The sequence below is a fragment of the Hydractinia symbiolongicarpus genome, chromosome 1 (genome assembly GCF_029227915.1).
Source record: "Hydractinia symbiolongicarpus strain clone_291-10 chromosome 1, HSymV2.1, whole genome shotgun sequence".
Lineage (NCBI taxonomy): Eukaryota > Metazoa > Cnidaria > Hydrozoa > Anthoathecata > Hydractiniidae > Hydractinia > Hydractinia symbiolongicarpus.
Genome location: NC_079875.1, coordinates 6,605,115 through 6,720,864, shown reverse-complemented (window position 1 = coordinate 6,720,864; position 115,750 = coordinate 6,605,115). Strand labels below are relative to the sequence as shown.

General features: G+C 33.1%; 12 protein-coding genes across 19 annotated transcripts; 7 read left to right on the top strand and 5 right to left on the bottom strand.

The window, feature by feature from the left end:
• Window positions 1-4,088: 4,088 nt before the first annotated feature.
• LOC130635118 (leucine-rich repeat-containing protein 49-like) lies at window positions 4,089-19,048 on the top strand. 2 transcript variants are annotated; one of them, XM_057444673.1, is made up of 20 exons: window positions 4,089-4,336; window positions 5,599-5,683; window positions 6,203-6,280; window positions 8,135-8,255; window positions 8,443-8,682; window positions 8,863-8,968; window positions 9,568-9,771; window positions 10,501-10,567; window positions 11,033-11,176; window positions 11,536-11,597; window positions 11,682-11,829; window positions 12,417-12,500; window positions 12,614-12,690; window positions 13,598-13,720; window positions 15,632-15,842; window positions 16,112-16,297; window positions 16,955-17,064; window positions 17,317-17,373; window positions 17,760-17,826; window positions 18,436-19,048. In XM_057444673.1, exons 2-20 carry the CDS (start codon window positions 5,624-5,626, stop codon window positions 18,649-18,651), a joined length of 2,361 nt encoding a protein of 786 aa, XP_057300656.1. In that variant the 5' UTR covers window positions 4,089-4,336; window positions 5,599-5,623; the 3' UTR covers window positions 18,652-19,048. The 2 variants fall into 2 exon arrangements, with proteins under 2 accessions (XP_057300656.1, XP_057300655.1); XM_057444672.1 differs by having other exon boundaries at window positions 4,090-4,336; window positions 15,629-15,842.
• A 107-nt stretch (window positions 19,049-19,155) lies between these two features.
• LOC130635144 (potassium voltage-gated channel subfamily A member 6-like) lies at window positions 19,156-23,426 on the bottom strand. Its single transcript, XM_057444675.1, has 2 exons — window positions 23,047-23,426; window positions 19,156-21,347 (listed from the first exon to the last, which is right to left on the bottom strand). Exon 2 carries the CDS (start codon window positions 21,344-21,346, stop codon window positions 20,003-20,005), a length of 1,344 nt encoding a protein of 447 aa, XP_057300658.1. The 5' UTR covers window position 21,347; window positions 23,047-23,426; the 3' UTR covers window positions 19,156-20,002.
• Window positions 23,427-23,850: 424 nt separating this feature from the next.
• On the top strand, window positions 23,851-35,649 carry LOC130645086 (uncharacterized). The gene is made up of 9 exons (XM_057450986.1): window positions 23,851-23,905; window positions 24,913-25,098; window positions 31,281-31,441; window positions 31,811-32,285; window positions 32,847-33,609; window positions 33,745-33,847; window positions 33,943-34,132; window positions 34,216-34,258; window positions 35,079-35,649. The coding sequence occupies exons 1-9, from the start codon at window positions 23,851-23,853 to the stop codon at window positions 35,461-35,463; spliced, it is 2,361 nt and encodes a 786-aa protein (XP_057306969.1). The 3' UTR covers window positions 35,464-35,649.
• A 144-nt stretch (window positions 35,650-35,793) lies between these two features.
• On the top strand, window positions 35,794-43,531 carry LOC130635086 (metalloproteinase inhibitor 1-like). Its single transcript, XM_057444670.1, has 2 exons — window positions 35,794-38,918; window positions 42,668-43,531. The coding sequence occupies exons 1-2, from the start codon at window positions 38,807-38,809 to the stop codon at window positions 43,228-43,230; spliced, it is 675 nt and encodes a 224-aa protein (XP_057300653.1). The 5' UTR covers window positions 35,794-38,806; the 3' UTR covers window positions 43,231-43,531.
• A 5,763-nt stretch (window positions 43,532-49,294) lies between these two features.
• LOC130644999 (uncharacterized) lies at window positions 49,295-49,975 on the top strand. The gene has a single exon (XM_057450865.1). The coding sequence runs from the start codon at window positions 49,295-49,297 to the stop codon at window positions 49,973-49,975; it is 681 nt and encodes a 226-aa protein (XP_057306848.1).
• A 9,315-nt stretch (window positions 49,976-59,290) lies between these two features.
• Window positions 59,291-66,140, top strand: LOC130635069 (kinase suppressor of Ras 2-like). The gene is made up of 10 exons (XM_057444669.1): window positions 59,291-60,631; window positions 61,328-61,355; window positions 61,590-61,678; window positions 61,923-62,001; window positions 62,710-62,798; window positions 63,298-63,519; window positions 64,012-64,146; window positions 64,534-64,663; window positions 64,975-65,064; window positions 65,510-66,140. Exons 1-10 carry the CDS (start codon window positions 60,087-60,089, stop codon window positions 65,636-65,638), a joined length of 1,536 nt encoding a protein of 511 aa, XP_057300652.1. The 5' UTR covers window positions 59,291-60,086; the 3' UTR covers window positions 65,639-66,140.
• An 828-nt stretch (window positions 66,141-66,968) lies between these two features.
• On the bottom strand, window positions 66,969-75,026 carry LOC130634949 (ADP-ribose glycohydrolase OARD1-like). Of its 5 annotated transcripts, none has more exons than XM_057444661.1 (5): window positions 74,885-75,026; window positions 69,291-69,441; window positions 68,764-68,822; window positions 68,112-68,349; window positions 66,969-67,178 (listed from the first exon to the last, which is right to left on the bottom strand). In XM_057444661.1, the coding sequence occupies exons 1-5, from the start codon at window positions 74,909-74,911 to the stop codon at window positions 67,090-67,092; spliced, it is 564 nt and encodes a 187-aa protein (XP_057300644.1). In that variant the 5' UTR covers window positions 74,912-75,026; the 3' UTR covers window positions 66,969-67,089. The 5 variants fall into 5 exon arrangements, with proteins under 5 accessions (XP_057300644.1, XP_057300643.1, XP_057300646.1 ...); XM_057444660.1 differs by having other exon boundaries at window positions 74,876-74,994; XM_057444663.1 differs by lacking the exon at window positions 74,885-75,026 and adding an exon at window positions 74,790-74,825.
• Window positions 75,027-75,043: 17 nt separating this feature from the next.
• On the top strand, window positions 75,044-83,065 carry LOC130635021 (coatomer subunit epsilon-like). Its single transcript, XM_057444666.1, has 12 exons — window positions 75,044-75,199; window positions 78,328-78,390; window positions 79,180-79,280; window positions 79,425-79,521; window positions 80,034-80,083; window positions 80,178-80,231; window positions 80,509-80,530; window positions 80,622-80,681; window positions 81,099-81,254; window positions 81,463-81,531; window positions 82,073-82,147; window positions 82,619-83,065. Exons 1-12 carry the CDS (start codon window positions 75,104-75,106, stop codon window positions 82,673-82,675), a joined length of 900 nt encoding a protein of 299 aa, XP_057300649.1. The 5' UTR covers window positions 75,044-75,103; the 3' UTR covers window positions 82,676-83,065.
• Window positions 83,066-83,348: 283 nt separating this feature from the next.
• On the top strand, window positions 83,349-87,963 carry LOC130635005 (metaxin-1-like). The gene is made up of 8 exons (XM_057444665.1): window positions 83,349-83,601; window positions 84,261-84,330; window positions 84,820-84,902; window positions 85,708-85,800; window positions 86,330-86,509; window positions 86,805-86,881; window positions 87,220-87,383; window positions 87,465-87,963. Exons 1-8 carry the CDS (start codon window positions 83,464-83,466, stop codon window positions 87,590-87,592), a joined length of 933 nt encoding a protein of 310 aa, XP_057300648.1. The 5' UTR covers window positions 83,349-83,463; the 3' UTR covers window positions 87,593-87,963.
• A 1,711-nt stretch (window positions 87,964-89,674) lies between these two features.
• On the bottom strand, window positions 89,675-96,499 carry LOC130635053 (zinc finger CCHC domain-containing protein 9-like). Its single transcript, XM_057444668.1, has 8 exons — window positions 96,230-96,499; window positions 96,034-96,142; window positions 95,607-95,647; window positions 95,029-95,100; window positions 92,310-92,451; window positions 91,805-91,897; window positions 91,066-91,140; window positions 89,675-90,823 (listed from the first exon to the last, which is right to left on the bottom strand). The coding sequence occupies exons 1-8, from the start codon at window positions 96,251-96,253 to the stop codon at window positions 90,687-90,689; spliced, it is 693 nt and encodes a 230-aa protein (XP_057300651.1). The 5' UTR covers window positions 96,254-96,499; the 3' UTR covers window positions 89,675-90,686.
• Window positions 96,500-96,757: 258 nt separating this feature from the next.
• On the bottom strand, window positions 96,758-107,810 carry LOC130635037 (tubulin polyglutamylase complex subunit 2-like). The gene is made up of 8 exons (XM_057444667.1): window positions 107,690-107,810; window positions 103,173-103,277; window positions 102,284-102,363; window positions 100,820-100,907; window positions 98,747-98,887; window positions 98,498-98,593; window positions 97,636-97,691; window positions 96,758-97,157 (listed from the first exon to the last, which is right to left on the bottom strand). The coding sequence occupies exons 2-8, from the start codon at window positions 103,237-103,239 to the stop codon at window positions 96,939-96,941; spliced, it is 747 nt and encodes a 248-aa protein (XP_057300650.1). The 5' UTR covers window positions 103,240-103,277; window positions 107,690-107,810; the 3' UTR covers window positions 96,758-96,938.
• Window positions 104,109-115,406, bottom strand: LOC130634913 (shieldin complex subunit 2-like). Of its 3 annotated transcripts, none has more exons than XM_057444657.1 (5): window positions 115,211-115,406; window positions 108,095-108,145; window positions 106,951-107,994; window positions 106,207-106,443; window positions 104,109-106,042 (listed from the first exon to the last, which is right to left on the bottom strand). In XM_057444657.1, exons 2-5 carry the CDS (start codon window positions 108,141-108,143, stop codon window positions 105,273-105,275), a joined length of 2,100 nt encoding a protein of 699 aa, XP_057300640.1. In that variant the 5' UTR covers window positions 108,144-108,145; window positions 115,211-115,406; the 3' UTR covers window positions 104,109-105,272. The 3 variants fall into 3 exon arrangements, with proteins under 3 accessions (XP_057300640.1, XP_057300639.1, XP_057300641.1); XM_057444656.1 differs by lacking the exon at window positions 115,211-115,406 and adding an exon at window positions 112,386-112,670; XM_057444658.1 differs by lacking the exon at window positions 115,211-115,406 and adding an exon at window positions 108,634-110,648.
• Window positions 115,407-115,750: the final 344 nt, after the last annotated feature.

Below are 115,750 nucleotides of genomic sequence, written 5' to 3'. Positions count from 1 at the left end.
TCTCACTCGCCCATGTTGAATCGCCGTCAAGAGGAATCGAACCCCGGTCTCCCGCACAGAGTACGAGAGCTATAACCACTAATCTACGGCGCCACGAAGTTAGGTACATTTCAACAGGTTTCAATAGGCACATACACTTTCAACGAAAACTGAATACCTCTATTATGATAGCTTTGTTCAAACTATTAGCTATACTGTTGCACAGGTTTCCTTGATCACGGTGTAGCTAAGAATACAGAAAAAAATGCCTAAATCACAGAATTCCTGGTTCATAAATTGAGCCTCTGATGGACTGCACAAAAAATAAATTTTTGAAGAGACTAGTTCAACCTCTTCAGGTTCTTCCATAAGTTTTTTTTTACACAAATGTATCAATACGAGCCTTGTATGCTTTAAAGATGGCAGAAACAAAATGACATAATTTGTTAAATATTTGTTAAATATATACCATCGTTTCAGATTTTATATGAATTGAAACAGACATATCGGTTCAAGAAACGATTATAATTTATTTGGTTTTTAAGCTCAAAAAAAATATCAAGTATAGCTAAGCAAATAGAAAACCATTGGGAAACATTTTTGAAACAAATCTAGAAACGAAATTCAAACGAATTATGAAACAAATTGTTTCACCCAAGCAATTAAAAACAATAAAGAACATGATGAATTTATTACGTGGAACTATTTTTAGGCATTCCCTTCTCACTTTTGACAGATTTACGTAAGGTTAATTTCTTTGGAAGGACTAGCAATATTGTCTATTCATAGTTTTGATCTACACCGATCTCTTTGCTTTTCACGATCTTGTTATCATGATTTTATGCAATCTATGGCAATGTTTTTACTTTCTATAATGCCGTTTTGACTGTTTTTAACGATCTGCAACAATCTTTTCGCTTTCTACTATAATAATCACACACCACAGATTTTTTAAAAATAATAACTAACAAATTATATAAATATCTGTATTCTTCAGGCTTCTTCAGGACTATTAGAGTAGGTGTGCGATGATTTGCACGTGTAAATCAAGTAACGCGTGCGATGTAAAACCCACATAATAAGGATGTTACGCGTGCAATACGGGCTCCAAGGTTAATTTTTGATGCTCATTCATTTTGCGGTAGAAAAGTGGGGGAGGTTTTTATTCGTGAACTCCAAAAACGATGATCAAGCGTCTACTGGTATAGCGACTCTATCAATTTTAACTTCCTTTTCTACATATCCGAAATAATATGCATAACTATACTGTCATTTTTATATTTATTGTTTATTTTTTAGGTCATCACAAGCAAATAGGCAAAAATGTGCTTTGTTTTTAAATTAAAAAATCTTTATCCACGTGGCTTGTGTGTTTCGCCTGTAAGTTCAGTTTTGCAGACTTGCTTCATCCGTGCTCCGGCGGCGTTACCTCCGCATTAGTTAAGAACCGCATGGCTGAATTTCTTGTGTAAGACCTGCTTACCAACTACGAAGGGGCCAGGCAAAAGAGGTTTATGTCTACGTAGTTCTTTTAACTAAGTCAGGAGTCAGTGAATTATCTAGGATGGTCAGGTTGGCTATGAATAGGCTTGCTCGTAGATTAAAAGGACCAGCACTAATCAATAATTCTGGTCTGACCAAGACAGAAATCTATTGGACGTTGTGTCTGACGAGTCTCCAAAAATTATTTCGAGGGCTCCAATCACACTTCACAAAATGAATTTTTAGGTTGGTTTTGAAAACTCAATATTTATTTTTCAGGCGTGTGATTATTCACACGCCTAAAACGATTTAGGTGTGTGGCAAGGCGTGCGCGTGCGACCGCACGCCTCTCCTGAAAAAGCCTGATTCTTCGCCACAAAAATAACAAAGCTATACCGTAGAATGCAAAATATGGACGGCGATCATAAATACTGAAACGATCGTTGTAGATTGTTTGAAAATCATGAAAACAATATCCTAGAAAGCATTATTATCTGTTATATCTGAATCAATTATGAAACAATGAAGTGTAAAAACAAATTATTTTTAATTTTAAATGAAAGGATTAAAAAACTAATGCGAAACTCTTTGGAAATTCAAGAAAGTGATTTGGAACTATTTTAAAACAAATTAAATACAATTTAAAACAATTTTTTAATTCAGTTTAAAATAGTACAGTACTGGAATCAGGACACCTAACATTGTGGATCGCGTATCATGCGCGTTGCGCACGATTCACAATGCTGTTGCAATAGTAAATTTTTTTAACATTGTGAAAGTCGCGATCCATCGTGGGGTCAACTTTCACGATGCAGCGTGACTTTCACGATCCATATTGCGACCATCATGATACATCTTTAAACATTATAAAAATCACGTGAGAATAACGCATTTAAATATGAATAATGGTTTTTTATTTATTTTTTTAAGTCAAAAATATTTTCGTTGTCATAAGCTTTTTTCTTGTCTAGACTCTAACTTATGTAGTTGTCCTACGGGCCTGCCCGACCCTAACTTTCAAGATAAAAAGATAATAAAAATATCAACAAACAAACATTTTCTTATCCCATCTCGTGAAATAAAATATTAGATCGCATTTTAAAAATTTAAGAAAGAACAACAGCGACATAAATGTTTTTTTAAGATTCCTTTTTAAAAGTTTAAAAACGTAAATGGCGATAGAAATGTTTTCTTAGATCGCATTTTAAAAGTTTATAAATGAAAAGCGGTGATAGAAATGTTTTTTTAGATCGCATTTTAAAAGTTTATAAATGAAAAGCGGCGATAGAAATGTTTTTTAATCGCATTTCAAAAGTTTAAAACGAAAAGCGGCGATAGAAATGTTTTTTTAGATTGCATTTTAAAAGTTTAAAAACGAAAACAGCGATAGAAATGTTTTTTAGATCGCATTTTAAAAGTTTATAAATGAAAAGCGGCGATAGAAATGTTTTTTTATATCGCATTTTAAAAGTTTTTAAATGAAAAGCGACAATAGAAATGTTTTTTTAGATCGCATTTTAAAAGTTTATAAACGAAAATCGCATTGTTTTTTAACACGCAAATATAAACTCGCAAAACCCTTAAGGGATTTAATTATAACAAAAGACAAACGACTGCTATCCTCCACGCAAAGGTGTGACATTCGCGTGTATGCGGTAGAATACATTCAAACTGTACTGTATGAATGTTGTAACACCCTCCTTCGTTATGATTAATATATGTTTAAAATTATGCTGTTTGTTAAAATCTTAAATTTCTTATACTATATCATTTAGGAAAAATAATTAATATCATAAATCTTTTTCAATGATATTAGAAAAATAATTAAAACAACGTAAAATACGCATGTCGTAACACCCTCCTCCGTTATGAAGTAAATAAATAAATAATTTTAATGTCGCGAAAGACTAAGTCCGTAAAACTTTTTTGCACTTAAATATTAATTTTCTTATAAGACTGCGCAAAAAACATTAAAAGAACACTTAACTTTTTTATTAAAATAAATTTTGTGTTTTATTATTTTAAGTGGGAAAATAATAACTTGCTGTATAAATTTCGAAACAGCCTAAGTATAACCTATAATTTTTTTGTTGTTCCGACCATTTATACATTCTCGATAACATTACTTTTATTTCGCCGACCGACAGACCGTAAACTACTATCTACTTCGCGCGTAGAACAAGTAATTAAGTTGGAGTCACCTTATTTCTAAAATCCAATTTCTAATAAAAACACGAGATGCAAAAGAATTTTTAAATGTGAAAAAACAAAAAGACACAAGATTAGCTATACACATCTATTGTTTAATATTTCCACAATCACGATTAATAGTGACGATCGCGATAGCATCTTTGTTTTTTTATACATCACGACTATCGCGAAGCTTTTCGTTAACATTTTTTCTATTGCGATGGTCACGATAGGATCACGGATTGTTCGCGTCGCGCATGATACGCGCTCACGATGTTAGGTGTCCTGATTCTAGTACTGTGTATATAGAGATTGTTACAAATAAAATATTATATATACAAATTAAAACAATTTTTTCTCAAATGATTGTGGAGACTATACCTTAGCCAAATTTATATGGTTGTTTGCTGATGCCTTATTTCATTTTTGAAGCAAATGGCTCCTCGTTTATTTATCTGTGTGTACAATCAAGATTGTACACACACTTTGGCTTTATCTTGAATTAATTGATGATTGTGTTTTTGTGGATCTTATTAGATACGAATGTAGGTGCCTCCATATGGTTCATCACATGCACAAAAATTTAGTGCAAATCTTGATACAATTTTCAAAACAAGAAAAGTTTTTGGCGTTGTTTGAAAAGTCAGGTTTTATGGATATGTGGTCGTTATGTTAATATTGTTTAGTAAGTATTTGTTTGTATGTAATTTGTCAATTAAGTTTATTTGTTTTTTTTTATTTGTATTATTTAGTATATGTAACTGCACTTTGCCACAGGCTGTGCTTGTCTTGTCAATGCTAGTTTGTTCCGTAGCATCATTTTTGTAGTTCTGTTTGTGTGCTTGTGTGCTTGTGTGCGTGTGTGTATGTTATGTTTTGTTATATATTTATTCTGTATGCTTCATCTGTGTACATTTCATATCTATAGTCTGCACATGTGTATGTTTTTTGTTTGCATATGTTTTGTCTGTATATTTCATTTAGTAGTCATTAGTATATGTTGTAATAAATGTTTAGCTTTGTTTATTTTTTGAGAGAGTTCCTTTCGGGAGAGTACTTGTTTCCACCTGCCATATTTAATGTTAACTTGGAGAGTAAATTTGTAATGTATTGTAGGTGTATTTAAATTTTGTAATGTAGGCTCTGTAGTTCCATGTATTCATTTTACCTTAGTTCGTATTTATTTGGGGTTATTTATGTTTGTTAGGTACTTAATATTTACATTTACTTGTAATAGTGATGTTCAAGTGATCATTCGTCTAAACTTCTGTGTCTGCTCATGCGTCCATAAAATAAGATGCCCTGAGAATCAGATGCATCTACATGTTAACACACCATAACTTGGTGGTTACAACTCTCTCACTTTGTGTAGGAGATCAGGTTTGGTTCCCCTTGCTGATGATTGAAAATGCATGTTCCATAGCCCCAGGTAAAGCCAAGCCATGGGGGGAAATTGGGGAGATGATACACTAATGTGATCCATTGGATTTTGCAGGAAATTTTCTGGTAGAGCAGAAACTCTAGTTTGGTCTGCATAACCCAAAATGAGCATTTTTTGGAAGTAATAGACAGGATATATCCCTCCATATATTTATGAGGCTAGCCATGTAAATTATAAAAAGTTATCTATGTCCTAATCATTTCAGGAGAAGCAAGCAATAGCATGTGCACACCGTCACACACACGGAAATTGATTAGGTTGTGCTGTTGGTATATATTGGTATAGCACAAAATCACAAAATTTATATAGATTATATACCAATGTAGCAATTAAAAGCAATTAAAATATAAGCAATTAAAATTCCAAAATGATGCTTAGGAAAATTACTTTTTCATGCCCACAATACGCTTACTTTATGCTTAATGGCAAAAAAATTTATTGGAATATGCTTATGAAAAACACATAATCAGAGTTATTTAAAAAAAATTATATTTTTCAATTTTTAGAAACTTTTGAAAAATAAAATAAAACATGCATAGTCAGCATAGCTATGGAAAGTCAACAAAACCAAAGAAGATTTCTTCAAGAAATGTGAGTTAGTTTTTTAAGATAACAAACAATTGTTTAAAACAAATTATTTTACTGTGGAAAGTTTATCATTTCTTGAACATGATAGTCAAGAAATGATAAACTTCCCACAGTAATATGGATACTGAACAGACAAACTGAAATAATATCTTCAATAAAATTATTTTACTTTCATTTTATTTTTTAATTTTTTGGGTGACATTTTAATTTAGACAGTCTTTTCAGTTAAATTTTTGTGTTTTCATGTTAATGTATGAAAAGTATAACTAATCCGGGTTCAAATTCAAATTGTTAAATTGTTAAGGTTTAATGAAGTAACAATCAGTTTTATTTTAGAGACTTAAAATCAAAAAAAGCTTTTTATAAGGATTGCATTTCAAAGGTTTTTGAAAAAAGTATGCTTTGTTAGATTTTGTACTTCATATAGGATTGTATTGCAGAGGCATTAATTATAAATAAAGCACTATACATATTTTTAGAACATTTATTTTAGAACATAAATTCAGAGTATTCTACTCATAGGTAAATACTGTTAACTTGAGTTTGCATTATAATGCGTTTGCAAATGAAAGGGATACCAACAGCTTAGCTGCGAAAAATGTAAGTTCTTTTACAAAAGTTTTTTATTTAATCCATTGGGATAAACCAGCTTTGAATAGAAATATTGCATCTGTTCCATTATTCCTATTTGTTGATTAATATATCATAAGATAATTGTATTGTACAACCGTAATGTATATAAAATATTTTTTTACGAAATAGTGTTTGTAACATGACTTAATAATGTCCCTATATGACAGAGACGTTGTCAAATATATTGAATTGAGGAAGCTGGTGATGTTTTTCTTTACATTTAATTCTATCCACACACCAACATCTACAACATTAATTATCTTTTTTATTATCGTATTTGTATTAAGGAATAAATGTTGGTAGAAATTTAAGTGGGAAATTAAATTTGCCAACTTATATTTTAAAAATAGACTTGAGTGCACAGTTTTCTTGGGGTAGAGTAGAAGAAGGGGTAGGGGATTTTCTGAAATTTGTTCAATCTTTTGAGTTCTCTTGTTTTTTTTAGGGTGTGGTCTATATTTCCCCTTTTTCTTTCAATATATGACTAATGTTCCTATGATGGTTTAATTTTTTTCCTAATTTATGTTTTCCCAATTTTTTAAGTCCAGAGTGAGGCATATTGAAGGATGGTGCACTAAGAAGGAGGAGTAGATAAGAGACCAAGGCTGGAGGAGATAATAATTATTCTGAGGCCTGTGGTAGGGCAAGCTGATATGAGAAATTAAGTTTTTCAGGGGTGTAAACTTTTTAAGAAAACTATGAGTTAATTGAGCATGATATGAAGTTGTTCTAGTTTCTAATAAAATTGACAAGAGCTCATTTAAAGAATAGTAAAGAGATTGCTTTCTGGTAATGTATTAAAGGGAGAGGGACTTTTATGGAGCAATGTCAATTAGATGTGGGTTTTGAAGATAGAAAGGGGTGTTTATTCAAAGCATTACAATGGCCAATATGTGATGCTCTCTAGGAAAATCGACCACTTCTCTTTTCGTATTAAAAAATACGAACAACAGAACTTTCGTATTGAGAAATACAGATTTCGTATTTTAAAATACGCATATTTTTAAAACTACGAAATACGAATTTTCATATTTTTAAAAGTACACAATTCTATTTTTAAAAATACGAAATTCGTATTTCGTATTTTTTAAGAATACAAAATACGAATTTTGTATTTTTGAAAAATAAGAAATTCTTAGAAAATACGAAATTCCATTTTTAAAAATAGAATTTCTTATTTTTAAAAATGTTAGTGTATCAAGCGAGTGGTTGAATAAACTAAATAGAAAAATTACTTAATTTTACAAGTTTATTTTTAATAGGTTTTTAATTGGTCTAATGATTTCACAAGGACATTTTTTCATCACTTTAGAATGAAATACGGCAACTCTAAAGCTTTGCACCGACGTTTTCTTGTATTTTAGAATGAACTTTAAAGTTTCGTATTTTAAAACTACCTCGTGTTTTTAGATTTTTTAATACGAATTACATATTTTCAAAAATGCGCGTATTTTTAAGTACGAATTCCGTATTTTTTAAAATTACGAAATACGGTTTTTAGAAAAATATGCATATTTTTAAATACGCAATTCGTATTTTTAAAAGTACGAAATACGGAATCTATTGTGTTGAAAATACGAATTATTAATAGAAGCGTTCGATTTTCCTAGAGAGCATCACATATAATAATAACCAAATATATGAATGCAATGTTGAAAAAATATAAATGTATCGAATAATTTCAAAATAATTTCAAAAAGGAACCACTGAGCACATTCTTTTTTTGTTATTATAGCAAGAACTGATGGAATATTAGTTGTAATGTGAAAAATATTACAAGTTATGACTTTATTAATTTCACAAGTAAATGAACATTTTTAGGAAGCTGGACATGTACACCCAACCTTATTTCCTTTGTCAGCTGTGCTTGGTAATGCAAATCACAACGTGATGAAATCTTCCAGTCAACGAAAGAAAGAACGACCAAGATCAGGAAACCTAGGTCTGAATATTTTATTGATTAAATTATATTCAACAACATGTATTTATTTGATTATAAAATAGTTTGAAATGTGCAACAAAAAAAATTAATAGTAGCAATGTTGACCTCAAACAAATACAACATCATCTAGAAACAAAATAGCATCTAATATCTGGCTGGACAATTGGATTTTTCTTTGTTGATTTAGGATATGCATCTTACCAAGCTGCACATTCATCGAGCATTTCAAATTCTAATCAAACTTCATCCTCAAATTTGTTAAAATCAAAACTTTTGTCTACGAATACATCCAATCCATTAGGTGCCTTTACTAGTTCGTATGCACCTTCAAAAACAAAAAGTTCAGTTGAGTCTACTGAAGAAAATGAGAAACATTGGAGAAGTCAGGATCCAACAAAACTTTCAAAAACACAAGTGTACCTTCCAGGTCATTCTCTTTATTTTTTTATCTTTCTATTATTAAAAGCCACCAAATCATGCTTATTCCCTTAATCTTACTACTGATTTGGTTCTTACAAAAGTAAAAAAATAAAAAAAACTTGGGTTGTTACCATGTTATTCTACTTTAAATTAAAAGAACAAAATTCATTTTGCAAGGGTTTTTTAGGTGATAGAGTTATATTTGCTGAATCACCATCGGCTCCTGGTATTCCAATCATTTACAGGCTGGAGGATGAACGTAACAGTAATCCAGACAAGTTAAATCTAGATAGGTAATGTGTTATCTGACTATTTTGCCAACCAGCTATTTTTATTGTTATTTATTGTTTAATTGAGCGCAAAGGGTAGATTTTGTGAAAAAGTATATTAATGCAGAAACTTATATGGATAGAAAATTTGTGTGTATAAGTGTACATGAATTTAAAATTTTGCAAATATGAAGATACTTATATAACTTTTGTGCCTGCCAAAGAGCTTAGAACTCAGTCGCAATTATAATCGATAAATAGAACACAAAAAACCTGAAACAAATTCTATACAAATTTTACAATGTCTTTATTGTAGAAATAAATCCTGCAGGTACAAATATTACTGTTTTGGCAAAGTTTATACATACGAGAAACATACATGTTGTCTTTTAGTCCTTATATCATATTTGTAACCACTATGCAGACAAATGCATAAAAACTCCTTTGTATTTCTTTATCTTCTATCAACCAACACAAGTTAAGTTTCTACTTGAAATCTAGTTTTTTAAGTGTGAATAATATTTGATTGTTCTTGAATTGTTTTTTAAATGGAGGTCAATGTTTCATCCTGGCAGGTATATAAGATTTTGTAGCAAGTCTTGTGCTTACTTCTTTATCTTTAGACGGAAGTTATCGATTTGTCCTATACTGGAGGGTGAAGAGCAGTTGCGACTATTAAACTTCCAACATAATTCTATACGAAAGATACAACACTTATCTATGCTCAAAAAATTAATATTTCTAGACTTATATGATAATGAATTAGAAGAAATATCTGGGTTGGCAAGCTTGACATTGCTGAGAGTTTTAATGTTGGGGAAGAACAGGTAATTGTGGATTGTCTAAAGTATACAAACAGACAATATGGGTTTTTAGACATTCTGATTGGTTTAGCTTTCTTGACCAATAGACCAATATAGACTGGTATTGCTCATCCTCGCAGACAATGGAAGGTTAAAATGTAAACAAACAACACCAAAAACTATTTTGAAAAAGAATTGGAAAAAACTTTATATCTAATTCCTACAATACATTAATAAATAAACGCATTTTGTAGGTAAACATTAGAAAAGTTTTGCTGTCAAAGTGACTAGATTGGAATCAGTATTTTATCTAGACTGTCTTCAACATATAGCCAGTTAACTACCCACAGTGTCTATAAAAACAAGATACCTGGTTTAATTGAAAATACTAAATTTAAGGACAACAAATTTATGGGACAAATTGTCCCTTTAATCTCAGTTCTTTAGTTTTTAGTTACTCGGTCAACATCAAGATCATTACAGCCCATATCATCTTTGGCTACCCATATCTTTGCAACAACCTTGCAAGCTTAGTCTGGACATAGACCCCTGGAGTTATTTTACTTTACAGCCAGAGAAAGTTGTTATTTTTGTATTAACAATACTATATACACAACAGGAACGTATAAAAAAACGCCTTAACGTTTTCTATACTGAAACATCACTTGTCTGTTAGATCAAATTTAGCATTTTTAATTACTATATTTTGGTCATTCGACATTTCAATATTTGTTTCTTGAAAAACATTTTTAGGATCAAAAAGATTAACAACCTAGAAGAAGTTATTATGTTGGATGTGTTAGATCTGCATGGGAACAGAGTAAGCACTCCCAAATTTATTATTTATGTTTGCCTATGGCCAGAAAATGATTCCTATCTGTATGCTTTTGTCGACTTCTCGATTTCCTGGACCTTCTTAGGCTGTCGTGTTAATTGTTCCATGACGTAGGCGTTGCAGAAACTGTGACTAGCATATTTTTCATTTTTGCCACTCGCCCTACGCATCTACCAAGAGAACTTTCGTAGCCTTTTGGCTGTGAAGCATTTGTCAGGCGATGCTGTTGTGCTATTTCGAGAAATGGCCAAAACAGTGCCACTTTGCGAAAAATTATGCACAGGATTTAGAACCCTGAACCTTCTGAAAAAAGTTGAAAATTAGCGTCATATTTCACAGCTTTTCGTAGCTTTTTTGGTTGATTGTTTATGTAATATAAAAAATTAATTAGATTTATTTTGTATGGTAAGGCTTGATTCTATGTGTATTTTATAAACTGTTTACTTTTAGATTTCAACCATCGAGAATTTGTCTCACTTACATCAGCTGCGAGTTCTTAATCTTGCCGGTAATGAACTCACTGTCGTAAAAAATCTAGCTGGTTTGGATTCTCTGTCAGAATTGAATTTACGAAGAAACTATATTCAAACTGTTGTAAGTCTTTTGCTTCATGTTACGTGACTAGTGAATCAACAAGATGTGCAATAACTACGCCTTAGTTTTCTTCATTCAACATCACCCTTGCAAAAGAATGTTTTACTGTGAAAGGGATTTGTTTTTCATTTCACCAAACAAAGTGTGAATATTACACATTAGGTGTTACTCTGAATAATAATCAATGCTAGAACTTCTATTATCCTACTGTTAACGCCAGTCTGCAAAAATTCGTCAACTTGTTATCGCAACTGTGACCTGTACAATAATTCAAGATGCAAATTCTGTTATTTGTATATTATGCCTTTATATAAATATGGTTTGGAACGAAATTTGAAAGAACATTAATTTTTTTATAGCATGAAATAGATCAGCTCCCGTCCTTACAAAGATTGTTTCTAAGTTTTAACGAACTTAAAACGTAAGTGATATTCTATTACATTACTACCAAAAGTACATTATTCATGGCTAAGTCATCCTATAATATGAACCGTCTTGTTCTTAGATTTGATGATGTTTCATGCTTAAGCAAAACGAAAAGCTTGATCGAACTCTCACTGGATGGAAATTCATTCGCAAATAATGCAGGATACAAGCAAAGCGTATTGCAAAACGTCACAACGTTAAAACAGCTGGATATGAAAAGATTGACAGTATGTAATGAGATACAATAATCTTACAGTGAACGTATATATTACATTCAAGTACACAGTACACAGACCGATGTAACATTTGATGCAACTTCATAAATGTTGCATCATGATGTACTACGATACGGTGTTACCTAGAAATTTACATGTATGGCCTCTGGACCCTACATGGGTATTTCCACGACAATCTCTCCTCTCCCCCCCCGAAATTCCATGGCATCATCCCCCAAAAAATAAATTTTCTGATGTTTTATACTTTATTGCGTCGTTGCGTCTCTGCAACTGAAAGGAGTATCATGTAACACAAATCTTCTAATGTGTGATTCCTCAGAAAAATTCTAAAGTAGATTTTTTACGCATGATAACATTATATAACATTGTACTACGACATGTGGAAAGCGAATTGGAAAATGTACGCAAAAAAAATTGAGGTTGCCCAAAAGATTGTATTTGTTTACTGTTCCCAGCTAAAAAACAAAAAAACAGATAAGTTAAAGCGTGAGTACATCTTGTTATAAAGTGCTTAAATAGAAAGTGAAAGCTGGAAATACATTGATGAAAACATTACCATTGTTTGTGTCTTTTTAAAGGAGGAAGAAAAAAGAATAGCTTGTGTGATGGCAAAAAAAGAAGATGAACGTCGAAAAGAACAAGAGAGACTGTCATCCATAAAAGTAAAGTTTATTTGTCAGTGTTTATGTTTCTCCTAAGTACTCAGTATTATTGTTTCTTCTCTGTATTTGTATTAAGAAATTAACTTTGCTAATCGAAAGATTTGTTTTGTTAGGAAAAAAGACGGCTAGCGATCAACAATGCACATCGAGAATGGAAACGACAATCACGAAGCAAACATAATACGACAGGGTGAGTTTGTGGTTACTTTCACGGAAATATTTCTCGAATCAACTGAGTGAATTTTGATATAATACTATTACGTGACCCTCGATCGTAACATTGAAATTCATTTGACGTATTTGCTTTTTTGTATTTTGCTTTTGTTTAACTCCATCAATATATTGGCTGTATGTTCATTTAGATTTTTACTCTTTTGAAAATTTTATATGTACTCAAAGCCTATATTGTAAACTTAGTACTGGACCATACAAAAATTATGAATTTTTTAGGCTCAATAATAAAGATTGTGTGGTTGATAAATGTTATTTGTTTATTTGTTTATTCAAAATAAAGCAAAATAGTGATAATTTGACACTGTTTTTTATCGATGGTTCGCTTATTTAGACATATACCTATTTTCCACCAAAATTGTTAAGAGACCCACAAAAACTTTTTAAACTAAAACTCTGTTATTTTTTTAAAGAAACCAGTGAACAGCTCTGGTATTATTAGTACTGAATGTTTTTTATTTAGTTTCTTAACCTCAGATTGCATTGAGATAACCTAAAAGCTTTTCTGACATGTATTTACTATTGTTTTATTGGATAAAAACAAGAATTGGAAAAACATACGATTATACAGTTTGAAAACGTAATGTTATACATATATCGATTAAGATCGATTGACATCGACTTTGCGTTATTCATTTACACAAGCGTAATGTACAAAGAGTTCATGGAAAATTACTTTTATTGGAAGCTCCAGCCTCAAGTTTCTTATAAACATGTTTTGTTTAATAAAAAATACGTGTTAATAATAGGACATTTAGGGTTAGAAACCTTGCCAACTATAAATAAAATTGTTTATTTTTTATATTAATAATTCTCCTGTTAAACTCATTTACCACTCATTTACCACTTCATGTACTTTCATTTAGCACGGATGCAAATTCCATACCTGCACAACATTCCAACAACGAAACATTGCACTCCACTTATTCTTTATCACCCTCCTCCTCGGCGACGTCTACGTCAGCTACATTTGAACGGTCTTCAAAGCTGTAAGTTGAAAGCGATGTTTTTTTGATTTGTAACAATTTTCTCTGAGAAACATCTCACTTAAAACAATTTTATTTGTCAGACATTTTACGATTTCTATTCGCTTTAGTTGTTGTTGATGGAATACCCAAACCTTCCTAAATGTTGTTGATGGAATACCCAAACTTTCCTAAATGTTGTTGATGGAATACCCAAACCCTCCTAAATGTTGTTGATGAAATACCCTAACCTTTCTTCTATCTGAACATGAAAAATTAGACAACTTTAAGACTTTTGTCACATAAGATTAAAGAAAGTCACATTAAAAATTTTAACTACAACTAAACTGAAATGTGTTTTGGGTTAAAGTATTAACTGTGATCTATAATCTGGGAAAACTTTAAAAAGGATTAAGGAATTTATAATGACTAGTCGATAATTCGTGGATAAATCCACACGCTCGTCCTTCCTTCACTTGCCGCATATCGTGTAGCCACGTATATGGGTGTTATAATAAAGATTTGCTCTTGCTTTTTGCTCTAATAAACTGCTAGTTATTTACCTATTTTTTTATAAATCCTAAATAGAGTTCATTTTTAAGGAACAGGTTTAACTGGTTGTTAATTGAATGTAATGAACATTGTTGAGAGATTTCAAACAATGTTTTTACTCTCTAAAAAAACGAGTCATGCCCCATTCACGCCTAAAGTTGAAGCATTTTTTAATGAAATCAGTTGTAATAAATCTACTTTTGAAAAAACAACCTGTCGAAATTGTTTTGTTCTTGTTTTATCGAACACCAAATTTAAACGTAAACAAAAATGCCGGATTTCTGGCGTGCTCGAGCAGCACGAGAGAAATTTGTTCACAACATTAGAAAATAAATGAAGCAAAAAATAAAGAGTTAAAAGTTATTGAAAAGTTGTTATTCAGAATAAAACCTTGCGGTGTATTTTATGGTCAAAATATTATAATGGTTGTGCTGTATATAAACATAAGGAGTAGTAGCTAGCTGCACATTCATGCTGAAAAAATGCTTATTGTTATTAAACCACTGTTATTAAACCAGAAATCGTAATTCGAACCAAAAACATTCGATTTTAAGGATTCGATGATTGTCCTAAAATACAAACAAAAGTTGTTTTCCTGGCGGTTTTGGTGGGCGTTGGGAGGAGGTGGCTGTTAATAGAGTTTCAACTGTACATGTTTTTACTTAAAGCAACTGAGTTGCTAAGGTGTGAAGATGAGATTTTGTCAAAGCTTAAAGGGAACCCGAGGTATAAAATGATGGGCTTATATTATACAGCTTCAAAAGTTAGCTAACAAGTGTTTTTTTCTCTTTTCGTTCTAAGATACATTTAAAGAATTTCATATTTAATTTGCTGCAGAAATTATGTCATATTTAAGTGAGAGAAAGTTTCTACATTTTCTGTCTTCAGTAATTTTAGACCTGTTAAGGTATGTACATTCAAACTTTACAATACATAGAAATTATAAAGGTGAATTGATTAACATAAATTTTTTGCAAAAATGACACTTTTTTGCTTGTCCAAGGCCTCTTAATTTTTTGCTGACAACCCAATTGATTAGGTTGAAAATTTGCAAAGATAAGCAACAAAGTCTTCTTCAACCTAGATAATCCAACAACAATCTACACAGCAGATCCTGACAAGAATAAAACCTTTTATGAACATATAATTATCTTGCAAACATGGCAAGTGTGAAGCTAAAATTTTCATAATTTGAATAATACACTTAGCAACTTAAAGGCTATTATCAAAATTATGAAGTTGGTTTGCTAAATAAACGTTTAATTTAATTTGATTATTTTTAAACGTAGTGAAAGACTTGGTTAGCTACTCACTGCCGTCTACATAAACAACAGTACACCGTGCTTCTAATTGATTTGACATCGTGTGTTTTTATTTCAGCAGTCACGGTATAAAAGATTTCAGCGCATGTCATTTAGTTGAAGTGGAGAACGACTGCGTGTGTCTGTATGGAGCAGGTTCACTGGATGCACTGGAGAAAAACTGGGGAGAAAAAAACACGGCAAGCGTGACCTCGATCGTGTTTAAATATATCTCATTCGAACACATCGTGCCTTACTTACCGAAATTATCCACGAAATTTAATTCAATAAATGTAAGTTGAAATGATAATTAAGCGAGACCATAAGTTCTACTACCCTACCATAGTTTTCGTTAAATTATTATATTCACCTGTTACTAATTAACATGAAGTAAATTGTTATCGAAAGCGTTTTTTTAAAGACATCTAACTCACGATTTTTACGGTGTCATTGATAATTATACGAAAATTTTTTACATGGTTACTTCAAACTTTTTCATTGTCTAATTAGAAACATCGAATGTGACATTCTACCAATCAATTTCATGAATTTGTTTCTTTAGACGGTAGAGTTTACTAAGACCAACATTGATACTTTCAATGATATTAACGCACTTGCCTCGCTTTGTGAGATGCAAAATTTAGTCATTTCTGAAGAAGGCAACGCAGTAACCAAGTTAACGTTATGGAAACCATATGTAGTATTTAGATTGACAAATTTGAAACTTAAGACATTAAATGGCAACGAGGTACAGTTTTTACTGTTCAACAACTCTCAACTTTTTAATTAGTTGTTTGTCTTGTTTCACCATTCACTATTCAGTATATACACGATACACAGAATAATTCAGTTCAATTTCTTCAGTTGCGTTTTTAGGCATTTGTATTTGGAATTTCACAGTAATTCTTTCCTTTAACCTTTTGTTTATTTATTTTGTTCATGGGCTTGTAATACTTAAAGGTTAAATCTTTCTTTAAATAAACATTTCGACTTTATTTACTCCCACCACGCCCCGCCCGCTTTCGTTAAGCCAACTACCGCTCGTTTTACGCCTATACTTCTTTGAATTATTTTTTTAAACTCACACGGCTAAATTTCACATGTACGTAACTTCGTACAAGTTTCCCCATTTTATTTTACAACCTTGCGGCTATTTTTAACAAAACTAAGCACGAATATGAAGTTAATAGATTATTAAAATAGATTTTTATACTTGTTTTCTGAAATTGATTTTTTGTGCTTGTTTTGTTATAAGCAAAAGAGCAGCCAAAAAAACCTTGTTTATATCTCTATGTGAATCGATAGTTAATCTACATTCAAACCTCGCAGCTTGCAAGGTGGACAAAATATGGTCAAAAAACATACGCAAACCAGACTTGGTTTGATATGCTTGCCATTTTTCTAGATCACCGGTACCGATGTTGTACATGCAGAAAAATTATTTGGTGCTATTTGTCACATGACAACAACACAATTATCACAGACTCGATTGTTGTCTCTGTTAAATAAACAAAGGTGATTTTACATTCTCAAAGGTTAAGTATGTTTGACCTTCTAAAAGAAATACTTGTTGGGTTGTTTAATTGACCAACGAAATGATGAAATGTATGAATTCTTAGAATGTCTGAACGTTTTATTAGGAGGCCCTAAATTGAGAGAGGCACTCTATCGAAAGAACTACTAATTCCTTGGGAGTGGTCGTAAGGCTTTTATTTGACGTCTCGTTACATGTGAGTATTTTGTTTTATTTGTCTTATTTTGTTTTAGTCAAGTAAATGAGACCACAGATAATCCTGTTGTTTCGAAAAATCCAGTCAAACCCAGGTAAACTTTGTCATGTATAAAAATGCTGTTCTATTTTACGTCTAAAAATACTGCAGTTTACCACACACTATTTTTCACGGGCTTTCCACCACAATTTTGTGCATAATTTTGCGGAAAATGACAGTAACATTTTTTTAAAGGAATGTGCTAGTTGGTGTTTCTGCGATTTTTACAGTATGGAACAATTAATGCGACGATCTAGGAATGTCCGGGAAATCGAGACAAAAAGTCCGTGATTGATAAGATAATGGAATTAATTCATAAAATTTATATTGTATAACCTGAAGGAAAAACTGGCACTATCAGTAGTTTTTGTGTATTTTAGTCAAAATTTGCAGAACTTTTAAATACTAGGTTAGCTACACATTATTGTTTTCATTTTTCAGTTCACAGATTGGTGATGTCTTCAGGGCAGGTTTAATGTACGTCGATTCAACAGAGAAAGCGAGAGAAGTAAGTTGCACAGACTATAGTTCGACTTGCTTCATCATTGTTGAAAGAAAATATTAATTTCAAACTTATTTTTTTCCCTTTTTTTGCAACGAATACCTTTATAGGCATTGAGAATACCAGAAAACAACGACTTTTATGTGACTAAAATGTTGAAATAGGATTATAATTTCTTGTTAGTCAAAAACCGGCTAGTTGGTAATAAGTTTAATAAATCTTTGACTTTTCTTATCGATAAAGCATATCGATAAGTTTCTTGTTATCTTAAAGCTTAAGAGTTCATCTCTAACAGGAGTAATATTCCATGTAGAGCAGAGCTATCAAAGAAAGTAGAAAAAAATAGAAATTAATCCTACTTTCGAACAGCGGAAATTTCCGACAGTCAATCAGAATGCTCAAATTTATTCTGCTCGGAATATTTTACCTAGTGGATATGAACCTTAACAGACATATAGGTAGATTTACTTAGTAAAAATTTTTCCCCCTTTTTTGTTTTTTCTAATAAATATATATAGCAGAAAAAAATTTCTTCGAATTTGTTTAATTGCTATGAAAATCTCATCAGCTTGGTATGGAAAATTTTTTTTGTTTATGTCGTATTCCATTTTTCAGGAAATGCAAGAAAGGCTTACATTCGCTTCCAATTACGTCCACGAAATTTTTAACACATCCATAATGGCAAGCCGAAAGCAGAAACTTTTGGATAGCATATTGCCACAAATTTTTTCTGATCTTGTTAACAAATACTTTAAAGAAATAGCCGACGTTGACGCATATTGCGAAGATTCGTTAGAAAAGATAAAAAGAAGTGTTAACGTGACGTACTGACGGTTGTTTGACGGTCTATTCACGCCAACATAACGTGCTGGTCGTTGTTTGGCAGTCGTTTTTCGCCAGTAGTGGCCGACGTAGTAATTGCCTTGTGACGATTGGATGACGTCAAAGTGACGAATATGGGTTGTACGCTGATGTGACATTTGACAATCGGTTAACGTTACGTAGCAATAGTTATTTGAAGGTCGGATGACGTCACGTGACCGGCGAGTTGTGTGGTTGTTAGACTGCGGGTCTGTCTTTCGTAAATAGTGCAGGCGTTGGTTAGTAAAAGAGAACTGTAAAATACAGAATATATTAATATATTTGGTGTCAGTAAGACACGAGTTTTTTAAAAGTTGTAAAAATTGATATTTATACAAGTTACAATAATAATTATGAATCAGTTCAAGAGTTGTTTTACACTTCTGCCATAAATTATGCAGATGTCGCTACTTTTGAATTTAGAATTTATTTGTACTGTATCTTTGCCAATTTAAGGTGGGGTTAGTTTTGTTCTCACGAGGAAGTATAACCAAATCATGGAATCTTTGTTGCAACTTCGTTTTTAAGAGAGATAATGGCTATATATAAATATATGTACTTATTCAAAATATATCTCTTGTAGAAGTTGTATGTTGGCTTATTTACTCGAATGAGCGCTTTGAAAGCGTTTAATTTGACAAATTTGACGATGGGCGCTTCTTCGAGGGAGATCAAATTTGACGTGTTAAAAAGATATGAAATAATTTTGATGAGAACTTTAACATCGAAATGTGAAGTACTTCAAGTTGTCTTTTAAACACTTTAATGTAGAAAAAAATAATGAACGCGTAATAATTCGCGCAGAGACGTTCATTCGAGTAAAATGCTAAGCCGAGTATTTTTTGTTGCACAAATTGCGTTTTTAAGGTCAAATAGTATATTCCTTTTTAATTTATTCACTGCAGTGTATTCTTCACATTGCATTAGTAGGGCGCAAGCAGCCACAACTCGTTTTTTAGTAAAAAAGAAAGCCAAATTTTAAAAAACGTCCCCATAAAAAGCTACATACACGGTTTCTACAGAAGATACATCTAAATTGAAATTGTGAACATTTATTTGCATTGGCTGTTTTCACAAATTTATGTATTGAGTTGTGAATCAAAGTTTCATATAATCTATTTTAGTTTCGTATATATACCAGAGAATCATCTCTGTGGATAATCATATTTGTGTGCAACATAGTCTCGATCATCACTTAAGACTACAAAGCGCATTCTCCTTCCTAGAGGTTTTGAGATTGAACTTTCAAGTTTATCTCAAAGGACTCTGGGGTCAAGAATGTAACAAGCGCCCTTGTGAACGTTGTAAGCTTCTAATACTTTCATAAATTTAAACTATGAAAACTGGTTGATGAAGACAGAAGATCACTTTTCATATCAACTGTTAATCCTCGGGTGCGTGAGGCCACTGTTATTTCAATGTCACTGTCTTCGTTTAACTTGTCTTCCAGTACTGAAACACTTTTTATATCACACGTGTTTTTATTGATTAAATTTAATTTTCGCTGCTGCTCTCGTTCCTCTCGTATGGCGATTTCTCGTTTTCGTTTTGATTTTCGTTCCGCTTCTCGCTTTTTCCTGTCCAATCTATGTTGTTGCGCTTTTGTATAGAAAATCGAAAAGTACATAAGATACGTTGGAAGAAATAAATGAAACAACACAACAGCACCAATAAATATTGATAACACTGCCGTCAATTTACCACCAATGGTTTTCGGTACGACGTCACCATACCCGACTGTTGTCATAGAGATGATAATAAACCATATGCTTTGCGGAATGCTGTTAAAGTCATCGTTAGTATCATGCTCAAAAAGATAGATTATGCTTGACACGAAGATGACATTTATGGCAAAAAAAGCACCAAGTGAGAACATCTGTTCCTTGCAGTAAAATAGACTTTTACCGAGTACACGTAAGCCTGTGCTGTATCTGGAGAGTTTCATAATGCGCATGATTTGAATCAGTCTCACAACGCGCACCATTCCAATGGAGTGCAAGATAAAATCTTCCGCTAAGACTATGAAGAGAAGAGAGAAAAAAAACGGTACAATTGCAATTAAATCCACAACTCCATAGAAGCTTTTGACAAAAGCTAAACGATCGGGTGAAGTGAATAAACGAATCAAATATTCTAATGTGAAATAACCAATAAAGAAACATTCTAAGTGAAACCAAATTGTACGGGAACGAAACAACAGTGAGCGAATTCCTTCACTCTCTGTTTCAGCGCAAAACGTGATGACGGATGCAACAATGACCATAAAAGAAAGGTATGCAGCGATTAAAGCTAAACTTGATTGGTGGGGATCTTGTAAGAATGTCCACAGCTTTTCTCGAAACGTCTTCGGTTCTGGCGGCAAAGGTTTTTTCCTTGCTAAGCCAAAAAATTGCAACTGTCTTTGGTACTCTCTGTGGTTACAAAAACTTGGTTTAGCAAGAATACCATGTGATTGATAAAAAAACAAAATTGCGTCAAATATTTCGGATTTGCAGTCAAAATAGTATTCGTTTCGTTTCCAGTCGAAAAATTTTTCTCGCTTGTCTCGATCTCCCAACAATGTATCAGGATAGTTGCATAGCGTGGTTTCGTAGGTTTCATAGCATGTACCGCGTACATTAATTTTTATTCTCCTGTTAGACATACACGCGGTTGCACAAACCATTCTAAAACAAAATTGTAAATAGATCTTCCAGTGTCTAAAAGGCGAGATAAAAACACATATTTCTGAAAATCCAACCGTGTCTATGCAGAAGAAATCAAGAACAAAAAGGTTTCATCCAGATAAGAAAAATCAAATAAGTCCTGGGGACTAGGTTGTGTAATTTTAATTCTCGTTTATAATTTTGTGGATTTAAGGAAAAACTGGCTCATTCAAACTCGTCTCAAAAGCTTTTTCTCCTTTTGTGACATAATGACATAACGGTCTTCCGCAAAATCAGGGGACGTAGACCCCGCAACGAGGTCACTTTATTTGTCATTTTTAACCTTATTAATGCCAGTAATAAGAGGGGACGGAGCAAAATTGCCATACCTTGTATACTTTCGTTTATAGCATTAAAACGGTCGATCTATATTCCTAGAACTTCTTGTAGTTGAGTTTTGTCATTTTGAACGAAAAAACAACCAAGAAAAGTTTTTGAAAAAGGCAGGTGGTCATGGCCTTTTTCTAAAGCTCCATTTCAATTTTTCAAATTTCTTGACATTAGTGATTTTCTTCCTTAAAGTTGTTCATTTAAAGTTCGCACGTTAAAAAACGTTTGAATATTTAACGCCCCTTTGTGACTCTTTTTCGCCCTAGGGCGTCAATATTTTCTAGAAGTTACGCCCGAGAAATTTATCGAATTTTTCCGTAAAAATGGTATCTTTTGAACAAAATGTGTACAAAATAAACCCTGTATGACATTTTTCCGGATATTTTGTGTAATTGGCGCCTCTATAAGTTAATGAATATAGCTGAAAAGTTAAATTTTCACTGTTAGCAATATATTTGCTGACAGTCATCATTTGAGGCATCATTTTTAGTTGTCATATAACATGCATTATTTTTACCAAATTATGAACTACAATCCAACACAAAAAAAGTTATGAGGTAAGTAATTTGTGGCTCCCTATGTCCTTATTTCTTTCTGACGCATTAATCCTCACCTCTTCCCAGGCCTTGTTTGGTTTTCTTTAATAAGTTCTTGACAAATTTGCGTTTATTTATATCTAAAGAAGTGTTTCCGCCGCCTTTAGGGTATTTCTTCATTGAGAGAATCAAACAGAAAAGTAATTCTTCCTCAGGCTTTGTTAGCTTTTTATAATATGTTCTTCGCAAAATTGCGTTTTTTCATATCAAAAGATATGTTCCCACCGCCTTTAAGTAATTTTTCCTTTGAGAGAAACAAACAGAAAATTACCTCTCCCCCAGGCCTTACTCCTCTCCTGTAATACGCTGACCTGACTTGTTCTGACCGCAAATTCTAGGCGTTGTAAGAGGGCGATACGAGACAAAAAATTATACTACCGAAGTTACATTGGCAGGGTGTCATTTATTTTCTAGTAAGTACCCATTCTCGTTCCCAGAGCTCTTTGAGAATAAAACCTCGAATTCCAGGTTTATCTCAAACAGCACTAGGGTCGAGAATGGCAAGTGGCTTTAGTCCATGCTTACTACATTCGGCCGAATGACTAGCCATACCATGACTAGATTTTACAGATTTTATAGATTTTAAAAGATACTAAAAAAGTTTAATCGATACGACACGTTGCGATAAATCAATTAACCAATTTTCATAAAATAGAATTTTTTGTATCCCAAAGCAATAATTTTTTTTTTAAGAAAAATATAAAGTTACATGTCGCAATGAAATAAAATCATACTTTCCATTTCACGACGATGTTTCCTACCAAGAAAAAATTCTCATCATTATTCTTCTAACATCAGCAAATTATTGTTTTAAAACAAGTTATTCAGCTCGATTCTTATGCTTTTGAAGTTTTAGTTTAAGAAAAAATTTATTCATTGTAAGATTTAAAAAAATGTCAATTTTACATGTTTATATATAATTTCAATTTGCTTAGTAACACCGCGTAAATGATTTACGCGTTATTTCATGACGTGTATATAGAAGCCATACACCCAACTAACTTATAAATAAATTGTTTATACATATTTTAAGATATTAGTTCACCAAATGGCAATTCAAAAAACAGATGTAAAGAAACCATGGATTAGATGTTTTCAAATAGGTCGAGCTGTGGATGTCCACTAACATATACTCACCATCGATGTTGTTATTGTGTTCCTCCTTATAAAGGAATAGAAAAGAAATATGCTTTTAAAAGGTCAGCTATGTAAGCTGTTTTAAGAAAATTTCTGTTGCCATGTATGTGTAAAGACGCAAGTAGAAAACTCGCAAAGTCATTGCAATAAATAACGTGTGGCGTGTGGCCTTGTGGTCAATGCCGGTGTATACCTAATGTATGTGTTCAGAACACAGGATTCACGTTGATAACGTTGTTTCCAACTCTAAAGTGGCCATCTTCTGTATAAAACATTTGGAATAATAATAAGAACATGGTTCTTAATAAACCGTAATTTTTCACATTTTTGATTGAGGCACAGTGGATATGTTTTTACTGGAAAATATTTTTATAATTTTATGTGAATTTTAAATTCGTATAATGTCAGCAAAACAACAAACTATTCAATCTTTTTTGAAAGATCGTTCTAGAATACGTTGGCAGACTATTTACACCGATGCTTTGTAGAATGCTTAGTCCTAAAGAACTCTGGGCGGTGCTTTCTAGAATGCGTGGCCAAAAAAATTAATCTGATGACTAATTCTAATCCGCCTTTGGATGCCGCTTTCTAAAAAGAGGCGTCGTAATTTTCGACCACTATTTCTAGAAACCGCCGTCGCAAAGTCTTGAACCACAATTTCGAGAAATAGTGGTCGCACATTAAATTGTAACGAAATTGGACTACGCATTACTGACCCGCCTCCCGCTTCATAAAAATTGTCCTGGTAGACAAGGTTGGGACTATATGAGACTAGGACCGAGATCGCGGATGAATTTCGTACCACTATTGATGAGTAGAACATAATAAAATTCAATGTAGGTGCACAAATAAAACTTCGCAAGCAACCCAAGCAGCAATGTTCTGCCCGGATAATGAACATTGGCCTGATTAAGTACGGCAGCTTGCACCGGTTAAGAACGGGGCAGAAAATACATAATCAGGACAGGCCGGCTTATTACTCAAAAAATATTATTTGGCACTTATAAAAGGGACATATAATCAGGGCAGGCCAGTTTATATACGACAGTGTAATATTATTTCTCATTTATTATAGAACGCACATAATCGGGGAAGGCCGGCTTATGTATGACAGTCAAATATTATTCCAGACTTATAGAACAAATATAATCGGGACCGACCGCTTTTATATCATTCGTCATCACTTCTGACAAGCGAATAGCCCTGGTGGCAAAGTTGTTGTTGCTCTCAAATGAAACGAAATTTCGGGGCAAATACTAAATTTTGGGATTCGCAAGTTTAATAACTTTTCACCAAACTTAATTCCCGCAAAAAGAATAATTTAGGTTCCGTGAAATTTAGTTACTTCAAAGTATATTATGCTGAAAAGTTTTAAACTAAGAATTACGTCGAGACTTTTTTCTTCCGCCATCCCTAGTTTTTAGGGGTGTTCTATCTTCCAGAGAATGTTTAATTCGCAAAAGTTCGAAGAAAATGCCAATCACAGCCTGCCTGGCCAGCCATTATATCAGCGTTTATAATCCGGTCACCACTGCATAACCAGTGCAAAAAAAACATAATCGGATCATGTGTACATAATCCGGCTGTCTCGGTTGTAAACAGGCCGTTTTCGCAATCTGGGCAGAACAGCAACAACACCTTTCATTTTGGTAAATATAGGTTTCTTTTGCAGTTTTATATGATGTTGGTCTCCATCCATTAAAATATAACTATATGTAACTGGTTATATTGTATATTATACCCACTGTAATTTCAATTTTTTCTGTGGCAAATACCATATACAAGATTGGGGAATGTATGAACTTCCAAGGTCCCAGAGGTCCATCATCATAGCAGAGCTAACTACTCATAGCATCATTAATTTCTTTCGATTTTGCATGCATAAATCATGTATTTTATTACTTTCTTTTATAATAAGCCTATAATAAAGCAAACAACTCCTGCCAGGATTTAAGCCTGGGAATATTTCGAAAGGATTATAATACCCCTACTACAAGGAGAGTTCAAGAAAGTAAAAGGTGATGTATATTACCTACAGAAAATGTTTTTGACAGTGCTACCTATTTTTTGCACAAAACAATAAATTTTAAATTTTTATAAAGCTAAAAAAATAGCTGTTTTTTGTATGTGCTTTCATGTTTCACCTCTTCTTTTCCTCCTGCAATCAACCACTCTAGCTGTATAAATTTTCCACATTTCAGAGACTATGCGCCATTATGGATTTTCGAAGCCTGGTGGTGCAAGTTGAACTTTAAACCCTATATGCCATAGTAGAAAACTCTCTTAAAACACACAACAAGAAACAAGTTTTGTGTACACTCTTGTTTACACACATGTTTAGGTCTTCGTAATGTTTTTATCTAAGTAACAGGGGATAGCACCTGACAACATTTATTTAGCTTTGATCTATTATATAATGAATTAAAAGTAGCAATTAAATACACGTGTAGGACATAGGGATAGTGTGTTTTATTATTATTTAAAGTGGGTATTTATATAATCAACTTTAAACATATTTTTACGATCGAATTATGCCACGCATGAGGATTTTTTAGAACTTTGTGTGAGGCAGATGACTGACTTCTTGTGGACTGAGTAATAGTTGAGTTAATCACTAGAGCTTTTTCTGCAATGGAACTTATTATGCCAATAATTCAAACAAGCTTCACAGATTAATTTATTTATTTGTCATAAAGATTTACACTTTAGTAATAAATTAATGCTATAATTGCATGTCCTGATAAAAAAACCAATAAACACATACGTATACATAACAAAACATCATGTAAAATATACATTGTGACTGAAACAAATAACATAGAAAAACAAAAAATGGAATACCACTTTAGTCTAGTAAACTAAACTCATCATACCTGTCATTCTTCCAGGGAAGAATGACAGGTATTCTTTCTAATACCACTCTATAAAACAACAATTTTTTATATAATTACATTTTCCACAGAAATGATGAAATGCGAGGCTTTGGCTTATGGAGAATTGTTAATTGTCAATTAGAAATTAAAAAAAAGGTTGCGAAGCATTGCGCAAGTTGCAAGCTAAATTGAAATTAGCCAATAGTTGAGGTGTTAACATCTTTTACATACATATTTGGGAATACACCAAAACTGAATATCATAGACGTAGAAAACCCCTGGGGACCAGGTTGTAAAATAAACTCACCGCAAAACATCAACAACTCATTGTGCAAAAGTAGTGATTTTTTGGCAAAAATACAATATATATATATATGCGGAATATTTCTTTTCAGAAGGTACGAGAAATTTAGATCGCGCGAAACTGAACAAAAACATAACTAAGAAATTTTGTAAAACCTCTTTTTCACAAAGTTATAAAATTAAATATTGATAATAATCACAATATTGTCAGTGGTGGCCGATGTAAATCCAATATTTATGAAGCTTTTAGCGTCAAAAAATCATGCAAAGTTATACTTTTATAAAGTTAATACCCTTATTTTGAAAGAAATGCAATACATTGAGTTGTACAATCCGTAGTGTGCGAAAATGTCACGAATTAAGGGTATGCGCGTCGTTAGGTAATTCTTTCAACTGGAAAATAATACTCGGAATGCAGATAATAATAGAGCGTTAATGATTTTGGAGATGAGAAGGCGAACGAAACAGCTTGTGGGTTTTTTTTTATGTAAAAATAACGACACTAGTTATAAAAACTGGTTTCTTGGAGCCACGGAATCTGCTGCAATGAATTTCGAAAACTCACAGGAAACAGTAAACGAGAACAAACAATCTACAGAAACGAAAACAATTTATTAACTTTATCAAGATTTATAACTCAGCTTAAATTTTTGACAGAAAAACAGTAACAAGGCTGTATGAGGTTTCACTTTTTTCTTTTTCTAAAATCTAAAAAGAAACAGAAAACTTTGAGAATCTCAATAATTCTCTTGGTAAACTTCGCGTAGCAAACATGCTCCACAATTTCGCTTCGCTTGCGAAGCTCAATTGTGATTTCGACGTACAGATATTGACTGCAAAATTCATGAACCAAATGTAATAATCTTAAACTTTAAATGTGCCCTAAAATAAATTGGCGGCAAATAAGGATGCAGACAAGTGGAAGCAATTCGCATGTAAAATGAAAGAGAAAGGAACCAAAGAGACCATCAATGAAAGGAAAAGTGAAAAAGCTGGCGCTACAGTTGTGCCAGTAAAGCAACAGTTTTATAAAGTACAAAGATTGGTCCACTTGAGTTTGTACCTTATCCTTTCGAAGAAATAACATTTGAAAATGTTAAAATCGCTTGCAAGAGACACTTCACTGACAGGCTATGCAATAGAAATATGAAGTGTGGTATTTAAAATCAGTATAAATAGATCAAATTAAATACTTTAATTTGAATCATGTTAGATATTTTCAAAACACTTCAAACAACCATCCTATAAATAAGGAAAATGATTCAGATCAAGAAGTGCTAAGCAAACTCATGATGAACCCACTAATATATTTTAACAAGAAAAGGCAAAGAATGGGTACATCATCACGTCAAAGTTTATCATTATTTTCAACCTCCACCATCACCACCAATTCCAGAAAAAACGAGTTATCGAGCCCTCCATCCACCTCATCTGCAGTTAGAAAGCATTACTGTCAGTAAGTGACTGCAACCTGAAAGTTTAACAGTCTCATCAATGCTGCAATGGGGCACATTAGTCTTCAAAGTTTCAGATGCACCTAAAATTACTGAATTTTTTTATTTCAACATAAGTTCAATGGCTTGGAGTCAGCCAATTGAAGAAATATATTTTGGAAAAAAAGGCATTTGCCCATGGAGGTTTTCATTCTGTTTTTAAAAGCAAAAGATTTACTTGGTAAACAGCTGGTCATAAAAAAGATTTTAGAGAAAACATATATGATCTTATTGACATGGTGAACAAAGCTTCAACAATTCAGGAAATAAGGAAACTTTATTTTTAACAAAAAGCAATACAAATGCGATGTTAGCACTACACTTTGCTGAACAGTTCAGGTTAAAGTTAACTGGTGATGCTAGAAAAGGATTCGGTAGAACGTTTTCATATCACATAGCAAAATTAGAAAAACTATTGGAAGAGTCAGTGGAATATTCCTTTGTAATAGTAGAGGATTTTATTGAAGGCAAATTTTCTAAAAAATGGAAACAGCACATGTACCGAACGAATTCAAAAGGCTGAATGTTTAGCTCACTTAACATTTTAAGTGTTTTATTTGTTCAGATTTGTATTGTTACTGTTTAGTTCATCAGGCCTGGTCATGATACGCGTGCAATCGCACGCGCACACAGCCTCACACACGCAAAAAAATCGCTCACATGAGAGACTATTTATCAGAATTTTCTAGAGATCCTACGATATATTTTTCTCACATTTTAAGCGAATCTACTAAATAAGGGCCACCAAAATACAAAGTTTATGAGGAACAATCGTGTTATTCTGAAGAACATGAGGTAAAGAGAACATTAAGGTCGGCCCCTTTCCTTCATCCTGACACTCTTATGCTTGGCTGGTGCATTACACTGAAACTCGAAATGAAAGTTAGAAGACCATTTGGAACCATGCCACAAGTCAGTCCGACCTTCATTGTCACAGAGAATACTGCGAGAAAAGTGTGCACCCATGCAAGTTAAATATAACCAGAACATGGGAGAGGTTAGGTGCCCTGTACCTTAATACAGCTTTCGGACGAATGTTCTTGTGATGTAATACCGAAGAATAAACATGTTGAAGAAAGTTTTAAAAATTTAGCAAATCTGCCAGCACATCATCGCATCCAACCTTGCATTTGTGGTTAAAACGTTTTACAAAATTCATTTTTCATGGGGTTCGTTTTAAGCATGGCATTCCTGCATCTTTAGAAAGAAAAAAATGTTTTGTAACAGTGACCTAAACAGTGACCGCGCTATGTTACTGACCCGGTCAGGCGACGGCAAACACAAATATTTTAAACCCAGCCTTATCACTAACTAAAATAATTCAGGCTACAGAAATACTGTGGTGCTATTCGAATCGTAAAAATAATCGAAAAAATTGTATATATATATTGTATTAAAAAGAAGCCCAGAAGTTCTTTCTCCCACATGACACAGCAGGCAATAAGTCAGCCCTGCTCCTGGCTTTATGAGGAGAGATGTTCTGCAAAGACTCTAACAATTGAGTCTCCTGTACAGTTTTACTTCATGTTAAACTGTGTTGGTGAGAAGCATTTTCGAAGCTTGTCACCGGCGACTTCTGCGATATACAACCTAATGATGCCCTAACCTAATAAGTTCATCTAGAAACATAAAAAGGCAGTTGGCAGTGAACTATTAACCTAACGAAGTTCACCATCCAGAAGGTATGTCAATAAGACTTGCACTCCATTTTCATTTGTCATCATCTTAGGAGATTAGTGCATCGAATTTATGAGAGGTCTACCCCTAAAGGTGAAGGACAAAAGATATTGCCAGATAAACAATTTCACTACAAAAAATTATTGCCGACACAATGCCGACGCAAATCAGTTGAAATGAATCTCACGTCATTTTATTGCCGACGTTAAAAAATTATAATTTTAAGGGCACTTGATCAAGTATTTCTGTTGATATTTTTGATCAGTGACGACTGGATCATTTTTAGTCTTATTTTACAGATCAAGCATGTGCATGTAGTACCTTTATATTTCATTGACCACTCATGCAAACTAATTTGCACGAGCTTTTGTGATTGCACATGGTTCGCTTACGCAGATTAATTTACGTGACAGATTTAGTGCTACCCGGGGTAAATTTTCTGACCGGGCCTGGTTCATGCATTGCATCATCTATGTCTTGATCCATATGAGTTTGTGTTAAGAAACACTGCGTAACACTGATTGTAAATGTCTCTGTCCCCTTGTCTAATCTTAAAAAACTTGGAATTGTCCTAGATTCGTATAGGTACTCAAGATACCACCTGCCAACTATCTCTTAGTTTTGAATTTGAGGCCCATACTGTTAAAAATATTATTTTTATCTATACAGCTTTAAATGGCCAGTGGAAATGTACTGTTCTGATAACCCATGAGCTTCTTATGGCCATCCATTAAAAAAAAACAATTAGGTCCTCTTGACATAAAGTTTAATTTTTTCTTTTCTTTTTTATTTCAGGCTGTCTTAATAATTTAAACATTAAGTTACAGATTCAATTTTATTTATTTTATCTGGTGTCATATTGGAGAGGTTTTTGTTGAATTCTGCCTGACATTAATATCAGTGTTTAAATAAGCTGGAAATGCATTTTCCACCAATCTGAACTCCTGAAATTGCAAATTTTCATTAGTGTGACCACCATTGGGAAATTTGGAGAAAGAATATAAACGCAAATTAAAATTACATCAAATTGAAATTCTTGATCTTTATTTCATTACTGATGATTGCATAAATGAGCGAGATGGTGTTAAGTTGTGGCCAATTGTTTTATGTCCTGATATATTTAATTATTTAATCTTTTTTTGTCAAAGCTGGGAAGTATATTATCTCCAACAATGGTGACAAGGTTGTTCCAAACTTAGCTTATTGTTAAAATGACTACATCTGTTATGTGCAATTGTTGAATTCTTGTAAGGGATTAATAATGCTTCTTTTAGATATCAACAATTTTCGCAAAATTGACAAAACCTCAGGCATACAACTCACTTGTTTTAGGGGCATTAACCATATCATTAAACTAGCTAAACTTTATGAGAAGTTGACCAACGCGTCTAAAATACTAAAGATATGTTGTCTGCTACACACATACCAAAAACTTCCTGAAAGAGAATGATACTGTATGATAATAATTTTTGATTCTTCTTTCAGAGAAAATGGCAGAAAATAAATTTCAATGCAGAAGGTGCCGTCTTGTTTTGTTCAAAAATGTGGACTTATCATCACAACATATTGTTCACCCAAGCTGTTCTTTATGGTACCTTCGTGATGATGATAATATTTTACCCTGGGTTTTAAAACTCGTTGAGGAGGTATGTATTATATACCCCAGTTTATTATGAAACGTACTAAGTAGATTTTACATAACAAGAACTTTAAAGACAAGGTGGAAACTCTTTGTTGTCACGATGTGTGAATAAAGAAACGTGTACAAAAAAAAACTCTTTTCAGCTTTCGGGTTGATGACTAATTTCTGCAAAGTTGTCTGTTTTTCTCCATGGCAATATTAAATGGAAGATGTTACTATAATTTTCTTCAATAGCCTACTATTTTCCTTGTGATATGTTCGCCAAATCAATAAGGGATTTAGAAAAATCACCATTTTCCAACAAAGAATTGATTTGGTACTTATTTTCAGAACCTTAGAACGTATATTGACTGTTGGTATACATCTTTCTTAGGGAAACTGGTGTAAAGGAAAGCTTTATTGCCCTCAGTGTGAAGCTCGTATTGGTGCATTTGATTTTATTCATATGATTGAATGTGAATGCAGACAGGAAACCATTCCTGCAATCTACGTGGTGAAAAGTAAAATTGATCATATGAAAGTCATGACGTGTGGAAATAATGATTCTGTTGATGTAAAAAATACAGAAGGGAAAGACCAAAATGATAGTCAAGGCAGTGATAACGAAAGTGGCAACTCTAATAATAAAGAACAAAATGGTAACCTTGACAGCAAAGACCAAAATGATAACACTGGCAGTGAAAAACAAACTGATAACCCTGAGGGTGGAAAACAAAATGGTGACCGAAGCTGTAGAGAAGAAAATGACAAGTCTGGGAAACGAAAAAGTATCTCTTTATCTGGCGTTGAAATTTCGTGTACTTGCAATGCGAAGTATAACCCTGCATCATTAAACATTGAAGTAGATGGTAGGATATTAACAACTTTCAATTTTAAAAGTTTAAATATTAGAAAATGCTACTAGGATTTTATGGTTTTCTCCATCTCCTAGAAGTTCCAGAAATTATATGCTTCCTATTTTTCTACTGAAACATCTTAGGAAGACATTTACTATATAAATAATTTCAAGGGGGAATCTCATCATTAAGGCTGTCATAGTTTGGAAAACTCCAGAAATAATTTAAATACTGACAAACGCCGTGTAGATTATATGTGTATTTATATTTCCTTTTAGATTTTTTAATGTTTCAAGCTGTGGATTTATACTAGAATTTTATTCGACTTCATTAAAGAGTTAACCAGGACCTAAATTTAGGGATTTGACTTTTAGCTAGCAACCTAATTAAGTTGACTGCGTTTCATTTGATCTATTTATACACGAAACCCATTCACGCGTTTGGGAAATGAGGGATTCCCCAAGCGCATCTAGGAATCTACGCGAAATCTACACGTTTTTTCGCTAAAGTGAAGTTTAGTAACTCTAAACTTGTCGTAAAACTATGAGAAATCTTGTTTGGTTTTTTTCGCAGTTAAAGCTTTAAATGGTTCTCTCAACACTGGTAGCGTAAGAAAAAAACCAGAGACTGATTTAGGAAACGAATCGATATCCAATGGAATTGAACTAGACACTCTTGGTAATAACAGCGAAGAAAGTGAACATTGCAATACGTGCAGGGTTGGCGCTCATAATGAAAAGCAAAGTGAAGAGAGTATGAAGTTTTGTGTGCGCAGAAGGTTTAATTCCACTACTTCTACATTCGAGAATGTATGTTTTGATTCTGAAGTTAGCGACGGTGAAGATGTTATTATTGATGCAAAGTGCTTACGTGGCCAGAACCGACTTCCAAAGTCGCCAACAAAATGTGCGAATGAATTCCCAAGAGATTATTTCACTTCCCATAAAGCCACTCCTCATGTTCTGAACTGCACGTGCTGTCGTTCCTGGTACAATCAGCTGTTGTCTCGATCAGACAACAGAAAACGTGTTAACCCACAGTGTGGGTGTAGCTATTTATCAAGGCAACGTTTCGATGATTTTGTAAATATATCATACGATGCATCAAACGCATGTCTTAATTGCCAACAGAACTCTAGACTTGTTTGTGGAGATCTTGACGCGTTGTTTGGTGTCAGAGGAGACCACGACATACACGGTGACTTGGTGGATGTGCAGCGAGAACTTCGAAACTTGCAAGACTTGATTGAAAATGATGAAAATGTCTGTTCCACACTGAAACGGCGAAGAAGAAGACAAAGAAGGAGAGCAGTACAGGAGAGTGACAGTCAAAGAAGGTAAGGTCGTTTTGCTTCTTTGTTTTATTTTTATGTTTTTGACAAATGAAAGTCACGTCATCACTTTTGTTTCGACAAGTGAATTATGTTAATTTATGTTAAATTAATTATGATAATTTATGTCTATGTTTTCAGGCGCTCGAATTTAAATTATACTACGTCTTCTTCACCTTTCCAATCGGGTCAATTTGAAAACAACCTGGAAGAAGAGCGTGAACGCTTCGATCATGATGATGACGTAAGTGAATATGTAGCCTCTTTTAAAATCGATAACACAAAAAATCGTTTATAAAATTTAACATGGTTGTTTCAGAATTTAAATGTACAATTTAGGGAACCGCGTTTGAAATACCTGACCGCTACCAATGCCCGGTGTGCTTGGACATTTTGTACGACCCGCATACTACCGCTTGTCGACATGTTTTTTGTGGCCCGTGTTTACGTCAGCTGCACAAAGTGTCTCGCAAGAAACCGATGTGTCCATTATGCCGACAACGAATATATTCTGTGGAAGCGAACTCAGGTGAGAGATATTTTCTCGGTAGCAATAATTTTTTTTTTAATTTTTTTAATAGTCGAAAGAAAGAAAAAATTTCTTTTTTGTAGAAACTCAAGATGAGATAAAAAGACTTTATCCTGATATCCACAGGTATCCTTAATGGTATTGAAATTCGCGCGGTCAATGAATTGCGCAGGGTTATTTTCGCACGATACAACTTTGCGCACATAAAGTGGCCCTAATCTCTTTTGGAAAAATAATTGATAGAATTAAAAATAGCGTTATGTTAAAATCTTTCCTAAACTTTTTTTTTACTAAAATAGCGTTATTACATGAGAAAGTATTAACGAGAGAAACATGCTTGGTTTCCCGCGTAAAATCTTTATCAGATTGAAGTAACAAAAACGTTTTATAAATCTTGGAAAAATTATGAATGACAAAGTCAACCCTTTTGGCGTAACCTGAAAATCTCGCGGATTTGTTTTGAACACATGGCTGCTCTACCTTTAGAGGAAACTAGGGAGTGTTCGAGTCGTAGAGAACAGACTCTTTCGTATCCACAAAGTTTAGGTCTGTAAAATATTTTACTTCCTTCTATTGCAATTCAAACCTATTTCGAGCAACTAGTTCGTGTAACATTTGGTTATTGTTTACTTACTAGCAAGGTGGCCACACCTGCTGTAAAATTCTACAAAGTTATATGTCACCCTGCCTGATAAACTCAATGAGAAGGTGTGGACTTTCTTAATCTTTATCGATGGGTGAAAGAGCTAGCTCTCTTGCTTAAGAATATTTATGATAGTACAGACATATCACCAGATTATGCAATCAAAGCAGCACTACTTCGCGTTGTCGTTAGCTAAGCAGTTTAAGCAACCCCTTAGCAAGTAAGAACTCGCGAGTTCGGTCCCCGCTCGATCTATATTATTATATTTGCTATTGATAATATATCTGATAAAATATAACACAGGCAACGATCACTGGCCGAGATGCGAAGACCAGTCAACAACCACCCTCTCCCGTCACCCTCCAATGTTCGCTTTGAAGGGGATGTGGATGGACGTCAAAATCGATTGGTTCATTTCTGTTACGTCATCAGAACGTTTTTAATTATCCTCTTTATGCTGTTAACGTATCTACTCAACGGTGACGAGCGGCGCGAGCATAGAAGATATGCAAGACACGCACGATTGTTCTTTTATGGTGTGATTGCTCTCCTCCTCATATGCTGTGGGATTGGTGTTGGGATTGTGTTCACGTTTTATGCTTACGACTTTGTCAGATTCTTAATCGGTTTTTGTTTGTTCTATGTTGTCGTGATCAAGTTTTTTGTCACCTACATCACGGCGCCATGACGACATCAAAATGCTGGAATTAAAATGTGGAAGTCATATTTAAACTGAAGTACGATTATTTAATAACAGTGTGATGTGCAACCCTGTGTGCATACGCTAACCTGTTGAAATTTAGTCGGAATGCTCAAGTACACCAAGTGTGTTTGTAGTACTGTAATTTTTAATTATAAGAACTTACTACTTGTTCTTGTTTTGTTAATATAAATGCAAAGGCATCTACGGAAGCATATCATTGGTTAGCAAGACTTGAGAAGTAACCTATGTCTTGTACTAATTAATGGTATGTACAATCTGATATAAGGTGATTGGTATCCAGAGTTTTTAGGTGTTTTAAAAGAAAACCTGTTTATTACACATTTTTTTCTTTTATAAGAATGTGAGAGGTTTCGGGTTAAAATCAAAGGTGTATTGTTTAGAAAAATAGAGAAATAAAAATAACTATCAAGCCTGGTTAGAATTCTGATATTTAAAAAAACAACCTAATAATAGCTAACCAGGTGTTCTTAAATTGTCTAAATCAAGACATGGAGTAATTTGTCGTGTTGCTTGATTGTACAAAAAACTTTAGTTAAATCGGAAATTATCACTGATTCTAACTTATTCGTGATAATTTTCGTGTGGATTAATTTTCGATGCATAGCAATAGGAACGTATTGATTTAATAACACCACAAATGAGAGAATAATAAAAAAGTTCAGGATTTTCCACAAAGTGTAAACGCGTTTCTATTTTTTTTAATTTTTGTGCAAATAGACATTTTGCGCAAAATTTCTAAACAATATTTTGCGCACTGAAGTATTTTTTTGCGCGAATATTTAATTTTAAAGACACGCATCAGAGTTCTTCTTTTTTTCTTTTTTGTTTAATTCCATTTTTTATTTACCATATCATAGGCGCAGTCTACCTTTTTTGTGAACCATTTTTGTAAGTTCCAAAAATAATTTGTGTCGTAAAAGGTACGTTTCGTTTTTTCTAATTAAAATATTCATTTTTTTCTTGTTAAACCCGACCCCTGTAGGATGTTAGAAACTCCTGGAAAGCTTTTTAAATTTCTGGCTGGGGTTCCTTTATTTTGGCAGCTTGGGGACGACTTTACTGTCGAAATTGTTTTCAACAAAATTATTTTTCAATAGCCAATCAGAATATCGAAAACGCTGTCATCTTTAGTAACATGGGGATGCAGCACATTCACAAACAACGTCGAAATGGCTACAGAAAAAAAATAAAAACTCGTCAGGTTGATATTCGTATATTTGAAAACAAAGCTGGAATAATTGAAGCGGTAACGTTATAACAAGTGTACCGACGTGGTTGCTATAGTAACTAAATAATTTATGTCATGAATTGAATGAGGCGCCAGTGTGGAAAGAGTGATCAAATTGAAGATAGAACTTGTGGCTATATAACTATCAAATGTTTTTCAAATTATATTAGTTAACACGTGTCGAAGTTTATATGTTTTTATACAAAACCAAATCAAAAACTATTTTCCAAAAAGGTGTCTACTGTTATAGATTTTTCTGTGGTTAATCTTATAATTATGACGTGGCTTTTACTTTTTAAGGCGTACTACACAAGTGCGCAAAGCTACTTCAAAGAAGAAAGACTATGATATTTCAACAATAACGCCCAATGTTGTCCACTAGCGCCCAATTTCTGCAGCAAGTTTTACGCCCCAACTGAACGTAAGACGCTTTTTAATAAGCAACACAAAATTTTGGTTAAGTCTTGATGTTGCTTAAGTTTTCGTATTTTTACAAACTGGACTGTTTATTTCTTATGCTGTTTTTGTTACCATTCTCGACCCCAAATCTCTGTGAGATAGGTTTTACTTAAAGAGCTTTGGGGCGAGAGTGTTAGCTATCCATCCAGGAAGACCAAATTCACGTTTTTACTTGATCATTTAGGCTGGTGTGTTCCTATCGTTTTAAAGAACAACCTCCTCCGGCGCCAGTTTTTTTATCTCGGGACGGCGAAATCCGAAAAAATACAAAATACCTTGGGGACGAGGTTAATTAAAGAGGTCTCGAAATTATAATAATTTTTTTGTCCTGTTTATTTACTGACTTACTGATAAATTGCTTCGTTTTTTTGAAAGATTTTAGTCGCGTGCAGTTGTGAAGTGATGATTTGTCAAATCTCTAGAAAATTACCCTTGTGAGGTCTGTAAGTAAAATTTACGATAAATTATCAAAGTTTATTAGAAAATGATTGACACACAACCTCTTTCTCACGCTCTTTTGAGTACTAAAATGTTTTCACTCCCTATTAACCTGCCTGTTTGGCGTGTACGTTTTGATATTGATATTTGCGGGAAGAACAGCAATGTATTATTGCACAATTTAAAACCAGGGAACGCCTTACTAGAAGTGTGTAATTACCAACATTCAGTAAAACGTCACTTTTTATAAAACACTGTATAACATGGATGTAGATTACACCCTTTGAATTATGATATTTTTTTTGGTTTGAGGCTGGTCATTCTTAATAGCCTATATTTTTGAACTTCAATTACTTTTTAAAGGATTTGAAAAGCACAGTCCTATTATCTTGCTTCCGGTCGATTTTAGGGAAAAAAATAGAAGAGATTTGCGCGCTTAATCTTTCCTTAAAGCTTTCTTAAAGGGGACACGTCCTACTAATTTCACACAAATTTTATCAATCATAATTATGATTTAGCGAATCGAGGGTGATTGGAATCAGGAAATTTTCCTCTAGCGTAGGTTAGTCGTAATTTCACTGTGGTCAGTTCAAAAGACTATTTTATTTAAGTAAGTGTGGCAATGGTTGTTGTTTTGCACAGCAGTTTCACGATGTTCTTAACAAAAAAACAGACCGCAGATCACGTTTTATGACTCGTTATAATTTCGGAGACGGATGGACGAGACTGAGAGACGTGTTAACGGCAATTGGAGACGCATTGTGAAGTTCTGGAGACATGTTGACAAGATTGGGATTGTGGATTATATTAAAAATGTATCGTTTGATACTTAATTCATTAGTTTTTCAGGGTTTCAACTGTGCTCTCCCCCGTTGTGTCATCACAATTTAACAGTGCTCTTTGTCGTCGTTTGACATATCCTGTTTTTATCGATATCCCAAACACAATTATAACAAACATGTTTTTAAGTATTTCCTTAATCGAGACATGGTTGTCACATAAATTGACAGCTAGTGGTTCATGCTTTAAAATTGAAATACTGACTCAACAGTCTGCTTCAATAGAGTCTGGAAATGAAAGTGGTCAGTTGTCAAAAAACGATGATTTATAATTAGCATATAAATACAATATATAATCCATAAGTGTCGAGCCTGCGATGTATGGTTGCCTCACTCACTGATCATGAACGCACACTGGCTTGTATTCGTCACTGTTCTAATTTATCAGGATGCCTCATTTGCGTGCAAGTGTTTGCGCAAAACGTTACATGAGGCATACTGCCAATCGGATTTCGGTAAGCGTAGATTTTGTTATTTTTTTCGTCATTTTTATTCATCCCCTGGTGTTCCCCATAGGTTTTAAGTGTTATAACAAACGCTTGGCTATATTTCTATATACTACAATATTTCTGACAAAAACAAGGGGTCAGCCGTTCTTCGAATTTATCTCAATCAGATCAAACAAATAAATTTGACGCCTTTAAACTTTGCGTAGGACATTAAATTTCGTATACCTTTCCTTCATTCTTGCTCACAGCGCTTCAATATTTTGGATACAATGACCAAAAAAATATTTAACGGCGCAGTAACAGGGCTCTTTCCTGAGCAATAAAAGTCCTGAAGTCAGTTAGTAACCTCAATTTTTTTATTTTCCTTTGGGTTTTCATGCACAGTAAAACCCATCGTGTCATAAAGGAAACCGAAAAATGACCCTTATTGAACCTCCTCGACAATTTATTAATATAATATTGGATAAAGCCGAAACAATTTAAAAAGTTGAAGATGACGGGAAAATTACTCTTGAAAAGCAATTACTACAGCGATAAATACGTAAATTAGACGCTGCCTCAACACAATCTCAATGAACGTTATTTTTTCGGCTGTTGTCGGCGTCGATGTCCATCTCATGACGTAGGCTAGCGTTGACTACAATCCTTAACAATCCTTATTTTTAGCTGCGTCAATGTCATCTCATCACGTAGGCTGGCGTTATTACGTCCACGACAGGTTAACCAAGAAACCTGAACGCTGAAAAAGAAGGCGGGTATTACCCTATGATGGGCGTAACTACGACCAACTAATTTTCAAAAGAGATTTGCACATCGTCTGTGCATTTAAATCACGCAATTTTTGTTCAAAAATTCTTCTAAGTGTCATTTTTAGCTGAGGCGGTTGCCTAAGTTTGTGTATTTCACAGGCTCGACTGTTTGTTTCGTTGTTGGTTGTTCCCATTCTCGACCCCAGAACTCTTTATTGAGAAAAGAGCACTGGGGTGGAGAATGGCTTGTTGGTTATTTTTTTTTTTATCCAAAAATTCTTCCAAGTGTCATTAACCTATATTTAAATGTATTTTTAGAAATTTCTTTCTTAAAAAAAAGAAAAAATCGCTAAAAGTTTTGAACTAAACAAAATTTTAGTCACGTTGTGCCAACTTTTTCTTACTGATAAACTGATAGTCTATGGTAAGCTGATGGCCGTCCCATTATCATAGAGAGACGTGAAGATCTTAAAGGGAGAAGTTGACAAAAAAATTCTAAAATGAAACCCTGACACCAGAAGTTTTAGTTAAGAAAAATAAAAATCTTTATAAAGCGCCTCGATTGGTCAAACGGGAAACAGAAAATATGCGGCTTTTCGACATTAAAGCGAAGATATTATTTTACAAACAGATCAAAAACTATTTTAAGTGGATTATGTTTGAGATAGACCAGACATTGAGACAAAATACATAATCTTTATAATTCTCTGACGCCATGCGAAGCTTTGTTTTGCTAAATAGATATAAAAGGACTCTTACCGAAGTTGTCTAGCCGTGACAAGGATAGTACGAGAAATTGCGCGGGAATTTGATGCAATATTATCAATTTCCAAAAATAGGATTCAAACTCGTTCCCAGGGTTTTTCTACACCTGGGAAGCTTTAAGCTTAAAAAGACATGGGGGCAACGTTGAAACAAGAGTAACAGATAAAAACATAGTTTCTCTTTTTGATTTAATCTTAATATAACAGCTTTCGAATTTCATTTGTAAAATTAATCGTGTTATTATTACAACCTAGTTCCCAGGGCTCTTCTAGTACTGCGATATCCTGGGACAAGGTTTTTATTTCTAACCAAGAAACTCTATTTAACAGGATAGCAACAGGAAGAAAACCCAAAAAATTCGTACGTGTTTATGAGTGTATGACGTCATCAGAGTATTTAGACTGAGATATCTCTTAAGTTAAAATACTTTACTCTGGACAAGAATACTGAACCGTTAACCGAGATAAATCTGAGCACAATGCAGCCGTATTCTGCCAATGTTTTTGTTATTTGATGTCCACAGAAGACGAGAAATGATCTTCTCTCATTAAAAGTCTAAACAGAATGTTATCATTTCTCGTCTGATCTTATTAAAAATAAAAAAACAGTATAATTAGGAAATTAATTAAACAATTTTCCCAGGGTCTTATTAGCCCCTACTGAATATGCGCAGTACAAACAGTAATCGCGTCGTGTTTCCTATCTTATTATACCCTTCATGTTTAACTTATCCTTCTTAAGGTGAAGGTGCCTATTGTAACAAGATTGGGTTTATTTTAAGAAGTCTAGAATATCAAAAAAGAAACCGATATCCCGGTCTAAAGCTCCGCCTTTTTAATCCGGTTAGTTCATACTAGCTGAAGTTTTGCTACATCCGGAAAAGAGTTAGCGATTTAGTAAACAGATTTTTACGTGCGAAATATCGCCACCTTGTCCCCAGGGCTCTTTAACACCTATGATATTGTTACAGGATGGTTAGAATGTCACAGGCGTAGAAGAACCCTGGGGAAGAGGTTGGGAAATATCTTTTTCTTTAAACATTTTATTCAGTTCTATAAGGTAGATTCTCACATAAATTTACATAACCTTATTAGGTCCGGTGGGGCGGATTCCACCCCCCCTGACGGTTTCTTTTTTTAATAACTCCTTATTGCTATCTTAATGTCTGAGAAACTACTCCTAAAAATCTCTATGAAATCCTTATAATGGGGAAAATTTAATAACTCATGTTAGGATTATCCTTAGAACTTGAAACTTGCAACACAGCTTTTATTTTATTAAGAAGAATCATTTTGCATAATTTGAACACGTGATTAATCCGATATCCCGATTTTGTCCGATTTTGCCCGAAAATCGGAAAAAATCGGATTTTTGGTAATTTTTTATGCGATCCACGTAAAACCCGGAAAATATGTTAAATATCTTTATTACAGAATGCAAAAACTCGCTCTGGAACAAAAGTAATCAAATTTTAAGCAGATAGTGGTATTTTTAACAAATCTCAAGCTTCTGATGACGTCACAGAAAATGTGCTGCTTAATGTGCAAGCATTGCTTTGCCTCTCAGCGCGCGAAATCAACCTTGTTACCAGGCCGTATAAGTGTTTCAGATTGCAATTATAAGATCTATCTATCTTTGAAAGTATCTCATCGTCAACTGAATTTTTAATTTCAAAAATTTTTTAGTGAGTTAAATAACTTTTTCATCAGAAAACAGATTACATTTGTCATGTGATCTTTTAAATTTTTGGGTTTCACTGGAAACACAAAATACAGTAAATAATCGCAAAAAACCTTCTTTTCTTATAAGTAAATTCCACATATCGAAATTATTATATATTTTTTAGTGTTAACAATTTCTTAAGTTGTGTATACAATCGTGAACATACCAAACCAGAAATTTACATTTGAGTTTGTCACTCCTCTTCCCAAAGTAAAGTCAAAAATTGAAAATTCCTGGAATTAATAAAATAGTTAGCAAACATTAAGTACGTATTTTACCTTTATATGAATTTGACCGCTTCATAATAATGGCCAAAAGACCCTGAATAGGAGAATGAGAACTGACTACTTCATAAACCAGCCATAGATTCGGTTTTTGAAAAAAAAACTGAAAAAGGAGATTACGATCTCTTGTTTTAGGTTGTAGGGTTGAGCTACATTCTCATTTTGTGTGTAACTAAACATTTTTTTCTTTTAATTTTATTAATTCTTATTAATTCATTCTTTATTATTTTTATAGCTATACTTGCAAAAATTAAAACTGGCATGAGAATTCGACCAGCGAATATTTACATAGTAAATTTCGAAGTAGAAGTCAAAAGAATATTCCATCAACCAAACTCAAACATATTTACTAAAGGCGGGAAAAAGATTATCTTCTCGCCACGTACAACGGCCATGTGTAACGCACATGTTCGACGAAACACACTGTATCTTCTAGGTGGAAGTATAAAACGAAACAAAGTTTACGTCACCAGTTGCGGGTTACTCTCGAAATGGACGAAACTCTCGAAACATATGCGAAAAGCGTTTCGTAAAAATAAACTTTCATGCAACTGCATGGTCACTGGTTGCCATAGTAATCGCTGCCTTCGACATTATGGTGGTCAGACGAAAGCTGGCAAGTGTCGTCGTGTGTCCACGCATAAAAGAAAATGTTTTGAAAGTAACGGTATTTGTATTCAAGATGGTGGAGTTTGTAAATTTTCAAAATATTCGTTAGAAAGAATCAACACTTGTTTGGGGAAAAACAAGACAAGAGAAAGCGAAGCGAAGAAGGACAGTTTAGCAAAAGCAAAATGAGATAATCGAGAATAAGAATAATCGGAGTAAAATTTGGTGACAAAAATGACCAATCAGATTATCTGATTGGTGAGATAAATCATCACTGGACCTGTACATAAAAACCTTAGTGTCCAGACAATGAAGAGATTTGGGTTCTGGAAAATAGTTGAATAAGTGAGACAATATACTGTGAATATTACGTATTACGTCGGGTCGAGGGTGATATAATATGAAGAAAATTGAATATAATCATGCTGTTTTCGAATTCTTCATTTTCCTTTGTGCATTTTCTAAATTCATCAGTTTTTACAGAGAAAAATTTCCTTATCAATTGTTCACGTGTTTAGAATACTATATAAATTTCCATATTTGCATTAATGAAAACCCCAGCCCTAAAAAATACAATCACAAACACCTATGTTGTGACGTTAAATAAGCGCAGCATGGTGAGCGTAATGAGAAATTAAAAAAAATTAATCGTTTCTCACTTGAATTCAACTTTGTTGTGCCCGGCTTAAAATAAAGAGTTTTTTTAGCAGCCCTGGCCTCAATTCTATGCTTAGTCTCATTTTTGTATTGAATTTATGAATAGGAGTATTTATTTTTATTTTTGCCAGATATAATCCCGAATCAGAGTTAACATAACCAAGTCAATTGTTTCTTCCTGACATCGCATTAAATATCACACGTCTCAAACAATCAATAATAAATACATTTTTAGGTCAAAATTGGTCCAAAAATGGCAATAATACATAAAACATTGAAATTCTACTTTGTATTTAACATTGTATTAAATTTATATCCATTCAGACTCAGTACTCTTCTTACCAACATTGTTCACAGGGCATTTTACCTCTTTAATTAATTTGTTAGCCGTTTCGCAATAATGGCTTAGGGGCTAAGAGACCCTGGGGACGAGGATATCTTATTGCTTTAAAACTGGAACAGAAAATAACATTCATCATTTCTCATTTCCATCTAAGAATCTGCAATGTGTTCAGGCCTTTGGAACGTAAACGCTTTGTAGGGAGTTGATTAACATTTTGGTGTGAGAACTGCTTTAGATTAGTTTTCACTAGTTACCAGTCCTATGGAATTTTGAAAGAAAATTGTAAGAAGCTATAAAGTTGTTACAGAGAGACTATATATTGTGTATTCAAGGTCACACCCTCAAACATGAACCCTACGTCAGCACGCTAGAGTCCGGATGTTTTATTTTTCTCATATTACAACAAGATCAAATAATACCAGAAAAATTAAAACATGAAGTGAAATTTTATGCCTAACTTTTGAAATATTATCTTTGCATGACAAACAAAATTGAGAAGAAACAACTTTGAACCGAAATTACTTCCGTGCGACTGCAAACAACTTCAGAACGGGGTTTAGTGAATAGGTTGCACGTTTTGTTGAAACACAAACCAACTTCTGTCTGGTTATGTAAAATATAAGGTAACAATCGAGGTAACAACTTAAGTACCAGTCCTCAATATTTCTTCCATATAATAAGCTTCTGGAGAAAGATTGCGCACTAAAATTCGTAAAGTAACATTATTAGATCATATATAGACAAGTTGTAGATATGTTGTTATTGAAATTGACAAAAACATTTGCAATCAACATCGAAGCATTCTGAAATCAGCAAAAAATGAACCCAACAAGAATGCAAGATAAACTGCCGGTCGCCGAGCAAATGAATCGAATTCGCATGCAAGCGCGGGAAAGAGGACAAAAACGTAACCAAGTTTTTAAGAAGTGCTTCGACGAGTTAGAGAATTTATTACCTTCAGATAAAAATTGTAAACGAAAAACAAACAAGCAAATTTTGTTGGAAACAGCTGCATATATACGAGCATTGGAAGTTGAGCTTGGTATTCTTTCTGATGAGCAAGTCAACTGGGAACATCATGTTCAAATGGTGTTAAAAACTTTTTTTAAAGAGTAGAGTGAACGAAAAAGATATCTGCCTTGTCACTTTTGTTCTTGAGTTTGGGATGTGCTTTACAGACATGATGAAATTTTAATTTTTAATTTCTTATCAACATATTTAAAAATGCTAAAATTGGTATAAAATATATTGATTATAATTTCTTGAGAATTTAAGACTTGTTGAGAAAATAAAAATTGTTTACAGCGGCACTTTTTCATCTCAAACTTGCAAGAAACAGGTAATTTTTTTCAAGGTAGAGAAAGTTTGAGAAAAAGTAAAGATTTACCCTCTGGAACACTGAATAATCCCCTCCCAATAATACATTAATTTTTGAAACTTTCCAGAAAGTAATAACGGCTCAGGGGCTACAAGACCCTGGGGACGAGGTTGGCCCTTTAAGACTTTCGAAAGCTTCGCGGTACCTTATCGGTTAAAATTTCATCAGTGAAAAGTGACGAAATTTGAAAAAAAATTCGTCACTTTTCACCAGCGAAATTTTATAACCGACGAAATGTTTTGACCGACGAAATTTTATAACCGACTAAAAATTTTGGCCGATGAAATTTTTCAACAAAATTGAATTTTCTCTTTAAGTGTTTTTATTCGTGTTTGAAGTCGACAGACCACTTTAAAGTCATATTTGAAAAAAAAAATAAGTAAGTTTTTTCTCAAAGAAAGCGAAGAATGTTTTGAAAGTGACGAAAAAAACACTTGTATTATTTTTTGATAAGCATTTGTTTTGTCAAATATAATTAAAAAAACTAAAAAACTGTTTTCTACTGAAAGAGGGTTTAAACTTTTTGTCGGTTAAAAGTGACAAAATTTCAGAAAAATTTCGTCACTTTCCGCCAGTGAAATTTCATAACCAACCAAAAAAATTTCACCGACGAAATTTTAACCGATGAGGTATTTATTTTTGCGGATTGAAAAAAAAATCTGATTTTATAAGGAATTTACTTTTACAAACCGCGACACACTTAATTCTCTTTCTGCGAAAATTTCGGCTAATAAAGTAACTACAGTAGTGGTAGCCTGGGTTATACCTGTACTTAGACCTCCACTGTTTGTGCAACACACATTATACCTGTACTTAGACCTCCACTGTTTGTGCTACACGCATTGTACTCGTACTTAGACCTCCATTGTTCGTGTGATACACATTGTACCTGTACTTAGACCTTCACCGTTTGTGCGACACTCGTAATACCTATACTTTGGCCTTGCACTCCATCCGTATGTGCGACACAGGTAATACATGTACTCAGACCTTCACTTGATGTGAAAAAAGCATTTTACCTGTGCTTAAACCTTCACTTGATGTGCGACACACATTATACCTGTACTTATACCTGGTTGTGCGACACACATTATACCTGTACTTAGACCTTCACTTGATGTGCGACACACATTATACCTGTACTAATACCTGGTTGTGCGACACACATTATACCTGTACTTAGACCTTCACTTGATGTGCAACACACATTATACCTGTACTTAGACCTTCACTTGATGTGCGACACACATTATACCTGTACTTATACCTGGTTGTGCGAGACACGTAATACCTGTGCTTGGACCTTGCACCCCACCCGTTGTTAGTTTACCCTTTCATCGCGGCGGCGAAGTTCAGGACATTTTCATCACATGGATTCGAGTTATTGTTATTTTTCACTAGTTTTCTATTTTTGACACACCATGCTCTGATTATTTTCATGAACAATTTGGTTTAACTTTATATTTAATTTTATTTATCCGCCCCTAATACAGAATTTACGTGCACATGCAACCGATGCAACTGGATACAGCTAATTATTTTTTCCATGGATATTCATATCGGTATCCTAGCTTCACATTCTTCTATTCTTGACCGGAAAGTGTGATTTCAAACTGACCGCGGTTTCTTGTTTGCTTTCAATTATTGGTTTAAATGATAACTATTCTTAATTATTCTTTTGTTTGTTTAATTTTTTATATGCGTACTACAAAAAAAAGTTGAATAAAATTAAACTTTTTTACGTTTCGAGACATTTGACCAAAAGTTTAAGCTTTTCGAATCAGATTAACTGATTTTTGATACGATACGTGCGATAGACACTATATTTATACTAAACACCCCACGCGGATATGCGATTATGCTTACTGTTCCACCCGACGTGGAAGATTGGGTCTCCTGGTTAAATCTAAATAATGACCATGAATTAGAAGGTGTTTAATGACCCATTTAAAATACAAGGCAGGGCACTAGCCAAGAAAAGCATCCAAAATACACAAAAAAAATAAAAAGGCACTTTATAAAAGGTATGGAATCCATCCAAAATATTTTATTTCATAAGAAAACATGTATGTTTAGAAAAGCTCTTTGTTTGTGGTATATCATAAAATAAAAGTTTTTTAACTCTGTAACAAAATACCTTCAATTTATTGTGTAAAAAAACAAAAATCTTAACTTAGTTCCCAGGGTATTCGTGAGAGTCAAGGAATTTAGGCAAGAAATATAAGGTTTAAAATGTTTAAAGAAATCTTTTACACGATGCAGTTCTTGAAAGAAGCTCAGATTAGAAAACCAAAGTAAGCGAGTTAGGATATTTGTCTTGTAACCCTCGTCTCTAGGGATTTTGTCTTTATGATATAAAAGAAGACGGCGAAAAACGCTGGGGATGAGGTTGTTGACTACATCTTTCCTCTACAAGCCCTAATGCCGATGTTTGATGACAGGGTTATAAAGTATATACCACATCTATTAATATTCCATAACCTAATTTTCAATCTAGTTTATTTCTGTTGACTATATATACTTCTCAACTTTAAGTAAAGTTATGAATGTTTTATGCAGCACAAGCGACACTGATCCTACAGATCCTACAGGGTGTTCGTAACATCTCTTTACATACATTTTTTATTATCTTTAAAGATTCAGGCTAACCTTTTTTCATATTACTAGGTCCTTACCAACCACTAACTATTCGAAGAGGAGTACAAAATTAGGAGAGATATTTCGTGTTGAGTGTCCTGAACAATAAGTCTGTTTTCATAGCACCAAATTCATTCCCACGGCTCTTTTATATTTATGATAAAGAACTGTTTCCTCAACATAATATATGGATAGAGAGGCCTTGGAACGAGATTGGATAAAACTTGTTACAGGCCCATAATTTTATTTATACATTCATTCATTCATTTATAAATTAGTTCATTTATTCATTTATTCAGTCATTCATTCATACCCTTGAATTGAAGTGAAATGAAATCATTCTTTCGTAATTTTTCTATATTGCATAAAAGTTTAAAGTATACAGCATGAACATCCCAAAAATTCTATTAGAAATAATTTTCTTTTCTAACGTTTATTCATTCCATCAAATGCGGTTATAAATCAACTTCGTTTCAAGCGCCCGCTATGTCTTTTTTGATTTCTGACGGTTGCGACAACAAGCACTGGGAATGAGGTTGGTTACATGTCTTTATATTGCATAATATAAGAACCGTCCCAAACGTCTTATTTTCATGGCTTGTCGCCAAGGTCATTGTAGCTCGAAGTATCATTTAAAACTATGCCAATAAAAATTTACCCCCTTAGTCCCCAGGATTTGTTGCCTGATGCCAAATCCCCAAGGACTTACTTAATGGCTAAATGTACAGTAGGATGGAGACAAGGTTGCAATTCCATCTATGCAAAAGTAGCGCAGAATTTCTTATTCCGCCTACACTATTGAGTTTTCACCGCCCTCACGCTAACCTTTCCTACAACGACACGCTCTGACTCTAATTTGAAAATAAGTTCACAAAGTCAGCGTTTATCGGAACACTTGTTTAAGATCTATTGATTAGGTTCCTTGTAAAAAAGACTTTACCAAGATAATCTCTGAGTTCAAGGCTGTTATAAAGCTCAGTGGAGGAGGGTACTGACATCTTAAAAAGTCAACATAAAAGAAGGACTATAACGTGTTTGTTTTAAAACTGGCCGAAGTTCAAGAATTTGATACATAACATCGCAAAAATAAACATTCAAGAGTCAAGTTGGCATAAAAAGCAGAAAAAAGATACTTGATCATGTCACAACAACAAGGAGTACAGAATTAAACTAGTAAATAAATCTCACAACAGTAAGAAGAAAAATATATAAAAATGTATCCTTCTATAAATGTTTTAATGGTTTTGTTATTCACATACACTCGGTTAGTCTCCGCGGTGGAACTTTGTGAAAATCTTCAAAAGAATTGTGGAGCATTTACTAAATGCAGTAGGGTGTCCCAAGAGGTCAAAAAACATTGCATTAGACTGCTCGTAGAGGGTGAGACATTTCCAGTTTGTACCTCACGATGTCAAGAGGTTTTGACTCAAGCCTTAGTTGATAGAATGGGGCAGAAATATATTAATTGTGATTGTGGACAGGATGTACCTTGTCATATATTTCGAGCGCGTTTTAAGCGCTGCATGAATGCTTCAGTAGATGAAGACATGAAAGTTAGCTGCACAAAGCATCTGAGAGATTGCATGGACGATAAATCTTGCCACCAATTATATGGGAACTGGTTCGACTCGTGCAGAGATCTGATATTTAGTGACACGTGCAATGCTTCCTGTATTAACGCACGAAGAGAACTTCATGAACATCCTTTAGGGTTTAACCTTAAAACGTGTGAATGTGATGGAAAGTACGTGCATGATCGTTTTTGTCGTAAGGTACGATTTAAGCACGATAATTTTTGCAGAGAAGAGCGACCACAAAAGCAAGACTTTCAAAACTCATCTTCCAATAGATTCCATACGAGAAATTTGTTATCAATCCAGATTTTGTTGTTGCTAACATCTGTCATGTTGTTTTGGTAAACTTGTTGGTCTCCACTTTACTCCATCGTAGTGACTTTGTGTTAAAGCACCTTTAGCTGCCAAGAATAATATTCCAAAAAGAGTGATAATAGCCTTTCATTTAGATAAAAACAAACTCAATATGCTTAACGAGTATATATATAATAATTATAAGTAAAAATGAATAAATAAAATAAATATACGAATAAAAGAAAATTATTTTGTTTAGAGATATTTAGGTGCATGTATTTTAATGTTTGTTCAAGTTTGAACTGAGATCTTGCGATGAAGTTGTGTCACCACAAACATTTGACATGCTTCGATTCGCACTCACAATTCCCTGAGACGTATTTTTACACTCTATGGAGAAGAGCTTCAGAAGTTTGCCTACCCCCGTTTTGTAAATAACGGATTAATAGGTTTAGCTAGTTCTAATTAACTGTATGTCTTTCTGAAGAGGAGGAAGAAATGCATTGTTTACGTTTCAGTAAAGTCTTGTTATTGTTATTGTTGTTGTTGTCGTTGTTGTTTTTGTTATTGTTGTTGTTGTTGTTGTTGTTGTTGTTGTTGTTGTTGTTGTTGTTGTTGTTGTTGTTGTTGTTGTTGTTCCTGTGCAAATGTGTAGATCAAAAGTTAAAATTGTGTTCTAAGCAAAGAAAATATGTTGCAAAAACTGATGTAAATAATAATCAAAAAAAATAAATCTGTTTATGGGTTTAATACTGCTCTTTGTTTTGATATTAACCAAAATAGTCATCGCACAAAACATGTTATAACGACAAGGAAATTCTGGGATACGAAGAAATAATAAAATAAGGGTGTCAGTATATTGTAGGTGTAACGTTTGCTTTTCCAAATTTTAAATCTTACTTTTTTTATCTTAAGTATATCAGAATAATAATGGTAGTAAGAATCCATGAACATGTTGGAAATGATGCACGAGAAAGCTTGATTTTTTAAAACACAAAATCTTAGTCTTCTTGAAAATGCCTAACAGCGAGCTTTGCTTGTCGAAAGTAAGAGAATAGCCTGTCTGTCGGCCGTATGAAACGAATTTTCCTGACCGACGTAAGAAATGAGATTTTTTTCTGGCTGCGTGTCAATATTACGGTGCCGAAATTATTCGTCGAAATGTTATGAGAATTGCCCAAATTCTGCATCTCCAAAAAGAGGTCATTCAAAATTTAAACGAATTAATAAATATTAAGAATCAGATGGTTCAAATGTTAAAAACTTCAAGTATTTATATTTTTACAACTAAACACTCTCTCTTCAGTACGAGTGAGTGAGGGTGTGACACCAATTGTCGAACTTTGGAATCTAAGGGTTAAACGCATTTTTCCTTGCCTACTACTTGTACGTTGTACGTTTATCTTGGTAAAGTCTTTTTTACAAGGAACCTAATCAATAGATCTTAAACAAGTGTTCCGATAAACGCTGACTTTGTGAACTTATTTTCAAATTAGAGTCAGAGCGTGTCGTTGTAGGAAAGGTTAGCGTGAGGGCGGTGAAAACTCAATAGTGTAGGCGGAATAAGAAATTCTGCGCTACTTTTGCATAGATGGAATTGCAACCTTGTCTCCATCCTACTGTACATTTAGCCATTAAGTAAGTCCTTGGGGATTTGGCATCAGGCAACAAATCCTGGGGACTAAGGGGGTAAATTTTTATTGGCATAGTTTTAAATGATACTTCGAGCTACAATGACCTTGGCGACAAGCCATGAAAATAAGACGTTTGGGACGGTTCTTATATTATGCAATATAAAGACATGTAACAAACGTCCCAAGAGGTCAAAAAACATTGCATTAGACTGCTCGTAGAGGGTGAGACATTTCCAGTTTGTACCTCACGATGTCAAGAGGTTTTGACTCAAGCCTTAGTTGATAGAATGGGGCAGAAATATATTAATTGTGATTGTGGACAGGATGTACCTTGTCATATATTTCGAGCGCGTTTTAAGCGCTGCATGAATGCTTCAGTAGATGAAGACATGAAAGTTAGCTGCACAAAGCATCTGAGAGATTGCATGGACGATAAATCTTGCCACCAATTATATGGGAACTGGTTCGACTCGTGCAGAGATCTGATATTTAGTGACACGTGCAATGCTTCCTGTATTAACGCACGAAGAGAACTTCATGAACATCCTTTAGGGTTTAACCTTAAAACGTGTGAATGTGATGGAAAGTACGTGCATGATCGTTTTTGTCGTAAGGTACGATTTAAGCACGATAATTTTTGCAGAGAAGAGCGACCACAAAAGCAAGACTTTCAAAACTCATCTTCCAATAGATTCCATACGAGAAATTTGTTATCAATCCAGATTTTGTTGTTGCTAACATCTGTCATGTTGTTTTGGTAAACTTGTTGGTCTCCACTTTACTCCATCGTAGTGACTTTGTGTTAAAGCACCTTTAGCTGCCAAGAATAATATTCCAAAAAGAGTGATAATAGCCTTTCATTTAGATAAAAACAAACTCAATATGCTTAACGAGTATATATATAATAATTATAAGTAAAAATGAATAAATAAAATAAATATACGAATAAAAGAAAATTATTTTGTTTAGAGATATTTAGGTGCATGTATTTTAATGTTTGTTCAAGTTTGAACTGAGATCTTGCGATGAAGTTGTGTCACCACAAACATTTGACATGCTTCGATTCGCACTCACAATTCCCTGAGACGTATTTTTACACTCTATGGAGAAGAGCTTCAGAAGTTTGCCTACCCCCGTTTTGTAAATAACGGATTAATAGGTTTAGCTAGTTCTAATTAACTGTATGTCTTTCTGAAGAGGAGGAAGAAATGCATTGTTTACGTTTCAGTAAAGTCTTGTTATTGTTATTGTTGTTGTTGTCGTTGTTGTTTTTGTTATTGTTGTTGTTGTTGTTGTTGTTGTTGTTGTTGTTGTTGTTGTTGTTGTTGTTGTTGTTGTTGTTGTTCCTGTGCAAATGTGTAGATCAAAAGTTAAAATTGTGTTCTAAGCAAAGAAAATATGTTGCAAAAACTGATGTAAATAATAATCAAAAAAAATAAATCTGTTTATGGGTTTAATACTGCTCTTTGTTTTGATATTAACCAAAATAGTCATCGCACAAAACATGTTATAACGACAAGGAAATTCTGGGATACGAAGAAATAATAAAATAAGGGTGTCAGTATATTGTAGGTGTAACGTTTGCTTTTCCAAATTTTAAATCTTACTTTTTTTATCTTAAGTATATCAGAATAATAATGGTAGTAAGAATCCATGAACATGTTGGAAATGATGCACGAGAAAGCTTGATTTTTTAAAACACAAAATCTTAGTCTTCTTGAAAATGCCTAACAGCGAGCTTTGCTTGTCGAAAGTAAGAGAATAGCCTGTCTGTCGGCCGTATGAAACGAATTTTCCTGACCGACGTAAGAAATGAGATTTTTTTCTGGCTGCGTGTCAATATTACGGTGCCGAAATTATTCGTCGAAATGTTATGAGAATTGCCCAAATTCTGCATCTCCAAAAAGAGGTCATTCAAAATTTAAACGAATTAATAAATATTAAGAATCAGATGGTTCAAATGTTAAAAACTTCAAGTATTTATATTTTTACAACTAAACACTCTCTCTTCAGTACGAGTGAGTGAGGGTGTGACACCAATTGTCGAACTTTGGAATCTAAGGGTTAAACGCATTTTTCCTTGCCTACTACTTGTACGTTTGTTGTATACGATCTCAATTTTTTGTTAGCTTAGTAAGAAACATGGAATGAACTTTTAGAAATTTTTGTAACGTTTAAACGCCTTCCGTTGATGTTACCGACTTTTTCGGGACTGCTATCACCTAAGTCACCATTTTTGTAAAAGGTGCTGAGGTCGAGCTTGGTAAAACTGTTGCAAAAAAAGTTTGGGATAAATTTTAGTCGTACCAATAGTAGCCACTTGAACAAAATTTGTTTGACCAACTAAACTTGATCAAAATAGACACTTTCTGCATACCATTTCTTTTTTTAAATCGATCTAACAAAAGGAAATTTTTAATTCAGTAATGCTCAACTTTGTCAATGTTGCGACAGTAGGTGCCTAGAAATAGGGTCCAAAGACGACAAATTGTCGGCAAAAAGGTCTAAGGCTTAAGAATGGTATAATTAGACGTTTCTGCTTGTAGGAGCACGTACCAGCTACCCATTAGAACATATTATTACACGTTCATGTCAAACTACACTGAAATTTATTTATTTTTAAGCCTCTTCAGTTTCTAATAGAACTGTTACCAATGAGAGTCCTGCAAAGTCCCATTTGAGCTACGGAAGACCTTTTATAGTCTCTAGCATGACTCAGCCGGGGTTTTAAACCAAGACCTTTTACACTGGAGCTGAACGTTCTATCACAAGGCCACCAGTCGGTGATTCCGGACTGATTTAAAAAACTTTAACCAGCTGGTCGCCTTGTGGTTAAGCGTTCGCTCACAATGAAGTAGTCATGGATTCGATCAACGTCCGGATCACTCCAGAGACTATAAAAAGTGGGAATTGATTCTTTTCGCTTAGCGTTCATCACGAGAATAGGATTGAAGTCTTCGGCAGTTGTCTAGTTCAGCAGTTGATGGCTTCATACGAATTTTGTAGCGCAAAAGGGAGCTTTCAATGCACTAGGACTCCTTCTCAGGACCCTTATTGGTGAAAGCACTAATAGAACTGAAGAACCTATTCTGAATAAATAACAATAATAAAAATGATAAAATAAATTAGAAACATTTTTAAATGTTAGTTTTACGTAGCAAAAGTGATACGAAGTATTCAAGTCGATATCATTAGTTGTCCAGAAGTTTATATCTGTAGAAATATTATAACTTCAGAAGTTTTAATTACTCAGAATAGTATAACGTCACATGTAAGCTTGACTGCCAGAATCTTCAGGCGATGTCGTCGAACTATAAGCACCTATCTTGACACACTCAACAAAACTTTTATACTCGCTTAATTTAAAAATCTTCATCATTATCTTTTTGTAGTATTTGACTACCAGCTAGAAATATAGCTCATCGAAGGGTATGAAGTATATAGTTCAGGTGAATGGAAGTAGAAATTAAAGAGGGAAATCAAAAAACTATGTTAGTAAGAAAATAAACAAAGAATATATATTCAAACTCTGCAAAATTTTGAATATAAATTCAACTCCTTTCTGTATCACAATCTTAATTACAAAAAGGATACTTATCGTTTCCAGATCCTGTTGTCTCTCTTTTTATACTGGAACGAGAAAATTGCCATGGCTACAAACAGGTCACTCAGCCCTTTTGTTATGAAGACAACCAATGCATGCAAATACAGAAGGATCTCGATACTAAAAAAACTGGGAACGACATTGTACATTGTCATAAATTTTGTTTGTTGAAATTAGAAATAATCTCTCCAAGAATTTTGTTATAAATACGGAACAAACTGTACAGAATTCTATTTGATAAACATAATATTTTTTAAAAAACAATCCTGGTTCAACCTCGTCCCCAGGGCTTTTCTACGCCTATGATATTCTGACGGGAACGACGGTCTTGTTGCTGCTTTACTAACTAGACTTGATGAAATAAATGAATATCCAACATGATTTTATTTTACTCTGTGGAAGAAGGATACCACCAGAAAGCGCAGCGCAGATGAAAAGCAAATAGTCCTGGGGATGAGGTTGGATTAATCTGTAATAGTTTAAACACTAAACAGCAAAATCGAAATAATATTTATAATACAAACGAGAATGCTGGGGCACGCATGCGGAAAATGTAGGTTGTAAAATTTGCAATTTGCTTCGAAGATGTCAAGAAAAAGCAAACTTGTTCCCATTATTTCTATTTTTCAGACAATAAGAGAGTAGATACAGAGATTGTTTTATAACTTCGTCCCCAGTCTCTTAAAATAATAATCTTCAGTTATCTTATGGGAAAACGATTCTTATTTCTACTATATTTTGCGCTTGGTGTTTGTGTTTGATATTTACACATAAGGTTACAAATTATGCTGAGGTCATTTGTAAGGGTCATTTGTAAGGTTGATTCACAAGTCAAACAGGTCAAATTAAGTTCTGCAGGAGACATTTTTATTTTTGTTATTATTTTACCAAGGATTCTGTTCGTAATGGTACAGTTATCAATGAAATAGCCGCATCTCGTATTCGGACTTTGGCCTATAGATAAAGAGCTTTAGAATGAACCTAAAATTGAACTAAATAAAAATAGCAAAAAAAATAAAGAAAAATAATTTCCGTCGTCCTGAAAGAGGTTCAAAAAAAACTACTGAAACTGCTGCCACAAACTTACATAAGAACAGGTATGCGTGTCAAATATACCAATACATTTGTAAAAATCAAATCAAACAAAACACTAAAAAACCTAATTTACACTGAGTGTCATAAATTCTTAATTAACGGTTAACAAGTTTCTTTGCCGCCGGCCTCGATGCCAAACAAACAAGAACCACTGGGGACGAGGTTGTTTGATTTTGCTTGCTTGTATGCAGTAAAAATTTGTAATTACCTCAAAAGCTTATTTTTGTTTGATTTGATAAGTTTGATTACCATTAAAAATTACGGTATGTAAAACACAAAAACTTATCAACCTCGTTCCAGGGGCCCCTTACCTATCATCGTTTCGAAGTCAGAAAGATGCCCTTGTGCAACCTCGTCTCCAGAGTTTCTTGCCTTAGCAGGCAAGAAGAGATAGCGGCTCTGACATTGGCAAGAATGATAATATTTAGACGTGAACAATGAAGAATTTAAATTAGTGGAATTTAAGTTGGGTATGATACCTAAAGTAATTTTACATTTCAGGATATTAGGGCCTGCTAATTCTATGGAGAGGATTCCTACACAAAAACGATATAATCCCTATCATGTATTTTAAGCAGTTTCTGTTTAATTTTCTAGCACCTGCATGACGCAGCAACGAACACCTCCTTAGATGATTCTTTTTAACTAACTTCATGTTAGATGGAATAAAAACCACTACGATAGAGGGTGATCATTATTTACCAGCCCATAAACCCAGTTTAGGTAATAGCTTATAATATCTTATAAGTAGATTGATAGTTATGTATTAGATGTTAGTAATAATTTAAATTCGAAAGATGATTAATATTTGTAAAGTACAAAAAGAAAATCGCGAAAGATAATAAATAAATGATATATAAAAAGAAGACATGATTTGCAAATATAAAAGTTACCGCTTTTAACGCATGGAATATTTTATCGTTTTCTTGTTCTTTAAAATCAATTTTCTTTTGTTCGTATTGTTCCAAAACTATTTAACATATTTTATTCCAATGAATGATTCTATTGTTCATTCCTATTGTTCTATTGGTCGCTTTGTTATTATTCTTTTGTTCTGTTGTGAAATCGAACATTTTTTAATTGTGCACGCAAGTGTTCTCTGGAACATTATCACTTTGACATTTATGTTCATTTTTAACGATTTAAGATCTTTTGAAGAAGAAAAGAAAAAAATTGTTGCCTGCTTTTGATTATAAAAACTAGCTGATGAAGCATGTATGATGTATACGCGAACAAATGAGATATGAAGGGTATTTATCTATCTATCTGTCTGCTCCTCAGTGCATCTACTGTGTTTTTGTTTTAATTCGTTATGAAGCGGAACTATCTTTTTATAAGAACTTTGTTTGCAAGAACGTTGAGGCTAAGAATTTCTCAAAACTTAACGTACTCAGTCTGTATGCCTCCATAGAAATAAAATGCGAGTACAGGACTACTGAGAAAAGTTTTTTTTAAAAAAAACAGCTATTTATTCCCTTTGTGTTGCTACACATATGTACGTTTTTACAAAGAAATTAACTTCAACCTGGATGGGTAAAAAGTATATTCTGCTAGCTTTAACATCATTATTTTGTTTCAGTCTTAAAATATTTATCATGATCGCAAGTGTGACCATATATTTTACTATTTTTTAGAGCAACACACAAAAGAACATTATAAAAATAAGATTATTATAAGGTTGAAAAGTATTAAAAAATAGATCATCAAGTCTTAGCTGAAATTTAGACCTTTTTTAAAAAAAACATGTATTTTGTTGATTACAAAGGAGATTTTTATGTTGTATTTCTTTGGAATAAAAATACAGGCTGTTATGCTCGGTACAAATTAGGTTAGGGTTATTTCTTATTAATGAATTTTTAAAGCCTTAAAAAAACTTAGTTACAAGGTTATCGAATAAAACTTTGTGAGACAAAAGTATCGAGGACAGTGACAAAAAAGAAAGTTTTGCTCGATTAACACACAGTATTTTAGAAAAACAATCAAATAGGGGTTTTGGTCGGGAAGCATTTGAATTTTGGGATACTGCTATATACTATGCAGGATATGTTATACGTTATTATACAGCTACAATCAAATTTTAACATTCCAATACTAGAACTCTTACCATCCTCGTTACCAGGGACGTTTTCACGATTTTTAATCGACGTTTTTAATATAGGGGATACTTACACGGGCAAAAAAGAAAATAATTCTTGCAAAAAATGTCAACAAATATTATCTATCATCAAATTGAATGTGTATGCCAGTCTCTTCTCTATTTTTTTTTACCTATTTAACGAATTTTTTTCTTTAAATTCATTTTTCGGCTCAAAAATTCATAAAATTTTTATTCTTGCGAATTATTAGACTTGCTAACTTAGGGAAAAATAATTTTATTTTTTGAAAAATTTCCCGCGAAAATTAATTCTATATAAAATAAGGTTGATTCTCATCAACTGTATTTTTAAATTGTAACATACTCGAGCCTTTATATTCTTATAAACTATATTCTTAAGTGTTTAACAATCTTTAAATTTGCACTTAATATCATACTGTATTAAAATTATCAAAAAAATGTAAATTAAGAACAATAAAAAAAACTGAACAAATTTAAACATAGAATACCAAGTGAAATAGAAATACAGAAAAACTAATTTTATGATTGTCGGCGAAAGCGTATTGTTTCCCTTTTCAACCCGATTGCGCTTTAATAAGAAGAAGACGCACTTCAGAAGTACTATAACGAGGAACAATAGAAAACAAAAGCGATATATATTATGTATTGCTTTATTTGTTATTACATACTATTTCGAATAACATCGTCAAAATAGAAATTAAGAAAACAAAAATATTTTTTTGCCAACAACAGGTGCAGAAAAGAAAAGAAAAAGAAAACATTACACTCTCCTTCTTTGAGGTCCATTCAATGCTATCATTTCTTTCCAAACGATGATACTTTGCGTACAAAAAACTATCAAAGCCAGAGTGCACAAATATTGAGACTAGAGCTCCAATGATGAATCTGTCGCAGAGCTTGCAGTTTGCTTGAATTTGCAGCAATGAAGAAGTAAAAGAAAGCACACGGCGATATAAAAGAAATAAAAAACATTTAAATATAATTTTAACAACAATGGCATAAGTAGCAATTTTGCAGCTCTGGCGACAGTAAGGGTGTTGGTTCACGAACAAGAAATTTTAATATATGGAATATATATAGGTCTTTAAATTTAACAGGATTTTTCTGACGAGCAAAAGGATGGAAAGGAAAAAGCTTCTTCGACATGAGTTTGTGTTTTTCGAGCTATTTTTTACTTATTTTATTTAATTTTCTTTAAAGTAAAAAAAGAAACAAAAAAAAACATACAGTAGGTATTCATTTTTAAGCTTGCATTTTTTTTATTTTTTTTTTAAATTGTATTTTTGCAAAACACGTTATGAGTATGCAGCTTTATTGCTGATTAGAGAGTCTTACAAACCAGGTTATTTTGGACTAAAAATCTGTCCTTAAAAAGAGAGTCCTAAGAACAAGGTTGGTATTTGATAATTTTAAATCAGTCTTTTGAAAGATTCAGTATTTGATCGATCAGGTTAAGCTCATATCAAAGAAAAGAAAATCTTTAATTTACATTTCTTGTTACTTGCGTTAAGCCTTACAGAAGGAATAGCTTAGGAGTAGAAAATCTTGTCCCGAAGGCTTTTTGTTTTCCTAGGAGAGGGGAAACTAAAAACGGTTCTTTATCTATTTTGCCTAATGTCAAAAAGAAGCCTGAGTACAAGTTGATAAGTAAAGCTAATACTGTGGATTTTATTTTCTAGAAAAATAGTGTATAACGTCATTGCAACATTAAAGATGTCGGATAAATCAATGACTACATGTGCTACCATGTTGGTAGCTCTTTTCCAAAAGCAGAGACAACAAGTTAACAAACCACATAAAGGGAGATGCACCTGTACGTGCCACACATACAGTAATAAACATAAAAACATTACAGAGCTTAACAAAATGAACGATAATAAATTTTTTAATTGTAAGTGCAACCACGATTGTGGAAGTAAACTACGAAAAGACAAACGGAAAAAAACAAAAAAGAAGAAGATTGTGAAATTTCAAATTGAGCATACTGGAAGTATGAGTAGTTTGCAATCACCCAACCGCCCCACCTTACCGCCCACGACATCTTGTGATAAATTACGGAACACTTTATCTCTTTGTAAAAAGTTAAATGGAAAAAACCGCACTGAAACATTTAATAGTGTAAATACCGTAAGTGGACTTCGAAGAGAGTCAAACTCTTTAAGAGGACACTTTTTATCGCCTTCGATTCAAAGAAGTCATGATTTGAAGCAACGTTTATCCCGCGAACATTTTACAGGCAAGCAGCAAGTATCACCAAGGTAACTGAACAGATTTGTTTATTATGTATTTCAATTTTTTATTTTTTTTTGTTTGGAAAAAAGCGGTGTGGTCACACACACTATTGTTTCTTATACGGCAATTCGATGCATAACGTGTTCATTATCATAATGATCTAACCATTAATTTTGTTTAACGTAACTGCGTATAAATTCGAATGATATCATTATCATGCAAATTTATCTTTTTCTACATATTTGACGTCTTTTTCTACATATTTGACGTCCCTTTCTGCGAGGACGTCACTCTATCTTAAGTGGAAAACCAGAACTGTTTTTTGAGTGGCGTTGCAGTTTGTTTTAAAATTTTGATCAAATCTACTTGTTTAAATCTTACCTTTTTTTTCAAACTTCAGTGCTATAAACGAATTGTTGTTTACGAAAAAAGTGTGTATTCGCACTGGTCCTGAATATCAGTGTGGAGCATGTTCGTGAAAATTCTAAGGAGAGAATATACTAACACACAAACAGACACGTGCACGATTAAGCGGGTTCCTACTTTAACGAATTTAAATCGATTGAAAAAAGTAAAAGCAATCCTACTTTTGCACTTGATAAATATCGACGTCGATCGATATGGTCAATTGCGTTTAAGTAGGAACACAAACCAAAAATAAGTCTACCTTACACGAAAATTTTTATTTTATTTTTTTCTTTAAATTTAGTGTTTTCTTTTAGGATAAATGAAAGTTCGGACGACCAAAGGGTGAGTTTCATTGTAACTTCATTTAGCGCGCAGGGTGCGCTCAACAGAGAAAAGTCTTCGTAAAAAGGGCGGTTATTATAACAAAAGCGGAACTTCGGCCTGTTTTCTATCTACTCAATTGAAAATTTTGAAGTCACAATACTTCCTCTTTCATTGTTTACGCAAGGAGATGATGTTAATAGGTTACTTTGTGTATTTTACGGAACACTGTTATTTATTTATTTATTTATTTAGCCTAAATCCTTTTACGAATGGACAATACCATTTGAAAATATTGAACTTGGAGAACCTGAAGCATCGAGTTCAAAAGGAACAGTATACAGGTGAGTGAGACAAAAAACATTACTCGAACTAACGCTAAATATATCTTACTGTCAAAGCTTAACTGTATCTAGGTACTTATTAAAGTTTCAACATTTTATTTATCGTGTTTGATACAAAATGATAGTTTCCCATATATACATTTCAAACAATGGTTGCTATGCTGATAATTCAAAATGTCGTTAGAACTATTTTCGTATTGCCATCTTTCGACAACGATTGGCTAATATTGACTGTTTTTTGTAGAGGGCGTTGGCATGGTGACGTGATGATCTACACTCGTTCACACGAGACAAGTGAAGGTATTGAAGATTTCCACGATGAAGTAAGTGTAAAAAATTCTTGACATCCCCAGGATTTCTTGCCTTTTTTGACATCGAGGGCCGGCGGCGTAGTCTTGATAGCCGCCAAGTAAGCGCTAACGGCTTTGACATCAGGCAACCAAACTGGGGATGAGAATGATTTGTGGAATGTCTATTGTATCGTGTCGATTCACCCCTCTTTAAATACAGTTGGAAGTTTAGTGAACACTTTCAAATTAGCAATATTAAAAAAATACAGAAATATGGAGAACGCAGTCTTACATCGTTGCTATTGTCAGAACCTTCCCCACCTAGGTCGATTTTCATTTTCTTAAAAACAATAATATTCTAGTGTGGATTTTATTCGCTTGGTATAAGATCAGGTAAAAATGATCACCCCTCTCTCCTCATCTTCTCAGATTGTTGAATATCAAAAAGCAACTCCTGATCAGAATATCTATCTTATCCATAAGAAACAATATTTAAAAAGTTTAATAACGTGAAAGGTTTCAACTTAATATGGGCATTAAGACAATAAAATTGTTTTAAAGTAAGCTTGTTCCCAACTCCCTGGTATATTTTTTATATCTGTGTAATCTTTGTTTCCCTGTCAAATCTATGAGGATAGAAATTTCTATTTCTATCCTCCTGGGTCAAATATATGAAGAAAAAAAAGCCTGCGGTTGAATCCAGATAACTTGCAATGAAATAGCTGCTCTCTGTTTATTCAGGTGGCGTTGCTTGGATTGATTCGACATGAAAACGTTGTTCTGTTCATGGGCGCATGTATTGAACCTCCGAACCTCGCTGTTGTTACAAGGTTAGTAAACGCCTGTAAAAGAGGCGTTTTGTTAGTATAATTCAACCTCGCGTGAACACCCTTAAATGAAGAGTTTGGTTAGTAAACTTTTATCTGTCGTACACTTTTATAGCTTGGCATGTTGACATTTATATTTAGTTTATGCCACAAATATCTTGATTAGTAACTCTAGGTGAACACCGAACATTTGCCGACCCTTTACCTCCAGTAAAGGCTGGCATAATGTGGGCTAACAAAGTATACATCCCACTCTCACCCGATATTTAGCTTTTTTGACTATCAGCTCTTAATATTCTTCAGTTTTATATTGTTCATCAAGATGATATATGCTTTGTTATCAACCGCATCTTGTATCCTTTTTGACCCCGGGACGGCAATACGATCGCCGTCCCGGGGTCAGAAAAGATACAAGATGCCCTGGGAACGAGGTTGCTTTCCTATATTAAGATGATATCGACTTTGCTTTATAAAAATGATATCCTCTTTGCTTTGCTTTTAGTGTACGAAAAGGCGATACATTGCATACGTATTTACACACACGAATGACGTCATTTCACTTTGGCACAAAGTTCAGCATAGCGAAACAAGTAGCGCAAGGAATGGGATATTTACATGCTAAAGGAATAACTCTTGGAAAATTATGCTCCCGAAATATATTTTTAGAATCGAAAGTTAAAATCGGAATAACGGATTATACAATGACAATGACTCCAACGGTGAAGTAAGAGAATTTTTAAACCCGTTTTTTCGCGTGAAAGTATGTGGACTCTGTTAAAACTACTTCCAAAATTAAAACCGCTTTTTAAGACAATATTTACGCAGGAGACAAATAATTATATTAATTATTCTTATGTTGTCTGCAGAAGTTTAAATAATTTTAACTTTTACTGGTGTAAAAATGAAGGAGCTTGTGAACCGGTTGGGTTTCAGAAATCACGGTTTTTTTTCCCTTCGTTGTTTGTGCATATTTTTATTCACGCATGTGTTTTGTTCAACACCTGTGGCAGTACAGTGATTCATTCACACGCATTTTTTTTAAGGATACCAAAATTATCACGTGGATTAAATTTCGCGGTTTTCTCGAATATGGCAAATATTCACGAAATAAATCCTTCTAGCAATTGACCTGATGCTTTTAACCTAAAATTCCAGTCAAATATTCTTATAAAAAAGCGTGTACATCCAGTGACAATTTAATTTTGACTATTTGTAGAAAAAACTGGGGTAGTATACCAAAAGGACATTTGACATATCTAAGTCCGCAGTTGATGCGTTGCTTGCATGTGGATGGTGTCTATTTGTCATCCACTGAAAAGACAAATTCAAAATCTGATGTATTTGCATACGGGTGAGTAGACAGTTTGTTTAATTATATAAATAACTAAAGTCGGATAGTGATTATTGCCTTTTGGATGCAAGCCAACCAACCTCGTTCCCGGCGCCTGTTGTCTTTTTTCTATAACCGCAACGGCGAGACGAACATATTCGTGCTGAAATTTGATGAGAGGTTAAGCGAGGCAACAACCTAATTGTTTTCTTTATTCAAACCATTAGTTAAAGGTTCGTTTGTATTAAAAAGCTTTATAAGCAAGAATTGTCACATTTACATCCTACTGCAAAAAAAGTCATTTTCTCCTATAAGGCAAGCTAATGGCTTCAATTGTCAAAAATAGCGCATCATCCTTATTCGTTCAAATCTTCAAGGTGTATTTTGATGCAAATTGTTATTTTGCAGAACGCTGTTGTACGAAATATTTCTTGGTCGATATCCTTTCAAAGATGCAGAAGCTGAAACAGTTATATGGAAAGTATCAAAAGGAGTCGTCCAATCATTGGATGATACAGATTTTCCTTTGACGTTTAAGGTAACATTTCTACGATTGGATTGGCTTGAAAGGAAAAAATGAAATTTCGTTCAGCGAATTTTTTGATTATTATTAAATTTTAGTGAACGTTAAAAATATTTGATTTAGCTGCGTCTTATTTTTGAAATAATCCTTTTAATGTTTACGTATCCCCACTTATTTGAGTCCTCTAACTATTATTCAATGCTGACGATTCTGGAGCTCTTTAAATAAGTCTTTTTATGTGACTGTTAAACGATAAACATTTTGTACGATACCAAGAGCACCAAATAATGACAAAATCCTGTTAAAACATTTTTTCTTACTTATAGGGTTTAATTCAATCGTGTTGGAGTAACAGTGAAAATAACAGACCAGAGTTTCATGACATTCTATCAAGCATGCGCAAACTAAATATTCCAGTACGTATTTCCGAAGTAGTAGCAACATATCAACCTCGTACCCATTGCTCTTCTACGCCTTTGGAATGCTGATGGGAAGGCGCTGCCATTTAGTGTATTAGGCATAAGAGAGCCCAGGGACGAGGATAAATATGTTCCTAGATTGGTGTTGGAACAAAGATTTATACGATTGGTTTCTAAGCTGATATATCATAGCACTGAGTTATCTAATATCTGCAGGCATTTAATATCACTGTATAATTAAACAATATGGTGCTGTTAAAAATAGGATTAAGCATTCTTTGGATTTTTTTTCGTGAAAATCAAAGTACAATAAATTGAGAACATTCTTAACCAATGTAATAAAGTTGCTATAAAAAAAAAAAAAAATCAGCTTGTTATTATGTTTTAGGTAAATGTCGGTTAAGATTCCCAAGGTCGTATAACGTTCCCTACTTTTCTTTAGCGTTCCTTACAAAAGAAATTGAGTTTATCTGACTCTGGTGCAATCAACAAACAACATAGTAACCACTCCCCTCTTCATCGATTGCAAAGTTCACCTGCTCAACCAACCAGATGGAAAAAATCATGCTAAGTTATTCAACCTTCTTATTATTACACATGCATCTTTATTCATTGGGTAAAGTTTCAAGATGTTACAGCCGTCGTACTATCCAACGAAAGATTTTTTTTAAAAATCGGTTTATCTATCATAAGTGTGAAAAAGAGGCCTGGGAACGAAAATGGAGAATTGATCATTTACAAAAACTTTTTATGAAGCTTGTATATTTCTACGTATAAGCTAGCTGAGTCTTATAAAATTTGTTCCAGCAGTTAAAATTAACAATTTAAATCTGTAAATACCCTTCTTAACCACTGCATGGATTGCATATACTAAACATTCGCCATTTTGAATATTATCGTGTCCACAAATGCATGGATAGTGTGCAGAATAGAGAGTGATGTTTCAATAGTGGTTAGAAAACAAATATGGAGACATTTTATGAAAGTGTGATTTTTGTTCTTTGTAAATAAAGCTGTATTTGTACAATACTATTTTTCACAGATTATATACAGAATAAATGTATGTACATGTATGTTAGCATGTCTTTTTCTTTCTGTGAACAGATTCCCTCGAAGTTTCTTAAAAGCCTACGGGTCTAAAAGCTTACGGGTCTTTATGTGGAAGACATAAATTAAAGACTGCTAAGTTCAAATTCACATTTCAACTTTTTGAGTGCTTGGTAGAGCTGGAGAAGAAAAATTATTGTACTTGGGAAGAAAATATTTGCAGAAAAACTGCAGTTCTAGAAAATATTTTGGACTAGTTTTCTGTATTTTGTGTTATAGAAGAAGAATTTTCTGAGACCATATCTAATGGAAACAATTTGCGGGAAAAAACTTTATTACTGACCTAACCTACTAAACTTAATCGAGTTTTTAAAAAACAGCAGAAGTTTTTTCTACAAACTCTTTCTGTCCTTCATATCGTTTAAAAAGACACAGTGGAAGTTTAAATTTCGCGAGAATGAATTTTCGCGCATTTTGTGTAAAGCGATTTCAGCGAAATTGACAAAAACTTGGTAGATTCGCGAAAATAATTATTGGGAAAAAAAGTACCGTGGTGGAGAAAAAATTGGATATATATATATATATATATATATATATATATATATATATATATATATATATATATATATATATATATATATATATATATATATATATATATATATATATATATATATATATATATATATATATATATATATATATATATATATATATATATATATATATATATATATATATATATATATATATATATATATATATATATATATATATATATATATATATATATATATATATATATATATATATATAATTATATATACAATCTCTGATATACAAGAACTTTCGAATCTATGTGCTCTTTTTAATCAGTTGAGATATAAGAAACCGTTTTTTTATATTTTAAAAGTAAAATCAAACAAAACTTGACTCGTTTACCCAAACTTATCATTGAATATTGGATTCCCTCCGCTATGTCTTGCTTTTCTTATTCTCATTTGTCAGTTTTTCCGACCCAGGTCTTTTCTTTATGTCAGCACTTTTATGATTAAAACCAGAACCTAAAAACATACGCAAAAATGTCGCTAACGGGATTTTGAATTTTTTTTCTCGACTAACACCGATTAGTCGTCTCAACTTCCAAAGCTGCTAAGCCAAAACAAATTCTAATGCTCATGCTAGATATTTAACTTAGGAAACTGTGTTTAAAAACGCTTGGCCTCCGTTTCTGCAAAAGTGGCACTTCTGCAACTGCGTAGTTTTTCTTAAATAAGGAAACTGCGAATATTAAAAACTAGAAAATCATTTTTGCAAAAACCATACGATAAAAAATATACAAGATATAATATATTAGTTTTAGTGCTTGACATGGGGTGACTTTATAACAGTTTTGTGAAAGATCAGCTACAAAAAGTGCGAGGAAGAAGCACTAGTTGCAGAATAGGTAACCTCAAAAGTGCTTATTTTCGCGTCCAATTCGTTTCCAAACCTTCTCGAATGGTTAAAATGTTAATCTCATTTGCAGTGATAACCATATGAAAGCAATTACAAAAAAAAAGATAAATTGGACGAATAATAAAAATGAAATATAAGCGAATTATATAAAAACAATTTGTCTGTTTTTAAGATGAGTTTTCACAAAAGAAATTTTAAATAAGAAAAAATTGTCGTGGGTATTACTGTCACGTTAAAAAATAAAAGTACCCATGAAGTACCACGCACTCGCATTTGAGCAGTAATGATTTATTTTTATGTGGTTTACACTAAAAAAATTGATACACCCTATCAAATGTTTCTACAGTTTGAAACTCCCATTTGAGCTACAAAAATCCTGAAAACTTTGCCCAACTAGGCCAATGGCTTAACGCGGGGATCAAACCTACAATTTTTCGAACGTGAGTTAAACGCTCTATCAACTGAGCAACCTCTCCACAATCCCCTTTAAATAGAGATGTTTGTTATATCAGAGGATGATCAAAAAAATATATACATACCTCTACCTCTCGTTTCATTGTGTGGAAGGTCATACACCGTGATGGAGATTTCTGTTCGCCCAAACACCTCCTTAATAATTTCTTCAACCCTCCTCCACTCCAGCTTATCAAGGCCTGCTCCGATTTTGGGCATTGAAAGATTCCGTACAGCCTTTAATTTACAATGCTGATTCATTCTTTTTAGTGAGCTTTCCAAAGTTTGGTAAGTTGGCTTTTGAAAATATCTCTCTTTTGTAACCTGAAAAATCAAAGGGAAACAAAAAAAACCATTAAACGTTTACTTATGTATACATCTATGTTTTTATTTTTATGGTAATAGTTCTCAAAATCATTAATTTTAGTTTAATTACATCATTCTTTGGTCAGAATGGCACCACATTTGGAAGAAAACAGAACACCCGCCTAAATTTATTAGGTAGTTTTAATTTAAACATTCTTCGGGTTTGTGTGACCACAGTGTTTGGTTTTCCCCACAAATACACCAATGTCATTGGCAAAGACAAATTCACATGATACTTCTTTTTTTTTAAATGAAACTCTTATTGGACCGTTTAATCACAACAAATCAGTTGTGAAGTCCAGTTGTATTCCCAATGATTTTTAACTGTCACGCTTTTACATTAGAACTAAAAAAATACTTAGACCAAATTACCAGATTGTAAATATATCTTGAATCCCTTTTTAAGACAGCGCATCCACCTGGCTTTTGTCCTAAACAAGAAACAATAACAAAAAAATCCAGGAAATACATTTTTAAATCAGAAATAGGTCGAAATTTCAAAATTTGTAAAAACTTAATTCCTAGCCCTCTCCACTGCTTTTGCAGTACCAGCAATACACAGAAAATGGAATAACAGTAAGATAAGCATATAATCGTATATAAGGTCAACTCTTTGGTTCGCTTTGATCTTATTAAAATTTTAAACACAAACATAGGCGTGGAAAAAAAGTATATTTTTAAACTAGATTCTAAATTTTTGAAAATCCTAAGAGAAATTCAATGCCACAAATTACATGTAATTGTAAATAAAGTTCAGTGAAGCAATGCAAAGCAGACACAAATAATAGTAATGGCAGAATAGATAAGGATTCGAAAAAAGTTTGTAAAACAAATAATAGATAAGTTTTGTTTGTTATGAATAAACTTTGATATTTTTTGGATTTTCCATCAACAAATACCTTGACTCATAATTTCATCCACACCACCAAACTGTTTTTTGAACATAACAGCAATTCCTTTGCCCATCTTTGCATCTGCACTGATACAATGAGCTAAACTTTCACTTGCAGGAGACGTAAACAGGTCACCCTTAACGTACCTGATACAGCACTAAAAGGGAGAAATGGCAACTCTTTAGAAAAAACTACCAGGAACAGATACTTTGATGACAGAAATGTTTTGAGAGAATATTTCGGCCTTTTTCTTACACATTTTAAAAAGTTGCAATTCGCAAAAAAAAAAAAAAAGTTTATTCAGTGATTTTTAATTTCAGAAACCACTTTATTTGAATTCTTGAATGCAGGAAAAACTGCCAAATATTTGCACTGCATTCACCTTTTTAAGATGTCCGCACTCTTCTTGGGACAAGTGTTATAATTGCATAATCTTATCAAAAAATATACATCTTTTTCGATTTATTTTAAATTGCCACATGAGTTATGGCTTTCCTAACAATTTGAAGAGCTAAGTTATAAAATAACTGTGTTCTGTCAATGTAAATAAATGACCTTGCTAAGTTTAGTTTGCTACATTGTTTTTATTTTAAAGGGGCTACAGAACGGCCGTTACACGAAAGTCAAGCTGATGGCGACAAAAAACAAACTGGCTATTTATCCGGCATGTATGTAATTTACAGACTCGAACATATAGATATATCTAGAATTTTTATATTCTCCAGCCTTGGTCATGCTTTTATCCAGAATGAGTCTTGCTGAAATATTTCTTTCTAAGACATACTTTTTGAGAAAAAATATGGAACCAGCGAGCAAAGTGCGATGGTCTGTTCATTGCGCAAAACACGTTTGCCAGATTTTTAATATGTGCGCGGGATATACAGAATGTGAGCATTTTAACCGGTTCGTAGTCTCTTTAACAATAATAAATTGTAGCCACTAATTATATTAACATACTCTTTCATTAGTGGTAATTGGGTCATCATCATCATTCTCGGCTTAACGTTTGTTTTCCATGCTAGCATGGGTTGAACGGGGTATATTAATGACCCTCTTCCAATCTGAACTACACTGTGTTAGATCTAAACTCAACTTCCTCTGTATCAAATCTGTCCTTATAACCTCATGCCAAGTCTTTTTCGGTCTGCCTCTGGGCTTTGCCCCAGGAACTATCAAGTCTCTACACTTTCTTACCCAATTATCCTCCTCCATTTTTTCCAAGTGCCCCAGCCAATTCAATCTTCTTATCTGGATAACATCTTTAATTCTATGGAGACTTAGCCTGCTTCTTAGCTCATCTGAACTCTTTCTGTCTCTCAGACTGGCGTTACACATCCACCTAACCATTCTCATATCATTCCTTTCTAAACGGTCAAGATCTTCCTGCTTTACTGCCCATGTCTCACTACCGTACAACATAACACTTCTTACACAGGCCTTATACAACCTACCTTTTACCTCAATTGACAGGACTCTGCTAGTCAACAAAGGAAGTAACTCTCTGAACTTTTTCCAAGCAGAACCTATCCTGCAAGTAACACTTCTTCCTACACCCCCTTCACTGCACAACATATCAACTAAGTAACATAAGTTCTCAACTATCTCTAACGAGTCACTGTTGTACATCATTAAACCTGGAAATACTTCTTTCTCTATAATCTCACCTTTGTAACGCTTGCATACAAACTGAATGTCAGCTCTTAACCTTCCACTAATACTACTGCACTTCTTATGTACCCAATGCTTGCAAGTCTGACAAAAAATTGAGTTACTACCAACCCCTTTCCTGCAAACTCCACAAGGCCACTTTCCAACTACAAGGTCACACTTGGCTGCAATGCTACTAATCATGACTTTAGACTTTGCTGTGTTTACCTTTAGCCCTTTCTCTTCTAGTCCTTTCTTCCACTTCTTAAACTTTTCAACTAATTCTTTCATCGACTCTGCTATGAGAACCAAATCATCTGCATACAATAACTCCCATGGACAACCGGTTCTGAACTCCATCAACAGCGCTTCTAAGACTAGAACAAACAACAAAGGACTAAGTACAGAACCCTGATGTACACCAACATTTACACTAAATTTATCACTAAGTGAATCATTAATCCTGACACGACTTCTAGCATTGCTGTACATAGACTGTACCATCGTAAGTAGCCACTCATCCACACCTAATTTTCTCATAGCCCACCAAATAACTTTACGTGGCACTCTATCAAAAGCTTTCTCTAAATCTACAAAGGCAAAACAGAGATTCTTTCTCTTTCCTAAATACTTTTCCTGAAGCTGTCTGAGTAAAAATATTGCATCTGTTGTGCCACGCCCTGGAACAAAACCAAATTGCATTTTATCTATATCAATCCTTTCTCTAAGTAACTTATCAATCACTCTTTCAATAACTTTCATTACTTGATCAACCAACTTCAAACCTCTATAGTTACCCCTTTCTAATGCATCACCCTTGCCCTTGAAACAATTCACTATTACACTCGACTGCCACTCACTCGGAATAGCACCATCATTTATAATCTGGTTAGCAAGACTTTTAATAAGCTCAACTCCAATATATCCAGATGCTTTTACCATCTCTGCAACAATACATGATACTCTTGCAGCCTTGCCAATCTTCAATTTCCTAATAGCCTCCACTACCCATTATGTCTTGATCTGCATAGCTGGCCCTTTTACAACATCATCATCAGACAAATTATCCTCCTCCCAATCAAACTCAGTGTTAAGCAACCTCTGATAATAATTCTTCCAAGCTACCCTTTTCTCCTCCTCTGTGCTAGCCAAAACACCTTCATCAATAAGTATACATATCTCACCTACAACATCTTGGTTAGTCTTCTTCATTTACTTGCTATCTTGAATACCTCATTGCGCTGGTCTTCCCTTCTTAACACATCTGCAAATCTGTTTCTCTCTGCTTTTGATTTTGCCTTATGCACTGCTGTAGGAGCACGACGCTTAGCTTCTAAGTAAATATTTTTACTACCACCTGACTTCCACTCTTTTCAAAGTTTCCTCTTTTCCTTTATACACTGGTCAACCTCATTATTCCACCACTAGTCTGTCTATGTCTAGCTGGTCCTTTCGTCCACCCACAGGTATCATCAGAAGCTTCTAGAAGACAATTCTTCAAAGTAGTCCAAGTACTTTCAACATTGTCACTATCACATTGACCATTGTGGGCTAACTGCTGAACTTTTGCACTAAATTGTCTTGCTACAATCTCTTCCTTCAGCTTCCAGACTTGGGTAATTGCATATTTTTTACCATCAATTCCTATGGGGGAGAGTCACAAAGTGATAGGAAATTCCGAAAACACAGTTATTCTAAAATATGTATATACACAATACATTCTTCACGACAACAGCAAGGCAAAGGTGTGTTTGAAAGGAATATCAAGAGGTAGCTCAGTGTGCCAAAGAAGCTGGCTTTGAGTAATATAAAACATTTAATTTATTGGGAATTATAATAAAAACTTCTGTTGATATATTTCTATGACTCATTTATTCATTTTGCCAAATGGTATGTTTATGATCATAAGAATTGTGCAATGAAATGCAGTGGCGGTCCCGCAGGCAAAGAGAAATTGGGATTAGTTTATGTGACACATTTGAATGTCCTGATTATTACGTTTCAACATTTTTTATCACATTTTGTAACAAAAATCTAAATATGTCTTCTAATTTAAGTTTGTGAAAAAAATTATACACCCACCCATGTATTAATGAGTGGATTGGCAACTCTTTTTATCCAATAAAAAAGCATTATACAATATTTTTGAAATATATTTGTCTAGACATCTGGACAAACAGCATATTTAAATAGTCAAATTTTCTTCTTTACAAAGATTAAAATATTATTGCATATTTTTGCTGCATTCCAACACAATGACAGTGTCTTGTGCAACAAAAAATACATTGCATGCACAGGCCTATCAATAAGGGGAGAGCAATTGCTCTTGCTTACGCAAAAACTCGCCCTATTTTGAGAAATTAGAAACTAGCCCTTAATTGCTCCCCAATTCCAAAAAGAGTTTTTTCTGACTGAGAAATATCAATTCATTTAACACGGAAACTAATGTCCTCTTTCTTATTATTTACAGTGAGAAAAGAATAAAACATATAAAAATGATAAATATAATGGAAAAAAAGACTTTGTGATAACATATGGTTATAAACTTATTCTATTTATTCAAATTGTTTGGCCAATTTAAATTAACTTAGGATCACTAATTTTCACAGGTACTTATTTTAGAGAGTAAAAAAAAACTATACTTCGTAGGTATTAATTTTCGCTAATCAAAAAATTTTTGCGAGTATTAATTTTCACGAATTGTTCGTATTTTGAGTTTTCGCAAGAATTGATTTTCGCGGTAGTAGACTTTAAATAAAAAAATGTAATTTATTAACTTCACATTCCACAAGAAACCTACCAAAATGGAAAATTGAAGCAATTAAAACATATCCATGAGAACGATTTTGTTTGAATCAGCAAATGTACACCGTGCGTGGCTTTGTCAAGCACAAAAAATAAAAAGAAGGCAGGAGTTCGGTCAAGAGACATTCGAGAAATATTTGGGAAGAAAAACAAATGATGTGATAAAGTTGTAGTCAATTGGGTTTTGGGAATATATGCGTGGTATTTTTAAGGTTGTCTTGTTTATCATCTCTACAAGATAAATTTGGCTGTTTTCACAGGTATTAATTTTTTGCAAATTTCAATTGAAAAAGAAATTTGCAGGTATTACTTTTCGTGAATTTAACATCGCAAAATATTTCGCAGGCATACAATTGGTCAAAAAACAGCAAAATTCTCGAAAAAATGTACCCGTGAAAATTAGTACTCCTAAGGTATTTCAACCTTCGGGGAGCGATTTATTGCTTGGGTGTAATTTTCTTATTGATAGGCCTGTGTGCAATCACATTGTTACCTACTTTAGGATCTCTTTATTGTTCATGGTTTCTGGAACGGATTTATTTTTGCTAATCGAAAAACCAGGGGGAGAAATTCTGCTGACCATACTTAATGGAGCGAAAAAAAAGTTTTGCTCATGTTGTGGTGACAGAAGCACAGTTCTTCAGGACATGTGGTTAGTATACATTAGGTTTACCTTAGTCATTGACAATATCTAGTAGAGCCTGACACTCAGGGCATGAAGACGCCTATAATGCATATCCGGATGCTCAGGATATCCGTTATATATTTGTGCTTTTTATGAAGCATTCCTACCTATCCCTAACGTTTTTATAAATAGTCCAGCACATACAGAATGGTTGTAACAACTCATTCCAATAGAAATACATTGTTTCTATCAATTTTGTGTTAATATTCTGGAAAACAAAGAAATTAAACTTTTTTTGCAAGGAATTCAGGATGTGGACATGACATATTTCCGATGGTGGCCATAGCTCCTCTTAAAATCCAGGGGTTTCTTGTTCGTTCTGCCAATATTTTATAAAATAAAATTTAGCTACATAATATATTATGTACCTCAGTAATCCTAAGAGTCATTTACTCGTCATTTACTTGTTTATTCTAAGCATTAAAAACATAAATTGTGAAAAAATAAAGCTAACCCTAATGACCTTTTCTGAAGAAGAAGACGACGCCATATTTTATGTAAAAATCCAATGCTTGTGACGTGATGTTTTGGCATCCAACGAAAAAGAAAGTGATCAATTCCACGTATTTTGACTCTATGAGACGCTAGAAAGTATGGCACGAGACAAAATAATCAAGTTCGTTTTAAAATCTCGGCCGCCGTATTATTCGTATTGCCGAGCACGGAAACTTTACAAGGCAAAATGGCATCGAATGACGTGGATGAACTATTTGAAGTGAGAAATTCCTTTTACATTGGGAATTTTCAACATTGTATCAATGAGGCACAGACTCTTAACGTATGTATTTTTATTTTATTTACCTTTTTAAGACGTAGCTAGCTACTTGTGTAACGCCTGGCTAACCCTTTGCGTGGAGAAAAATCTAAATCCAGGCGTCATATTGTCCAGTCAGCTACAATTCCTATATCTAAATGTCAAATTTTGACGGATTTCCTGGATATTCAAATGCGAATAACTTTTGAGGCGCTTATTCTCGGGAGTTGAGTGACTCCTCATTTTTTTTCTCTCATTGAGCTCTTTCCAGTCAGCCATGTTTCATCAACATAATGAAAAGTTAAATTTTGGGTGTGGAAATGCTATCCACAGCTATAAGATGTAAATACAAATATGGAAACAGTTTCCGTATATGAAAACTCTTTAATTAATATAAAAAGGGTTACGGAGCAGGTGACAGGATCCTCTAGGTTCACAGGGGAAAACTCTTTCCAGACGGTATGGATGACTTGTATCTTGATAAATTTTTTGTTTTAATTTTTTTTGGCAGGCAAAAATTAGAAGATCTAATTGATTAAAAAACGTTAGAGCTAAGGCCGTCATCAAAAATATGTTGTGTTCTCATTCTCCGACCGACTCACTTTTGGTAATAAAAACCAGAGTCGGTAAGTCGAAAAAAGACCAGGAAAAAATTTCGCTAGATATTTTTCAAAAAGAAAATTTTTTCACCAGAAATAATTTACACAAAATTGACAGAGATAGATAGATAGATGTGCATATTTTACATGGCTAGCCTCACAAATATCGAGGGATATACCCTGTCTATTATTTCCAGGAGGGGCCATGGCTTAGATGGAGAGTCCTAGAGTATTTAATGCTCATTTTGAGCGACGCAGACCCAATTAGGGCTCGCGCTCTACTAGACAACTCCCGGCAACATCCAACGGCCCACACAGTGTGCCATCTTCCCAATTTCCCTCACATGGCTTGGGTTAACCCGGGGCTATGGTAACATTCACTCGCCCATGTTGAATCGCCGTCAAGAGGAATCGAGCCCCGGTCTCCCGCACAGAGTACGAGAGCTATAACCACTAATCTACAGCGACAAAAACCTGTGACAATTAATTTCGGTAAAAAGTAGTTCCTGGACACTCCTGTGGCTACTGACAGTTTACAGCGCGGTGAAAAATAGTCTACAAACAAGTGGCGCTATACTGTCTTGGCCCTGGAAACGAATTTGCTTGCTCCGATCTAAAAATTCCAGGGGAAAAAACGCCCGACCGCCCTACCGACCCATTTTTGCTGGGTCTTCAAGACGCAAACACAACATATTTTTGATGGTGGCCTAAATAGACTTTTTTTAATGTTAATATTTTTCGTGGTAAGCCCTTTTGGAAGTTGACAGTGTCTAGTTTACTAAGCTTTTTTAATGATATCAAAATTCAGTTCTCTTATACAATTGTTTCAAAGCAAACCCAAACCAATGTGATCATATCTTACCATCAACATATCTTACCCTTAATATAATTTGTTTTTTTGAGTACTCCAATATTAACAAAAGCAAAAAACAAATCAAAATGTATATATAACCAAAATGTATCCAACTTTGTACTGACACACAACTTGGGTTTGACATCAGTATCATTGGTATTGCTGAGACTAAACTTTCCAGTCATAATAACTCTGAAAACCTCTCCTTAAGTGATTATTCCATTGAACATACTGTTTCTGATTCTGATAAAGAAGGTGCACTAAAGGAGGTGTATATTTCATCCTCACTTAATTATACTTGTCGTAACAAACTAAATCAACTTGTATTCAAAAGCAAAGAACTTGAATCTGTTTTTGTAGAGATATCTCAAAACAAGGAGAGGAATATAGTTGGATGCATCTACAGACATCCTGGCATGTCAGTGGATGATTTTAATACACTATATTTGTCCCCTTTTTTAGAAACTGTATCCAAAGAAAGGAAATTGTTGATTCTTTTAGGGGATTTTAACATCAACCTATTAAATTGTAACCTTGATAAATCTGTTGAAAATTCCTGAGATACAACATCCTCTCCTTGCTTCCCCATGTAACTCTTCCTAGTAGAATAGCTAATTCCTCTAGCACCCTTATAGATATAACCTATTCTATAATACATTTAACTTTGACACCATGTCTGGTAATATTTGTACTGCAATCTCTGACCACTTGACTCAGTTTTTAAGAAAGCTGTAATCTTTCCACCTGAGAACCTTGTAAATATTCATAAGGTATGGAAAGAAATCAATTCTATTATATCTACAAACAATCCAAGCCATCCTTTTCTAACTGTTTAAACCTTGACAATGTAACTGATCCTTCTGTAATATCCAATGCTTTTAATGATTATTTTTCTTCTATTGTTGATACTATTCAATCCAAGATTCCTTTTTTTTCAAAACACTTTTTCCCAGTTCCTTCATAACAGAAATCCTGCATCTATTTTTCTTTCTCCAACGGACACTGATGAATTAACCTCCTGCATTCCATCATTAAACAGCAAAAAAGCATCAGGTCCCTTCAGTATTCCTAGTTCAGTGCTATCTCTTCTGAAATCTGAATTTGCCAAACCTCTATCACTCTTGATCAATCTCTATTTCTCTTCAGGTGTATTTCCATCCAAAATATTCCTGTTTTTAAAAAAGTGTCCAAATTTGATTGTACAAATTATAGACCAATCTCTCTGAAATTTTTGAAAAACTGATCTGCAATTGTGTATACCATTTTTATCACAGCACCGAATTTTGTACTTTCAACAATTTGGATTCAGACAAAAACACTCCACTACACAAGCTCTTCAAAATATATGCCAAAAAATAATGGATGCCCTTGATAATGGTCAGTTTGCTTGTGGTGTGTTTGTTGATCTCCATAACACTGTTGATCACGAAATTCTCCTGAAAAAACTTTTTCATTATGGTATCTGAGGAACTCCTCTTAATCTCTTTTGTTCTTATTTATCTGGCAGACAACAATCTGTATCAATTAATTATGATATACTCAACAGAAAATGTGTAACATAAGTTTGCTATATTTTATCTCAAGTCATAGTAATAAGATTGATAATAAGTCATATCAATATGTTTGGGATAAGGAACTAACTCTATAAACTGTGATAAATTTATTTTAAATTATAGTTTTAGTATTTGTTTAATTTTTAGCCAACATCATCTGACCTTCGTATAGAAAGAGATGTGTTTCTTTACAGAGCATATGTTGCACAGGTATGAAATTTGTGTCACTTGTTTTGCAGAAATAGATTTTTCTAAAAGTTATTGAAATCATTGGTTGTTTTTTTCTGTGCAAAAATTTCTACTGCTTCTAAATTTTTTTTTAATTATTGAAATTATTGGTTGTTTTTTTTTCTGTGTAAAAATTTTAGTTGATTTTTTTATCATATAGCCTTTTGTTTAGACCTTCTTGCAGTAGAATGTGGAAAAGTGTTAGGATTTCGAAATTAAATATTTTAGGAAAAATCGAAAATACCAAATGATGCTGATGCTTCTTAGTTTTAAAGATTTTTTTCTTGGGATATTTAGATTTTGAGATTCCAAGAATAAATTTTGTCAATATTGATGTGGGTCAAGGTTTAGCATGTTGTTTATTCTTCACTGACATTAATTGGCATATTGTAGTGTAGTGTGTTTAAATTCTGGGAACCACGGATTGAATCCTGCTAGCTGCCAGCCAGTTTGTTTCCGATGCACAACGTAGCTGTTCTTTAGATTGAACATTAATGTTATTTATTATTTTCCATTTTTATTTTGGTCCCTAAAGAAATGTCTCAATATACTATAATAATTTAAAGACACTGTAGACAAGTGTATTTCTTAATGAAGCCTTAATAGTGATTTCCCACTGATGTCCTGCAGGACCCATTTGACAACAGAAATGCGTATATATTTGTAAATAATGTGCTTATTTTTAATCCTGTGGAAATTTTCGTCAATAATAATAACAGTAATATTAATAATAATATAGGAGCTTTTTAGACCATGTTCTTACAATTTTAGGGTAAATATGGTTTAGTGCTGGATGAGATTCGTGGGTCATCGCCACAAGAATTACAAGCTGTGCGTATTCTTGCTGACTACTTGCAAAATTCTGCGAAAAGGTGCAATTTATCATTGAGACTTTTTTTGATAAACTAAGAATGCTTATTTATATATACAGTAAACTTTCTAGTTTCTTCTCAAATTTTATGATTAATTCAGCATCAATAATTTCGATGAAGTTCATAAACTTTTTTTTGTTTTAGGGAAAGTATATTAAAACAGATTGAAACTAAATTGAATGGCAGTGATTTCAGTGAATACTTCTTGTTAATGGCTTCAATTATATATTTCCATGAGCAGGTAAATATTATATTTAATTCAAAATTCCATTGACATTGACTTGACTAATGGAAACAACCAAAGTGTACAAAATTAAACACTATGAATTGTCATTAACATCTGTCACAGTTTTTGTTCCCATTTGATTTTCCGTATTGTTATTCAATATGTGAAACACACCATCACTCCTATGCAAACCTGCAAGGTGTAGCATATTCTCCTAAAGTTAAAATTTTAGCGCCATCTCAAGTATTGTAGTACTTTCAAAACTATCAAGGGGTTTTTTAAAAATATGAATGTCCAATCTTTAAAAAATCTTTTTTTTATTGGAATAGCAAAAATACTCTAGCTCTAGTAAATACATAATTCCTAGATTTTTTAAGAAATAAAACACTAAAATTATCTTTGCTAGAAAACCAGCCATCTCTTGAAAAATTCAGTTTATTTTAGAGCATTTAAGAAATTCTGTTTTTGAGCAGAATTTCAAGAAATACATGCAAGTATGTATTACTATGCATTGTTTCAAATTTTAGGATACTGATTCTGCGTTACGATGTCTTTTTCAATCCTCTGCACTTGAATGGTATGCAGTCCTTGTTATTTCATTTTATGATTAATACACCCCATTTTTGATGTTTTCTTTTGTGCATTTTATTTTCTTGTGTTTTTTGTTCCAGTGCTGCACTTTCTGTACAAATATACATCAGTATGGACCGTCTAGATTTGGCTAAGTAAGTTTTATGTTTTACTGATTTTATTTGAATTTTTAATGCCCCTAGTCATCACGATAGTTTATTAGTATAAAAATTCATTGTGGTAATTTTCACTCTGATATATACTCACAGTCAGCACAGTCCTAAATCATTTACACTACAATTATTAAAGTATGTGCTTGAATATAAATAGCAAAGATAATTCAGGGCTATACTTACTGTGAGCCATCTTGTGGGATAAGCAAGCAGGTTGGAACGACATGACTGTTTTATTTATAAAACATTTTCTTTTTAGAACTGAAATCTCTAGAATGCAGGTAATTTGTGTTTTATTTACTGATATGCTTCACTAAAATTTATATACTCTTGATTAAAATTTGAGGTTCTAATTTTATTTCCTGGTTTTAGTCCATGGATGAGGATGCTACATTGACACAGTTAGCAATGGCATGGTTTAATTTAGCAGTTGTAAGTACTGCCAGTTTATTGTGTAAGAAAAAGTAAAATTCGGCATTTTTTTGCTCTTCACATTATTTATGTTTCTTGACTAATTTCTAATTAACTCTGTTATAACCATGCAACTTGTCACACTTCTGGTAACTGGAGTGCAAATAATGTTTTTTTTAATGGAATTATTTTTTCACTACTATAACTAGTTGTAGTTCAACTTTTTTTATCATCAATGAATTAAAAGGTTCGCCAAATTTAAGAAACGTTAAACATGTGTCGCATTTGCTATTTTGGCTTATTTATTAGATATTATTAGATATTATTTATCTCATAGGGGACAAATTGCTCATGAAGTGGAATCAGCTGTATAGCTTGATTAAGACATTGTATAGAATGTCATCCACATTCTATTGTTATTTTGCCTAAATATTACAGGGTGGTGAAAAATGCCAAGATGCTTACTACATCTTTCAAGAACTAGCAGATAAATACACTCCTACAGTGTTGCTACTTAATGGACAGGCTGCTTGCTATATGAGAATGGGGAAATTCGAAGATGCTGAAAGTCCTTTACAAGAGGCTTTAGAAAGGGTATGTTTACACCACACAAATTTGACTTATTATGATCTTACACATCAACTTTTAACTTCTTCTATTGGTAAAATTTTCTTTTTCTTTATTTTTGGCTTTAAGAATTTTGTTTATTTTTTAGTCAATATATACAAGCGTTTTAATAAATGAGTTTAAGTTATTTTTAATGTTTCGTACCTTTTTAATTGTTTTTTTCTTGATTTTTTAGGATAGCAACAATCCTGACACATTAATAAATATGTCTGTTCTTGCACAACATCTTGGTAAAGCCCCTGAGGTAGGCTGATTTGAATTTTGTTTGTCTTTTAAATATTTTATTGTACGTGTCCGCATGTGATAAAAGCTGTAGCGCGTAGCTCCGTGTTACGAACACACCGATGGTCATGTGCTATCTTTTTTATTATAGTAGGTTCTAGTGGCTGTTTTTTCGTTGCTGTTTATGATTCCCGACAGTTTGTCTACATTTCATTTCAGCCTCTGTTCTTATTTTGCTTTTACTGATATAAACTTTAAATAAAAGTGTTTGTGTTCTGGTGATAGGACTGCTAACTGTATTATTGACCACATTTTGTCCCAATAAAACTGCTTTTTAACAAGAAGTTGGGACATTAACAAAGAATCACTATCATCAAGAATTGACGTCTTAATTTAGATCTTTTTAACAACTAATAAAATTTTTCATCAAATATTCCTTGAAAACCAAAACTGATTTGTTATGTGGAAATAAATGCGTTAGCAGCGAAAGGTTTTGACACATGCGCAATGGTAGGGCAAACCATACATTTTTTAATACATGCTATCTCCTTATTTGGATGTAGGTCAGTAACCGTTTTATATCTCAAATTAAAGCTGGACACGCTCAGCATCAGTTTAGCAAAGAATACAATGCAAAGGTAAAAAATTATACTAAAAAATTATAAAAATCCCCCTTTCTTTAATTACGATTCAATGAACTTTGTTCTGAATTCTTTCCTTTACTTTTAAGCTGTTTTATGTTAATCAGTTATGATGGATTCCTAAGACAGTTTCCTTTTATTAAGTGGTTAAGCAGTTGTTATATGTTAACATTGGAGGCTGTACAATATAGAACTTCCTTTTTGGAATTTGTCCATGTGGAACCCCTACCTGTAGAACCGTGCCTATATAAAATAAAGAGCTTATTGCGTAAGGATAGTCATGAATAAGGGAAGGTACATTACATGTGTGTTTTTTTTTATAGAATAGCTTGCCAGTTATAAATGTATCAATCTATAAGCGCTTAATGATGGGAAAATTTTTATGAATGACAGTGGGTCATTTTACGGGAATCATGTTTTTTATTTTAAAATTTAATGTTTTTTTCTCATTAATTTGGTTTATTTTAGGAGGAGGATTTCAATCGAATTGTTTCTAATTATGCAGCAAGTATCAAGGCTCATTAGAAAGTTATTTTTATCTTTTGTATAAACAATTTTATTTATGGAATATTTCTGGGGATTAACGAGGTAGTGTCTCGTGCTCTCTCAATTCATTCATACATACCTCTCAGTAGGTTAATTGTTTGGGTTCATCCACTCGTAAACACACTGCTTTAGATCTGTGGACAAGGCAATACCGATGATCTTCTTCTTCCATTGAATGTACATTGACTTTTTCCAATTTACAGGGGTAAAAAATCAACAATCCATTCTTTATTCAACATAAAATTGATTTGTTTCGTGTTTTTATGTAACAAAGGGATTTCAGATGATTCAATGTTATTAAGAGTGTAGGATATTGAATTAGTACATGTAAAGCCAAAAGATTGTAAAGAATAAAGTTTATAAAATACATATTTAGACTTTTATTCTGCTTATGACTAATTTGTATTCTGTACAATTTTTTTATTAATAATACTACACTACCGGTTTAGTTTTTGCCAGGTTAAAGTTAAAATGATTCTTTGCAATGTTCTTAAAATTTGGTTTTCAAAATTTGAGATTCTTTATATTCTTTACAAAAGACGAGAAATATTGAGTGAACTGTTTTATTTAAAGATATGCCTAGTATGTTCGTAAATTATTCTGAGTTGTGTAACAGTTAACTGATAAGATTACTAATAAGGTTACTTCTGAAAGTGTATTTACAATATATGCCCTTTTCTGTTTTTTCAAGAGGTTGATGTATAACCTCTTTGCTTCATTATACAAAAACAGTATGCAAAATTTATGTTAGTACCTTCTTATGTTTTATGTTGCTTCCAAAGTGTAAATATGTAGTCAGTGAAAATAGAGATTCCTTCCAATCGAACATCATGGAATTATATTATTGGCCAGCAGAACTAAAATGGGGATTACCATCATTTGATGTGACATCTCTACATGCAATGGTAAGTATTCATATACCTTTTGTCCAAACCTTTAACCTGTGACATTTGAATGTATTCTTTTATAGCAAAAATTTTTTTGGGAATACATGGCGTATTTTTTAACAACGTAGTGTCTTTTCCACAGTAAAATCAAATTGTTTGCAGTGTTGATATATTTTTTGCCAGTAACGTCAGTGTTGTTATTGTTCTTCGTTATTAACGTCAGTGTAGTAATATATCTACGTCAATAACGTCAGTGTTGTTACATTTCTTCGTCAGCAACGTCAATGTCGTTATATTTCTTTGTCAGTAAGGTCAGTGTTGTCATATTTTTCATCAGTTAAGTCAGTGTTGTTATATTTCTTCGTCAGTAGCGTCAGTGTTGTCACATTTCTTCGTCAGTAACGTCAATGTCGTTATATTTCTTTGTCAGGAATGTCAGTGTTGTTATATTTCTCCGTCAGTAACGTCAAATTATATTGCACCATAATCGCCTTTCTAATGTTCGACCACAACATTGTATTTTCCATAAATTTTATTTTTAGTCACTCGCATATGAGTATTCTATATTTAATATTAAAAATATTGAGAAAAAAAACATCGAAGTGTTGCAAATATTTTAATATTTATTTCGCAATTTTTCTTTCTCTTATCCTTCATGATTTCTCTTACACACCTAGACATTCATAAAGTTTACGAAAGCAGAAGTTGATTTTAAACCCATCAAACGATCATGGTTGAAGAAAAAAGGTTTGCTTCTTATCTTATTTTTATCTTAAAGGAGAGGTTCTTTGTGTACTTAGTATGTGAAATAAAGAAATGCGAGTTAACAGTCTTGACTTCTTGGAGGGTGCTAAGCAATAGAAAACGTAAAATATTGGAGGCATTTTTTATAAGAAAGTTCACACCTACGATCAATGATCAATTAGATATTAAGTTTATACGCTTATTTAGAAATGGTGTAACATGAGGTCCCTTAAGCTGTTCTCAAAACCCTTTTAACTGTACGAATGTAAATTTGATTTTAGTTCTTTATGTAGTTTTTGGCATGACTTTCTGTTTATTTCGTATTAAATTGTAGGCCTAAGATCTTGTCTCATGTTATGAAACATAAACTAAAGTCTCTTCATAATGGACATTATAATGTAATATGGACTATTTGAATAAAATGTTTAATTATTCCAGGCTCGTTTAAAAGTTTGGTGTTGTTTATAAAAAACCTTTTATTTCTCTGTTTAGGTAGCATATTACCCTGCCTGTATACACAGAGTGGAGACGCTTACGAAGATACTGAACAGATAATACAATATTTAAAATTGAAAGTAAGTTTCGTTCGTCACATCCTCTCCAATAATCATTTGGTTTAATAATTGCATCCTTCAGAGTGTGACCACCCACCCAACTGTAATATCCAAGTGCATGACCTTGAAAAACTTATTCTCCGTAGAGAAAAAACTTTTTTCTTGTACAAACCTAGACGTCTAGGGTCTAGACGTCAAACCGAGCCAAAATTTAACTAAATTTCTTCCATATCGTGGCTAAGTAAGTTGGAAAGGCAAGATCTTTTTTATTGTAAGATCAGGGAAAGTTGTGAATAATTACTCTTTCCCCTTCTTTATATTGGCAGTTACACATTACAAAATTTTGGACCATTGATTAGCAATCATGTCATTATAAACCCTGCTAGTCATGGAAAAAAGTACCCTTCCAACGTGAAAGAGTAAGGGAAAGCAAGGGTATTTGTTTTTGAGTAAGCGCTATGAACCCTTAGTGACATAGCAAAAGTTTTTTCAGTTAAACTGTGATTGTGACAAAAGCCAAAACAGAAGCAACATTTATCACTGTGTAAACATGACTATGGGGAACTTCAGAGAATATTATTTTGTATTTGTTGAGGTTCACTACTGATAAATACGATTCAGTGGATTTGTTACTGCTAACTCGATTCAATGGGTTTGCTGAGTTCACTACTGATGAACATGATCCAGTGGATTTCTTACTGATAAACACGATTCAGTGGAGCACTCGAAAAAAGCTATCTTGAGCTGGGGTTTTGGAAATGTGTCGGTTCAAGATATGGAATGTAGACATATAAAGTGGTTTTCACTTTCATCTAATTATTTTTAGTACCACGATCCAGACACTTGGTTGAACGCGGATGACAAGCTTAACATCTTGCCGTTTTCTGCACTTATACAAGATAAACTGCTACCTGCGGTCGTAAGTCTAGTTGAAATTTGTAAACACTAAACACAACTTTGTTCTTAGTTTTAAAGTTTATCAAAAAATAGTTAGAAATACACTAGGCTTTGTGATGAGTTATCATTCTATTCTTGAACAATTTTGTTACAAGTTAGGCTCACCGGAAGTTTAGGGTTCATGTTGCGTGGTTAGGAGAAAGTGTTTTCGACTAAAATAGTCATCTATATTGTCAATTTTTTTAAGGACTGGTGCAGCATCGAACATATTTTTTTCCACTATTTGGAATGACTATGTTTCGTATTAACGTCCCTCTAAAGGTAGCGTCTATTAAAGGGAGGGAGCTAGATTATTACGTTAACCAGGAACGCATTGTCGAAAGTAACGAAAGTCAAAAATGATAACGAACGAACGCTGTATTTTTCTTTCGTATTTCACAGAATCTTTTGTAAACTTGAAGCAGTTACTTTTTGTTGTTGTTTGCTTTACCTCGATGATGGACTACTAGTACTTTTGCCTCCACGCTAATATGTTTCTCTGTCATTTTCAGGTAGCCTTGTTTTGGTTGGATAGCAGTAATTATACAGAGTTAACACGCGGAATGTATGCTTCGAAATGTCAGTATCCATTGAACTTCTCTGTACCACAACGTATGCATGGTTTTAATGAGCACAACTTAAAAGTTTTAAAAGGTGCAAGTAACGAAGAGATTTCAACACTTCTGGAGAATGTAAGTTGAGATTTATTTTAACTAAAAAGTTGTGATAAACACGTTACATTAAACCCCAGTGCTTGCTTTGCCAAACTGGTTTTGAGGAAAAGCATATCGGCTAGTAGTTAATAGGAGAGAAGGGTGAGCACATAAATCCAGTGAGTGGAAGATATACAAAGAATGGATGTGTGTATTTGTAAAATCAAAAAAATGTATTTTCTTCCACCTTGTTTTAAAAAAGACAAAGGCGTCTAATTAAATACAAGTAAATGCTAAAATATATAATTTGACTTTTATGTATAATTTTGTTCAGCTACATAACGATGCTCAGACATCACTCAATATGTTTTCTGAATTTCTTGGAGAAAAAGACTTTCTTTTTGGAGAAAAGTAAGTATAAACGGTCTTGAATCCCCTCCTATGGATTCCTCAAAATGCTGGATTGGAAATTTAAATCGAATGTGATCAGTTACTAATAAGTTAAGTAGTGCTAGTGCGCACAAAAACGCGTAAAAATATTTTTGGGATACATTTTTTAGGTGTTCTGATTTACGAAAAAAAAAATAATTAATTTTCAAAGGTCATAAAGCTCAAAAAAAATATTTGCAAAAAATTAATTTTCAAAGGTCATAAAGCTCAAAAAAAATTCGTTTTTTAAAAAATTCTGGGATAAAAATATGTTTATTTCTCGCACTGTTTATTTTGGACTAATTTCTCGTTCGCCTTAGACCATCTTCACTCGATGCATTGCTGTTCTCCAGTATCGCTCCATTATATAAAATCCCGCTTCCAAGCGCGAAATTGCAGAACCATTTAAAAGCATGTCCGAACTTGTGCCAATACATAAATCGAATTTTGCAAACATTTTATAAAGAAGAACTGAGAAGTCAAGGTATAATTTTGTTTTGTAGATCGGTCGTATCTTTCCACAAAATAATCGAAATAATTTTAACCTTTTACGTCTAATTTTTAGTTTCACCAGACGCCAAAACAGACGATGATGAGTACAAATATGATTGGGTGTTTCCTGTATGTGTTGCTGCGGTTGCCATGGTTTCATATGCGGCAAATGCCGGATTATTACAAGTGACAAGAGTTTAAGAAAGTCGAAGAAATGACAGAAAAAATATTCTTTCTATAATTTGTATAAAGTTCATAAAATCTTGTCGTGGCCACATTTCAGTACAAAGACATTATCGAGGTTAAAACAAAGAGAAAACTATCATTATTCACATCAATCTTTTAAAAAGTTGGGAAAAAATGTTCCACGCCCTTTTCACGTGTTCGCTTAAGTTATTTTTCATATTGGTTTGCGCGAAAGAAGTCTGGTATTGGTCGATGACCTTGTGTGTCCAATGATTACTCTATGACATCTGAATGCAAACGACCAAACATATTTTAGTAAAAGATATCTATTAAATCCAGAAGCTGTAACTTTAAGGATATTTTATGGTCGATATGCCACTCCTGCACACCTAAGCTCCTTGTTTCCTTGCATAGCATGATGCGTTTAAGGGCGAACAACGTTTGCAAGGGTCGCATATGGGGCATCGCTTTGTTTACCATGCTCACAGATTTGACCACCTCCGCATTTTATTATAGTCGCATATACTAGCACCTCTGCTAGCTTGCACGTTATTTAGACGCCTTGTCCAAGCACTTGATTTGGTTCTGAAATTGTCTAAAGATAAAAGTGTACATTGCCTCTCCATGTTTCTTATGTATACCTACAAAGTAGACACAAAACTCTCCGGGCACTTGACATCTTATTTCAGCCATTTTTAACCAAGGATAAGCGCAGCCCTTGTTGTGATTAACGCAGCCTCGTATGCATATTAGCAGTGCATTGATGTGATTTCCATATTACAAACTAGTAAAAACATGAATGAGTGTTCAACAATATTTTTTCAGATTAGTACATGGCAAAAATGTATGCAGCAAAGATGTGTAAGAACTTAACAGACCTAGGTATTGTCAATTTAATGTTGGTAATTTATTAGGAAGATTTCTATTGATCAATAAGCATAAATTTTTTGTCGTCTATGTTTAGTTTAGTTAGGCTTTTTGATAGTACCAGACAAAACTCCTGTGGTCTAGCGTAAGACTCCTATGACACATGTTGTAAGATTCCAGGTTCAAATCCTGGCAGGAGTTATTAACAATTTTTGTACCTTAGTTTGCTGACATGCGTTCAAACCGTGATAAAAGATCAGTATAATGGAAGAGATAAACCAATGTATGTGTATAATACCTTTTGTAGGCTCGTGTTAGATAATTATCAACTCATTGCCGGAAAACGCATATAAACCCAACCGGAAAATTGGTGCAAATGATTGGTTTTGAAGGGGAGAAGGAAATAGTATTCTTATTTTGTATTTTTCTCCGGTTCATACGGTACTGTTTCTAGTTTTCACAAATATCTACGGGTAACGTTGTTACAAAACGCGTCATCTTTTTTAAAAGCGGCAGGTCTTACAAAGTAAGTCATTTATTACAAAACGCGGCACAACAACAGTGTTGAAAAATCCTCAAGTTGGTATTTAAGATTTTTTTATATTAGACAAAGCTTAAATTTTGATCATTCACGGAAATTTATTCTGCGAAAATTTTCGCGGTATCTTCAAGAGAGCGAGTGTTCAACAAATTTATTTTTAGATTAGCACATGGCAAAAATATTTTGCAAGTTTTGCAAGAACTTAGCAGTGCCAAGTGCTGTCAATTCAATGTTGGTAATTTATTTAACTAATTTCTGTTAACAACATATTTATAGTATTGCTACGCTATTTTAGCATGGCAGGAACCGAAACTCCTGTGGTCTAGCGTATGATTTTTATGACACAATGTTGTAAGGAATCCAGGTTCATATCATGGCAGGAGTTAACACATCTTGTACCTTCGTTTGTTAACGTGCGGTTTTCATCGTAAGTAATCTCGTGAAGAGCAGTTTTTAAAAACAGGCTTACGCGCCATCTTTGTGAGGATTTACCTTTTTTTGTCCAGCCAAATGCAAACTTAAGCCTATTTTCTACTCAGTGATTTATAGAACGCAGTGATTTATAGAACGACTTGCAGTAATAGCGCAAAACAAAATTGAGGTATCCTGTTTCTTGAAAATATTAAATAGCTACTTTAAATCTGCTTATTTTGGAGTGTATTTTACGATTTCCTTATAAAAAACCAAACTGGATTTAAAAAATTCTTAAGCAACTTCAGTTCTGTACAAACAATAAGAGCAAGAAACAAAAAATTTATTTGTTACAAATATTGAAAAAGACACGCTTTCAAAGCAAAAAAAAGATAACTGCAAGAAGAGACAACATAAGAAAAATTTTTTGTTCGACACTTCTCAGTTTATTTTCAAAAACGTTTACCAAGAATATGACTTTTTTTGTCTTTTTATATCATAATATATACCAAATATACGATAGTAGCTTAATAACCCAACTCCTGGAATCTCTACAAGAACGATGTGACATATTTCTTGCAATTACATTCAACTTTTTAATTAGCGAATTATTAATAACTAGTCGTAGCCCGTGGAAAAATTCCGGATTTGCCCGCCCTTTTTATACGGCATCGCGTGTGTCTCGCTACTTACGCAGCTAACCTACTATTTTGAGTGACAGACAGACAGACTACTATATCAGCTGAAAGTAGTGAATTTTTTGGTGCTGAAAACATTGGTCATTCTCAAGATTTCTCTGGTTTAGAAATTTTTAAAAAACTTATAGTCAGGTGACAAAATCACAAATGATCAAGCATCAACAAAACTCTCGTCAGCACTGAGTGACAACATATTAAGTATGGAGCAACAGTTAAGGCGGGTGAATAAGTATAAGCTGACGGAGGAGAACTTGAATATCAGCTGACGGAGGAGAACTTCCAAACAAACGCAACTTCACCTCACATATAAATTAATGTCATGACTACTACGTGTAGTGTTAGCGAAAAAGCAGCTAAATGCAGATACACATTTAACGTCTCTGCATACCAACAGCATGATGGAATGATGGAATGGGATGGATAATTTTTCACTTTCAGTCCCTGGTATCAGTGGATTCTGTCTGTTGTATCCCATTCCAGGTTACGTGTTGTAGTGACTTTTTACCGGCAACCGAAAACAACTACACGCATAAACATGTTCGACTTCGTTCAACCGTTAGAACAGCCGACATCTAAAAAACTTTTCAGTATTTCAAAACTTGACGACTTTTTTTGTTTTCACTTTCTGTTTGACGTCTTCTTCAGATGAATCTTCGTCTGATATGTCGACAGCGTCAGCACTCTGATTTTCTTGTCGCATCTTGTATTTCCTTTTCTTGCCACCAGCATCTGCAGCAAAAAGAATAAACATATTATAAACAACTTATTTCAACACCTTAGTTATAAGTTAAGTGAAAAGATGTAAGCATATAGCCGACATTAAAAGTGTTGCCGTACGGCAGGTGACAAGTGTCGTACGGCAAACTAGAAAGTCGGTATTAATTAACATGAAAATACCTACGATAACTTTTAATTGATAAACAAATTTAAAATAGATTCCAAATATTTTTTCCAAAGTGAGAAGTACACACCTTTTTGATTAATTTGTCGTTCAGGGCAATCTTTTCTGTAATGTTCGACTGAACCACAAAATTTGCACCCTCCACCTGTAACAAAATATTCTGTTAATTATTTAAAACAAAATAGGAGTCAAATAAATTTTATAGCGTCACTAACTGGAGTCGTCATCTTCGCGTTTAAGGAAGAAAAGTTGTGTATTATTAGAATTATAATAATATTTATTTATATAAAATATTTTAATTAGTATTGGATTTATCAGTAATAATTCTCATATTACGGTAGAACAAAACAATCCAACTGGAATTGCTCCATGGACGTCAAATACTTTAAAAGAGAATACTTTCGCGAGCTAAAAAAAAAAAACGCGAAATCAAGGGAAATAACTTGCGAATTTTAAAATTCATTTGAGAGTAATAACTTTCGCAAATGATCATTTTAATGTTTCTGCGAGAATCAATTTTCGGGATAGGCATAGAAGTTGATTATTATTCCATCAAGGAGGGATTAAAATAGCGTGTAAAGTTCAATAAAATACCAATAATGATAAAAAAAGTGAGTAATATAAAGGAAAAATATTTTCCCAAAAAATTCGGAAAAAATCATCTTCCTTGATTAAGCGTTTTCAAAACTTTTCGCTGGGTCTAACTGCACAATTTCATCTAAAAATCGCAAAATCGCGAAATTTTCTTTCGCCAGAACATCTTCCCTTAAAGTAAGATGAAAGAGTGCATATAAAAAAGAATGTTATACCTTCCGGGTACAAACCACGTGGGTTATCGGGACACTTGCTCGATAAATGGCCAGTTTCTTTGCAGATAAAACATTTTGCAAACGGATACTCGCCTGCAAGTAAAAGAGACAAGAATGAATTATTTACAAGAATAGAAAACAGGAAAGCTAGAAGTAAGTATGTCAACTAATAACAACTTCAACTATATATATACAAGTTTAAAAAAATAAACTTTGTATTAACTGGATGTACGCTTCCACTCATTTCGCACAATGTACCTTTCTTTATAAGCATAGTATAAATTTTCTCATCCTCTGTATGCTACGGAAAACCCCATTTCAAATGATGTTCTCACATACATCGTTACACGCCTTAACAACTTTCAAAAATGATCAAATACATTCTAGGCACAAAAAAATTTCGAACCATTCAAAGAATTCCAGTACTATTCTCGCCCTATATTTTTTTCTTCTCTACAAACACACTTGTGTATTATACAGAACATTTCAATGCAAATAACAATACCTTTCTCCACTTTGGCTGTACATTCATGCACAGTATGTTCACTGGATCCACATTTAAAACATACACCCACTGCTTCTTCTTGCTCGATTCTTTTCGGACAATCAGAGATCTGGTGCCCAGGTTGTCGACAGTGGAAACATGGCTAAGATGGATATTATTTTAACTGTAAGGGTACTGATACTGTGAAGAAAATTTAATACAGTTTAACTTATATAAAGTTGAATAAGTAAGACTTGAGTAAATCAGATATTAACGAATTATTATTATTATAATTATTATTATTATTATTATTATTATTATTATTATTATAAACAATTTTTATACAGGATATAGATTTTCAATATATACAATATTGCTATTAACAAACGTCCTGTCTTTAAAAATCAAAATCAAAATATAGTAAGGTAAAAATATATATTATATAAGCAATAAAATTAAAACTAGTTAAAAAGTCTTAAAATTAGCTAAAACTGCCAGATTGTGTGTGAGATGATAGAATAAACAGCAAATGTCTGTTTATGAAACTAACAGGCTACAAATAAAATATCACAACTGAAGTAAAGTCTCCGCAGGAAAAATAAGCACGTTAAATCAAACGGAACACTTTGTACTATCAAATGGAGTATGGGACTATCGGATATAAATCAAATCAAAGGTTAAAAATCTTCACAACATTTTTCTAAACAAATTAAAATTTTCAATTTTACGAATATTTAATGGTAGCTCGTTGTATAGTGTAACACCCATTGAAAAGAAACCAGATTTTGCATATTTGAGTTTTGTGAATGGAATTTGTAATTTATAACCATCATTTCTTGTTCCCCTACCATGGGACTGTACTTTGAAGTAATCAATAAAGTTTGCACACGTTTTCCTTTCTAAACATTTTCGCACAAGTAGAATTGATTGCTTCTTCAATACGTTTTCAGCTAGATTATCAATGGATTTAATCTTATTTTTTGCGTTTGGCTTAAATTTATGTTATGCAAGGAAGAATCATTCCATTGTAAATCTTTCATTTTGACGAATCGTCGAGATAACTTTGAAGAGAAGACAACAAACGTAATTTGGATACTGAACGCTTGTAGATTTTATCAAAATTAGTAGAGAGTGAAAGTGAACTATCCAACGTAGTTCCCAAGTATTTGTATGTTTCAGTAGCCTGTATCTCAGTGTCATCAAACAACAAGGACATATTTTTACCACAGGATGATAGTTTTTTCGAGGTACCAAAAAAGCATACTTTCGGTTTTGCCTTTATTCAAGTTGATAACTAGCTGGTTGATTTGGAAATATGTTGAAATCAACTTCAAGTCCTCATTTAGCTGGTACTCGATTGATTCCTTGTTCTTTCCCTCGACATAAACCACAGTGTCATCAGCAAAGTTCAAAGAATGCGTGTTTTTTAAGCATTTCTCAAAGTCATTGAAATAAATCAAGAAAAGAAGTGGTCCCAAGATTGAGCCTTGGGGCACTCCACAGGTGATCTTCATACGTTCTGATTTACACTTCTCAACAATACAGTATTGCTCCCTATTGAAAAGGTAGTCAGCGAACCAATTTCGAGCAGAACCTTTGATTCCAACACTTTTCAACTTTTCCAGGAGAATTGAATGGTTTAAAGTGTCAAAAGCCTTTGATAAGTCAATATAAAGTGCACCTACCAAGTTGCCTTTGTCGACAGCTTTGCGAATATTGTCTGTCAGCAGGATGGTAGCTAGCTCAGTTGAACGTCTTTTCCGATAACCGAACTGATTTTCTGATAAGATGTTGTTATTCTCGAGGTAATCAGATAGTTGTTTATGGACAGCTTTCTCGAGGATTTTTGATAAGGAAGAAAGTACGGAAATCGGTCGATAATTGTTGTTGCTGTCAGTTGCACCTCCTTTGTAAATTGGGGTAATTTTCGCAATTTTCCACTCAGTTGGAACCAGTCCAGTGGAAATCGACATGTTGATGAGGTGAGTTAATAGACCCGATAGGGGTTGGGCAGCATCTTTCAGGATTCCTGGAGGTAGGTTGTCACAACCAGCAGCTTTTCTTCGTTTCAGTGATCTGAGTTCTTTTTTCACAAATATTCGACTAACGTAGCCGAAAGTAAACACTTTTTCTGACGTAACAAGTTTTGGTGGTACGAAATTTCTTAGCTTGAAAGCTTTGGATTTAATTGATTGTGCAATGTTTGTAAAAAACTTACACAATACGTTCGCAGTATTCAGGTTCTTTTCGTGATCGATGCTCGTAGTTGCAGAAGTTGGAGGATGTTCTTTTGTTGGAAATATTTCTTTGATGCATTTCCAAAACTTAGCCGGGTTTTTACAATTCTCGTGTAGAAGATCTTTGTGGTATTTCTGTTTTGCTTGTTTCACTTTGTTGTTACAAGAATTTTTAAGTCTTTTGTAAGTCGACCAGTCACATTCATTTTTCGATTTTCTCGCCTTGCGAAGCAACTTGTCTCTTGTGTTCATGAGCGCTTTCAACAAAATTTAGTATGACCTTATAATACAAATAACGGGCGCCAATTTGATATCGCGTGTTCAATTAAATAATTTTCCAGAAAAACAAGGAAAACACAGCTTTGACATAGTATAAGCTATAGGGCTTTTCTATGATTTTTTTAAAAACTCCAGGACGATTTCTAAATTTTGCTACAATTTAGGGAATCGGGGACCTGAGGCGTACGTACAAAACTGATGTAGAAGTAGAGTCTAAAACTCACCTTCATTTTCTTTCTTCTGTTTCTTCTTGCTTCCCTTCGTTTCGCAAGCCAGGGTGGTATGGCGTCGGAATGCTAAAAATAAACACAGGCTTGGATTAAAAAAACTTAGTGGTCAGGGTTATAGGGAAATGTTAACTTGATTTACATGATTGCATGATTGCACTTTTAAACAGAATGCATTTATAATTTTTTTTACATATCATTTTTTGTTACTTTTGGCGTTTATATTAATAAAGATATTTGATAAAGAAACAGAAAAAAATATTACTGCAAAAATTACGGAAATAAAATTTAATTAACGTTTCATTGAATTTTGACACTATCTTGTTGAGTTTTTTTGAATTGGGTTTGCAGAGTTTTGTAAAAAAATACGCATTTTTGTTAAAAAAAGTTCTGGTTCCTTAATCAAAAACAGAAATCAATTCGTGAAAATTTAAAAAAACGCCAACAGATCGAAAGCCTGATCACTATATTTTTTTAAACAAGAGCTAAAAGCCAAGGTAGGTATTATCTTAAAAATTTAAATAAAAAAGAAGGGCGTAAATAGTACTGGAGAGGGCAATTAAAAGCTGGCTTACTTTATGAGTGTCTCCATCACTGCCTTTGCTGATCGCTTTCTCTAAAAAAATATATATTAACATGAAAGAAGATAAAAAACAATAACAATAATTTAGGTATGTATATATAGATTTTTTTTATCATTTTTTAAAAAGAGTCAAATGGTGTGCTTTCGTGATGATTTACCCATGACGTGCCGTGGAACACACCTGAAATTATTGCTACGCAATACCAATTCACGTGACTAGTTGATATCAATGGTTTTTGGGATTCCTTTTGTTTTCTTTTTTCATCCCTTAATCCCTGTTCCAGCATTGTATTGCATAAACAAAAAATTCTTTCTTTTTTTCGACCAGTCTCAACACCATCTTTTGTGTAAATAAATAAAAAATGTTCTTTCATAGATTTAACACAGAGAAATTACAAAAATATTTCTCACAAACTTACTTTTAAAATTAGTCTTCACCCTCTTCAGTTCATCCCATGTTGACGCAGAATGTTCCGTGTTGGATTTACCTCGCGCCCATCTCGTCATGACTGTACGTCTTTTTGTCAGCTAGTTTTATATATATATATATGACTATAAGAAAATCACTAAAATGTCAAATGTTATATCGTGAAATATTTACAGGCGCATTCTTACCTTCATATGTACATGATTCCACATAACACACAAGCTGTATTGTGAAATTATAAATTACGAATTTCTGTATATAAGAATAACCAGCTGAATTATCGCATAACAATTTACCAATAGGAGACTCTAGAAAAGCTGACAGGAAATATAATCAGTCAACATAAATATCAGCCATAAATATCACGTGATTATTAGTTGATTTAACCGGTTGATAACCAGACTAATGGTAAGCTTTAAAACAAAAAAAGAAACAAGGTGATTGTTAAAAATAGGAATTCTAAAGTAAAGTACTTTTAGACATTTCGTAACTACCTCACTCATGTAACATCAGTTGTTGGGTCAGAAGAGCGTGTATAAATGATATGATACAAATCATTTTTTAAGTACGGCCCCAATATGGTTCAGTTAGTAACAGTAATCCACATATTAAGGTCATTTTTAAATGCATATCTATTTTAAATTAATCATTTTAATATGATCTGTGATTTTAACTCTGTTAATCAAACTTTTATCCCTGCTAAAATATAACATGCATTAGTGGTGTAAAATCGTCATTGAAAGAATTAGCTACTAAGTAAAGGGTACGCCTTTACTTCTTTACAAAATGAAGGTTATATAAAGTGTCTTGAACTTACTATTTTCTGTACAATTTTATATTCCTACAATATATTATTTTGTTTATTATAATATATTAATAAATATTCGTATTGCGTATTTACTTAAATGTGTTTTTAAATGATGACTTAAACACTCCAGTCCGGCCTGATTTAAGCTTTCCCGTGTTAGAATTTTTTGTTGTCTTAGCAACATCAGTCTTTCTTTTGTCATGGTGTTTACTTTTAAAAATGGTGTCAAAGTCTATTTTGTTAACTTCTGTCGGTTCCAGGTCTTCTTTGTCACCAGCACGTTGTGGAAGGTACAAGGTGAACAAATACTGAAAAAGAAAATTATATTGTTGACTTCAGTTAGTGTGTTTGTTGAGTATCGAGTTTAAACTCGAAGACCTCCTATGTTTAAAACTTTGAGCTCTTCAAGCAACAAACTATTAAAAATATTTATTGCAGTTATTGCAACCTAACATTACTAGCTTTCACTAAACATATCTTTGTGTATTTTTGCTAACTTAAAAAGCTGATATTGCTGGCATTGATTTAAAGAAGTATTAGAATCACACATTTGAATAAAAAAACCTTAATTTTGATAAAAAATAATCATCACTTTCGTTATTTAAAAAAAAAACAGAAGCAAAATGGCTGACAACATTACTTCGCAACCATATTGAATCGTTTCCAGCTCGTCATGGTAACATTCGATAAACAATACTAATTATCATAATAATTTACCCACAAATTTACAAACCTTGGATCCAGGACTTAAACCGACTTCAGTAATTTACCCACAAATTTACAAACCTTGGATTCAGGACTTAAACCAACTTCAGTGAACAAGTATTGCCAACCACTTATACCTAAGTGAATGATAAGCATACGGAAATATTGTTGGAATGATGAAGAAAGAAAATGCCAGTCTAAAGAACGGTCCAGAAACCAAATTTCTGTGTCATCCAACAAGTTGTCTAAAAAAGACAATACGCATACTGTTATTGAACAGATTTTATCCATACAACTTTGTCAAGTGAACAACCTAAACATGATGTACTTCAAAATACATCTATGTAGTCTCTGCGGTATAACTTCTTTGGGTAGAAATAAAAACTTATGCTTAAAAATTCAAGGATGTTTGACCACGATGAAAAACTTTAAATGTTATGCTATTGCAAATGAAAGTTGTTTGAAGAAGGTTGGGATTTTATAAAAAAAAGTTGGACCACAAATAGAAAATGTGTTTCACTGTAAGGAAATTAAAGATATCTGACCACAGGGAAAGGAAAACGTTGTTTGACTATTGTGAAAATGGAATGTGTTTTAGAAATATGAAAGAGTATAAAATAAATTTTAATACCTTTTTCGTTTTTATCACATCACTAATTTTAGGAATTAGAATAATAGATTTTACATCCTTCATAATCCTCTAGTGCTTACTATGAAAATGCTTACTATGCTTACTACGAGATTCCTAACATACGTAACGTATTTGCTAACCAACTCTAACCGTCATGGTAATTGAGGAAATTGATTGGTTTGATTTGTTCAGTCTAGCTGAGCATTGCAATTGCATCCATGTGACTCTCATTCACCACCTTTAGATCCAGGCAAATAAAAAAAGGAGTCGCCGGTAGAGCATTTCAAAAAAGAAGAAAGTTTAAAAACAAACCTGATTTTGAATCTTTGAACACCAAACAGACTTTCCCATACAATTCCTCTGAACTTAACTCGAAGCACTTTTCATGAAAATGTGGTTTACGATGGCCTATAACAAATATGGTAAATAATTTTTAGACATGTACACATAAGTTAGAATATGATAAAACTTATGAAACATAATAAAATTTTCAAAACCACTATGAAAACACGCCCCTCCTAACACGTCCTAATATAGTATTTAAACATTCTCACAAATTACCTTCTTTATCAAACACATCGTCCTCAGTGTCGATGTCTTTTAAACCAACGTCATCATCCCCACCCACAGCTCTGGCTTCAGAAAGAAGATTTAACGATTCGATTGGATTTATCTCCACACTTCCAACTTGCACTATGTGACCTGGATAAAAATTTAAAATCTAAAACAAAATCGGATTTAGAGATCTGTTAGGAAAGTTTTTCGAAAAAACGAAAGTGACAAAATTTTAAATGACTAAAGAGTAGCTTTGCACTCTTTAAAATTATATAATTCTTTCTCTTTGAGTATTTTCTACTGTTTATAATTATTTAAATTGATGAATGATAGCAATTTTAATTTATCCAATATGATTATATCTTACTTAACATTAGATAATTCGGTTTGTTGGCTGATGATGGCTCCAACTTATCTGCCAATATGCACCAATTAAATACTGTGCTGCTTATTAGAACTGACTTACACAATATGCACCACTTAAATACTTCCACAATATGCACCAATTAAATACTGTGGTGTTTATTAGAGCTGACTTACACAATATGCACCAATTAAATACTGTGCTGCTTATTAGAACTGACTTACACAATATGCACCACTTAAATACTTCCACAATATGCACCAATTAAATACTGTGGTGTTTATTAGAGCTGACTTACACAATATACACCAATTAAATACTGTGGTGTTTATTAGAACTGACTTACACAATATACACCAATTAAATACTGTGGTGTTTATTAGAACTGACTTACACAATATACACCAATTAAATACTGTGGTGTTTATTAGAGCTGACTTACACAATATGCACCAATTAAATACTGTGGTGTTTATTAGAACTGACTTACACAATATGCACCAATTAAATACTTCCACAATATGCACCAATTAAATACTGTGGTGTTTATTAGAACTGACTTACACAATATGCACCAATTAAATACTGTGGTGTTTATTAGAACTGACTTACACAATATACACCAATTAAATACTGTGGTGTTTATTAGAACTGACTTACACAATATGCACCAATTAAATACTTCCACAATATACATCAATTAAATACTGTGGTGTTTATTAGAGCTGACTTACACAATATGCACCACTTAAATACTGTGGTGCCTATTAGAACTGACTTACACAATATGCACCACTTAAATACTGTGGCGCTTATTAGAACTGACTTACACAATATGCACCAATTAAACACTTTGGTGTTTATTAGAACTGACTTACACAATATGCACCAATTAAATACTGTGGCGCTTATTAGAACTGACTTACACAATATGCACCAATTAAATACTTCCACAATATGCACCAATTAAATACTGTGGTGTTTATTAGAACTGACTTACACAATATACACCAATTAAATACTGTGGTGTTTATTAGAACTGACTTACACAATATGCACCAATTAAATACTGTGGTGTTTATTAGAACTGACTTACACAATATACACCAATTAAATACTGTGGTGTTTATTAGAACTGACTTACACAATATGCACCAATTAAATACTGTGGTGTTTATTAGAACTGACTTACACAATATACACCAATTAAATACTGTGGTGTTTATTAGAACTGACTTACACAATATGCACCAATTAAACACTGTGGTGTTTATTAGAACTGACCTACACAAAATAGAGTACACATAAAAGAATCTAAAGCAATAATTAAAACTTGGTAATTTTTTTCCCTCCACTTTTTCAGTTGATTTCTTAATACCTCTACTTTCCAGACTAAAGCCAAATTTTCAATAAGGAATAAAACGGATGGAAACGCAAAGTATTATTTTGGTTCCGATCGAAAGATAATTTTTGATACACATGCTACACAAAAAGTTGGATTCAATCCTACTTTTTATTTGACCAAAGATCAAGTTTTTTCAATTAGATAAACTAATTTTGGTATGATACACGTTATTTTGCTTTGGAAACCACGACTTATCAAATGAGCACTAATTGAAATTCATTTCAACATGCAAGGTTATTTTAGATGATGGTCAATTGATGATATAAGAGTACAATTGGCACAGAAAGTTTAAAAAAACAGACTAATCTACCATTCAAATTGGTGCTCCATTGTATCAAGATACCATTCATTGTTAAGTAGAAAGCTTTCAAATCTGCTGGCAACTTACAAGAGTTTGTCTAAATAAAAACAACAGCATGTTGAGTCATTTTATCATCATTGTAAGCATATAATGTCTACCAGGAAAAATCTCTTTTAAAAATCCTTAACTTTAGCAGATTTTTATGATGTAAAAACTCTTTCTTATGATTCTTCTCAGACATTCGAAAGTTGAATGCAACTCATATATTACTGGCAATTCACTAAAAATACTAAACATTATTCTTTGATTAAACAGAAATGGAAACACATATAGTAACATTTATTTTAATTTTAGTTTGTTTTTCTTTACTCTGTAGAAATGTTAAAATAAAATAAAAAATTGATTCTAAATTTTTGCAGATTTTTTCCATTTTAGTTGTTTGTATCATTTTTGGACTTCATATCTTTAGAATTCCCTTAAGGTTTGCCTTAACCAACTTCAAATATATTTGTTGAAGACAGACGAAATACGAGAATATTGCCAGTGTGGAGTGAACAATAAAAAAGGTAGCAACTGTCGTTTACACAAAGATTTTCATAAAAAGGTTTCAAATAACATTTTAATGGGATTCTATTGTTTTTGTTCTTTATGTTGCTAAAAGTAGGAGAATTTTGAATTTTTGTTGCAACAAAAAGAGAAGAAATATTAGGACATTATAAGATCTTATCAACCAGTTAACACGTTTACTATAATCCCTGCTACCTTATATGAATGAATTAGAACTCAAGATACATATATACTTCATAAAAACAATAAAAGTGAAAAATAGCACATGCGTAAAATCTTATGGTATGAGATCTTATCAACCAGTTAACACGTTTACTATAAACACTGCTATCTTATATGAGTGAATTAAACTCAAGATACATATATACTTCATAGAAGTATTAAAAATGAAAAATAGCACGTGTAAATTTTATGCTAATACTTCTGGGTGTGGAAATATCAGTGCAGCATTTCATATGGTAATTATATTTAGAATTTTAGTCTGTATGGGTTTTTAGTTGCATGATAGAACGCTTACTGAAAGGTTGTGCAGTCAGAAAAAAAAGCATCCAAGGTCAGAATAATTTATGTATATAACATCACAACAAGTAATTTATCACGTCTTTTTTATTATTTTATCAAATTCATCTGTTATTTATTTCAGCTTTTCACCTGCTTTTTTGATTGTTTTAGCTTTGAATTCACATTTTTAAAAGTGTATCGCAAATCATTGTCCTTTCTTTATGTCTGCCATACCACCACTTTTAACTTTGTTGTCTCTGTTATCCCAACCCCCTTAGGTAGCAATTTGATGCTGCAGTGTTTAAATGGCTAATATGGAGGTGACAGCCTACTGACAAAAGTTTTTGTATTCCCCAGCTTGGTTATCTTTTTATTAAATGTAACAAAAAACAACGTATTGTGTACCTCCTCCCAAGCATCAATAAATTTTTTTCTGGCTGAACCACAATCAACCACACGGACGTTAGTAACATCATCTTTTTTCTCTATAAGAAAACTCATATGAAGAAGCATTTATGTGTAACCAGTTTAATATTCTTCTTAAAGGAAAAGAAGGTTAAGTATTTCGCTTTTTTGATTATATGTAGACAGCCTTTACATAAAATTTCATTTAAGGGCGAAATATATTTTTAAGTTTATGATTTTAGAGAAATAAAACACATCTTAATGTTTATTTCATTTCAATCTAAAAGACCATAATAAATTTCAGAAAATTAGAAAGATGCAGTTCCCACAACCAAATATAAAAAAAGTTCATTAAAAGTGTTATAGTACAAGTCGATCTTTCCCACTGCCTTAACCTGATTTTTTGCGAGGCTAAAAAAACACACTTCCCAAAAATTATTTTTCACGAATTAGTCACACAGAGATATCACGCCAAGATGAACCAAATTAAGGTTTTCTGCCGATTTAAGTTTTTCAGCCCTATTTATTGAGGTAGGTAACCTGTAATTAACTTGCCACAGAGGCTGGCTATTTTTTTATCAAACTAGTAAGTGGCCCGTGGAAAAATATTATTGCATGTGTCTCGCTACTTTCAGTACCATTTAGCGTGACAGACAGACGTATACAGGTATTATAATATAGAAAAGGAAAATTCACTAAGAAAAGCTATAGAAAAAAAAGTTGATTTTTATAACAAAATAATTTTGCTAATTTATTATCAGGAGTTGAGCTTACAGAAATTTTGGTGCAGACAAATCTTAAAGAGTTTTATTCATTGACGAGAATAATTCAAGTATTTCCTGGTTTTTGAATATAATTAAATTTGAATGTAAATTTTTATAATACAAACCAAGTGAGCCAACTAAACCAAATGTAATTTGATCCAACACATCTCGAAATTCAGGTCTAGCTGACATATCTCAACAGCTTACATTTTTTATTCACTTTTTTCCATCTAAAGAAAACAAAAAAATGTATTTAAAGCTACTGTACATGCAAGGTGGCCAGAGATAACTTCAAAGTTTTAGCAGATTATAAAAGAAAATGCAAAGCTCTTGCAGGCTAAAAGATTTCTGATTCTTGTTCGTGTGTAATTTTGTTCCCTATACCTAAGGTTGCCAGTAGCCTGTTTTGTACAGAACTTCTAAAATGTTGTTCCGTTATTTGAAATAAATAGGTATTATCCCGTGGTATTATCTTGAACTTGTGAAATGTTTCATGTAGTACAAATATACAAAACGTGATTTGTGAAAATTATTACTTTAATAAAACTGCACTACACTTAACATCCATGAAAAAGAAACGAAGACGTTTTAGCATATCCATTTATTAAATATCATTGCTTGTGGTGTAACAATATTTTGGAAATGTTTTATTATACGTGTGACATGACTAAAATCTTTATCAAGTTTAAGATATCTAAGATTTGACCATAAAGTTGGATCCTACAAGTTTAAAAACAAAAGAAGAAATAGAAGTACGCGAAAGAAATAAATAGGTTAAGACTACGTTCATTGGTTTAGAATTAACAATAGAGACTAAATCCAAAATGCAATTCCGTGGTATTAATATTTAGACTAGCCAGGGAACCCTGGTGTCGAAACGCCAGGTTAAGCCACAAGTAACTGTGTTACCTGGCGTCGAACGCCTGAAAGAGCGATTAATAAGAAGTGTAAACTGTGCCACACATTTAAGTGAAGCGCTTTAGTATGTTATGTCATAAACTGAGTGAGAACATTATGGTGTTTCCGGTGTAATATATTTTGAAAAAAATAGGCGCACAACATGATCTTTCCAGTGTAATATATTATTTAAAAAATAACTTTTCACAACTTTAGCTGAAATAAAAATACAGTTTACAAGTCATTGCTCCCCTGTTATAGCAAAAACAGTTGGCCAACCTTTTTTATTTTTCAGAGAAAGTTCCCCAACCCCAACATAAAAATAAATGATAATAAACCAAACTTTAAAATAATAAGATTAAATAAGGCTTCAGCAGGATGCTGCCTTAAAATCTACGTTAGCTAGCTAAAATCTTGAAATTGTTTTGTTTCAGATTAACGCATGGCTAGAAAACGTGATGATATTTTCATCTTAATATGTGAAAACATAGACACAATGAAGAGAATATCTTAAACGTTAATAGAACTGAAATTTAGGCAGTTAAAGAGTTATACTGACCCAACCAAATATTCCTCTTCCTTCAAAAAAATTTTGATTCACAGCTTGGTGAAGAAGCCGAGTAATATGGTGTTCTTGAACTCGGTCCCTCGAAAGAAACGACTCGTACCTTAACCCCTAGAGCTCGTTAAAAACATAACTGGAAACGAAAATTTGAAGAAGTATCTACATAGCATAGCTCATTAAATAATATTAAAATAACAGTCTATACCAATATTTGTGATCACATTCGTAATGCAGAGGTTGTTCGTTTCAAATTGCAGTAAATTATTTAAAAATAATTCATCCTGTCCTCTTTCCAGATAAAATTTTTTTGTCACATAAAACATAATAATAAAGGTACTATAAAAAAAAGAATTTTAGGAGGAACCAATGTTTTTAACCCAAACTTTAGGTTATTTAGGTATTTTAGAAGGGTCCCCATTTTTCAGGTTATTTAGGACAACTTAGGTTTAGCGACTCTGAAATCAGCATCTAGTATTTTCTTTTTCTTTCTAACAGGTTTCCTACAGCCATTATTTACAAACAAAGATATTAAGACAGTTAATCAGCTTTACAAACACCTAAATCTTTATTAAAGAAGGAGACTTGTAGGAGATGTTTAATCAAAAGATACTTTATCAAGCATTTACAAAAAGCCATAACCGATAGCTAAATTATTGGGAATAATTTAGGAAATTTATAAAAACAACGTGACAATGAAATTATTAGAAAAGGTAGCAACTCAAAGAGACACAGAAAATATGCATGTTTTGTTTATATAAAGCTGTTAATATTTTGATATTTCTTCTAAGGAGTAAATCTCATCAGATAACAGCGAACATTCATTATGTATGCTCTCTAAACTCTTTAGACAAACATGGTACACATTTTCCTTATCAAACAGGTTTGCCAACGCAAGCATGACCTTGTCAGCAACATAGTCTTTGTTTTTGTGTAGCAATCTTTGCTCCATAGTTACAATTGTAGTAAATAATTCTTTTCCAACTTCTGGATTTACCCATACTCCAAACGAATCTGAAACATCTGAATCATCCATTTGAAAGTCCACGTCTGCATCCCAACTTTGATTAACAGAATGATACTTATGCATTATCATAAAGAATTTGTGCACACCTATTACAGCTTCGCTATTTTCACAATTGCAACAATTACCAGAACTATCATCAGAGTTCTCAACAAGTTCAGTATAACATTCGCTACAACCAATGAACAAAAACGAAAGCAAATCTTCCAGTTGTGATGATACATTTGAACTTGTCACACAAATGTTAGAACTTGATTTTGTGTTCAGAGAAATTGATTTTATAGTAGCTAAACAATGCACAAATTTATCAGCTGACTTCCATTCTTTAACAACTTGATAACTTGACTTAAAAGTTGTATGCAAGCTGTAGTCACGTTCCCTGGTGTTGTATTTATATAGCAAAGCCTTGATTATCAGCACTGAGTTGATCAAGGGATAAAACTCTGTTAACCAACCATATTTTTCAGCCCATATAAATAAGTCAACCATGTTGCCAGCTTTGTCTGCAAGTTCTTAATAGCAAAAAGAATAATAGCAAAGATCCTTTATCAGAAGAAGTATATTTTTTAGGAAACTTATAAGATATTGATAAAAAACATGTTTACATGTTTAAAAACATGTTTAAAAACATGTTTTTTATCAATAATGTTTAAAAACATGTTTAAAATATGCTTACTGACTACTACTTTTGACAAGTCTTGCCCCATGAATAAATACTTTTGTTTTACTTCTGGAGAATTAACTGTCATTATTCTTGCACATACATTATTTATATGCCCTGCAACTAACTCTGTAAATTCGCTTCTCACAACAGTTGGATCAATGTGAAAAGAAAAAGAAAGTAGGTAATTATGAGTGTTACGTATCCATGCTATAAATGAGTAAAGCTTCTTTATGCAAACAACATTGGACCCTGTATAAAAAAAAAATATTTTCATCTGTTCAACTACAATGATCCTGTAATAAATATTTTTTTAATGTATGGCTAATAGTTACCTAACTTTTGTTTGAAAACCTATTCTGACAGATTGCAAAAATTTGCCTTTTTAGCTAATATAATGCTTATACATTTATACAAAAAATTAACAGTATTTGAAAAAGCATTCTTCAGGTGGGCAAATGTCATGTTTAACTCCATTACAAGATAGCCATTATGCTTTGAGGAAAAACACAATGTTTAGGTGGTCAACTTTTCATACTTTTCATAAAATCTTTTTCAACTTTAAACCTGACACATTGTGTATTTTAAGTGAGTTTTTGCTAAATTAGATTTACTTTAATTTAGATACTTGTCATTCTTGTTTAATCAAATCACTTTCTGAGAGTGTTTAACCATGAAATGTTGGCATTTTATCTCAACCAAAGGTGCTACCACATGATATTCCAATCAGGAGAATAAAAGAACATAATGGATACCTACAAATTTTTGGAAAAGGCCAAACAGGTCTTCTAAAATTAAAGACTTTGGATGTTGCGTTACTTTGACCCATATATTTTCCTTTATACAACTGCATCATAACGTTAGTCAAAACAATAACATCTCCGATACGTATTCGGTCAACCCAGTCAGCACAATTGTTCCACAATGTAATGTTAAAATAAAATTTACTTTCATCACCAACCATTAATTTTGCTAACTTTATTTTTTGACCAATATTTGGACAATGCTTAATCTGAACAATTCTTACTGGACAAATTTGCAACACTATAACAAGTAAATTTGTCATTTGTTTTGTTTCAATAGCATTGTTTATGGACATAATAGTTCTTCCACTGCATGAATTAGGTATATCACAGCTGCTATGCATAAGTGAACTGGTTAGTTGTTCATCGGTAGTACAGCTACAATCAGGTTCCTTGTTTACACATAGAGGCATTGTATCACTGTTAGATATTAGAACAGATTTTGGGTGACTATGGAAATTTTTGTCTTTAAAACTGTCTGCACCTTTTTGGGGTTGATATTCAAGCATGGGTTCGTTTTCTTGGGTTTCAGGAATCACAGAAGGTTCCACTGACTTCCCATTTCTATTTTCCATATTTTTTTGATCTTCATACTCACATATTGAATTTGAAAATTGTTTGGCGTCTAATTGAGATTGTTGTCTCATAAAATAAGTCTGAGAATAGTCAGAATATCTGGGTATTGTTGGACCTACCTCATTTAAACAGTCATCAGATTTAAAGAGTAATTGACTTTCAATGCAAACTTCTTGATAGAGCATATCAGTATTTACATCCACTCTATCCAATGACTTGATATCCTCTGACTTTGTCTTAGGTAACATAGTATCATAACAACCTGGTTCAACAATATTAGATAATTGGCTTTGGTTAACTTCATATTCCAACAGAATTTCACTTAACTCCTTCTGTGAAAACATACTGGTATTGTTACAAAGCTCTGCCGTTGTAAATGTATACTGTTTCCAGATGACTGATGCATCCACTGAAGTGTTTTCATCTACAACAAAAGAAGCATGTCATTTACAACTTTGCAAGCTTTACAAAAAAGTCTGTTATCAATAGTCATTCGGATAGCATAGTAATTAAGAAAAACTTACTATTGATGGAGAGCTTTGGCGCACCAGCAAATATATGCAAAGTTTTCATATCTAAAATGTCATAATTAACAATCAATAAGTTGCATCTGATAAAACTTTTGCATGAGAGAAAGTCACAATATCATAAAAAATAACTAAAATAAAAAAAATAAAAAAATATTTACATGCCAGCTTATTGAATTAAAATATCACAATAGAAGACATTTTTTCTGTCACTTATGCATAAAGATGGCAGACAATATTATGACAGAAAAAGTTCAAAATTTAAATTCTTTTACGGATGTTTGTTGTTCAATGTTTTACTTATTTTAATGATGATGTCATATTTAAATGAATGCAAATTTTGATATTTTTTATCATCTGTTATTAAAAGTAAACTTTATCAATGTAGAGAATACTTTATCAATGTAGAGAATACACAAAAACTATGGCCAAGATAACACTTCTTTGCTTGCTAAACTTTTCTGAAAACCTTATAACTCTGCATTTTAGTTTTGCTAAAACTTTGTGAGTAAACATATAGGTCCCATACCACTAACCTACAGTACAGTCTGAATGCACACTAATATCACACCTTTACACAATGGGCATCAGTCGTTTGTCTTTTAATATAGTTAAATCTCTAAAGGGTTTTTTGAGTTTATATTTGCAAATTTAAAATGCGCTCACATGCGCTTATTTTTTGTACTAGCATCATTAATTTTTCCAACTATTTCTGTGTTATTTATTGAAGTACATTTCTTTCAATTTCTAATAATTTGAGAAAAAAATTTGTTAATTCCAGCGTGTGAATTCTATGATTCCAATACTATTTTGAAAAGAACTTTATGAAATTAATCAAAAATACACATCCATTGGTAAAAACACGTTTGTTAAGACTAGCAGTCAGACTTGTTGGCAATTCGAGAAGAAAAGCCTCAGTGGCTAGTTACAAATCCTCATAGGGAAAGTGGGTTGGCAAGTTGGCTGGTACGATAGGAGATCGATTGATCCCGTCGTTCAATGTTCTTTGAAGTGATGAATTACCTTACCAGAGTTTCCAGTACCATACTATTAATAATAACTAGTCGCTAAGGCCCGTGGAAAAATCCACTTTGGCAAAAGAACAATGGAAAAATAGGTTGTTTTATTCGTTGCCTGTAATAAGTAGATGTTGGAACGCTGGTCAAAATAATGTATAATGTGTGCTTTTGGCGAATGCTTAAAAAGATATAGGGGTTTAAAAATTTTGCTGATGTCATTAAAGTCCCATCAAAACACAAATTTTTATCATATAGATCTTTATCATTATTTTTATCATATAGATCTTGGAACGCTGGTCAAGAAAATGTGTAGGATCATGTACTTTTGACAAACAGTTGCAGAGATATTAGGGTTTGAAGGTTTTTTAATGACGTCATCAACCTGTCCATTCCGAAACGGATTTGGGGACCCAGGCTTGGGAAACTTATCCAAATTGGTCCCAGTTGGTCACTAGTTACCCACGCGGTGAAAAATCATTGACGTCACCACCTCGTTTGCAAGTTATTTGGCCTCAAAGTTTTAAGTGCACTGTAATGGCTTCACTAATCTTAATTAACTTTCCTTTGACATCAATACTATTTTAACATTAAAGTTCAGGCCATTTCTTGAATAAAACTATGCCAGAGCTACAAAAAGCACCCGCTAAAAAAGTACGAGTGCTATGGTGTGCGAAAAATCGCACTTGTAAGCTAAATTTACAAGTGTGATGTGAATATTTGCAAGTGTGATTCACACTTAACTATTTTTTGCTTACCACAAGGTTATGTTATTGCTGTATAGAGACAAATTTTGATTGTAAAACGTATTAACCACAAGTGCGATGGTGTGTTGGCAGATTCGCTATATATGTTTTTGGCATTAGATATATTTCTAAACATTTTTGATTTCTCCTTCTTCTTTTAAAAAGATTTTTTAAACTTTATTTAACATGTTTTTCCTTGGTATTACATCACAAAAACATTCATCTGAAAGCTGCATTAAGGTACAGGACACCTAACCTCTCCCATGTTCTGGTTATATTTAACTTGCATGGGTTCTTCTCGCAGTATTCTCTGTGACGATGAAGGTCGGACTGACTTGTGGAATAGTTCCAAATGGTCTTCCGTTTTTCGTTTCAGTCTCAGTGTTATGCCGAGCATAAGAGTGTCAGCATGAAAGAAAGGGGCCGACTTTATTGTTCTTTATACTTTTTAAACAAATCAATCACGAAGAAATGAATGTTATGTAATCAGCGTAATAGCTTTTTTCATCACTCTATAATATTTTAGAAAAAGAAAAATTCACCAGTGCGTGTGCGGGCGAGTGCGCGTGCCACCGCACTCGTCGCAAGGAATGGTCTGAAAGTTTGGTAATTTACATAACAACTTTATAGGCGATATTTTATAGACTTCATTGTAGAAAATTGTGGAAAATATAATCCACTTTGAAAAAGTGACAGACAGACACACGGAACTGGCGTATTATTATATAGATAATAATAATAATAATAATAATAATAATAATAATAATAATAATAATAATAATAATAATAATAATAATAATAATAATAATAATAATAATAATAATAATAATAATAATAATAATAATAATAATAATAATAATAATAATAATAATAATAATAATAATAATAATAATAATAATAATAATAATAATAATAATAATAATAATAATAATAATAATAATAATAATAATAATAATAATAATAATAATAATAATAATAATAATAAATATTTAAGTGGCCAGCCCAGAAAATCACAAAAACCTATGGTTGGATTGTTTCCATTGGGGCCACTAGAACAAAAAAGAAACAAAAAATAATAAACCTTTGACTGCCTCAGCTCAATGAAACATAGTAACATTTATAATCTGTGAAAATTGAAAAGAAGAATAAAAACAAAAATTAAAAAGTTAAAAAGTGATTTCCATTAGAATTTGCCAATTACATTAGAGATGGAAGTCTTAAACGAAAGTAGACTTCCATCAAAAGTCTGGAAGATTATTCCACACTTTTGCAGCTCTAAATGGGAAGAATTTTTTGCCAAATTTCGTGTTGACCAAGGGAAGTGTGAACGTGTTTTTTGAAGCTCCTCCTGTTTGATGATTATGACAGTTTTTTGTCAAAAGGAATTTTGAGCGTATGTAATCCGCAGCAATGTGATTCATGGCTTTGAAAACTAATATGGCATCTTTTTTGATGAGTAAATTATTCATTGAATATTCCCTCTCTTTCCCAAAAAAGGTAAGGACACATTTTATTTGTTTTTCTAGATTTCACAATGTACCTTGGATGGCACAAGCCCATGCCGAGGAGCAGTAGTTGAAATATAGCATGACAAGTGCATTAATTAAAAGGTTTTTTGTGTGAGGTGTTAAACAGGATGCAAGGTTCTAATTTAACTTTTTTAACTGGCTGTGGTTGCCGAAAAAGATTTTGGTACTTGCGAAAGTTCTAACTCGATCTGGAAGACAAGGGTATTTAAGTTTTTATGGGACGAAATAATTATTGTATCATCTGCATATAGATGGTGGTAATTTGAATTGATGACATATTTTAGTCATCAATATACAAAAGAAAGAGCAGGGGTCCCAACACAGATCCCTGCGGCACCCCAAAATCGTCTTTATGAATCAGATCTGATCCTGTGTCGTTTACAAGTCAGCTGCATTCAGCCCGTTAAGTAGGACTTGAACCAGTAAAAGGCAGCATTTCTGATGCCAAAACACCATAGTTTTTATAAAAAAATGTTATGATCAACAGTGTCAAAAGCTTTTTTAAGATCAATGAGCACAGCACAAACAAAGTTTTGTTGGTCGAGCCAGTAAGAAGAATAAAATCAAAGACATCCACCACTGCAGTTTCTGTGGAAAAGAGTTTTGGAAAACACCCAACAGCTATTTCTGTTTATCAAGAATTGGTGTAGATAGTAAATCAGTTAAAAACACCCATTTTTATACGCATTAGTAGCCAGTATATTTAATGAAAGGCCTCCTCAACCTTGGTATAATTTTATTTGGAGTGTGAATGAAATTGGAAGCCAAAAGGTATAGCTATAGCTAGCTATATAATAAAATACTAGTAATAATCACAAATTTATAAACACCTTAAAACACTCTTAACCAAATCCTAGCATCTTTTTTCCTGTCATGGCAAAAATGCCAGAGCCAGAAAGCTTACCACGCTGAAAAGTAAATAAAAAAACGTCACGTTGGAATCCTTTTAGGTCGTTTTCAGCTTTTCTTATTTTGTTGGATCTTGTAAAACACTCACCTCCATTCATTGCAGCATTTTTGGAAATTTCTTAAGTGATAGCTTATAGTCAAATCCATGAAGAAGTTAAGTAACGAACGGAGGTACACTGTCGCTGGAGGCCGTTTGTTTAGATAATCACGTGCACGGCATAAACATAGCTAGCTGGCTGGTTGGGTGCTCGATTTTAAATGAGGCTGCAGTACAATTTATATCTACCTACCAAAAATCTATAAAAATCTATAAAAATACATGACAAGGTGCCTAAAGCCACAAAAATCGAAACCGTATTCGTGTGACAGACTCATGAATATTTAGATGCTGAAAAGAAAGTAAGACCAACAACCCTTGTATCAAAAACACCACTGGCCCGGAAATCGAGGTTGCTCTTTGAGATCAACATCAACCTAAAGGACGAGAATGGTTGGAATCGTTAATTGGTAATTTTAAAAGTAGCATAACGGATAAATTTTAGGCTTTTTACCCCCTACCAACATCGAACGTCTTCTCCTGGCCGAACAGTCTTCACTACCGTTTATAAATATAAAGTTACCGTAGCGAAAATATACAGTTTATGCCGTATTAACCATATCAACTATCATAATGCGTTTGACTTTACCATTACCACTGTGTTTCTATTAAAATTCAAACAAGCGTATTTCAAAAAAACACCTGGAAAGGCTGCGATAAAATAAATACGTCTATTATGGCACTAACTTGACCTTTTGAACACCATCACCAAGCACTAGATTGGGATCTCTCACATCCAACGTTATTAAGCAGAAGTTGTATTGTACTGTCATGACGTGCTGTCTTTTTTCGTGAGCTTGAATCATCAAGAAAATTCTCTTCATTTTCGATATTTTTTATTTTTATTTTAAAAGTGAAAAAAAAAACGAAAACCAAAGTTGTCTTTAACCCTGCACCTGCGCTGGGCATTTAAGGGGCTTCTCAATCCTAGAGAAGGGCTGATTCCCCCCCCCCCCCCCCTGTGTAATTTCTACAATTGTTGTCTGTTGGACTTGAAATTTACCACAAAAACACTTTGGTTAAAAAGAAATTTGATGACGTCAGCATTTTTAGCATCGTCTGTCCGGGTTGGTACTTGGATGGGGGACGACCTGGAAACTCCCGGTGTCGTAGGCTATAGCACGATGACCATACCACGATGAACACACCTGTTCTTGTCTTACCACGGAAGTTAAGATGTTTACAATAATAAGAGTAAGAATTGTTATAATTCTAATACCATTTACAATAATAAGCAGGCCAAATAAAATTTATTTTCAGAAAATATGATGCTAAACTAAAATTGATCCAAGTCAAATCATCAGACAAAGATTGGTAGTGAAATTGATTAAAATGGTTCCTGTAGTAAAAAACGAAAATCTTGTACAGTGAGATGGAATAGTTTTATCATCAGTATCTTGGTACCAACTTCCCAGGGTATCTTGTATCTTTCGCCATCCTCGTGTCGAAAAAATACAACCCCGGGGTCGAGGTTGTTTAGTACTAGGGCTGAGTTAACATTTTTTATTATTTTTGCCGCAAATTCATAAAAATTTGTAACAATATAAGTACGGAATAGTATATGCAAATAATAAATAAAATTTAGCGTACTAAAAGATTACATGGATAAGAAAAAAATAATTGAAGTAAGTGCATCCTATACATATATATATCCTCCAAAATTCAAAATGGCAGATATTCTAAAATATAACGATTGCGGACATTTCTATGGGAATACGACACCGGATAATACGAGCAGAACTGCAAATTCTTTAGAAACTTTAGAAAATATTTTCTTTTCTTATAAAATAATTTCTTTTCTTTAGAAAATATATATATATATATATATATATATATATATATATATATATATATATATATATATATATATATATATATATATATATATATATATATATATATATATATATATATTTTACTTCGGGAAACAGTAGATTTCTGCTTTTTTCTCCAACAGACCATACGCGCGTATATCTTTATATTTACATACGTAGTAATACAACACGTTTCCATTCTTGTCTATACCTTTGTAATATTCTTTAACACTTGGAGACTCTAAGTTGTACCGTGATAAACAACTATCCACTCGCCGGGCGTAGTTGTCAGACGGATCCCGTTGGGTCCAAGCCAAGCGTTTTGACTGTTGACATTTAAGGCGTACTTTTTCCACCCGTACGGGCGTAAATATTTTCTAGAACCTCTCATATAATTCTCATCATTTTCAGGTTGTAGATTTGTGAAATCATAGTCAAAGCTTGGAGCTAATATTTTGTCGGAGAAATGAATTAATTTCTTTCCAAAGGGAATTCCCAAGCTCATGTTTGTAATGATAGTATCTACGCTCATTTTAAGAACCACCTCAAAAAACCATATAATGAACAAGCTGAAAAAGTTTAAAAAAATGAACAAAGAAGCAAACAAAATAGCAAAAACAAACAAACAATAAAAAAAAATTGTTGTTGTCGGTTGTTATATATTTTAAAAAAGATTTTAGCTGTACTGTACACATTATCGGAATTTAAAGGTGAAGAAAATTCGTGACAATTTGAATATTCAAAATTTGAATTTACAAAGACACTACAAAAAAATTGGGAAACAACAACAACATTATTATTAAAGTTTTTTATACCAGTAAAAGGGCGTTATTTAGAGAGGGCGTTGATGCTCAGTGGACAATGAATTTTTAATCCAGGCATATTACGATACAGTCTTCAGTGTTGTTTACAATTCTCCTAAATGTTTAAATTTCAAATTTCTTACTAGTTGCAAGAATAAAAACAAATGTTATTTCATATCGTTCAGAACTCTCTACTTACCTGTTTGTTTATGAATCCAGAAATATTTTTTCTTTTTATCTGCTGTGTTCGACACAGTACAGAAACACCAGAAATTTACAGCTTTTAATATTGATTGGAAGGGAAATATCCAACGTTCGTGATTATAAAGAAACTACTCTGCATGTTGCAGACCGCGAGGGAACGGTAAAACGCCTAAGGAGGAGCGTTGCATTCTATTGTTTTATAATCAAGCTGAATCATATCCTATTAAAAGAGTCATTGAATTTCCGCGCCCGAAGGCGTAGGAAATTCTTTAAAACCGTCGTTTTTTCTTTCGGAGCATTTTTTGAGAAAAATCGACCCTGGGATTTCACGTTTCTCTGAGAGGAGGAAAGTATTGGTATAACTGACTAACTAACCCTGTCCCAAATGTTCAATTGCAATGTCACAGATTTAAACTTCGTACCCAAGCTACCTAAATACTGGGAAGTCATCTAAATGAAGTTTCAGGCCAAAATTGGTATTTGTTTTTGACAAAATTTGGCAAGTTAACAAAAAATTATGCTGAACATAATGGTG

Coding starts and splice junctions, on each gene's coding strand:
- LOC130635118 (XM_057444672.1), top strand. CDS start 5,624: ATGCATAGTCAGCATAGCTATGGAAAGTCAACAAAACCAAAGAAGATT. Junction 11,177..11,535: donor GAAACTATATTCAAACTGTT/GTAAGTCTTTTG, acceptor ATTTTTTTATAG/CATGAAATAGATCAGCTCCC. Junction 12,501..12,613: donor AGAGACTGTCATCCATAAAA/GTAAAGTTTATT, acceptor TTGTTTTGTTAG/GAAAAAAGACGGCTAGCGAT.
- LOC130635144 (XM_057444675.1), bottom strand. CDS start 21,346: ATGGTTTGTGCAACCGCGTGTATGTCTAACAGGAGAATAAAAATTAAT.
- LOC130645086 (XM_057450986.1), top strand. CDS start 23,851: ATGTCAGCAAAACAACAAACTATTCAATCTTTTTTGAAAGATCGTTCT. Junction 33,848..33,942: donor GCTTCGATCATGATGATGAC/GTAAGTGAATAT, acceptor TGTACAATTTAG/GGAACCGCGTTTGAAATACC. Junction 34,133..34,215: donor TTCTGTGGAAGCGAACTCAG/GTGAGAGATATT, acceptor TCTTTTTTGTAG/AAACTCAAGATGAGATAAAA.
- LOC130635086 (XM_057444670.1), top strand. CDS start 38,807: ATGAACGCACACTGGCTTGTATTCGTCACTGTTCTAATTTATCAGGAT. Junction 38,919..42,667: donor ATACTGCCAATCGGATTTCG/GTAAGCGTAGAT, acceptor TTATTTTTATAG/CTATACTTGCAAAAATTAAA.
- LOC130644999 (XM_057450865.1), top strand. CDS start 49,295: ATGGTTTTGTTATTCACATACACTCGGTTAGTCTCCGCGGTGGAACTT.
- LOC130635069 (XM_057444669.1), top strand. CDS start 60,087: ATGTCGGATAAATCAATGACTACATGTGCTACCATGTTGGTAGCTCTT. Junction 60,632..61,327: donor AAGCAGCAAGTATCACCAAG/GTAACTGAACAG, acceptor GTTTTCTTTTAG/GATAAATGAAAGTTCGGACG. Junction 62,799..63,297: donor AACCTCGCTGTTGTTACAAG/GTTAGTAAACGC, acceptor CTTTGCTTTTAG/TGTACGAAAAGGCGATACAT.
- LOC130634949 (XM_057444659.1), bottom strand. CDS start 71,873: ATGGTAAAAGCATCTGGATATATTGGAGTTGAGCTTATTAAAAGTCTT.
- LOC130635021 (XM_057444666.1), top strand. CDS start 75,104: ATGGCATCGAATGACGTGGATGAACTATTTGAAGTGAGAAATTCCTTT. Junction 75,200..78,327: donor ATGAGGCACAGACTCTTAAC/GTATGTATTTTT, acceptor TTTAATTTTTAG/CCAACATCATCTGACCTTCG. Junction 80,084..80,177: donor CAATCCTCTGCACTTGAATG/GTATGCAGTCCT, acceptor TTTTTGTTCCAG/TGCTGCACTTTCTGTACAAA.
- LOC130635005 (XM_057444665.1), top strand. CDS start 83,464: ATGTTGCTTCCAAAGTGTAAATATGTAGTCAGTGAAAATAGAGATTCC. Junction 83,602..84,260: donor TGACATCTCTACATGCAATG/GTAAGTATTCAT, acceptor TTACACACCTAG/ACATTCATAAAGTTTACGAA. Junction 84,903..85,707: donor TACAATATTTAAAATTGAAA/GTAAGTTTCGTT, acceptor AATTATTTTTAG/TACCACGATCCAGACACTTG.
- LOC130635053 (XM_057444668.1), bottom strand. CDS start 96,253: ATGTGGAATCATGTACATATGAAG. Junction 95,101..95,606: donor GTGATGGAGACACTCATAAA/GTAAGCCAGCTT, acceptor GTTTATTTTTAG/CATTCCGACGCCATACCACC. Junction 91,898..92,309: donor TACAGCCAAAGTGGAGAAAG/GTATTGTTATTT, acceptor TTTTACTTGCAG/GCGAGTATCCGTTTGCAAAA.
- LOC130635037 (XM_057444667.1), bottom strand. CDS start 103,239: ATGTCAGCTAGACCTGAATTTCGAGATGTGTTGGATCAAATTACATTT. Junction 98,888..100,819: donor ATGGAGCACCAATTTGAATG/GTAGATTAGTCT, acceptor ATTTTTATCCAG/GTCACATAGTGCAAGTTGGA. Junction 97,692..98,497: donor GTTCAAAGATTCAAAATCAG/GTTTGTTTTTAA, acceptor TCATTCACTTAG/GTATAAGTGGTTGGCAATAC.
- LOC130634913 (XM_057444656.1), bottom strand. Junction 107,995..108,094: donor GCCAAAGCTCTCCATCAATA/GTAAGTTTTTCT, acceptor CTTTTGTTGTAG/ATGAAAACACTTCAGTGGAT. Junction 106,444..106,950: donor TTGGCCTTTTCCAAAAATTT/GTAGGTATCCAT, acceptor TTTTTTATACAG/GGTCCAATGTTGTTTGCATA.